Source organism: Rosa chinensis, chromosome 5 (genome assembly GCF_002994745.2).
Source record: "Rosa chinensis cultivar Old Blush chromosome 5, RchiOBHm-V2, whole genome shotgun sequence".
Taxonomy (NCBI): Eukaryota; Viridiplantae; Streptophyta; class Magnoliopsida; order Rosales; family Rosaceae; genus Rosa; species Rosa chinensis.
Window position 1 is genome coordinate 54,454,755 of NC_037092.1, and position 144,179 is coordinate 54,598,933.

General features: G+C 38.1%; 7 protein-coding genes, 4 long non-coding RNA genes and 1 pseudogene across 19 annotated transcripts; 4 read left to right on the forward strand and 8 right to left on the reverse strand.

Moving 5' to 3' along the window:
- Nucleotides 1–19,846: 19,846 nt before the first annotated feature.
- Nucleotides 19,847–21,045, reverse strand: LOC121049077. Of its 2 annotated transcripts, none has more exons than XR_005799276.1 (4): nt 20,790–21,045; nt 20,474–20,597; nt 20,145–20,256; nt 19,847–20,018 (listed from the first exon to the last, which is right to left on the reverse strand). It is a non-coding gene; the product is annotated as an uncharacterized LOC121049077 (long non-coding RNA). The 2 variants fall into 2 exon arrangements; XR_005799277.1 differs by having other exon boundaries at nt 20,140–20,256.
- A 204-nt stretch (nt 21,046–21,249) lies between these two features.
- On the reverse strand, nt 21,250–22,832 carry LOC112167802 (serine/arginine-rich splicing factor SR45a). Its single transcript, XM_024304884.2, has 5 exons — nt 22,759–22,832; nt 22,549–22,632; nt 22,210–22,318; nt 21,399–21,548; nt 21,250–21,285 (listed from the first exon to the last, which is right to left on the reverse strand). The coding sequence occupies exons 1-5, from the start codon at nt 22,815–22,817 to the stop codon at nt 21,250–21,252; spliced, it is 438 nt and encodes a 145-aa protein (XP_024160652.1). The 5' UTR covers nt 22,818–22,832.
- Nucleotides 22,830–24,248, reverse strand: LOC121048915 (transcription initiation factor TFIID subunit 2-like). Its single transcript, XM_040505901.1, has 4 exons — nt 24,119–24,248; nt 23,693–23,754; nt 23,472–23,511; nt 22,830–22,952 (listed from the first exon to the last, which is right to left on the reverse strand). The coding sequence occupies exons 1-4, from the start codon at nt 24,194–24,196 to the stop codon at nt 22,830–22,832; spliced, it is 303 nt and encodes a 100-aa protein (XP_040361835.1). The 5' UTR covers nt 24,197–24,248.
- Nucleotides 24,249–25,399: 1,151 nt separating this feature from the next.
- LOC112204020 lies at nt 25,400–26,818 on the reverse strand (annotated as a pseudogene).
- Nucleotides 26,819–36,369: 9,551 nt separating this feature from the next.
- On the forward strand, nt 36,370–47,527 carry LOC112165689. Of its 8 annotated transcripts, XR_002922917.2 has the most exons (14): nt 36,378–37,410; nt 38,634–38,723; nt 38,814–38,857; nt 39,159–39,307; nt 39,432–39,481; nt 40,434–40,483; nt 40,838–40,927; nt 41,095–41,211; nt 44,536–44,582; nt 45,523–45,602; nt 45,691–45,804; nt 45,929–46,601; nt 46,722–46,999; nt 47,098–47,527. It is a non-coding gene; the product is annotated as an uncharacterized LOC112165689 (long non-coding RNA). The 8 variants fall into 8 exon arrangements; XR_002922921.2 differs by having other exon boundaries at nt 36,370–37,410; nt 44,536–45,602; nt 46,793–46,999; XR_002922922.2 differs by having other exon boundaries at nt 36,370–37,410; nt 44,536–45,602; nt 45,972–46,601.
- Nucleotides 47,528–64,241: 16,714 nt separating this feature from the next.
- On the forward strand, nt 64,242–65,242 carry LOC112167741 (probable carboxylesterase 18). The gene has a single exon (XM_024304791.2). The coding sequence runs from the start codon at nt 64,242–64,244 to the stop codon at nt 65,232–65,234; it is 993 nt and encodes a 330-aa protein (XP_024160559.1). The 3' UTR covers nt 65,235–65,242.
- A 1,389-nt stretch (nt 65,243–66,631) lies between these two features.
- LOC112204021 lies at nt 66,632–67,682 on the reverse strand. Its single transcript, XM_024344907.1, has 3 exons — nt 67,508–67,682; nt 66,740–67,434; nt 66,632–66,649 (listed from the first exon to the last, which is right to left on the reverse strand). The coding sequence occupies exons 1-3, from the start codon at nt 67,680–67,682 to the stop codon at nt 66,632–66,634; spliced, it is 888 nt and encodes a 295-aa protein (XP_024200675.1).
- A 621-nt stretch (nt 67,683–68,303) lies between these two features.
- LOC112201546 lies at nt 68,304–73,578 on the forward strand. Its single transcript, XR_002936803.2, has 10 exons — nt 68,304–68,551; nt 68,674–68,737; nt 69,166–69,221; nt 69,828–69,875; nt 70,032–70,172; nt 70,685–70,889; nt 71,032–71,129; nt 71,276–71,380; nt 71,997–72,052; nt 73,098–73,578. It is a non-coding gene; the product is annotated as an uncharacterized LOC112201546 (long non-coding RNA).
- Nucleotides 73,579–113,108: 39,530 nt separating this feature from the next.
- On the reverse strand, nt 113,109–115,410 carry LOC112166837. The gene is made up of 3 exons (XR_002923415.2): nt 114,742–115,410; nt 113,712–113,830; nt 113,109–113,400 (listed from the first exon to the last, which is right to left on the reverse strand). It is a non-coding gene; the product is annotated as an uncharacterized LOC112166837 (long non-coding RNA).
- Nucleotides 115,411–115,573: 163 nt separating this feature from the next.
- Nucleotides 115,574–116,893, reverse strand: LOC112168232 (probable sodium/metabolite cotransporter BASS4, chloroplastic). Its single transcript, XM_040505368.1, has 4 exons — nt 116,614–116,893; nt 116,430–116,498; nt 116,135–116,248; nt 115,574–115,692 (listed from the first exon to the last, which is right to left on the reverse strand). The coding sequence occupies exons 1-4, from the start codon at nt 116,650–116,652 to the stop codon at nt 115,651–115,653; spliced, it is 264 nt and encodes an 87-aa protein (XP_040361302.1). The 5' UTR covers nt 116,653–116,893; the 3' UTR covers nt 115,574–115,650.
- Nucleotides 116,894–134,404: 17,511 nt separating this feature from the next.
- LOC112166929 (probable carboxylesterase 18) lies at nt 134,405–135,708 on the forward strand. The gene has a single exon (XM_024303866.2). The coding sequence runs from the start codon at nt 134,429–134,431 to the stop codon at nt 135,419–135,421; it is 993 nt and encodes a 330-aa protein (XP_024159634.1). The 5' UTR covers nt 134,405–134,428; the 3' UTR covers nt 135,422–135,708.
- Nucleotides 135,709–139,209: 3,501 nt separating this feature from the next.
- LOC121049231 lies at nt 139,210–141,840 on the reverse strand. The gene is made up of 3 exons (XM_040505902.1): nt 141,438–141,840; nt 140,586–140,875; nt 139,210–140,465 (listed from the first exon to the last, which is right to left on the reverse strand). Exons 1-3 carry the CDS (start codon nt 141,838–141,840, stop codon nt 139,527–139,529), a joined length of 1,632 nt encoding a protein of 543 aa, XP_040361836.1. The 3' UTR covers nt 139,210–139,526.
- Between the last annotated feature and the right edge of the window lie 2,339 nt (nt 141,841–144,179).

Here is a 144,179-nt window from a genome sequence, read left to right on the forward strand (position 1 = left end):
AGTTAAGGGAAACCGTTGAACACTTGAAATTTGAGTTTGAGATGAAGGATTTTGGGAGAACACGATTATGTCTCAGTTTGGAACTTGAGCATCGTGTTGATAGAAGAAGAGAAGAAGAAAAAAGGGATGCTCTAGTGCGGAAAGACAACAATAGATGTTGACACTAATCTTACATTAAATTTAAAGATAGACAAGTGAATGCTAAACACATGTCCATTGAATTAATCCGCTCACTTCTTTGATTCTTCTTATGAAACATGTTAAATATATAAAAATAAATAAAAACACACATACACAACATCCATTTAGAATAACTGCAATTCTTGTGGGTCTGCTAAAGATAGTGGAGGGCTCTCATATCCTCAATGTTCTTTAGGGGAAAAATTTTACTCCCCAAATACTATATGTGATAGATATCCTCTCTAGAATTCTCTCCGCAAGGGAGTACCCTCCAAACATTTCTCAATCCTAAGGAGTTATGTGTGAGCTATCTTTTGATTGGTTAACTCCTCCACTTTTTCTACCCTTACATGATAACACATATGCTCTTCATAGGAGGAATACTTGAGGAATTCTTTATTGCACAACTTGCATTTGTACTTTGCTCTAGAACAGATAACATTCGATGAGCGAGGCCAAAAGCTTCATTCTTTTCTTTTCTAAACTGCGAGAACTAGATCGATGATCATTGGTTGATGCTCCGACATAGTTTTCCGTTAAGATAGATCCATTTGATTCAATTCCTATACCATAGCTAACATACTGAAAGTGATAAGGACCATGAGAGGAACCTCTATTTGCACTAATTTCAGATTTATTAGTTGTAATAGGACCATAAACTACCTAACTCCGCCAAACATGAGAGCCATCTGAGAGAAAGAAAGGTGAATCAATGAAGTTAGATATGATTACTTGGCCTCTCCTAGGACCAAAACCACCTAATTAAAAAGTTGACGAGTATCCAAAGTTAGAAAAGAATGCACAATTATTGTGGATGAAATAAATCGACATGCATTTATAGAAGAGCTATACACATTTGGCAACGGAAGACTAATCCATTGATGAAAATCATAACGACCTCACTCGGTCAAGCATGAAGGGTACAAATACCCTTCATATTACAATGCAAGCTCATCAAGAACTCAACAACCAAAAGGAAATCCAAAAAACTAAAGTTCAAACCAGAGAAAACTACCAGCAAAAGCAAAAGAAACCTAAAAAGCAATAACCCTACAACTACCAAAGTGTGACACCTCCTTGATTCAGTTGATGCCTAAGACCCTTCTGGCGTACGCCGCCCAAAACAAACAAGCACCATCACACCTAGTAGGCATAGGGGATCCTCTCGTAATCAGCCCGGGAATTAGGCGGAGCTGTCGCTCCTTCAAGCCATCCATGCACACTGCTAGGACCATCCTAAGTAGAGACCATGGACCCATAACCACCACACAGAGACACCGCCGTCTTAACCTTGTTACTATGTCCTCAAGGCCTGCCCTTCTTCTTGTACACCATGGGAGACGACGTCACCTTCACCTCCACCAAACCATCAGAGGAGAATTCCAGCCCTAGGTTTTCTAGTTGCAGAGTGCCTGGAACCAGAGCTAAACTATGTTTAGCTCGTTTACCAACATCTGCATCCTCCTCCTCCCTAGGGCGATGCATCCCAACCACAGGGACAAGAGCAGAGGTGCCTTTAGTCCAAGGCGAAGATTCCACCTTCGGGAGAGGACGAATCTGCAGTTGTTTCTTCTTCAATAAATTAGGAACCCTGAAAGTCGAAGGTAAGGAAAGAGAGGGCTGGGAATTAGCCCTAAACATGAGCCCTGGGAGAGCCGGCCCTGGAGCCTGTTGCGAACCATCTTCCACCACAGTGTCGGTCTCCGCCACATCCTCCCTTGGACACCTCTATCCTCTATGATTCAAGAAAGCACACAGTTTGCACCTCCCTAAAAGCCGCTCATACTGAAACCTTAAAGTGAGAACGTCAGTAGGCGAAATCTAACACGACGATCCAAGCGCACCGGGTTATTGATGACCAAAGTAATCTGAACCCGAGCATCACCATGCCTGATAGCCTATTGATCCACCTCCAATACCTTACCGATCGTTCCTCCCACCAGACGGACAGTGGGTTCCATCAAGATACCTGGTGGAAGACCATGAATCCCAACCTAGATCAAAACAAAGTCAAGCTTCACTTCATCAATCGCCGAAAAGCCATCGTAATCATTCAACAAAATCATAGCACGCTGAAAACTCCAAGGGCCACCCTTCTTCACCGGCCCGTGCAACATCACGTTCAAGAGTGAACGTAAACAGAAAACAATCCCCGCGTGGTTGGACCTCCACGGTCCCAGTCAGTAGCCACATTGACCGCACTGCACTCCGGAAAGAATCCAAAACCACCGCCCTACAAGTGTTAAGTTTCCCCACCAAGTAGAAGCGACGAGCAAGAAACTCCTTCCCCGGAACCCTAATGTTTCCCAGGTCAACCGATTCCTCACCCTCTCTGAGCGACAATTTGGCCGCTAGCCTGGCCGTCATGGAAGCAATAGTCGCTGCCATGAAGCGGGACGCCGTACAACTAAAAAAACTCCAAATCCTAACCCTAGCAAAGCAAGCGAGATAGGGGAGAGAAAGTCTCGGTATGAGAATAACATCTCTATATGGTGATATATTCTTAAATCAAGCCATTATTCTTACAATGTAATACAATATACTTACACTGAATGCGGGCGGTCTCTTCATCACCTTGAAGAGTTCGTTGAGAGAGGGGTGACTTGCCACCTAATAAGCTTTAGAAATGTACCAGATCAGGGCACCCAAAGAAGAAGAAGAAGAAGAAGAAATGTATGTGTACCGGAAGAAGAGCCACTGAAAAAGAGCTCCATGTCGGCGAAGAGGAGAGAAGAAGAAGAAGAAGAAATGTACGTGTGCCGGAAGAAGAGCCACACAAAAAGAGCGTAGCGTTCCATGCCGGCGAAGAGGAGAGAAAAAGAAGAAGAAGAAGAAGAAGAAATGTACATGTACCGGAAGAAAAGCCACTCAAAAAGAGCGTAGCGTTCCATGCCGGCGAAGAGGAGAGAAGAAGAAGAAGAAGAAGAAGAAATGTACGTGTACCGGAAGAAGAGCCACTCAAAAAGAGCGTAGCGTTCCATGCCGGCGAAGAGGAGAGAAGAAGAAGAAGAAGAAATGTACGTGTACCGGAAGAAGAGCCACTCAAAAAGAGCATAGCGTTCCATGCTGGCGAAGAGGAGAGAAGAAGAATAAGAAGAAGAACTGTACGTGTACCGGAAGAAAAGCCACTCAAAAAGAGCGTAGTGTTCCATGCCGGCGAAGATGAGAGAAGAAGAAGAAGAAGAAGAAATGTATGTGTACCGGAAGAAGAGCCACTCAAAAAGAGCGTAGCGTTCCATGCCATTGAAGAGGAGAGAAGAAGAAGAAGAAGAAGAACAAGAAAAAGAAGAACAAGAAATGTACGTGTACCGGAAGAAGAGCCACTCAAAAAGAGCATAGTGTTCCATGCCGGCGAAGAGGATAGAAGAAGAAGAAGAAGAAAAAGAAGAAGAAGAAATGTACGTGTATCGAAAGAAGAGCCACTCAAAAAGAGCGTAGCGTTCCATGCCGAGGAAGAGGAGAGAAGAAGAAGAAGAAGAAGAAGAAATGAACGTGTACCGGAAGAAGAGCCACTCAAAAAGAGCGTAGCATTCCATGCCGGCGAAGAGGAGAGACTGAGCGGATGCATTGGCTCTGGCCTCTGGGATAGTCCAGCAGCGCCAACTTCTTCTGTATCTCTTCCATTTATCTCGCTCCTATTTCTAACTCAACACTTCCACGCTGCTTTACTCCACGCTACACCGGGCTGCTCTGTTCTGTTTGGAGTTTTTTCTACAAATGACTCAGGTGTTTAAATTTTATGTGACAGCTTTAATAGCCAAAATTCTCAGTGTGCAAGTCCACATACAACAAATATGCAATCTCAGCTATTTATGTGTAGGGTCAGTTATTTATCACTCAAAACCATACAATCTCAGCGGTACATGAAGACACACACCGTGTACCCAAAAACCTTTATTAAAAAAAAAAAAAGGATCAATATGTAAAAGTAAAATAGGAATTGTCTATTCATTTCATTTCATAGTCTCTTTATATAGGGATAGAATTACAACGGAAACATCAATTTACAATTGATAGTAAATGTTGTTTGAGCTGTGATTGCAATTCCTTAATTCCCTCTTCATCAGTTACTTGACGAATGCACATAATGTGTTTTTCCTTTAACACTCCCCCTTGTGCCAAGTCAAAGACGAAATGGTGCATGAATTGTTGCCTCATTAAAAACCTTGCCAAGTAACAATAAAAACCCTGTGGGACAAAAATTACACCTTAGTCGAAGGAAAAAAGCACAATGCACCTTTTACATTTGAGAATGACATGTGTGTGTTAGACTCCCCCTGACGTCTACACCTCCCCCTAATCCTTACATTAATCAAGAGAGATTGGAAAGCCTTCGCATTCCTATGTTTTTCACATGTTTCTCAAATATGGCCTTAGGCAATGATTTGGTAAGCAAATCTGCCACATTCTCCTCAGACTTTACTTGATTCACTTGAATTTTGAGGAGAGCCTGTTGTTGCTTATTGTAGAAAAATTTTGGCGATATATGTTTTGTATTATCACCCTTGATATAATTAACCTCGCTTCATCTGTTCAATGCAAGCTGCATTGTCTTCATAAATGAAAATAGGCCCTTCCGTGGTAGAACTCAAACCACCAGTCCCTCGAATATGTGTAATGATAGCTCTTAACCATATACACTCACGAACCGTCTCATGTAGAGTAATGATCTCTGAGTGGTTCGAGGAGGTAGCCACAAGGGTTTGTTTGGTTGAACTCCAAGATATCGCCGTGTTCCCAATAGTAAATACATAACTGGCCAGTTTGGGAACGACCTTTATGTGGGTCAGAGAGGTACCCACCATCAGCAAAACCAACCAAAACATCATTTGGGGTTTCGGTGTAGTGAGTGGCGCTTTCGCCATCAACATTTCCTTTAGGGATTGTAGTTCCATCTGCGGTCCCTTTTCTCTCTTTTTAGGGAAAGAACAGTCCCAAGTTAATGGTTCCTTTTAGGTATCAGAAAATGTTCTTGATACCATTTACAGCTAGTATATGTGATGTCGTCACTTTTGCGATATCAATAAACGCATCAGGCATCGAATCTGCTTTTTTCTGAAGATCGATTATTCTTTTCACTTCACTTTCACATTGTGAAGTGCGGGGATCAAAATGAGATAGAGTGGGGACAAACCACGATAATTTCTGTCGTTCCCTTTGAAAATCCTTTTCCTATCTCCCCCTAACGAAGGGAAGACTGTCTCATCAAAGTGACAATCCGCAAATCTAGCGGTAAAGTGATTGTCTGTCAAGGGTTCCAAATAGCGGATAATGGTTGGAGATTTGTATCCAACATAAATACCTACTCGTCTCTAAGGACCCATTTTTGTGCCCTGTGGGGATGCAATAGGCACATATACTGCGCAACCAAATATGCGTAAGTGTGAAATGTCAAGCTCATATCCAGTTACCAACTGGTACGCAGAAAATGGTTGGCTAGCAGTGAGTCTGAAATAAATAAGTAATGATGCGTGCAATATTGCATAACCCCAAGCAGATATAGGCAGGTTGGAGAGCATAACCAGTGCCCTAGCCACCATCTGTAGCCTTTTGATGGTGGCTTCTGCAAGACCATTTTGTGTATGCACATGGGGTACAGGATGCTCTACATCGATTCCAATAGGTATGCAATAATCATCAAATGCTTTTGATGTAAACTCTCCAGCGTTATCAAGCCTTATAGACTTGATAGGGTAATCAGGGTGGTGAGCCCTTAAACGTATAATATGTGCTAGGAGTTTTGCAAATGCAGCATTTCTTGTGGACAAAAATGCGACATGTGACTAGCGTATCAAAGCATCCACCAGAACCATAAAGTATTTGAATAGTCCACATTCTGGATGGATAGGTCCACAGATTTCTCATTGTATCCTTTATAAGAATGGAATGTTTTGTTTTGTATCTTTAGCATAGGAAGGTCTCGATCCTGTTTTTGCTAAAGAGCAAGCCCTGTAAACCAAGTGATGTGCCTTAAAAATATTCAATGAGGCATAATGGGAGGGAGTTAGTGCTTTTGGTACTTCAGAAGGCAATGGCTGCATTTGAGCAGTACTAGGACCGACACCTTGCAGTGTGGCGGATTTTTGCCCCATTTTATATTTCACTCGAAAGAAGGGATGTCTGTGTGAGTTCTTTAAAATACGGATCATCATGTCACGACCAGGGTGCTCTAGGCAGTCATGCCAAAGCATGTATGAGTCAGTGTCCCACATTTCATTGTTGGTGACAGCATATGATTCAATCATCCGAATAGTAGTGAGGTACACTCCACTAGATTGACTTATTAGTTTCTCTAAAATACATTTCCTTCCACATTCATTAGAGGTAATATAAAGGTATTCGGTTCCATTCTCACAGTGGGTTTCTACATGATAACCGTTGGTACGAATATCTTTGAAACACTTTACGTGTAGGTGGAGGAACAAGCAGGTTGGGCTCAGCAGCAGTGTGGCCTGATGAAGAGATTTTGAGCTCGAGATGTTCGTTGTTAAGTAATCAAGTATGGTGGCCATTATAGATGATGACGAGAAGGATAAAGAGATTGCGATGAAGGAGAAGAGGACAAGAGTGGAGAATGAGGGCGGCTAATGCGATGGGGCGGAGATGGTGAAATGGACTGGGCCAAAATTGTTACGTCCCAGATCGCAAGTTACTGGTTTAATAGTCTTTCGGATGGTAAATGACATTTATTATTACTTTCGGCTTCGTTTCTACCTTTTAGGGGGCCCTAAAAGATGACTTTTTGTTTGGGTCAAAATTTGAGAAAATTTTCTTGATGAAAGTTGTAGGAGATGTTAAACCGAACATGTGAATATGTTGTACGTTAAAATTGGAGTTCGTATGCTAAATTTATGGCCAAAATACTAAAGTTACTGTTTATAGTAATTTTCTATAAATACTCTCTCCCCGATTCTCTCTCCCTCTCCGACCTCTTCACCTTCTTCCAGCTATAACTCCTTCATCCGGCGACGAATTTTGACGCATAAGCTATTGTTGGAAAGCTCTCTTCCTTCTCTTCATTTATGGGTTTGTTTGGTAGCTTAATTTGAATTATGGAAGGTATAGCAATGAGAAGAAGAGGACGGTCACTGTAGCAGTTTTGAGTCAACGACGATATCTCCTGATTCCGGCCACCTCCGGCGATAAACCTTAGTCCATTGGAAGCGTCTTGAGACGTAGATGATTCTCTCCAAGTATTTGGCAGCGATTTGAAGCGTGGAGGAAGAATCAAAGGTTTGAATATTTATCTCACTGTTCATAATCTGGGTTTACTGTGTTCATAATTGTTGAGGCAGTTCTAGTTGTTTTCTGGCTTGGCAGTAGTTGAGAGAAGTGTTTCGGAGGTTGAGATGGAGCTGCTGCCAAAATTTAGTGGCCAGCGGCGTGTTGGGCCCACTCGCCGCCACTGTGGGAGGAGCGTGGCAGCGCGTAGAACAATGATTTAACTTCTATTTTTAGCTAGTAAAATCCTATATTTGGTATAGAGCTTATGAATGTGATTTTGGTGAAGATTGGAGGAGTTTTTAATGGATTATGATTTTTTGAAAATTTAGAGTTTTGGTTATTGATTTACGAGAATCCGACCGTCGGATTTCTTTCGAATTTGCTCTAGAAGTTGTAAATTAATGAAATGGTGTTAGTGGTAAAGTTTGGGTTGAATCGGAGAAGGAAATGGAGATGTTGATTTAAGAGGATTGATTTTGGAATTGTATTTAATTGCCGAATTGTTAATCGTGGAATATAATTGTGTACAGGCCGCTATATCGAGTTACCGCTTGACGATGAAATCCGTATGCGTGGTTGCCTAAATAGTACTGTGAGTGGACTTTTGTTTTTAAGAATTGATGCATGCGATTATTTTCCTGAAATACTGATTTACTTATTTGCTTATCATTTTATCATTTTGCTATAATTTACTTTTGGGAAATTGATTTTGAGATATCTTATGGATTTTCTTGCATTGTTGATTTACGAAGATTATGATTTATCTCGATTATCATTTTTGGTTTATGATTCATGTTGACTTTCGGCGAGCTACTTTTCGAGGTGATTTCCGAAATTTAGTATTATATTTTATTCGTCAATTTTTGTAGATTTCTGGAATATTATCGGAAATGAGATTTTCAGGGGAATTGTTTATATTTATTATTTCTCGCCTATTTGTTAATGACTTCGAGAATATTTTGGCGTGCAAGGCCACGTCATTGGAATATACTTTTTTTCTCGTGAGATATTGGGGAAGTTTTATGGATTTATGGATTTACTAGTTTTCGATTGTTTTTCCTCACCATACTCGGGTCGTTCGGTTAGTGTCTCCTCCTCACTTACTTTGTGTTTGTGAGTGGCAGTCGAGGATTCTCCTCCTCACGTGAGTGGTAGTCGAGGTTATTAGTTCTCCTCCTCACACAATCTATGTGTGAGTGGCAGTCGAGGGTAGAGCCTAAGGGGCTCCTTTACCCGTATGGTGATATTTCTTCCCCATATCCTATTATTACTTGACTAGCGGGGCTAGTCCGATTTTCTCTTAACCAGCGGGGTTGATATGATTTCACGAGATTTTGAGTTCAAAGAAATATGTTTTATAAACGTTGCATGCATCAAGGTTTTATAAGTTTAAATACGTGGGAAAGTATTCAAGTTTGCTTTATTTAAATTATCTTGATTATTTATTTTTGTCCACTCACACTAACGTGTTTTTAAATTACTTTCCCCTGAGCCCTTCGGTTTCAAATGCCCAGTTTGCAGGCTAGATTAGTTGGGGTTGGGCGTACATGGAGTTGAGGCATAGCCAACAGCACAGCTTCCGCGTATCTATTTAATCCATGTTTTCCTTGTTTACCTTTTATATTAGAATTGCTCTGATAATCTGTGGGATGAATGTTATTAGATTGAGATTTGTACTAGTGAAATGGGAGATGTTGAGATTTGGGGAGCATGGTGGCTCCAGGAGAATAAGGATGGATGCTTTAGGACTGTAAATGTCTTAGTACAGGTTTTGGGTAGTCCATTTTTAGGGGAAGTTCTGCCAAATTTTTGGTAGAATTTCTTCTAAGGTAGGCCTCGCAATGCCACTTTTGATTTCAGGGTGAAATCCGGGGCGGGTCCTGTCAAAAATCCATGGAGCTAGTGATCGAGTGGACCAGATTGGATAGGGAGAGGGACTTGGCAGCGAGCTCATCGGAGAAGCGGTCCATGGGGTCGGGGTCATTGGTGTCGAAGAGGGTTTGGAGGTCAGAGAGAGTGGAATCGGAGATGGGTTGGGATTGGGTATTGGTCCTTCGATTAGTTAGTTTTTTTTAATTTTATGTTTTTTTAGGAAAATCGTGTGAAATGACAAATTTAGCCCTTTAAGTGGGCCCCTCCATCAAAGTAAACGTTCAAATTTGACAGTACAGAAAATTTGTACACGGCTGTTCGAAATTGAAAGTACAGGGGTGTTGATGATCAAATTGAAAGGGGAAGGACTGATAGGATGTTGAGTGCAAACCACAGGGTATTAAACTGAAAATTTTCCTTAAATGTATTTATAAATTACATAAAATAACTTAAAATGAATGTTTTAAATTATAAAGAGCATCATCTCGCTCTCTATATTTAGGAGTGAGATAGCTAAAAGTTATAATAGAGAGCCACTTAGGAGTCTCATGTAGCAACTAAAATAGATAAAAAGCTAAACACACTGTCCAAAATAGCTAAGGAGCCGAAATAGAGAGTCTGCTAAAGATACTCTAAGTACTTTATTTCTCTTTATTTCCTTCAAGAATGTTTTATGAGAGACTATTTTTTCATATAGCAGATGAAATTATGAATTTCGGCCATGCTTCTCTCAATAGAATTATTTGGTGTCGTTTATTCTAGGCTTTCAGTATCCCCATCGTTTTTTTGTCATCAGCTAGCTATGAAAGAGTTGTCCTCGATCGCTCCTGGTTTTTTGCCATAACTCTTCTTAAAGAAAAAGAAAAAAAAAGCTTTATTCTAATTGGTTGAAAGGGTAAAATCCACAAATGGTACCTAAATAATCACAAAATGCAATTTTTGTTACCCACAAACGTTTAGAGAATCTTGTGGTACCTCGACTATTCCTCCGTTACCCCATTTGGTACTTCCGTCTAGTTTTTCGTTAAATTAGCTGATGTGGCACATATTTGCAGGGATAAAATAGTCAACACAATCATCCTAATCATCTCATTCATCCATGCCAATATCTCCAACATACTACTGTTGAAACCGAAAAAAAAATCACGTTACATGATGATGGTCTTTTAAATTGGAAAAGTGGGAGCCCATCACAACAAATATTGGTGCACAATTGTACAACCTGTTGCAAGACCGAAAAAAAATAATACACTGGCAATGAATTACATTCAAATCTCCCACATGGATAAGCTTGTACAGGTTCTTATAGCCTTGACTATGTCAAATAGAAATTAGGCCATTTAAAGCTAACTTTGACAATTAAGCAAGGGAGATATGCTGATAGTCAAAGTTTACTAGCTTCAAATGTGAAGCAAATACGGGTTTGATGCTGGTCAAAATACAAGATAAGCTTGTTATCCAAAATTCAAAGTTTGTCATTCAAATTTCAAGATTACAAGTCTTGCGGGAAGATAGAGTTATCTGATGAGCAACTATCCTAATTATATAAAGACAAAGACGCATAGAGCAGAAATACAGAGAGGGAGGAAAAAATCAACAAGCAAGAGCTAAAGCTTTGCCGAAACAGAGGGTGAAAAAAGAAGCAGCAATTAATTGTTGAAGTTCTGTCGAGATAAAGAGTGATGACAATCCAAGCTGCAGGGGAGAAGCTCAGGTATACACGACGTCATGCTATTCTTGTCTTCTTTGATAGAGAACTAAAAAGTTTGCTTCAAACAAAAGGAGGGTTGTTCATGAACAACCCATATCCTTTTGAAGACAACTATGGTCGTTCATGAACTGCCAGACTCCATTGGGATCTTCTCCTGTATTAAGACTAACATGGTCGTTCATGAATGGCTGACATCTTAATCCTGGCTCTGCGAATTCCAGCATTGGAACATTGGGTCATGAATGGCCGAGTTCCGATCACTCTCCACATTCACCCTCTTTGAAAAAAAGAAATACCAACCACGACTAAATAGCCTCCCAGCCTTTTGTCTCCTATCCAATATGATAAACCACCACTTCCAAAGCAAACCATGCAAAGTACCAATCACATCAAGCAAAATGATTGAAGCCTCACCCTTGTTTTTTTCTTTGTCTTCGTTTCTTTTCTGTAACCTGTACACAAAAAAGAAAAGAAAGACCAACTTAAAGCAAAGCTACGGACATAAAAGAATATTATCTCAGTGACGCAGTCAGAAAGATCACCTAAGGTTTACAAGCAATAAACCTAGAACAAAGGTTCTGGAATCCACCAGAGATAAAAGAGATAAATCTCTATTTGATTGATAATATGATAAAAGATAGGTTTTGCAGCTGTTTAAAGTTGCTTATATATGAGAAAAGAAATCCTAGGGTGACTAACAATGAAACTCTAAAGCCCACGGGTAAAAATAAAATAAACCCAAAACAAACTAGGAAACTGAAAATTCTGAAAAACAGTAAATTGCAGATTTGAGGCCCTAAACGACCCCGAAAGCCTGAAAAAGCCCACACGTCATGGCATAGCGACGAGTTTTGTTCCTGGAGCGATTCCCTTTCCGAAAAGCTATGGCACGATCAAATCGGACACCGAATGCAAAAGTTACAATAGTAACTTGGGTTTTCCTCCTTTTGCACGATCGAACTGTTCTTCAATTTGGACTGTCATTCGTTCTACATCAGTCTCCTCCACCTCCGAAGAACTCGATCCCTAGTTCTCTTCAGGATAAAGAACCTCATCTTCATGAAACTCATTCAGATCAGCCACACTAAAGGTGTTAGAAATGCCCATGGAATCAGGAAGTGCAACAACATAGGCATTGTCGTTGATCTTCCTTAGCACCTTAAAAGGACCATATTTTCTTGGCTTCAGCTTGTTGTAGGTACCAATAGGAAATCTCTCCTTCCTTAGAAACACCATCACGTCATTACCTTCTTGGAACACTTTAACTCTTCGATGCTTGTTAGCTGCAGCTTTATACTTAGCATTAGTTTCTTCCAACTTGGTCTTAACTTCTTCTCTAACAGCCTGCACATCCTTAGCCATGCCTTCAGTAGCAACATTAACACCAGGAACTTTAGGAAGCTTCACTAAATCAACCACATGTCAAGGAACAGCAGTATAAGCTAATGAGAATGGTGACTTCCCTGTTACACTATGCATAACACTTTTATAAGCAAACTCCACCTGTGGCAAAGCATAATCCCACTGTTTGGGCCTATCTCCACAAATACTCTGAACCATGTTACCCAAAGTTCTATTAGTAACCTCTGTCTGCCCATCAGTTTGAGGATGAGCTGTTCTGCTACGATTCAAAGCTGTTCCAAACATTCTCCACAACGTAATCCAAAAATGACTAAGGAACTTCGTGTCTCTATCAGAAGTAATGGACTTTGGCACTCTATGCAAATGAACCACCTCCCTGAAAAATAGTTTAGCTATATTGGAAGCATCAGCAGTCTTCTTACAAGCTATAAAGTGCGCCATCTTGGAGAACTTGTCAACTACCACAAACACATAATCCACACCCCTTTGGGTACGGGGGTAATCCCAACACAAAGTCCATAGCAAGATCCTGCCAAATATCTTTAGGAATAGGTAAAGGTAAATAAAGACCTGTATTTTGGGACTGGCTCTTAGAAACTTGGCAGGTGTAGCACTTCCTCACAATAGCTCCTACATCCTTCTTCAGCTGTGGCCAAAAATACCTCTCCTCAAGGCTAGCAATAGTTTTATCTCGGCCCAACTGTCCACTCAAACCCCCTCCATGTAGATCTCTGATTAGTTTCTCCCTCAATGATGAACTAGGAATACAAAGCTGATTGCCTTTGAATAAATACCCATCACTCACATGGAAATCTGCAACTGCATGATTACTACTACACTTGGCCCAAATCTCCTTAAAATCAACATCTTCCTCGTATAAGTCCTTCAAGAGATCAAAGCCCACAACCTCCTGAGCTAGAGTGACCAGCAAGGAAGCTCTCCTACTCAAAGCATCTGCCACCCTATTAAGAGTACCAGATTTATGTTGAATCACAAAAGGAAATTTCTGCAGAAAACTCACCCATCTTGCATGCATCTTGTTTACAGTTTTCTGACTACTAAGGTACTTCAAGGCTTGATGATCAATGAACAATACAAACTCTCTCTGAATAAGGTAATGCTCCCATTGCTTCAATGCCCGGAACACTGCATAAAATTCTTGTTCATAAGTACACTCCACTTTTGACGAGCTTCACTCAACTTTTCACTAAAGAATGCTACTGGCCTCTTTTCTTATGACAACACAGCACCTACTCCTACGCCACTAGCATCACATTCAACCTCAAACACCTTGTCAAAATTGAGAAGAGCAAGAACTGGTGCAATAAAAAGTTTCTCCTTAATTAAAGCAAAGCTCTTTTTTGTTCTTCTCCCCACTAGAACTTTCCTTTCTTCAAACATTCAATAAGAGGAGCAGTAATGGTACTGAAATTTCTTACAAATCTCCTGTAAAAAGTAGCCAAACCATGGAACCTCCGCACTCAGAAACTGTTTTTGGAGTTGGCCATTCTCTTATAGCTCTTATCTTCTCTTCATCAACCTGAATGCCTTCTTCTCCAACCACAAAACCCAGAAACAACAGCTTGCTGGTGCAGAAAGTACACTTTTTCAAGTTAATGTATAGTTTATTTTCCTGTAAAACTCCCAGAACCTGCCTCAAATGTATAAGATGTTCTTCTTTGGTCCTGCTATATATCAATATATCATCAAAATATACCACGACAAAAGAACCAATAAAAGGATGAAGTGCCCGGTTCATAAGCCTCATAAAGGTGCTGGGTGCATTAGACAACCCGAATGGCATCACCATCCACTCATATATCCCATCCTTGCTCTTAAAGGCTGTATTCCACTCATCCCCTCGCTTTATTCGAATTTGGTGGTAGCCACTTCGAAGATCTATCTTTGTAAACACCTTGGAACCCTCCAGCTCATCAAGCATGTCCTCCAAATTAGGAATAGGAAACCTGTACTTCTGAGTGACCTTATTTATAGTCCTACTATCAACACACATCCACCATTGATTACCCTTCTTAGAAACAAGGAGGACTGGAACTGCACAAGGACTCATACTTTCACAAATGAAACCTTTCTTCAGCAAGTCTTCAATCTGCTTCCTCAAATCTAGTTCTCTTTAGGACTCATGCGGTAATGAGGCAGATTTGGCAAACTAGCTCCAGGAACCATATCAATCTGATGCTGAATGTCCCTCATAGGTGGTAACTCATTGGGCAGCTCATCCGAGATCAACTCCTCAAACTCTCAACATATTCTGTACTTCCTTAGGGATTACTATATCTTCCTTTTCTGCAGTCAACAGCCCTTTAATCACCACTGGACAAATAACTTCAGCTTCTTTAAAGGTTTCCTCCATCTCGAATTCACTTCTAGACAAGGTCAGAAAACTCTCTCCTTTCTTTACACCTGATTTCTCAAATTGAGAAACAGGAGCCATGGCAATTTTATGACTATTCCGCATAAACATCATCACATTATCTCTACCTTTGTACGTCACATCCACATCATATTGCCAAGGTCACCCAAATAAAATATGACAAGCATCCATATCAATAATATCACACAGAACTCCATCTTTATAATGCTTACCAATGGATACTGGTACTTTGCAGGACTCAGCAACTCGAACTTGTGGACCTTTCTTGACACATCCCAAAGAATAAGGCGCTTCATGAGGCTGTGTAGGTAACTGCAAATATTCCACCAATTTTTTGGCTACAAAATTTTCGCAGCTTCCATTATCCACAATTAGATTGCACACTTTGTTATTAATGAAACAAAGTGATATGAAAATATTGCGCCGCTGCCCATCTTCCTTAGGAGATAATAAGATCCTCTGCAACACAATATTAACCTTCTCAGGAGACTCCTCCACCACAAACTCAACCCCTTCATATTCACCACCTCTTTCAACTTCTTCTTCATCTTCATCATAATCATCTATAAGGGCAGATTGTCTCCTCTCAGGACACACATTAGACCTATGTCCAGGCTTGTTGCATCTATAGCAGAGTTTTGTTGTAGGCCTTGCATAAGGGCTATTTGGCTTCTAATTTAGGACCCTATTTTGAGCACCACTAGAACTGCTAGCCCATTTAAAAGGAGGATTGGAAACCCTAGGAGCACCCTCTGTATTTTGCTGTATGGCTTTTCCCTTGCCTGCTGAGGAGTTTACCAACGTTGTGCTCCTTTGATAGGTATACCTCTGGAAGGAAGAAGTTCGTGAAGGCTTCTCTAATAATTCTACTTTCAATGCTAGGCTTGAAGCTTCTGTCACAGTCCATACAGTTTGCAACCCAATTTTCTCCTGAATGCATTTGTTCAGCCTACTAATATAGCGAGCCACCTTCTGACTTTCAGTTTCTCCTAGTTCATTACGCTCTGAATAGCGTAAGAACTCAGCAGTATACTCAGCCACAGACCTAGTGCCTTGGACACAATCAATATACAACCTGTACAAAATCTACTCATAATCATCCGGCAAGAATCTCTCCATCAAAAGTTGTTTCATTCTTCACCATGTTTTAACCCCTTGCTTCCATTGCTTCTTTCGAGTATTCTGTAATTTATCCCACCAAACTACAGCAGTACTCTTCAACCGCCAGGCAACATGGTTAACCTGCTTGCCTTCAGGCACCTCCGTAATTTCAAAGAATCTATCCACCTAAAGTTGCCAATCTAGATAATCTTCCACACCCAAGTTGCCCGAAACGAAAGGAATTTCAGCCTTGACTTTGTAATCCTGGTCAGCTTGTCCTTGTTTTTCAAGTTGCACAATTTCCTCTTCAGAATCGGATTCTGAATTGTTATCAATAACTTCACCATGTGGAACCCTAACTCGCTGGCCTCCTTCCCCGCCTCTATTCCGATTATTGTTGTTGTCGTTCCTCTCTCCAAACATTCCACAAATTTCTCCAATCTGAGTACTCATAGAGTTGAAGGCAGTGGTAAATGCTACTGTAAGAGCTTCAATATCTGCTTTTGTAACTTCACCCATAGCTAACGCACACTACACCAAAAATCGTATCAGACAACGGCAGAAAACCGATGTGGGATTTGGAGTCCCACCGTTGTAGAGTGAGCCATTGTCTGATGAAAAATCAGACAACGGTGGAACACAGTTGTGTGATAAACATACAGACAACAAGTTTGTGTTATAATTGTTGTGTGATAGCTCGGCAGATGCGAAGCGCAGCTGCGTAACAGTTGAGGCGCTGTCTTCAGACAACAGTGCCAGTTTTAAGCTGTTGTATGTTAAGCATATCAGAGAACATTTTTTTATTTTGTCTGTTGTCTGATTGATCTTCAAACTCCAGTTCTTGGACTATATCTGTTGTGTGATTAACTTTAGGACAACAGAGTTCAATTAATTCTGTTGTTTGAGTAAAAATCAGAAGACACTGATTCGTTAAAAACCGATGTGTGATATGATTGATTACAATGTGTTTTTGTCCCATTTTTGGCCATTCAGACAACATGCAATGATCATTATATCTAATCTGTTGTGTGATCATTTGAACATCTCATTCCTGAATTACATTGTGCATTCATTTGGTCCATTTACCAAATGAACAGTACTCTATCAAATACAAACATAGCAAACCATCAAATGATTCATATAACCAATACTTTAAACTTCAAAAGCAAAAGAGGTGCATTTCCCAATCATTGAAGCCAACATTTTACACAAGAAAAGCATTCTAGTGCATGCCCATCTACTTGAGACATCAAAAAACTGATACACATATATATATATATATATATATATTGTTCCAAACCATGCCACACATGGTGCATGACAATGTACCAGCAGAGAAGCACAAAAAATATGCTTTCCTTATCTAAAATATACCAGCAACAAGCGCGCTACTTCATGACTCGTGCTCATGTGTTGACAACAAACTTCCCCCACTTATTTCGCACTTGATCAATATCCGCTTGGGTGTATTGGCTGCTGCCTCTCCTCTCCCACTGAACATCTTTCACAGCCTCTAGCCTATAAAGTTTTCCAGCTTTCCAAAATGGACCTTCTGCCTTGAATTCCAGATTTACATGGGGACCTTTTATGATGTTACCAAACAATTCCAAAACTCAATTCTCAAGTACATCAAGAGATTCTGCATCGAGTACAATATCACAATGAATATATATTTTGACATCAGACTTTGGACCATTAAAAAGCAGGATATTATATGTCAATGTAATAACAATGGCTCAATAACAGCATACAAAATTCCATCTATATTATAATAACAACTGCCAAAACACTATGATTTCTAACGGCCCAAGGCCTCATTGAAAAGTGCTAGTGAAATTATTTTCAGATTCAGAAACCAAAATATACCCTAGATCTCTCCAGCATGTTGCCTATTTTGAATTCCCACTATGATTTCTAACAGCCCAAAGGCCTCATCCAAAAGTCCTAGTGAAATTATTTCAGCTTCATTGCCTATTTAGAATTCTAGGTATCAGAATAGTCACTATGAACACCATTACTAACAAACCCACAATGCTTAATTGTGTTCTCCTACATCAACCTCTGGTCCTCTACAAGTTCCCAGAATCAAATATGATAATGAACAAAAAAAAATACCTCGCCTAACAAATGTAATCTAATTGATAACAAAATGAGAATGCTACCCTTTGTAACAAATTTGAAAGCAACAAGTACTGATGCTGAGGATGGTGGCACTCATGTACTTTTCTTTCTTGTATTACTTGATCTTTTACCAAGCAAATTCAAATGGATAACTCCTAAAAGATATTTGCAAAATGTCTCTTTGTTCCCCCTAACCCAATGGTTTTATCAGATGTTGCTTTTATAAAAGGTATTAGCAATATTTATTGAGCATGTCCAAAAAGTTGGCTTATGGCTTTTTTTACAGATTTATTTATTTTATACATATATATATATATTATTCAAATAAGCTTTCAAGACAGAATTGTAGAGAAAAAATGCATTACCTAGATGCCTTTTGAAATTCAGTCAAAAAGTTGTAGAACTCTCACTATGCCAAAATCCTTATCAGACGACAGACAGAAACTGTTGTCTGATTTGGAGTGCCACCATTGTAGAGCGAGCCGTTGTCTGTTGAAAATTCAGACAACGGTGGAACACAGTTGTCTGATAAGCAAACAGGCAACGGGTATGTGTTATAACTGTTGTGTGATGGCTCGACAGATGGCTCGGCAGATGCCATGCGCAGCTGCGCAGCTGCTCAGCAGTTGAAGCGCTGCCTTCAGACAACAGTGCTTGGTTTCAAGCTGTTGTATGTTAAGCATATTAGACAACATACTTTTATTTTTTGTGTTGTCTGATTGATCCTCAAACTTCAGTGCTTAGACTATATCTGTTGTATGATCAACATTTGGGACAATGGAGTTCAATTGCAACTGTTGTCTGATTTAGTTTTTGGACAACAGAGTTCAATTGCTTCTGTTGTGTGAGTATAAATTAGAAGAGACTGATTTGTTAAAAACTGATGTGTGATATGAACGATTGCAGTGTGTTTGTCCCAATTTTGGCCATTCAGACAACGGCCAGTTGTCATTATATCTCTATTCTGTTGTCTGATTATTTGAACATCCCATTCCTGAATTAAATTGTACATTCATTTGGTCCATTTACCAAATGAACAGTAGTTCATCAAATATAAACATTGCCAACCATCAAATATAAACTTTGCAAACCACTAATCATTGAAGCCAACATTCCAAATAAGAAAAGCATTCTAGTGCATGCCCATCTACTTGGGACATCAAAAAGCTGATACATATATATGTATTATTCCAAAACATGCCACATGGTGCATGATAATGTACCAGCAGAGAAGCACAAAAAAGATGCTTTCCATATCAAAATTGTACCAGCAACAAGCGCGCTACTTCAAGGTTCATGCACATATGTGTTGACAACAAACTTCCCCCACTCATTTCGCACTTGATCAATATCTGCTTGGGTTGGCTGCTGCCTCTCCTCTCCCACTGAATTGATTTAATATATCAAAGGGTTTACTTAATCATTTGATGAATGAGGCATGAACATAATAACAAAGTTATGAGAAGTTGAGTCAAGTGACTATATTTTCTCTGCCAGATTTTTGTACCTGCCAGATTTTCATACCAAACTAACTAACTGCCAGATTTTTGTACCTAAACATGAGAAGCGAATGCATGCCACTGAGAATCATATGAATGGTTAAATAAAATTACCATGCTTAGGACTCAAAAACTTACAGTTAACACAAAAGATCCTCTATAAATTAAAATCACTGAACTAGATATGGAGTCAACATTAGTAGTTTTGAACATAAAATTCTGAACAAAGCATGTTACGTGAATCCCATAAAAGCTAAGTCAACCAACAATATATTCTGACAAGGAAATTTACAGATCCGGTTCCTCTTTTACTAAGAAGAAACTCCATGCTATTAGTTATTTCAAAGTAGCAAATAGTAATGGCAGTACACACCTGATTCTGCTCAAAAAAGTTTGTTAGGACATTATGCTCCCCAAGCAGAACTTCACCTGCTATTGGCTTTTGTAAACCCATTATTAGTTTCAGCAAAGTACTCTTGCCACATCCATTTGGGCCAATAATGGCCAGTTTCTCTCCTTTTTCAATTGTGAGATTTGCTCTGCTAAACAACACCTGGTAGACCACAGATATGGTTGCAATTAATACACACAATTTGCAGATGAATAGATCTTTTTAAGGTGAAAAAAAAATGGCTTGTAGCACTTTTACTTGTGAACAAAATATGTAAACCCACCTTACCTCCAAATGGAGCAAATCTCCCACTTCTTCCCCATTCAGGAAACCTGATCTTGATTTGTTTCTTCTTGAACGACCTTTCAACAAGATCCTCTTCCTGAAGTTTCTCCAACTTCTGTTCTTGCAAAGAAAAAAATAAAAAAAGTTAGATAAAGAATTAGAGGTGGCCAGTTAGATGATCTATGTAAATACCTAGTGAATAGATAATCAATCTTATTAATGCATACAGATGATCTATGTAATGCATACAAACATTACAAGGTATACATTAGAAAATGAACTGCAATTTCAGCTCATAATAAAAGAATAATCTTTGACCCAACAAAACACACCTGAAGTTCAACAAAACAGTAACGATATCCTATAGCATTGACATCGATTTTCTTCAAGACCCACTTTTAGAATCCCTTGTAGATTTCGACCAAGATTGGTTATTATTAGAACTTGGATTCCTCCCTGCAACTCAAAAACCAAAATCAGCTTCAGAACAACAACAAAAAATCAAAACTTTATCTCAATCTAAAACCTCAAATTGAAATCAATGTTTACCCAGTTCTATAAACATTCTTTAAGCTGTTTATTTATCCTAGGAAACCAAATAGAGACGTAGCAGAAATTAATGATGAATTATAGGAATAAGGAAAAGACCTCGACAAACAGACCAACTCGAGCAGAGGAGCAGAGGATTTGGACGATGATCTTCTTCTGTTGCTGTTCCTAGTAACCTCCTTGTTGTTGTGGTTATTGTTGCTGCTGGGTCTTCTTCTCCACCTCTTCTTCTTCCAGATTTATAGATCAATGTATCCGAGAAACCCCCTCCTTTTTTCCTCCTCATTCAATGTATCCTTCTGGAAATCCCTCTACGAAAACTATCTTCATCATCTCGATGGTTTCTCTTCCTAGAACGAGCTCCCCCCATGGTGAAAATTTGGTAATCAATGACTCAATATATACCTAGAAACTGCAACAGAACAATACTCTATCCATTCAATTACCAAACTTGAAAATACACAAGTAGAGAGTACAGAAAATAAGTAAGTATCCAGTACAATCAATTCACCCAAAACTCTATTATAATCATATTCATTATGATTAGCACACACCAGAATTAGATTGTGAATTCGATGAAGTACACACACCAGACCTGCTGCCAAAACTTATCAGGCAACATTTCTGAAGAAAGAAAATCTTCATTATAAAATAATTTAGCAGCATACTACATAGTAACTATCTTGATCCTTTGACAGAAACTGATACCTTTTCCATAGTGACTAGTCGACCTTCAAGCACAGAACGATTCAAGTACTTAATGCATCGCTCTGCATCCTCTACAGTTTCCATTGTGACAAATGCAAATCCACGAGATTCTCTGGAGCGAGGGTCAGTTACAAGATGGCACTCCAACACCTGAAACCAAAGCTTAGTTGTAATTTATCAACATAAGATCTCCAATAAGGTACTCTCAGGTTATCACTTTCTAGGTGAACATCAAGGACGAGCGACTACTCTTGCCTCAGCAAGTTTAGTTAAAGCCCGGTAGTAGAAAGGAAACTAGATATCTTAGTGCATAGAGAGAAATGACAAGCACTACATTACCAACTGATAAAAATTATTTATCATAGGATAGAAAATGAAGCTTCTCTTTAATCTCAAGAACAGAAAGTAAATGGAAAGGAAAGCTGTTAAGTTACCAAGGAAGTTACTCCCTTCTTCCGAACTTACAATTTTCCTTCCTGTTCTAGGGAGATTCAAGTATAATAGCTAAATGAAATACAATTGACCTATCTAGTGATAAGCTGATGGCAGACATAACACACTTGCTGCCTACTGTGTCCAAAGTACACTTAATAACATGCTTTTCAAGTTGTTACTTCCTTTTTTGGTCAAAAAAGAGTTGGTCTGTCTGTCCATTGTTTAAGATAACTATTTTGGTCATGCATAAGATATTTGTGTTTAAAATGTTGCAGTCAATTAAAAGCACTATAGCACAACAAATTCAATCTACATGAAGCTGTCTCAGGGTAAGTTCCATATATTATTCAGAAAATAAAGTTAGAATAGCTCATACCTTGCCTTCTTTGTTAAAGAATTTCTCAACATCAGCAGAGGTAACCCTTGTGGATAAGCCTGTTACATACAAGTTGTTTCCAGGATTGGTTGCATCCACAGATGGGCTCCTGGAGTAAGAAAAACAAGATTCATATTCAACTAATACAACAAAGCTTGAACCCAAATATTTTGGTTGGAATAAACCCAAATATTTTGGTTGGAATAAACCCAAAACTTACAAAAAAAAAAACCATGAATTTCCACAATGTAACATAACATATATACATGCAGTTATACTAGCCAATAACCCAGATTTTATTGACACTGAACAGTTAGAAAATCGAGATTTCCAGTGTACCTAGAACGACTCCTTCTAGACCTCGACAATGATCTCGATCGGCGGCCTTTGACAGGTGAGACAGAGGTCTGTGGTGAAGCAGACCTGAGGAGTAATCACCAAACGTCACAAGAGAATTATGATACTATACAACTCATATCATTATTAAGCAAAAAGAAAAAAGAAAAAAAAAGACTATAATTCTGAATCAACATCGAATGGGAACTGTACCTTTTTGCTCTCGTGTATGACCATATAGGCCAAGTGAAAGTTCTGTTTTTGGTAACCATATATATCTCTGCTCATGCAGGTATGATAACTACCCAAAACGTAATTACCTTCAACAGTTGTAGGACAAACTCAACAGCCTCTCTTGGGCTTTTCTTGTCAGCAGCTCTAACCATAGCTACAACATGTGGAATTGCCTGCAAGTTATAAAAACAACTATTATATCTAGAAGGTCCTTGACAGCTTCACATGCATAATTTAACATTTCTTAGATATGATGATAGCGATGTATATCTCACAAGTTGAACTGTCAGATAGATGAGTAAGACACATTTTTGAAATGATTCTTCAGCGCACTTAATCCATATTTTTAGCCTTTTAGGGTTGTGGACTTGTGTTAGGTCCATATCAGTTGAGAACTGAGCATGGGTAATGAAATGCTACGGTATTTCTAATAACAGAAGAATGTCCAAGTATTTTACTGCAAACTGTTCAAATAGGTGATATACAAGTACAAATGGTATGTTCCTGCTTGCTCTTTGTTTCTTTGATATAGACTCTAGTTCACTTGTATAATACTTCTTGAGTTTTTGATGAATATAAGTTGTATAACATGAGACATTTCAATATTTCATATACACTGTGCAAATCATACAAACCAGCCAACCATGGCACATGACGAACAACTTATTACATATCCTACCTCGTTGCATTACCTCAAGAAAGTATTTGGGAATATCATGGAAGTCATTTGGCCTGGCAACAGTAACAAGAAACAAAATTGTTAATTGTTATTTTCTGGAGTAAGATCACCACAACAAAAATAATTTAATAAAAGAATACTGAAAAATGAAAAGCTATTTAGAATAAGCCAATAAGGACCACTACAAAAAAGGAACATGTATTAAAAAACTATAACATGAGAGAAACTATTAACTTGAGTTCAGCAGATCTTTTATCCACCAGCAGCTTGCATAATTCAACCTTCAACCACACCACCTGCAGGTAGAACTTACATAAATCTCAATATCTAGTAGTGCATTTACAATATTAAACAAAAATTCAGAGCTTGGACCCAATTATTATGAGGCGAAAACCATTAAACAAATCTAATTTTGTTCAGAAACATATAAACAGCAAAGCTGAAACCAACAAATGCAACTAAATTTCAAATTTTCAAGTCAAAAGTCAAAACAGAAAGGCAAAAAGTGACAAATGCAATTCGAACCCAGAAATCTAGAAGGACAAAACAGATCACATATCCAATTTTAATCTCATATTAGTCATATGTATAGAGTATAGCAAAAGTAACAGATGCAATTCGAACCCAGAAATCGAAGCAAGAAAGATGGCAGCAACTTACCAAGCTTGAAGTTTCCGAAATTGAGTCGAAAACTGAAATCGAAGCTGCTTCACCTAGTAGAGTTCGAGCCAAACCCATACTTGAAGACTGAAAATTGAATACCCAGAAGAAGAAATTAAGAGGAAGCCATAAATCGATTGAAGAGTGAAGACCCAGAAGTAGAAATTAAGAGAAACAAAAACCCAGAATCACCGCGCACCGTCAGTCCATCACGGCGTCACCGTAGAAGAAAGAAAAGGCGTCGTGCGGCAGTTCCGGAGAGAGACACAGAGAGAGAGAGAGAGAGAGAGGAGAGTGGGGATGCAGGAGAGAGAGAGGCGAGCTTTAGTCGAACTTTTAGGTCAGATCGAGTTTCAGGCGTTTTAGCCTAATCAGGAAATTAAAACATAGTAGAATGGGGCGAAGAGACCAAATCTAGAGAAGGAGAAGAGGGAGTTACCTTCGTGGTGATGTTGCTTAGAATCAAAACTTTGGGTTTCTTCCTTTTTGGTTTGCAGGTGAGGAGAGATGAGAGAGGAAATGGTTGGCTTCTAAAGAGATAGACACGAACAAGAAGAAGGGCCTGAAGGCAGAGTTACTTTGTGCAAGCCGAGTGGGGAGACAAAGTCACTAAGGCCCTAACTAAAGGCGGGGTTTTTTTTTTTTTTTTTTTTAAAAAAAACTTTTTCACACAACGCATGTATGAAATTGAGTTGTCTGATCATGTATATGTTAAATTTGAGTTAAGGGAGCAAGGAGGGAAAATTCCCGCCTATGTGCAATCAAAGAAGCAGTTTTGACGTTAGGGACATACATTTCTCATTCAGACAACACAAATAAGTCATTCCGTTGTAGGAGCTTAAATCGTGTACCAGCATTTCACTCAAATATTGGCCTTTTTGGGGCTACTCACTCACATTTTGGGGTACATGTGATTTTCTTCCAAACTTGCACAACGGAAACAAAAAAATGCGTTGTATGTTGTTTTGCAACTTACTCTCATACAACTTATACAACAATACTGTTGTGCAAGGTGAGTCAAAATTTCGACCCAAATTTGAGCAAGGTGAGGGGGAATTTTTTTTTACATTCAGACAACAGACAAATCCTTAAAACTGTTGTACAATAATCTTGGATCCAAAAAAATTGATGTACGACCTCCTTATACAACGTAAATCTCATTAAACCTGTTGTGTGAAGCAGTTTCAGTGATCACACAACGGAAATTTTTTTTTCGTTGTCTAAAAAGTGTAGTGTGATGCAGTTTTTGGCATAGTGTCTCTTGGTGAAGAACTACCTCCTTGCTCCCTACACACTAACAAATACTCCATAGCCTAAAATAATTCTGAGTGTTACCACCCATTGCAAACAATAATAACATGATATAACAAAGTGCATCAGATTCTAATGAAAAAAAAATCAAGAATGATTGTTTGGATAATAAAAAAGTTTATGTAACCAATTGCTCTGGTTGCTGAATTGGAATTTGGAATAAGACCCGCATCAAGAAGCCATCTGGCCTCAGATAAGATACCATCAGTTCCTGCAGTAAACTAAATGATGAGCTTATGTAAAACAAATGAAATTTTCTGATTTGATTCGAGAACACAAAGATGGATGATCAATCTGTAGTAATGTACCCCAATATGACTTACCTGACACCATATCTTCACATTGCCAATCAATTGATCTGTATAGATCAACCCTTTGGTTTGAGAGGAAAAAGCAAATGAAGTCATAGTCCAATTCCTTTGATTTAACTTCCTCCACAACATCAGCAGAGGAACTAATGTCATTAGTGTCTACTACACTAGAATCACATTCTTTGCGGAAAGAATCATACGGTACTTCGAAGGCAGATGGAGCTGATCTACTAGACTGTCATTTCATGAAAAAAAAAAAAAAAATTCAACCAGAGAGACACTAATGATTTAAGTAATCAACAAAACACTTATGTTTGTCATGTGTCTCTCTGTTTAAAGAATGTATAGTTTAAGTCCCTATCTTTTTTGTTTGGGGCGGTGCTAGGGGGATATTCCATTATTCACATATATAAGCAGAAACATTACAGATCAACCTTGATGATCTCCAGGCTGCGTCTTAATCGGTACCAATCATTAGCAGCCAAAAATTGAGCCTTAGGGTTACTTGCTTTGATCACCAGCTGCACAGCTGCATCCCAGTGTCCATTTCTTTCTAAATCTGCCAACTCAAAAGACACTTCAGATGCGATCTCTTTTTAGGCTTTGGGAACATCTGGTTTTCCATATATTAACCTGATATTTATAACAACAAATAATGTTATGAATACAACTGAAAACAAGAGAAAAACACATAAATAACAGCATCCCTCTAAATTCCAGAGTGTATCTGAATTCAACCGGAAGAGACTGAGTTAAATGGTGCCAATATCACCAACAAACATAGAGTTGTCTTTTCAAAAGATATTTGTTTACCAGGAAGGCTATTTTATCAACAACTAAGTGGCATTTCTGTGACTTAACATTCTAACTTTAACATAATTAACATATACACTAATAATAAGACAGAGAAAATTTTGTAGAAAATATTTACACAAGAACATAGTGGCACCTACCATCGCAAGTACAATCCAGTGACACCAGTAACTATGGGAACACGCCCATTATCAAGAATACACCTTGTAGCTTGCCTTGCATCGTCATAAAATTGTCCAACGGAGTAGTCTGAAGAATAATACATGTGTTAAATTGGGAGAACAGATATATCCAAACTTCCAAACATAGTAGTAGAAAACTCAACATCATCTCAATGGCTTAAAAAAATAAAAGCAAAAATAATAGCAGCATCGATAAAAGCTGCTCCTATCCAGGATTCAGTTCAATTGAGATGTCATAATCACAGAAACAAAAACTGCAGATTGTAAAAAATAGAGGTCCACCTCCACTATCTTTGAAGAAGCCGAATAATAGAAAGACAAGGCACTAATCACAGAAACTACATGATAATTTGAATATGACAACCAAAAACTCACAAATAATACGGCACACATAAAATTGACAATTGTGGAAGTGTCAAATTATACAGAACAGTTAAAGTGGAAGGTTCAAGATTTTTTGAGATTTGTCTGTGCCTGCTCATCAAGTGCTTGAATAAATGAGCCTCTCTTATTCCACGACTTCATATACTATTTCATATACTTTAGTTGTTCTAGGATACTCAGTGTTAAGTTTTTATTAATTATACCATATGCTCTTTGCCTCTTTCCCATCGAAAGTTTACTTGCAACTATAATTTTTCTTTTCTAATGTTTTACATTCATACATTTTTTTTTAAAAACACAGCATAGGCAAATCTACATTATGAAGCAAAAGCTATCATCTCTCTAGCAAATCAACTTGTAGCAAATAGTCATTCCGGAAGAGGGGGGAATTGCAGCAAACAATGACATTTCTTATTGCAAGTCATAAATCGTTTGCTCTTTTGAAGCACGAATCAAAACAACCTTCATATAAAGATCACATCTTTATAAGCAGAGCTGCAGAGCATTAGTAGATATGAAGAAGTGAAGAACGAAGAACTGAAGAGGGACTTACAGAGTGAAATACCCATTACCCATTACAGAGTGAAGCACCCATTACGGTCATTACCCAACTACCCACTAATCAAAGATTCAAAATACCAATTCAAACTTCCAATTCAAGGGAATAGAGGGACTTACAGAGTTAGAGATTGAAGGCGGCGTGCATTACAAAGTGAGTCTGAAGCCGCCGAGATAAAGCACTGGAGCTGCGGTGCCTTGGGGAGAGCTGCGGTGGTTCGGGGGAGCTACGATGAAGGTGTGAATTAGTGATGCAGAGGCGCGGTGGCTTGGTAGGGAGAGACCGGAGAGCGAATAGGAGTTTTGGGGATCGAATGGTTTAGGCAGATTAGGTCTCAATGTCTCATTGATTTGGAGATCGAATGGTTTAGGCCGTTTTAGATGTCGCGAAAAGGGAAAAAAAAAAAAAAAAACCCTCCTAGTCGCCTTGCCGCCCAGACGAAAGCCCAGGCTCCATTACCTTTCTCATTTGAAGACCAACACAAGCCCAGAAATCCCAAATCGAAGAGAGGACGAAGAGCCATAAAAACCCCAAATCGAGTAGCTGTGAAACCCCCAAATCCCCAAATTGACATTGTAAACCTAGAGATCGAAGAACCCTAATCTTTAGCGGAATGAAGAACCTCCTCCTTCTTCCCAGTTCCTAATACGCAGAACCCTATTTCTTCACAAATGGAATTGAGTGATGGCTGAATCGAGATAATAGAACCCTAATCTCAGCGGTGATGTATGTAAGCGAAGATCATGCTGTAGATGGAGGAAGGGATTACGGAGACAATAGGGAGAGGAGCAATCTAGGAAAAGGGACATTAAAACGCGAGAGGAGATGATGTTTTGAGGAGAGACGCTCGAAGAAAAGGTCCTTTGTTATTTTGTGCAAGTGGGAGATAATAGCTATCAAGGCGCGGGGGTTTGGTTTTTTTTTTTTAAAAAATTTTGTATTCATGAATTAGACAACACATATATGAAGTTATGTTGTCTGATTATACATAGTTTAAATTTGAGCTGAGGGAGCAAGGAGGGATAGTTCCCGCCTATGTGCAATCATAGTACTAGTTTTGGCGCTAGGGATAGGTATCTATCATTCAGACAACACAAATAAGAAATTACGTTGTAGGAGTACATATATGTAACCTACATTTCGATCAAAGTTTGTTCATTTTGGGGGAATGAATGACATTTTGGATGCATTGAAATTTTATATATCTTCATTACTTGGACAACACAAAGTAAAAAACGGTTGTATGATGTTTTGCAAGCTACACTCATACAACAGATATAACTATTCTGTTGTCCTTTGGAGTACCAATTTAGAGCCAAATTTGAGTTAGTCTAAGAGGGAAATCTGCCTCTGTTTTTTTTTTTCATTCACACAACAGATTATTCTTGTAACCGTTGTGCAATGACCTTCTAAACAAAAACTTCAGAATTTTAATCACCTTATACAACGTAAGTTTACTAAACGTGTTGTGTGATTCACTTTTCTTCATCACACAACACTTTTTTTTTTTCGTTGTGCAAAAAGTGTTGTGTGTTAACGTTTTTGGTGTAGTGGCAGTCGGAAAGATCACCTAAGGTTTACAAGCAATAAACCTAAAACAAAGGTTCTGGAGTCCACAAGAGATAAAAGAAATAAATCTCAATTTGATTGATAATATGATAAAAGATAGGTTCTGTAGCCGTTTAAGGTTGCTTATATATGAGAAAATAAACCCTAGGGCGACTAACAATAAAACCCTAAAGCCCACGGGTAAAAGTAAAACAAAGGGCTAAATACTGGTTAATACCCTGTTGTTTAGGTCCAAAATCAATTCAGTCTCTGGACTTCTAATTTCATCAAAAACACCCCTGTACTTTCAATTTTGATCTAATAGGTCCACTTTGTTAATATTCTGCTACGGGTTCAACCTATAGTTGGATTATTTGATGAAAAACTTTTTATTTGATAGATTTCTAATAGTGAGACCACTCCTATTTGATGCCACCTCAACACCATATCATAAAACATAGGCCATATATGAGTTACGTCAACAAGTTAAATGACTCAATTGTCGAAAGACTAACAAATTGGACCTATTAGATCAAAATTAAAACTGCAGGGGTGTTTTTGATAAAATTAGAAGTCTAGGGACTGAATTTATTTTGGACCTAAACCATAGGGTAGTAACCAGTATTTAGCCCTAAAACAAACCCAAAACAAACTAGGAAACCGAAAATTCTGAAAACAGTAAATTGCAGTTTTGAGGCCCTAAACGCCCCCGAAAGCCTGAAAAAGCCCACACGTCGTGGCATAGCAACGAGTTTTGTTCCTGGAGCGATTTCCTTTCCAGAAAGCTATGGCACGATCAAATCGGACACCGAATGCGAAAGTTGCAATAGTAACTTGGGTTTTCCTCCTTTTGCACGATCGAATTGTTCTTCAATTTGGACCGCCATTTGTTCTACATCACTCAGAGACTCTATACTCACTTTGTCAATAGAGATGATTGAGGTGTCCTTTTGCTAAATGAATACAAAAGCAGCGGTGGAGACACAATTAAGCCATGATACAAAGCACAGAAGTCTTAAAACAGATTGTTAATTTAAAGTCGTGGTGATTTAATTAACAAAGTGCAACAGGGTTAATTGTTTTTGGTGAATGCTTTGAATTGAAATGTTGGTGAAGAGGTGGTGGACAGAGGTGAAATTTAAAGTAATTGCTTTGAGAGTGATGTTGTAGATGTCAAGCAAACGATCTTACCTTTCATGATTGTGGAGGAATGTTCAAAATGATAAATAGCTATAAGCTTGTCATAACTTGTTGCAAGTCAAAGCTTTCAATTATTATTCTATATATAAAGGGAGAATAACACTGTTTCACTGTTACTAAGAAGAGGCGGAAAAACCCTTTTTGTCCTCACTGTTCGAGGAGAATATCAAGAAGGTGGAAAAGTCGTTTCTCTCCTTGCTGTTCTCTGTGTTGGATAGGGATCGTTGTCGGGTTTGGCTGAATTCCACTCAGATCCAGAAAGAAAAAAAGCAAAAGAAGAGAAAAGAAGTGTTAGTGCAATGTTTATTTTGATTGGCATTTCCTAAGCGCAACAACCAAGAGTCATGTTTCTTGTAATAGCTTTCTACTCTTGGATCCTTGAAAGAATGGAATGCTTCAAGCTCCATATACCACTCTCATTAATCAGGTATGTCTTGCATACATGTGCATGCTTGTAAAGTGGTTAGGACTGAACTTGCCTTTGAATCCTATTGTAGGATGCGAAAATCTTTTCAATCCTAATGAATTGATATGCTAATTTTCAAATGGTTTTATCCAAAGCATTCAAACTTTCTTAAATTGGTTTATGGGCTTTTCTAAATGATGATTCTATTTTAATCCATGCTTTTTAAAAGACGTCATTAAGCCCATGTACATCAGAAACCCTAGCTCGTCCTCTCCTATATATATGTTTCTCTTAGGGTTGTTCAAGGTGGTGGAATATATCAGAATATTTGGCCATTGCCTTCTTGAGAGTTTTCTGCCTTTATATCTTCAGAAAGCATTGAGCTAAAGTTTCATGTGAGAATCCTTTATGAGCTGTTCCTTATTTAGCTCTTGAAGGAGTATCAAATCTCAAACTTTTTCTATCAAAAAGTTTTCTGGTTTTATGCTTCATGTGTGTTAGTAGTTCATGCATGATTTGTGCCTTGAGGTGATTGACAACCAAGGTGAGAGTTGTGCCATCTTAAGATTGACGAAGGAGAACAAGGTCGCTGATTTGGAAGTAGCAAAGACAAGGAGACACCGCTGCCCACTAGATTGGTTTTAGTAGATGAGTTGTGTAAGATCTTTATGTACTTTCATATTCATATAGTGGATTGTTCAACAGCATAGTGCCCGCAGTTGTTTACCTCTTTGGAGGGTTTTACTGCGTCAACAGATCTTGTGTTATGTGTGATGATTTTACTTTGGATGGTTTGGCAAATTGAATAAATCATAACGTCATCAAAGATCTGCAGTTTCAATTAGGATTCAAGTTCTATTGCAATCCTATATTAGGATGCGAAGAGGTCTGCACTCCTAAGACTGATTTCTAAAGTTGTTGACATATTGATCAGTTTCGTTAGTTGAGAATTACATACATCCATTCTGTAATTACAATTGGCATCAGAGCAGGTCACTAGACGGACTTAGTGAGATCCTCAAAGGAAACAGAATGGAAGGTATAAGTGATCGTGCAGCTGGGTCAACAAGTCACCCTCCGTTTCTTGATGATAAAACCAACTATGTAGCATGGAAGGCTAAGATGAAAGCTTTTTTGTGGGCAAAGGATGTAGCTGTATGGGCTGTTATTGAAAGTGGTTGGGAGTATCCAACTAAGACTGAAAAAGTTGACACAAAAGAGATTGGAGAGGGTAGTTCTACTGTTGAAGCCAAAGTTAAGAAGCCGATGAGTGAATGGACTATAGATGAGAACACCAAGAGTACAAATAATCAGAAAGCATTAAACTCTATCTTCACAGCGGTATCCTCTGATAAATTTCAGCTTATTTCTCATTGTTACTCTGCAAAGCAAGCATGGGATATTCTCCAAGTTACTCATGAAGGCACTACAGTTGTTCGAGAATCCAAGCTTCAGCAACTTATCCAGCAATTTGAAAATATGAAGATGGGTGATGATGACAAGTTTACTGATTTCTATGCTAGGCTCAGTGTTGTTGTGAATGGTTGTTTCAACTTAGGAGATCCCATACCTTAGCACAGAATAGTCAAGAAAATACTCAGGTCTCTTCCTATGAAATATCATTCCAAGAAGATAGCCATTCAAGAGTCGAAGGACCTGAATACCTATAATCTGCAAGAATTGATTGGAAACTTAACCACATATGAGATGGAACTCCCTGATGAAATGAAGAGCAAAAGCATAGCTCTTAAAGTGAAGAAAGACAACAGATGAAGAGGATGCTGATGAAGATGAAATTGATCTTATCACAAGAAAATTCAGAAAATTTCTCAAGCATAGGAAATCCAAAAGAAGTGAATCAAGGTTTGACTCAAGCTCCAAGAATACAAGAATAAAAGAAAAGCCGGGTAATAAGGTTTTAAGGTTTGAAAGAGCACATGAAAAAAGAAACAACAATGCTCCAAAGTGTTTTGCATGTGAAGGGTTTGGTCACATTGCATCTGAATGTGCAAATACCTTGAAGAAGTCCAAGAATAAACGGAATAAAGCAATGAATGTTACTTGGAGTGACAGTGAAGACGACTCTATGCTTGAAAGTGATTCTGAAGTGGTGGCCTTGGTAGGATTAACGACTACTGGTGATGAGTCTGAAGTTGAAGAATTTGATCTTGAGGAAGTTATGCAACAATATATCATGTTGTCTGAGGCTTCAAAAGAATTGAAGAAAAGAAATTTAGAATTGACTAATGAAGTTGAGAACTTGAAGACTAATATTAGTAGGACTGAAGCTGGATTTCAATCCCAATTGGAGGCAGGTGATGCAGTGAGAAAGTCTCTTGTGGAGGACTTTCAATCCCTTCAACAAAAGTACCAAGAGAGATGTGATAAAGTGGAGGAGCTTAAAACTGAAAAGGCTTGTCTGTTATATGAGCTTGAGCAAATGAAAACCAAGGCTGGATGCAATTCTTCAAGTGGTGAAAAGTTAGAAAATATTCTAATGATTGGTAAAAAATTTGGAGATAAACATGGCCTGGGATATGATGCTGAAAGTTCATCCAAGGGAGAGCATGTCACCAAGTTTGTTAAAGGTTCTGATCATTCCTCGTCACAATCCACTTTCCCTGTGCATGAAGAACCTAAACCAATGTTGAAGAATTTTGTGCCTGTGTGTCATCATTGTGGAAAGAGAGGACATATAAGACCGAGGTGCAATCAACTAAGAAAGAATTCTTCGAATGACAAAAAGCCACTCATGAATAAAAAGAAAGAATATCTTCAAGAAAAGCTGGAATTTATTTTTAAAGAAGTAAATAAGATAGCAAGACTCGTTTCGGTTCCATTCTCACCTGTGCCCAAGATGAAGCAAGTCTGGATACGAAAAAACCTTATCTCTCTAAGTTTCCACATACAGGTAAGTGAATTCTTCCAATGTGTGCTTGTGAAAAATATATTCTTGAATGCCAATAGCTTTATTTTTCATCATAAGCACATATATAGGGGGAGTAGTGTTGTTCTGCATGTTTACATTTGTTTTTTTCTTATCGCTAGTGTGTTCTAGTTTGTTAGGACTGAATGTTCTTTTCAATCCTAAGGTCTTAGTAGCCATGTGTTTATTTTTGCATTTTTCTATAAGATGTTCTTTTCTCTTTTTAGGTTTGTTTTTGTTTAGTCTTTATTAAAAATAAAATATAACATAAATAAAAAAAGCGAAAAACTGGAGTGTATGCTTTGATTTTATATCATACCATACCATGCCTCACGGGTATTTCTGTTGAGAGTGTTGAGTTGTAGGATTAATGGATGAATGCTTGGATGCTCAATTTCCAAAGAAAGCTAGGTTGCCGAAGTTTAAAACAAAAAAAAATGGTCTGGAACTTTGGCATCAACAACTCAATGCCTTGGAAAATTTCACAATGGTGTTCCTAAATCTGTGAATCAAATTCATCCGATCTATCATGTGGTAAGTTGACAGGTAAGGTTAATTATATGAACATATCATGTGGTGTTTTCAATGGTGCTGAAAGAAGTTCTCTTGCACTTGAGTTCATGTTAAATGAATGCCAACTTTCAATGCCCTTGGATTAAGTATGTATTGACAATCTCAAGCGATTCATTAGAATTTGTGATCTAAGTTGGTTCCCAGTTTTTAACTTGTGCTTGTAGCAGCTGTGTGCTTGCATGTAGTATAGTTTTGATTATTGTTGTCCTCATTTAGTTTCGAGTTACTTGATTATCTGCATATTTAGTGCAATTTATGCATTTAGGATTCCAGGTTTATTTCAATCCTAGTTTAGGATGCGTGTTCTGTTGCAATCCTAACATGTGCATTGTAGTACATTATCACCTCAAGAGCAACTCATGAACTGAGATTTAGTTACATCACTTGGCCTTCTCCTGTAGTGATTTGTTCTTGGTTTTTGAGTGTTTAAAAGTCCAGAATTAAATCCTATTATTTTCCCTCCCTTCTTGTGTTTACGGCAGCTGAAGCCTTGCTTTGTCTCTTGCACTTGCACACCTAAGATGTTGAGTGGGGTATGCAGACCGAGTTATCACTCTTGTAATGGCACTAGTTGTTCTTTAAGGAGACATCCAGTCTACCACCAAATGTAGATGGGACACCTGCCTTGTAAAGCTAGAGTGTTTCAGGTCGAAACGGTGGTGGTCTAGGCAAGTTAGGCTATCTCCAAATGTAGATGGGACACCTGCCTTGTAAAGCTAGTGTGTTTCAGGTTGAAACGGGGATGGTTTGACTCATGATCTTTCTTTAAAAAATAAATAAATAAATAAAAGGAAAGCGGGGGGTCGCAACAAAAAAAAAAGTATATCAGTTGCTCAACGCTCACTGCGCCCTCATAGATCATGTCTTCATTTACATATATATTGTGCCTCTTCGTGATACTCTCTCTAAAGCCTCTGATGATCTGGGTTCACTTTTCAGCATAGCATTTTTAGTACCCTAACTCAATTTGGTTTTGAAATTAATAGTGTTTCGTTACTGAGACTTGCTCTCTTTCAATCTGCGGGTTGATGCTCTTGAGAAGTGTTCATGTTGTTGTTATCTTGGAAAAGCTCTGCTTGATTGCTCTGTGCATGGTAATGGTCTGTCTCATGCATCATCTTTGCTTGATTCTTCTCATTTGTGTTTGCTACAAAGTACAAGTTACCTTGGTTCAAACATATACCCTATTCTTCTTGATCTTTTGAAAGTTGTCATAACATACTGATATTTAAGAGTGTTTGAAGGTTCACTTCTATTGCAGGATCAGTTTGACATTTTATTCCTAGCCCCCTGATTAATGTTTGTTTCCGCTGCTACCAATACATGAGTATTGAATTTAGGGGGAGTGAAATCTTAAGCACAATATGCTTTGGTCCCTTTGTCATTTCCAAGCAAAACGGGGGAGAGATTGGAAGTTTAATGTTTTTAATGTTTCATATGCTTATGCTCACACTACTTCAACCATACATGTTCTTCACGGGTGTTATGTTTTTTGTGTGCAGATTACAACTTGGAAGTTCATATTTCTTGGGTCATGGTAGTATAGGATCAACTATTGTGTATGATTAAATGTATATGTTGTTTTGCCTAGGAAATGCCAAAGGGGGAGATTGTTCGTGCAATGTTTATTTTGATTGGCATTTCCTAAGCATAACAACCAAGAGTCATGTTTCTTATAATAGCTTTCTACTCTTGGATCCTTGAAAGAATGGAATGCTTCAAGCTCCATATACCACTCTCATTAATCAGGTATGTCTTGCATACATGTGCATGCTTGTAAAGTGGTTAGGACTGAACTTGCCTTTGAATCCTATTGTAGGATGCGAAAATCTTTTCAATCCTAATGCATTGATATGCGAATTTTCGGATGGTTTTATCCAAAGCATTCAAACTTTCTTAAATTGGTTTATGGGCTTTTCTAAATGATGATTCTATTTTAATCCATGATTTTTAAAAGACGTCATGAAGCCCATGTACATCAGAAACCCTAGCTCGTCCTCTCCTATATATATGTTTCTCTTAGGGTTGTTCAAGGTGGTGGAATATATCAGAATATTTGGTCGTTGCCTTCTTGAGAGTTTTCTGCCTTTATCTTCAGAAAGCATTGAGCTAAAGTTTCATGTGAGAATCCTTTATGAGCTGTTCCTTATTTAGCTCTTGAAGGATTATCAAATCTCAAACTTTTTCTATCAAAAAATTTTCTGGTTTTATGCTTCATGTGTGTTGGTAGTTCATGCATGATTTGTGCCTTGAGGTGATTGACAACCGAGGTGAGAGTTGTGCCATCTTAAGATTGACAAAGGAGAAAAAGGTCGTTGATTTGGAAGTAGCAAAGACGAGGAGACACCGCTGCCCACTAGATTGGTTCTAGTAGATGAGTTGTGTAAGATCTTTATGTACTTTCATATTCATATAGTGGATTGTTCAACAGCATAGTGCCCGCAGTTGTTTACCTCTTTGGAGGGTTTTACTGCGTCAACAGATCTTGTGTTATGTGTGATGATTTTACTTTGGATGGTTTTGGCAAATTGAATAAATCATAACGTCATCAAAGATCTGCAGTTTCAATTAGGATTCAAGTTTTATTGCAATCCTATATTAGGATGCGAAGAGGTCTGCACTCGTAAGACTGATTTCTAAAGTTGTTGACATATTGATCAGTTTCGTTAGTTGAGAATTACATACATCCATTCTGTAATTACAAGAAGGAAAAGAAGAATCGAAGAGAGGGGAAGATCTCGCTGATAACCGTTCGGTTTGGAACTCTGCCACTTAGATCAAGATCGAAAAAAGCAAAATAAAAGAAAAGAAGGAAAAGAAGAATCGAAGAGAGGGGAAGATCTCGCTGATAACCGTCGGGTTTGGAACTCTGCCACTTAGATCAAGATAAAAAAAAGCAAAAGAAGAGAAAAGACGGAAAAGAAGAATAGAAAAGAGGAGAAGATCTCGCTGAGAGAAGAGAAATATTGTAGCAACATGTGTTTGAATCTTTGGAAGCTTCCCAATGCCAACTGGTAAATGGTCTGATACTTATTAGTCAGGAAAAAAGAGAACACGAGAAGAGGCCCTCCCCTCAAAGGTAAGCAAAACTCTGACTCCCCAAAGCTTAATTTCGCTGGAATACATTCATGGCGTTTTTTTTTTTTTTTTTTGGATTCATTGATTGATTGGGTATTCAGTTCCCTAATTTTAGTCCGAATAATCCTTAGCCTGCAGAATTTAATTCGTTCTTTATTCTTTGTTTTGTTTTTGCTTATGGATTATGGACAACATTAGAACATGAGTTCATAGGCAATCCGCGGAAATTATAATACACATATATCTATATCACTATATATGTATATGAGTATCAATACATATACAAAAAATAGAGTACACACAAAGGGATGGGAATTATAGCCAACCAACCTGAGAAAGATGGATGGAATATCAGCAGCAACTTCACAATTGACAACACCTCAATTGTGGGAATTAAATAAGCAAAGAAAGTTGGCTATCAGTTAATTCAAATAGTTGGTTTTTCTGGTCATTTGTGGAAGATTGTTGGCATCAGAATAATTTAGTGTTGTAAATGGTTGAAGTTTTTTATGGTATTTAAATTCGATAAGCAGTTGAATTTTAATAACCCACCTTTGTTTTTGTTTTCGGACTTCATAAGCAATTGAATTCCAGAAAGCCACTTTTATTTCTGTTTTTGGTCTTCATAAGCAATTGAATGTAATAGTTTTTGATGATAGTTCAATTCCAGAAAGCAGCCTTTGTTTCTATTTTTAGTCTGGAACCATCTTGCTGCCAATTGTTAATTGCAGCTGAACTGCTGCAAAGAGATTGGTCTCCAATGGAAGCCCTTCAAAATTGCAGTCCAATTAAACATGAAGGAAGATCCTATCATGTTTATAGAGAATCTTTCTAACCACTTAAAATTTGAAATCTATAACCAATTAACCAGCTTCAGCGAGAATCAGATTTCAATACTAGCTTTTTGATTGGGCTGAAAACAAGTGGAATAGGTGTCGTCTTTGGTTGTACTTATATTTCTTTAACTGATTAGTTGAAATTGTCATTGTTTGATTTTTGTTTATAACTGTGAAATGATTGGGTACCACCAAGTACAGGAATTGAGTTAGTAGTCAAATTGGAATTAAAAGTTGCTGTTTTCTGAGAAATCACAAAAATAATATAATTTCTTAACTATTGAACTTTAGCATACATATATGCATAGTTAATTGTTATCTCAATTGCAATAAGTCAGTCACAAATATAGTTTAGTATCTCAATGTTTGCCGTTTATCAATTTCCCAGGTTTCAATGAGAGTTTCAAATAGGATTGCAGCTTGCAAAAGCCTCGGAACTTTTCTGATCGCTGCTGACCTTCAGTCAGGTAGTTTAAAGGTGGGTTTTTGCACTTTTTTGGGATTGGATCTTTTCTTCAGTGTTGGCAGATATGTTATATATTTCTTTTTTTTAATTACTTTTTTGCAGTCAATGGAAAAGATAAGTTTTGCAGCAGAATCTCAGGCAAAGAGGTTGGATTTCTAATTCCTAATGTTGTTTCTGCGATCTGTTTATGTGATGTGATGTGTGAGGCACAAATTTATTTGCGATTGGTCTTTCAACAACCTTGAGAATTTAAGATGCTGTAACACTATTTTAGCTTTTAAGGATCCAGTCTTTTGATCAACAAAAGTATCTGCTGCTAAGATGACAGTAAACGAAATATGATTTATACCTTTCAATTTAGACATGGTTGAGACATTCCAAAGCGTCTTATCAGTGGAGTTATTAACTCATTATAATTGTTTGTTTGCTCCATTATTGTCACTGCAGGGAATGCTCTAAGGAATGTAAGGAAGCTATTGCACCACTGATGCATGCTGCAGCTAGATTTTCTGGTTTACCAGAGTACATTCTCTGACATTAGGCAACTATTTCTAGAGAGAAATATGAACTGTCTGACTCATTGTGTACATCAAAAGGTAATTTTCTATGGACCTTCTTATGGGACATTTTCAAAACTCTAACTCTGAATTTATATGTAAAGTTGCCTTTTATCTGCATATGGGATTCACCGCTTTTATGTATTTGTCTTTGTGTTATCAGTTTTTGATGTGTTCTACTGTATCACAACCTTGGCTTTGGGAAGGCACAAGGTACTCTCTCTATCTCTCTGAACAATTTGTTGTTTTTGTTTTTCTAGACTACAAATAAGAATTTGGAAGTATTAGGAGAGAGAGAAAAATAGTTGCATACCAGTTTAGTAATGGTCAATTGGTTCAATCTCTTGACTTAAAAGCTAAATGCATCCATTTCTTTAACATCTTGATTCATTTAACTATGTAAATCAATTAGTTGCAGGCTGACTTTCTTTTCAATAAGTTTCTATTCACATAAAAATACTACTTTAGGGACCTTTGCTGCTTGACAAATGTAAATGTTGAGTGACATGTTGTGTTACAATTATGATATTGCATTCACTAGAGATGCTATGATTCTTACTCTAGTGACTTGGAAGAATCTTCTCAAACATTCTATGTAGAATTGATAGTATATGTGCCTGCCATGCTAAATTATTAAGCAATGGAGGGGTCCTCAGATTCATCACTAGGATTTTACCTAAAATTTCGAATCAGTTTGAATAACACTGATTGATAAGTCCAGAGGAATAGCAGGCTGTTGAGAACAAAACCATGTCAAAATTAAACATCTTCAATCCAACTGTGTATAACGTAAACAAAATTACATTTCCAAATTTTAATTACTTTCAAATATCTCTTCTTACCTATATCCTATCACCTATTTGTTCTATTTGGCATATAGAATACCACATTTATGTCTTATTCACTTCTGTATAAAAAACTATACACATACAATTGCATATGTGATTGCATTAATACTTCTTTACTGTTGGTTCCGTACAAAAAAGATGCAGGTACAATATATGCATCCTAAACCCTATACATACGTTTGATACTCACATGGACATGTTGATTTTAATCTTTTTATTCTTTAGCAACTCCAGATCCAACAATGAAATGCACACACGTTATAATTTGCACATTTATAGTAACCTCAAATTCTCTAATTACTTCTTTTTCATTGTAGAGATCTTGGAAAGAAAGCATCTTCACATTCTTCAACCATTTCAGATTGAGGTACATAGAAAAGAGAAACTACCATTATGTCTATATATATGTGTGTGTGTGTGTGTGTGTGTGTGTGTATCGTTTATATTCCATTACTAACAGAAAAATGACAGAAAAAATTGATCATGTTCCCTTTGTATGGTGTGTTCATACAAAGGATTAATCTAACAGATTCAAAAAACTGAAAATAGATCAATCTAAACTCTACTTGAGGAAAAATGGGTTCAGACTCACTGCCAATAAGGAGAACCTCATTTAATGGATTAATTTGCATCTAGAGTAATCTAAATTTTTTTTTATTATTATTACTATATTTATTTTTGTCAAGATTTGTTATATAGCTCAGAATTTTTAATCTTGCAGCTGAGAGGTGACAAAAAATAGGAGAGAGTTGATACAGCCGGCAAAAAAACTCCCCAAACTAAGCAGGTTGTTGACAACAAACTACTAGAGGTATTGTACTTATCCCAAGCCAATCAATTTTTTATCACCTTATAGAAGATTCAATTTTCAACCAACTCTCTACCTCATGGTCTGTAAACTGGATTTGCATACCACATGGTGTCATATACTCAAAAAATATGATACACTCAATCTGATTCATTATCCTTTGTCCTTAGCATATACTGTAAACAAATGAGAGTTAAGGAAAAGTAGCTGCAAGAGTCTCTCAGGTTGAAGATTGAAGATTGTTGGGTAATAGTGTAAAAAGCAACAATCCAGGAACTATAGAATTAGTAAGTACTATCCTTTTTATTTTTTGTGGCTCCTTTATAGCTGAAAGAATCTAGCTTTATGACCAGTCTAAATAAATTACCAGGAAAAAATTGATACAGTAAAATACAAACAAAACTTTTATTGTCTAGACAATGAAAGAGACGCTAAAGAAAGAACCATCAATAAAAACCGATCATGAAGACTATTAAATTTTGGTTCTCCTATTTACCACTTTGTTTCATAATCATCTGTTCTTTTTAAATACATTTCCTGATCAAGAACTCAAACTTGATACTACTCAGTTTATTGTTTTGGGTATCGGTACTAAATAAAAAAATTTAATAATATTAAGGTGTGAGAATAGTAAAGTGTTCTTTGTTTGATAGTCTTTCATTGATAAAAATGATTACGCTACAAGATGTTTATATATCCTTTGACTTTGTAATGACCTCCAAGATGCTTATATATTCTTTAGATGTTTATAAGAAACATAATCTACTTTCTTTTGATTTTATTGAAACAATGATTTCATCTGTGGTAGATATTAGCACGAAGTATCATGACATCTATAGTAAAGATCATGAGTTCTTCAATGTTTCATATAGTCAGATAATCTACTTTCTTTTGATTTTAGTAAACAATGATTTCATTTGTTCTTTTGATTTTAGTAAACAATGTTTCATTTGTTCTGGTCTTTGGTTCTTTCTTTTTGGTTCATTTGATAACTCAAATTTACCAATGCTATCTGAACACCTGAAGAGGGTTGTAAGCTGAGAGTACATTTGAACTTGAATTTGTTAGGAATTTTTTGCATATTCCTGAAGAGGGTTGTAAGGTGAGGGTCTAAGTTTGTGAATTTGTTAGGATTGTAAGGTGAGGTGAAGGTAAATTTCAGAATTGGGGATTTCCTTGGGTGATTGAATTTTATTCAAATCAAATTTCCGAATATACTCATGGATTTTTTGAAGGAAAAATACTCTTCTTGGCATAAGTAAATTGGACATTTGTGTTTTTCATGTTTAGGACAGATAAGTAAACTGGTCTGCTTCTACAACACAAGGATTCGAGTTCTGGAAAAGCAAATTGGGATGCTAAATTTGGTTCAGGATATAAAATATGATTCAGTTTGTTTGTATTCATTGTGGGTTGTTCAATCAAATGTTTCCTCTTTTACAATTCTTTTAGCAGCCAGAATTCACTCATGCTTGGTGAAATTTTTTTTCTCACTTTGGACAAGAGAAATCTAAAAATTGATACACCACTCTTCTTTCATCAAACTTTTACAACTGTTTGTAGAGAGATGAATTAGTATTGAGATGCCTAAGGTTTCATTACGATCTCAAAGTAGTGTAAAAGGGTATTGTTCTGATAGATATATATATATATATATATATATATATATATTGATTTGTGTGCTAAAGTGCAACTTACGCGCAATAAGGGCACGGTCATCAAAGAAGTGGGAAATATTTAGACCCGAAATTATCGTACCACGGGGATTGAAAAGCTAACTTCAATCCTTGGTTATGCCAATTACTAAGTCACTAACAATTAACAAAGAACCTAGAAAAATAGCACCAAACTATTTACATGCCCGGCTCGGAACAACCAAGCCTAAAATTGGTCAAGAGAACCACAAATAAATGAGGAAACCCACAACCAAGTGGTATTGACAATGAAAGTGGTTTATGAAATTTGATTTTGATTGCGAAAAATAAAATTGACAATTGAAAATTAATATTGCAACTAAAGATAAAGATAATAGAAACTTATCAAGAAATGAAAATTAGGTCACTAGGGTATCCTCCTAGCCAAATTTAATGCATAAATATGCTCCGATATGGTCATTTAATTTGTAATGGCATCAAGAATCGTACCTAAGGCTTTTCAAGGCTCATGGGTCATTAGATTCCTTAAAGGGTATTCCTACTCCGGATCAAGGGTCGTAGAAACTCAATTGGGACAATCTAGAGCCTTGTTAGGGCCTCTAGTTGCACCAAAAGGCGAAGAGTCCTAGAATCAAAGTTCCCAAGCTAGCCAATACGGCAATCGAAATTGGTATTGTAACTAACCATGTTCTAAACAAGTGTCCTCGCCATAAATTAGAGAAGTGATTAGGCCCCCTAATTTGTTCTAGACATGCTCATCTACACATTCAAGAGTTAATCAAGCTCCTAAGCATGCATCTAAGCCAAATAATATAGATTCGAACATATGCCAAACACGAAATTGAAAACCATTAAATCAAAACATATTTATTACATTAAATTCATGCTAGGGCTCAAACCCTAGCTTCCTAAATAGACTACTCACAACCCATCCACAAATCAACAACAAAATACATCAAATAAAGAGATAAAAGTGAAGAGGAGTGAGAAGTCACAAGAACAAGTCACAAATTGCTATGGAGCAATTATGACAAGCCTTGATTTATGATTTTTCACTTTTACCCAATCTCAAATATTGATGCTCCTTGAAATCTCTTGAGAAATTGATGAGGAATTGATGTGGAGTAGTGAAGATTAAAAGAAAATATAAAGTGGGTATGGTGGTGTGGTGTTTTGGAGAAGAGGAGAGGATGGAGAGGTGGTGTGCGGCTATTCTCCTTAGGGAGAGAAAATGATGGGATCTGCTGGTGTATGCGGCTTCTTTTTGCTTGTTCTCCCTGGTTCCCCCCCTGTTGGTGTTGTGAAGAGAATATCTATCGGTACTCTGTGAGATAAAGAGATCAAATGGGTGGCTATTTCGTGTGGAGGAGGAAAAGGTAAATGGGATAATGGGACACGTGGCAAGGCTACAATGGTTGAGGGGTGGAGGTGACGTCCGAAAATGAAAGAGGAAGAGCACGTGGTGCTATGCGTTTTGGCAGCAAAAGAAAGAATGAAGCGCTGCTCCCTCTTGCATGATTAAACCATAGTGATTAATTGTACAGCTGCCATGTGTCATCTTTTGAGTGGCTGAGTTCAATTAAACAAATAATTGCTTGCTTGCAACATGCCTCTGCACGTGATGTTGCTCTGATGATTAAACCTCTATTAATTAATCATTATCCAATGATTAATTAATGAAAAGAATAATTAATTAACAGAAATTCTTCTTTTCTTCATTTCTTCATTATTTACTTCGATTTCGCGCCAATTTCTTCTGATATCCGTGACTCTGCTTATTTTCTACAAATAAATAAAAATGGGTTAATTACATATTAATTAACTTGAGGATTAGCTTAATTCTAGTATTTAGAGTGCAATTATGCGTATAAAATGCGTGTAATCATATATTTATTAGCTGTTTTGAGTCTTTTGTTCTCAATTCTGGAGCTCATTGTTATTGTTCTGGGTTTTCAGTTGTGGTTGTGGGTGCAGCTGCTGTTCTGTGTATTACCAGATTAAAGGTGCTATTTTTCTAAGAAGTTGTTTTCCTTCTTCTTTTTTTTTTTTTGGTTTCCTGTGCTTTGGTTGCAATGTGGGTTGACAATGTGATTACAAAGTTTGGCTCTCTTTTCTTGCTGTTAGTCCAAAAGTTATAAGCAAAATGTAGCTAATATTACTCATCTTGAAGTTTGTCCAGATTAGTATTTGTTAAAGTCTGAACTCACCTTTTCTTCTTTTCTTGCCATGACAAATGAAGTTGATGAACCAAACCAACAGAACAAAATAGTATAACCATCAAAACAAAGTTTTTCTTTTTTTTTCTTTTTTTTCCCTTTTTCTTTAGAAGATGTGGTTTTGTTAGTACTATAACTTGAAGATTATAGCATGACATTTTATCTTTCCTGGTGAGACTTGAGTGTTTTTCATTTATGTCAGAATATGATTTTTAAGTTTTAGTATTGACATAGAGTGCAAACTAATTTTACTTGAACACCATGAACAATGGATTTGATTCAAATTCATAAAGCAGTCATATTGTAAAAGTACATAGATGAACTGCCTTTCAAGTTATTTCATGAAATACACTTTCATCAGTTATTGTTGAGCTTCATTTCATTTGGTTTGCGCTTAAATCATTTTGCAGACTTGCATGCTTCAGCATTCTGTTTTCTGACAAAAAAACACTTTCAGTACAATATCATCTTTTCATAGATGGTATCTTCTGTTCAATGATTTAATGAGCATATTGCTAAAATTTTGTTCAAACCTAGAAAATTGACCTCCGAAGTTTTCACAAGATCACTGATATCTATTTTCTCATTCTACCTAAATTTTCATTAAACTTCTTTATAAATTTCTTTCGTCACTTTTACAATTTTAATTTCTATCATAATTTATACTAGATCTTCAATTTCTACAAGATCCATAGTCAGATTTTTAACTTTTGGTAGATGATTGCAGATGGATAATTTTTCGATTATACATGGATATGATGGATGTTCGTTTCAAAAGCATTACATTGACCAGGATTCGGGGGATAGGTATCCTTCAGTTGCTCTTTTTTCATTTTATATTGCGGTTATGTTGTAGAAAACTTACTTATGTTACTTATTTTTTTGATGTTTGCAGCTTTGTCTTATCAAGAGCTCACAAGTATAGATTACAGTGCTATTATATTGAACCACGTATTGTGCTGCTTGGCATATAAATTATGGATTCTGTTTGTTCTTATTGTATTTCCTGGTAATCACTATTAACTACATATGTAACTTCTTTTGTTTTCTTCAATCAGGTTTCTTAAATGACATCTTTGATGTATCACAGTACTCATGTTGTTTGAATATCTAAATATTGTGTTTAACTGCAGTGCTGGAGTTTAAATATCTAGCTAATGATAGGTCAATTCACAGATTGGTATTGATCATTCTGGAACATAAAACATTCCTAAAAGCCTTGAGACATCTCAGGAGACTTTTGCTGTCCCCAAGAGCCTTGAGAAGTCGTATCAGGCTTTTGCTGCCCCCATCCTCCTTCAGAAATATCAAGAGAATTTTGCCGACCCCAAATGCCTGGAGAAGAAGCATCAGCAGGCTTTTTCTTCCCCCAAGCACCTTTAGACAACTTGGCCTGTCCCGAAGTTCCCTCAGAAGAACCATCAGCAAGCTTTTGCTGCCCCCAAGTACCTTCTGAAGTAGTATCCGCATTTTGCTGCCCCCAAGCACCTTTAAAAATCTCAGGAGACTTTTGCCATCCCCAACTGCCCTGAGAAGTATTGGAGGCTTTTCGTCCCCCCAAGCACCTTTAGAAATCTCAGGGGACTTTTGTCGTCCCCAAATTCCCTGAGAAGAAGCATCAAGTGCCTTCTGAAGTAGTATCGACATTTTGCTGCCCCCAAGAATGACGGGCAGTAGACTTATCTTCAGCTTAAATATCTAAACTGTTATGTAAAGCATATTCAAACATTTCTGCAGTCTTCGATCTTCAGCCAAACCGTTGGCTTCAAAGTTTGGCTGAGAAGGGAAATCCAAGCTCTTATGCAGGTTTGAAGTCCTTGTATGAATTTTCTCTATTAGCGGCATGATGCATGTTTTTCCATCATTCATTTTTCATATTTCACTACAAATGAGTCTACATGATTTGCTTTCTCTATTTTTATACAGAAATGTGTAAGCCATGCATTACCAATATGATGGAGTTCAATTCTATTAAAGTACCTGAATGACGTCAACAGGTAGTGCAACACTTGAACATCAGAACCTTATCACATCAACAATTTTTGGTCATATTATTTTCAGCCTGCTTTCAAAACCCTATCACATCAACAATTTTTGGATTATACAATGATCAAGAAAGATCACAATCCTTTTGCGCTGTTTTCTGGAGCTTTGGCTCAGCTTTTACAACAAAGTGGATTACAGCTCACTGTATGCTACTGCAGGTAATCAACTAAAATGCTATTACTTGAATTTGTCTTTTACAATTTTTTTTCTTCACAATTTAGATATAGTACTAATTCTTTTACTGATCAATCTACAGACATTCCAGAATGAATCAAAGCTGATGAAAGTCTCTTCTAGACTAAATTAACAAGCACAAATTCCAAAAGCAAAAGCGGAAAACTTATTCAGCTGATTTCATTCTGATCATCTAAGTCACCTATGATGACCTGGAAATTGAACTAGGAGGCTGGCAGAAGCAAAAATTCCAGAAGAAATTCAACAAGTTTGCAAGGAAGTTCAAGCAAAGTTCAGTTACCAGCCCTGTTTATCTGCACTCAAAATTGTATTCTGTCTCCAAGAACTATATTCAGTTGGTAGTCCTGTTCATTATACGGGCATTTGCTCTTTCAGTTTCAGTTTCATGTCAACTATATTCAGTCTCAGTTTCAGTTGGCAGTCATGTTCATTACACAACTACTTATGTATATAATCACTAACTTTCCTAAACAATTCACTAACAATCCTAACTTTTGCTGCGGGCAACTATTCCTAGCAACGTTACTCCCCAGTAATTAATAAAGTCCAACCAAACTTTTTTCATACTGCGCTTATATATAAAATAAAAACTGCAACGAAGAAATATATAACAAAATGCCTCACCTTTGACAGATATCATTAAACTCCAACTACAGTGGAAAAAAAAATTCCTAGCAAAAGTAATTAAACAATAGAGCATTCAACTCTCAAACAAAATGTCTAACCCACAAATCAAATCGAATCTTCCACAATTGTTTGTAAATTTTTCCTTATAACCCTTACCAATATTTCCTACCCTTTTTTATCTTCCCTAAACAACCAAAACCCGTGGCAGTGCGCGGGCGTCTATTCTAGTATATATAATTGAACAAAAGTACTGCAAGTTGGTTTTGAATACAAGTCAAACCAAGAAATATAATGTGTAGCTACGTGCTCATCTCTCAATCAAAGGAAAGCATACAAAAATCAATATTCAATCAAAAGAAAGAAGATGACAAAGAATGGTGGCAATTACTTTTAATTGAAACGGTGGTGTGATAGCAAACAGGACAACAAGCTACATACAAGATTAATTGAATTAGTTGATACACAACGGGACTCGAACCGTACTCAAGATCAAAATGGGTCATGCCAACTTTGCACACCAGTCGCTCGTGTAACTGTCAAAATGGATGCTCAATCTGCAGCAGCAAAGAAATTGAGAAGCCTCTGTTAGTTTCTGATTAATCATAGCATGGTCGCAATTGATAAAAGCTCGCGTCAAGAAGAAATGAAGAGTTTAGAAGGTACCTGACTCTGCGTTGGAGTTCAAGAACAGGTGATAATCAATGTTTTTGATGAGCTACAGGCAAGAGATATAACTAGGCTTGATTAAGCCTGAAGGAAAAAAGCCTGGGTGTCCAGATCACCTTTTGTTTACTTGAGATCTTTCCCTACAGAAATTTGGGCCCATTTGAACTTCCTGGCAGTGCGAAGCCCATCTCAAGTCACAGAGCCCAACCTCAAAAGCTCAACACAACGGGTGTCTAAATCAATTCACCTCAAAAGCTCGGGCCTGATTAATTTGCAGCCCAAAGCCCATTCCAAATTTCCAGGCCCACTGCAAACCTCAATACATTGGGTCCCCAGATCAGATCAGCGGACACTCTACCAAATTAGATGTCCAAAAGAAATACATTTGACAGGTTCAAAATATATACATCCGTCGAACCCAAAAGTTGGTACGAACACCAGAAATACATATTCTTATGAACTACAACGGTTTGATCCCTTTACAGGGTATGTTGGCAATCTAGTGACCCACTAGATGCAACCACAATTTCAAATTGAATCCCTGACTCCACCAGTCAAATTCAACCAATCCTAAATTGAATCACTAACTCAAGTCAAATTCTCCCAACACTAGAAATATAAATCCCAAGAACTACAACGGTTTGATCCCTCCCCGAGGGTATATAGGCAATCTAGTGATCCACTAGATGCAACCGCAAATCCAAACAGAATCCCTGACTCCCTGGTTCATCCGATCTGAATCCCTGACCTCATAAGTCAAATTCATCCAAACACCAGAAAAGTCAAATCATTCCAAAAATGTCCTCAGACATAAATTGAATCCCTAGTTCACGTACACCAAATTCGTCCAAACACTATTCACATTCCAAAAGCAATACCCTCCAATGGATCATACAGCCATTGGAATTCTTGAACTACAAGTGGCTTGATCCCTCTCCAAGGGTATGTAGGCAACCCATTCAAATATTAGGGTGCAGCCACAAAAACAAACAAACAAACACAATCTGTCTTGAATGGTCAAACCTGAAATAATTAAAACTCTATTCGCTAAATGAATATGAGTGAAATTATGTTTGGTGACATTTACGCTCACTAAATGCAATTTTTCCTCAACAACTACTATCACTTTCCCCCAAAATATCCCAAATTTCCCTCCAAAACCTTCAGATTTTCCCTCCAAATCTTGAACCCAGGCTTAATTAAGCCTAATACATAAATGATTGATAATATGTTTTCTTCTAACGTTGATTCACTGTATTATGCTTACATATATTTTGAATATGATATATGAATTAATGCCGTAAATCTTAAACTTGTCAACTTCATTGAAACATCAAAATATTCATTACAATAATTAAACTCCAAATAATCTTTATAATATAGAATAACTGAAACAAACAAAATGTCACACATTGACCATAATCTAAGAACAAAAGGTCACATTGACCATGATAAAATCAATAAAAAGTCACAAATTGACCATGATATCATTAACAAAAGGTCATGCATTGACCATTTAAATGTTTGACGATCCAAAAGCAAAAAATAGAGATAGGACAAAATTAGTTCTTCCATATTGCCCTTTTAAAGGTTGTCTTGTTGCCCTTTTAATTGCATGTAATGACTATGTTGTTTGAGAAGATGATGCAGAGGCAGTACCACTAGACCTTTGAGAAGAGGCAACAAACACTAATGTATGGCCTCCCCTCCTAAGTACTCTTGGTGAAGGTGTGACGTCCCGAACCCGAATTTACCAGTTTACAAGTTTTTCGATGGGTAAACGACATTTACATTTACTTTTTTGGCTCCGTTTCGACATTTTAGGGGGCCCTAAAAGTTGACTTTTTGTTCGGGTCAAAATTTGGGGAAATGTTCTTCATGGAAGTCGTAGAGGATGTTAAACTGAGCGTGTGCATATGTGGTGCGTAAAAATCGGAGTTCGTATGTGAAAGTTACAAGCGAAATAGTAAAGTTACTGTTCATTGGTAGAAAGTATAAATTTGAATTTTTACTATTGGGGCCGGTAATTTTTCTTTTCTCTCTCTCTCCTCCTCCCCGCGTCTCTCTCCCTCTCCTCTGCAACTCCGGCCACCTCTTGATTCCGGCCACCTGGGAATGAACAAGTGCCACTGCTGGACTCCTCTACTCCTACCCAACCTCCCCACGGCGATAACTCACGGCGGTTTGGACGGAAAACGAAGAATCAAGCCCGGAAACTTTACTGTAGCAGTTTGAGTCAACGCCGATTTCTCTCGATTCCGGCCATCTCCGGCTACCAAACCGGCGTCGAAGGTTCGGTTTTTGCCAAGGATCATTCTCCCCCTAGCCTTGAGCCACGATTTGCAGTGTAGAGGAAGAATCGACGATTGGAAGATTACGGTCACTATTCACAGTTTGAGTTCAAGCTTCTCTTTAATTGTTGAGGTACTTCCGCTCATTTTCTAACTTGGTTACAGTTGAAAGAATTATTGGGTCTGTTGAGTAGGTGCTGCTGCCAAAGTTTGGTGGCCATCGGAGCTGGTGGCGGTGGCGGCGGTGCCGCCACTATGGGCGGCGGTAGCGGTGGCTAGGGTAGCTTTTTAATTTCAATTTCTGGCTAGTTAAATTCTATAATTATCATAGAGCTTGTATGTGAAGTTTGGTGAATTTTGGAGAAGCTTGGAATTAATTATGAATTTTTGAAGTTTAGGGTTTCGATTATCGAATTACGAGAATCCGACCGTTGGATATCTCTCGGTTCTGCCTTGGAACCTTTAAATTAACGAATTGGTATTAGTGGTATAATTTGGGTTGCATCCAAGGAGAAGTGGAGATGTAATTATGAGGAATTGATTTTAGGAATCGTATTAATTTGTCGAATAACTATTCACGGAATATAATTGTGTACAGGGCGATGTACTGAGCTATTGCTCGACGAAGGAACTCGTATGCATGGTCGCCTAAATAGTACTGTGAGTGGACATTTTTTTTTAAATTAATTCCGCATGCAGTATTATTATTATTTTCTTCCAATTGAGATTTAATTATGTTTTGAATATTTGAGATTTAGTTTATCGAGATTTATTTATGGATTACGAGATTAGTATTGAAATTCCTTCCCGAGGGCTTTTAGTAGATTTTTGAAATAGTCATTCATGAGTTATTGAGTTGGGAAATGATTTTCGGGAAGTGACTGATTCGGAAAAATATTATGAGAATTATTGTTTTCGAATATCAGTTTTTATGAAGATATACGAGTGCGAGGGATTTAGCAAATATTTGAGCATGATTGATTTATTGAGATTTATTGGGTTTTGAATTCCGCACTTATCAGACTTGGGTTAGATGGAGCTTTCTTTCCGAAAGCAATTATTGAATTATAGAGTATGTGATTATGCTTTCGAGGATTTATTGAGATATCGAGGATTGAGTTAGTGAGTTATTACTGAGTTATGCTTTCGGTGAATTATTATTGATTGATTGAGGTAATATCGAGTTTCTTTCCTAAAGCAAGTGATTGAAAGAGGTTATGTTCAGTTCTTGAGGAGGCTATTCAGTTTATTAAGGAGGCCAGTTTTGGCGCATGCGTATCTTACCTAGTTGGCAGTCCCTTCTAGGTAATAGTCTGGTTGGCAGTCCCTTCCAGACTACAGCTCGGTTGGCAGTCCCATCCGATGCGTCACCTGGTTGGCAGTCCATTCCAGATGACATGAGGTAGTTAGTCGGCAGTCCCGTCTACTACCTGTGGTTAGTCGGCAGTCCCGTCTACTACATGTGGCTAGTTGGCAGTCCCATCTATCCACCGCCTCCTATTCCGGTTGGCAGTCCCTTCCAATGCGTCATCTGGGTGGCAGTCCCTCCTAGATGGCATGAGATGACTAGACATCAGTCCTTTCTAGTCATCAAACGAGCCTCATGAAAAGGGATGTTTTTATAAGGATTGAGGATGAGATTTTAAGAGATTTCAAGATGTTCTTGTTACGTGATTGAGATTTCAGTAAAGAGGATGATTAAAAGTATTTCCAAGATTGTTACTGCATGCGAGGTTTTAGAGAATAACTTGGGAAAGCATTAAGTTTTATTTATTCATTTGAAATCACTTATTTTTCGTCCACTCACTCTAACGGATTTTAAATGTTTTCCCCTGGGCCCTTCGGTTTTAAATGCCCAGTTTGCAGGCCAGTTTAGCTTGAGGTCGAGCGTACTTGGGGTTGAGGTATAGCTGTCATAGCTTCCGCATTATAAAAGCATCGGTCATTTATCTTGCTTTCTATTCTCTTGTTCGCCTGTATATTAGATTGCTCTGATAACCTATGAGATCAATATTCTTAAATTCAGAATTGTTTATGAAATGAGTTATGTGAGATGTTGTGATATTGGGAGCAGGGTGGCTCCAGGAGAATAAGGATGGATGATTTAGAAGTGTGGATGTTTTTCTACAGGTTTTGGGTTGTCCATTTTTAGGGGAAGTTCTGTCAAATTTTTGGTAGAATTTCTTCTAAAGTGGGCCCCGCAGGGCCTCTTCGGATTTTAGGGTGAAAACCGGGGCGGGTCCTGTCAGAAGGTGCCCTTTATGTCTTTGATATAACAATTGACAAATGGCATAACTAACACCAATTTCTTATTCAATTGCATCTGATCAATCAATAAGCAATTAACAATTACAAATGGCAATATTGACAATAACATTTGGTGCTGCTACTGTTTGCACTTGTACATTCACATTATTAGCGCCCCTGTTTTCAACACACAAATTCACATTACTAGTGCCCTGATTATCCACATTCACCCTTACATTTCTAGGAACTCCACTACTCTGTCCCTGCCAACATATATAAAATATAATTAATCACACATTTATAAGAATATGCATTACTAAGTTACAGATAAACACAAATGTCAAGTTATGTTCTCACCCCAATTCCTCTGGCCTTCCTTGCAAGTTCAATATGGCAGGTTCTTTTGCAAGTTAAATGAAAGAATTCTCTGGAGCTAAGATGGCTTAGTTAAAAAAAATGGGTCTGGGACATAGTTTCACACTTTCAATTTTTACTCCTATTTTTTTAAATGTTAGGTGAAGACAAACACAACCATTCCCACCATCAGTTTCAACAAACAAACAAAAATTAAACCACTATAGAGCCAAACTATAAACAAACAACAAAGACCCATTCCCACCAGATGCATTTAAATAGACCCATAACAACAACAAACCAATTCCACCTGAATTATGTTTAGTCACCAATACACCCAATGAATTTTGTACAAATCAATCATTTCAATAAATAGAAAACATATATAAACCATCTTGGAACCACAAAGTGAATGAGAAAGTGACCCCATCAGTTTCATCAAACAAACATAAATTAAACCATTATAGAACCAAACTAGAAACAAACAACAAACTCATTCCCAACCAGATGCATTTAAATAGACCCAGAATAACAACAAACCAATTCCACCCCAATTATGTTTAGTCATCAATACACCCAACGAATCTTTGTATAAATCAATAATTTCAACAAATAGAAAACATATATAAACCATCTTCGGACCACAAAGTATATGAGGAAGTGACGCTCACAATGAAATTCAGGGGTCCCATAAACCCTAAATTCATATCTCCAATACTCGTCCTCCTCTATGACCAGCTTAGCGAGCTTTTTACATAAGAAAGAGAATCGAATGCCGCTTTGAATCTCTCTCTGTTGATCAATCAATAGAAGAAAGAATGCTCAATGGATATGATGAGAAAGGGACTTTCGAGTCAAAAGTTTTCTGAATTTTGAGTCAAATGTAGAGGAAAAAGAGATTTTAAGGGGTGGTGTGGGTAAAAAGATAATTTTGTCCATGCCCTGATGTCTACGTGTGTACCAAATATGTGCCACATCAGCTAATTTAACGAGGAATTGGACGGAAGTACCAACTGGGGTAAAGGAGTAGTAGTCGAGGTATACTATGCCAATAACCTCACCAAACGACAGAGCTCAGACAACAGATAGGTTGTTTTCTGTCGTCTGATATATTTTAATGACAGATAGTCCAAAAACTGTTGTCTGAATATAGCAACATACCATGGTAAGTTAGTTTTGAGAATTAAGTTTTTTTTTTTTTTCAGACCACAGTTATCTGTCGTCTAATCAAAGGAGATAAATTAATTTTAATTTGTGTCGTAGCTGTTTTGTTTTGTTTGTGTTCATACAACATTTATCTGTTGTCTCGTTAAAAGAGATAAATTGACTTTGGATTTTGTTGTAACTAGTTTTTTTTTTTGGCACAACATGAAGGAATTTAGTCCCAAACTTTTAATGATTTTTCTGTCCCCGACAAATTTATCAAACCAAAAAGAATGATTTCGCGCTGCACATTTTTCAGATTCCCTCCTCACCCATATCGAACTCCCCCTTAGCTTGCTCATTACAACAGAACAAAAAAACAAATTGATTTCCTCTCCTTTAACCTAAGCCCACTCAGATCTCGCCTCCCAATCTCGCAGCTATCTCTAAAGCTCGCGTCTCCATCGACATCAACGTCCTCTGCCGCAAGGATTTCCGGGACTACGAGTCCTTCATCGTCCAATGGGGGTAAGTAAACCCTAATCTAATCTGATTCCTCGATTTTTTCAATCTGATTTTGGTTGTTAGTGGTTTTGGTTTTCTAATCAAGGGATAAGGGTGAGTTGTTGTCAACTGGGGATGAAGGGGATAAGGAAAAAAGAAGAAGAACAAGGAATAAGGACAACGAACAGAGGAGGAGAAAGGAAGAGAAGAAAAGAAAAGAAGAAGATGGGAAGGGAGTAAGAGATAGAGATTTTGGGCTCGATGATGAGTCGGTCTTATGGAGAGTTTCTGTTCTAAAATAGGATTTTGGTATAGGAGTTTCAGGTACTGCAACTAGGAAGATGTGAGAATTTGATCTCATGATCATGGAATTTCACCATCAAATTCTGGATGTTGAAGAATTGAAAGAAGTTGGGCAGACCTTCTAGAGCCTTGTTTTCATTCTAGTTCTGGTCCTGTTTAGGATTTAAGGTGAGTGACTTCTTTACTTTACAATTTTACTTGATTTCTATATTGCTCTATTGGTTTATGCTTTGATTTCTATAATGTTGGGTATCTGTTGTCATGTGAAGAAAGCTTGTCAAAAATGCATACAGATTGAAACTTTCACATAAGGGTTTCTATACTGGTGCAGCTGCTAAAGTCTCTAGCTCCAATGGTGCTTAACCAAGCAAAGTTTTATTTTTCTTGTGGAAGTTGCACTTGGTATTTTGTTTCATGGATTTTTAGCTATCGATTATGCTGAACTGGAAGTTAGTATTCTTTACTACATATTAGTGACATTCAATAATTGTAATATTGTTCCGTGGTTGGGGATTTGATGATTGATGATTCTTTTTAAACCGCAAGATCATGTCGCACAGCAGAAATCTTCAAATAAAAGTGAACCGTATGACATTGCTATTGTTGGAGGAGGCATGGTTGGCATGGCCCTAGCTAGTTCCTTGGGTAGTTGGTCTTTTGTGTATGTTTTCATCACTTCGGTTATTTTGTGTGTTGTGTAGTCTATTGTGTTAGATTTGGTAGGCAAGTTGTCCTAATAATCTAGTTGTACTTATGGTTAATATTATCTCACAACTTCATGCTCGTGAATTTTTGGCCTCTCACTACACCAATTTCAGAATCAGACAACACATATCAGACGACAGCAAACATTTTAACTGTCGTCTGATTTAATCAGACGACAGCAAGAAATATTATGTCGTCTGAGTTTTTGAATCAGACAACAGTTGTTACATTGCTGTTGTATAATTGTAATTCAGACAATGGTTATTTTTTTGATGTTGTTTGAATCAATCAATTCAGACAACAGTTATTACATTGGTATTGTCCAAGATTGATTAACACAATGGTTGAGAAAAGATGTTGTCTGATTGTTTTAATCAGACAACAGTTATTACTTCTCTGTTGTGCAATTACTATTAACACAATGGTTGAAATAGATGTCGTCTGATTGTTAATTCAGACAATGGCTGATATAGATGTCGTCTGATTGTTAATTCACACAACAGTTTTTAGTTGTCTGTTGTTCCATTCTCTATTAGACGATGTACTTGAATTGATGTTGTCTGAGTTTTAGGATTCAATATATATATGTTGGCGCCCTTCTTAATTGACTTTAACACTTGGCCAAATTTTCAATTTTTCACTTCCCACCATTCGACCAAAACCCGAGCTCGCTCTTCCCTCTCTCAAAATCACTCTTCATCTCCCCGAGCAGCCATCTATCTCTCCCACTCTCCCTGTCAGCTTTCTCTCTCTTCCACTCAACAAAACTACCTCTCTCTTCTCACAGAGCCCATCTTTCTCCTTCGCCTTTACAAAAATCAGAGAAAGTGGGAAGAAGAAAACATATAGCGCCATATAGACGATGATTGAGAAATCGAAACCCAAATTTCTCATACTCTTTCTCTCCGCCCCCTTCTGCAAAACCCTAGCTTTCTCTCGCCGCCGCCCCATCAATTTATGTTTCAGATGTAAGGGTCAATACAGAAGCCCACCGAACTGGTTGAAGATCCCTATTCCCGATGTAAGCAAATCTCCAAACCCTAGATTTCTGATGTGGGTTTTGTAATTTGGGGGTTTTTAATTGGGAGACCTAGAATTTTATATCGAAGACGGAGATGGACTCGAAGACGGAAAACGTTTTGGAGATGGAGTCATGCCTGGGTCTTCAACTAGGAGGAAACTCTCAATATTTGAAGCTTGAAATTTGCCATATTGCTTCTCTTTGTGATAAATTGGGTAAAGACCCTTTCCTTGCTTTAGTTTCTGGCTGTATAAATCAGAAGGCCAGATACTGACACCCTTTCTCCCTCTATTGTATTTCGTAGTGACTTTGGAAAGAGTGGAGCTTTGTGCATCGAATAGCCATTCAATTCAAAGATTGAGATTTTGCAGGTGAGGCCAAAATCTGTTTTACCACCCATCCATCCGTCTGTTTCAGTTTTGGTAGTTGAGAGCGTAATGAGAGATAGAAAGAGAGAGATATAGATGAGAGCAGCCCCAGTTGAAAGCTGAAGAATCTCTTCTTTGAAATTTGATAGATTTATCTCCCAACTGTCCCATCGGTTTGACCAATCTTGAGTCCTTCATCTTACTTTGAAGAATTTGAAGAAGGATAATCACCCAGACACTCAGATCGTTTTAACTTCATATGACAAATCACTGTATCGATTGGAGTCTTTGAAATTATTCACAGTCCAAGTTCTGAGGTATTTTTTCTTCTTCTTTGCATTGCTACCTTTTGTGGATGTATGTGATCTGCTTCAAAACCTAGCATAATTTCTATCTAAATTGGATCTTTCTGCTGTAAATTTGGGATCTTTAAATGCCTACTTCGGCTTTGGATAGTTAGAGATTTGGGATCTGTTTTGTTGTTCATATATCTATCTGTCTGCATTTATGTACATTTGAGGACATTGAATATTTAGTGTGCATACATGTCTGTACTTATACAAGTATTTGGAATATGGATTCTCATTTTGTTTCTCAAGACTGAAATTTGCTTTCTATAATTTCAGGGAAACAGTGTGGAGATTTAGAGTTTGAGGTGATATCTCACTCACCTCTGTAGTTTTATATGCTATTATATCTATAAATCTCTAGAGAAATAAGAGGTTAACTTTATATGGATTTTGCGGTCCAAACATCAAATTAGTAATAGTAATTGTCCTTGGCAGGGAGCGGAAAAGGAGGTTCATCCAACTATATAGTCCTGCTCTTTTGAATAGAAAATAATTAGATACGGGAAATTGGCACTCAGATTCTTGTTCGAACAAGTCAACCTTGTCTGTGTGTTTTGGTTCTTCAATAGTATATTGTCGCGTTAAAGATACCATCTAGTTGCTTTCTAAATGTTCTGAGTTCTCTTCCATTTCATAAATTGTCTCCCTATCAAAAAGAATATGATTATGTTATCCATTTCAATGTGAAAATAGTTCCTGGTTCCTTCAGTGAGAATTCTCCTTCAAAGGAACATTTAGTTTCTGACTGGTTTGATTTTCCGTGGTGTCTAAAGTTTCATATAATACATATAATAGGTTTTGTAGGCTTTGTTCAGGCTTATGCATTCGTTAATCACTTAGTGTATGAATTCTATCTATGTTTTATCTGTAGCTGTTTCCTATGGAACTAATTAATCTCCCTAGTTTATATGCAGGATAACATCTTAAAAATTTGAAAAGTTTATGATGCTTTTCTAGCAGAGTTTCCTTTGTGTTATGGGTATTGGAAAAAGTATGCAGATCATGAGGCACATTTTGGTGTTATTGATAAAATTGTGGAGGTTTATGAACGAGCAGTTCAAGCTGTTACCTATTCAGTTGACATTTGGTTGCATTACTGCACATTTGCCACAACTACTTTTGGAGATCCAGACACTATCAGAAGGTAATAACTATTCCTTATGCATTCTTATTGTTAGTCATGTTGGGAGTTTATGATTGCATGGTTTTCTCTGTTGCAAAGAACTAGTATCCTTGTTTTCTAACCTCACTTCAGTATGATTGCAACAGTGGTTCCTCACATATATGACGGAAAGGTTTGGTGGGAATGCACTATAGAAATGTTTTCTGATGTGCAATCCCTACGCTTTGAGGCTACTGTTCGGGTGTAGCTTTTTGTTTTGTCTTGTTCTTTTTCTCCCCTCCCTAAGGATCTAATTCTATATTTTGGCTTCACTATACCCATTCTATCTCCCTTACCATGAAGACACACATCTTAGTAATTTAGTGGTCAATGAATTCTGGCTCTATTTTAACTTTAACACTTTGAAGTGCATCATTATGCAAATTGCTGCTGGGAAGATCTCGTCCAGTTAAGGGCTTAGATGGCCTCTAGCACTGCTCCATTTGACGGACATAGTATGGTTTATATCAGGAAGGTAAATGCAGCGTTTAGAAGTGTTATATGGTGTTAGAGTCAGTTCTGCGGTGTCTCCCTTTCATGGATGTGTTATCTCACCTGTATTAATACTTGTACCCATCTAATCTTTCTTTTTTTTCCTTCAATTTTTCTCTCTTATGGCTTTCAAGCTTTTTGAGCAAGGATTGGCGTATGTTGGAACAGATTACTTGTCCTTTCCTCTTTGGGACAGGTACATTGATTATGAATTTATGCAGCAAGCATGGGGCCAGCTTGTTGTGATCTACTCACGAATATTAGAGAATCCGTACCAACAACTGGATCGATATTTAAACAGGTGATTATTCTTTGAATGTGTTGTTTTGTTTGTATTCCTGATGCCAATGGTTTTAACAGTTTTAAGGAGTTAGCTGGAAGTCGGCCTCTCTCAGAATTGAGAACTGCTGAAGAAGCTGCTGTAGCAAGTGCCACTTCAGAGGATGGTGTACAAGCAAACGGAGTCAGTTTGAAATCGGAAATTGAAGCAGAAAATATATCTACAGAACTATTTCATTTAGTGAAGTTCACAATGAAATCATTGAGCTCAAGGTATCTTTCACTATTATTGTTTACTTGGTTGTATTGATTGAATGCCTCTATTGATTGAATGATTTACTTGCCAGTAACTAAAATGATTGCTTCCTTAGGTTATTTCAGAAACTGCTTATAAGTATAGAAGTCAACAGTTCAAGCTTTCAAATAGCTTAAACTCCATAAATGAAATAACTTCTCTGAATAGATTGGAATCATGCTATTACATTTGTTGAAATTATTGTTTACTTGTAAATGAAGAGGAGTAAATGGCCTTTCATGGGTGCAGAGTGTTGGATATGGTTGGACTTGATCTACTAATTAATGCAAAGTATCCTGATCATGAAATTATTAGGTGTACTGGAGTTGTTTATGGGATGGCATTTTAGCAAGTTCAGTTTGCAATTAGATTAGTACAAAAGTGGCTCTTGCACTTGGATATTTGACATTCTTATTTTGATGCCATTTTGGTTTATGATGTTGTCTTAGTTGCTGGAATGAGACCATATATAATATTGATTCCTTAACGCTTTGACTAACTAAAAGTTGATTGTGGCAAAGGCTTTTTCTTTATTAATAAGAATCTGATGCAATTATTAATTGTAGACAATGAAAGATAATTATAATCCTGAACTATTATAGTTACTATGTCTATGTTTCTGTTGCCAGTGTGATATCAGCTTCCTAGACGTTACAAGTTTACAATTATAAGCAGTGCTGCCATTAAAGGTGTGTTTACTTTTGTATAGTATATGGATTTGAAGAATTAATGATCTTTAAAGGTCGTGGCTTAGGCTCTGTATTTGGGAAAACTTGGCCAATGTATCTTGGTTTTTTTCTGTTATTTTCATGTAGCATCTATAATACTTGTTGCTGTCGGACCCTGATCTTAGTAACTAGTTATGAGACATGTCAAAATTGATAACATCATACTTGAAATTGGTTTTACAAAAAAAGAAAAGAAAAGAAAAAACTCTGTTGCAAATGATAGAAGAATTAATAGTTATTACTAATTAAAGGGTGTGGCTTATCTCTATGTTCCATTGAACTTTAGCCTTCGGCCCTGCAATTTGGAAAAGGTGGAAAGGTTATTTTAGATGTGCGATGTCCTGATAGTCCAGGAGGCAGTGTTCAAACTGAAGGTATTTTTACTAACTTGTTTTGCTTTGCTTTCGTACTTTTGTATTGAATCTAAAAATGGAGAACTAACAACCTTAAAGCTTATGGCTTTCTCTATTATATCAGGAGCATTACATTAATCATCAAAAACACTTGGTTTCTGTGGCAAAATATAGCACATGACCAAAGAGTGTTACACCTTGAATGATAAGAACTGCCCTTACTGACATGTAAGATCATTTCCCTTCCATATCTATCAATTGCTAGTAACAATGGAGGTACTAGCATTGAATTTCTATTTTTCACTTTTATGTGCCAACTTCTGGATCCTCTTTTGATCAAAGGCTCAAAGCATCTCTGGTTGTTATGCAATACTGCCAGCCTGCAACTGAAGGTATTTCCATTTTTGAAGTCATTTTGCATATAATCTGAAAGTGAAGATTCTTAATTTCCAGCTTCCAGGTCATCAGTTGCATATATTTACTTCTAATTATGGATGTAGGTTATGGAGAGCACCTGTGGATTCACTTACTCCTACAATAGTAGACATGCTCAGTGAAAAAGCTAAAGTAAATCAAAGCAGGTCCTGAGCCTTTGTTCTCTGTTAATTATATGCAGCATCTCAGCAAGGAAATTTTCTATTCTAGGACAACTTTAGGCTGTTGTTGATGCAGCTTCTGCTGGCATCCTCATTATCACCACAAAGTGTTCTTCAAGACTTGGTTGGTTTCAACATTTCAGTAAATGTTGTTAGAGGACTAGTTCTGTTGATGTAATGACTTTGTTGGATATATGGATGAATGTATCGGATTTTTACATAAATGAATGTGTTTTGGATGTGATGTCATTTTGAATGTATATCAGACCATTCAATCTAGCTAAAAACTATTGTGCAATAATTGATCATCACAAAATGCCTAACAAAAACTGTTGTATGAGCCATCTAATTACAATACTATAAAGACTAAAAGAACGATAAAGTCATTGTCCAGCAAAACAACAAACAACAATTTTTTGAAGAAATCTATAGTATCAATAATGGATAGACAATGAGATTTGCAAGTACATATTGTCTGACCAAGCCTTCAGACAACAGCAAGCATATACCTGTTGTCTGGCACAGCCTTCAGACAATAGTAAGTATATAAGCCGTTGTTGTCTGACTAAGCCTTCAGACAACAGCAAGCATATAAGCCCCTGTTGTCTGGCACAGCATTCAGACAACAGTAAGTATATAAGCCGCTGTTGTTTTTCTTGACGTTCAGACAACAGACTGGGTAGTAGTTGCTGTTGTAGTAAACTTTATCAGACGACAGTTTTTTAGTATTGTCGTATCCATGTATCAGACGGCATTGAGATAGACAACAGCAAAGTATATAATCAGACGACAGTGAAAAACTGTCGTCTGATTGAAAAATTGGTGTAGTGTCTATGTGCTTGTCTTTGAGATTCTAATGTGTATTCTAACATTTAGAGTGGATAGACTGATGAACTGGCCGGTAACAATTACTTTTGTTGCGCAGTTTGTTATCTGCCGATTTCTACAGTGACATACTAATATATATATATATATATATATATATATATATATATATTTTGTATATTTATGGTCTATTCTTGTGTCCTTTTAGCAAGAATGCCGATGACGAGGCACTTGAAGGTGGCCATCAATGGACTCTCCATCAAGAAAGGGGAGCCCCCTGATGTAAGGGTCAGTACAGTAACACTTGTAACCATATCTCCCTTCAAAGGTATTTATATTAAAGTGTGGGTTTTCACTTTGTTCTATAATAACATCATTTTCTCATGTTCATCTATTGGCCATCATGCTAAGAGCTCAAATTATATGCTCTGCGAAGCTGGTTAGCTTAAGTAGAAAGCAACAAATGGTGCACTTGTTTTTCTATAGTGGTACCCTCATAAGCTTGGACATGCATGTTGTAGTCATAGTGGAAATTGCCAATATGTTATAATGGACTTCAAATAATGATAGACCAATTGATCGGACTAGTGCATTCTACTAAAGGTTAGTGACTATCTTCATGTCATCGATCACTTACGTTTTTGCAAATATGGTTTCAGTTTTTAATTATGCACTAATTAAACACAACTTGCATTCTAAAGGTTACTAAGCTGAACATTTCATTGATGTGGTAAATTGGCTCACTATATGCTAATATTTTTTTTTTCTTTCTTTTATTGTGCCTTCTATTAGCCTCTTCAAGAACCAAAGAAGATGACCAATATTATTCTTCAAGCTCTGAAAATTACTGGACAAAGAGGCATTATCAACAGAGGCTGGGGTTGGTAATTGTATGTCTTGGTTCTCAAGATTACTTTCGAGCATGGTGTATATGTATGCTTATCTGGATATGAAACAATTTATTTTTATCTTCTCAGCAGTACAATCAAATGATTCTGTGTACTTAGTGGACAATTGCCCCCATGATGACTCTTCCTCGGATGTTCTGTTGTGGTAAATTATTTATGTTATTAGTTTATTTTGGTTTAGTACAGATTTTGCTGCACTGGTGCTTACTAGATTCATGCTCGCTACGTGGTTTATTTGTTGTAGTGACATGATCATTAATTCAAATATGACTAACAAAAAAAGGTCTTGAACATTTTCATTTGAAGCATGCAGGAGCAATTACATGTTGTAATGATAAATTGATGTAGTAGTAATAAATTCCTGTGGTCCATAGTAGTCTACTTGTTTTAATATTGCAAGAGGAATATATGTTGGTTGATTCACTCTATTATATGGGACACTGCATGCAGGTCAGGAACGTTACCATAGCCTGGCTCCCATGTATTATCACGGTGCAGCTGCAGCTGTTGGTCTATGATATCACAAGCATGGTAATCATTCATCTCTCCAATTTAGGTTTAGATGTCCTTATGTGTTGCTGGTTTTTGCAAGTTCGTGTTTGTAATTTCACGGAACATTAGACTTTCAAGTTTCAACATTATATAGTCCCTGCAATGATTCCATTATAAGTATCTGCAGATTATATGTAATCGACTTGAAGTTTTTCTATTTTCGATACTCTTGAAGCAAAGACTTTAGCATCTTTGATATATAACTTTCAAAAGCAGAATGAGCCACTTGTGACATGCTCATTGTAAGCCTTAAAATTTTATTTATAAAATGGTCCTCACTTCCATCGACCAATTAAGAACCAGCTAATTTATAACAAGACGGCAACAGCTAGTTTTCTGTTTCTTACTCTTGTCTAGCGACGTTGCATTCCATGCATCATTATCTATTAATATTATCGTGCATCGAACCAGCAAGAGCAAAAAAATAATTCAAATCATGACGACGACATCGGCGCCACAACTTCCATGCAAGCTCCGCTTCTTACTCTTCATCCTCTCCATCCTCCTCGACGCCGCTCGCCGCCCCAACGGCACCGTCAACCGCCGTCTCATGTCCCTCTTCGACTTCAAGGCCTCTCCTTCACCCAAACCCACCAACCGCGTCAAAACCTCCGATGTAATGGTCGACCACTCCCGTAACCTCTGGTTCCGCTTCTACATCCCCACCACCACTGACGCCGCCAAACTCCCCGTCATAATATACTTCCATGGCGGCGGTTTTGTCTTCTTCTCTGCCAACTCAAAACCCTACGACGACCTATGCAAGCGCCTTGCCCTCGAGCTCCCAGCCGTCGTCATCTCCGTCAACTACCGCCTCGCGCCGGAGCATCCGTACCCGGCGCAATACGACGACGGGTTCGACGTCCTGAAATTTGTGGATGCAACCAACTTTGAGGGTTTCCCGAGTGAACTTGACATAAGCAGGTGTTTTCTCGCCGGAGATAGCGCCGGCGGCAACGTGGCTCACCACGTGGCAGTAAAGGCCAGTGATCACGAGTTTTCCAAAATGAAGGTTATTGGTGTTATAGGGATACAACCGTTTTTTGGAGGGGAAGAGAGGACTGAATCAGAAACCAAGCTGACCAAGGCTCTTTTAATTACTCTGAAGCGAACCGACTGGTACTGGAAGGCGCTTTTGCCGGAAGGGACGGATAGAGACCACCCAGTGGTTCATGTATTCGGTCCACAGTCAGATGGTGTTTTGGGGAAGAAGTTTCCGGCGACGATCGTTTTCATGGGAGGGTTTGATCCTTTACAAGACTGGCAAAAGAGATACTACGAGGGGTTGAAGAAAGCTGGGAAAGAAGCTTACTTGGTCGAGTACCCGAACTCGTTTCATGGGTTTTACTGTTTTCCTGAACTGAAGGAGTCTTCATTATTAATTGAGGAGGTGAAAGATTTCATCGAGAAGCAATCAGCTCCTCACTAAAATTGTTGTCCCCCTTGATCGAAGTTGTCTAGCTAGTGACTTTAATTTGATGAATGTAAGGAAGGTTTATGGTTTAGTTTTCGTTCTATTTTTTTTACAATAATCAAGCTGATTTTTTGCAATTAATGGCCCATAACGGATAAGGTTATTTTGTTCGCATATAAAAAACCTCCCAAAAAAGAAAGAGTCCAAAACTTTATTAACAAGGATTTCGTTTAATTTCTATCGGAAAAGAAAAAGGTACGTGTAGTATAATTTGTTCTTTTTGAAGAACAAGTTAGTATTAGGTTATTAACTTAAGAGCATCAGCAGTGGGGGGACTCATTTTTCAGACTAAAATTTAGGTCCAAATAAGCTGAAATAGTGATTTGAGTCCATCTGAAAAGTATACAAAATGACTTATTTTTACTGGTTGCTGCAGTGACTGATTTTTGGACCCATATTTTGGACTCATATTTTTAGACTGAAATTTGGGTCCAAAACACAAATCTTTCCACTATGGAACATATTCATATTTGAGTCTTTGTTTATATATATATATATATATATATATATATATATATATATATATATACATACAGATTTGCTCACCTAAGGGACAGTTTTAAGGGACTGTGAGGGACAAATGCATCTTAAACACATGTATTAAATATAAAAGCAGAAATTATAATAACTTAAAACTGTGCATTTATTTTCAGCCATCAGATTCACTTGTCCCTTACAGTCCCTTAGGTGAGCAGGCCTTTATATATATATATATATATATATATATATATATATATATATATATATAAAGGCCTGCTCACCTAAGGGTGAGCAGATCCTATCCAGAGTGAGGCCTCACTCTGAAATTAAAGTGTGAGGTTGGAGTTTATGGTCACTTTTCTGTCGCATATCCACATTTCGACCGTTCAGTTTTTAGGTAGTAATGTATAGATCATCTCTGCAAAATTTCAGCCAAATTGATGATCTTTAAGGTATCTAACTCGCTTAAACCAATGGACGAACTGAATCTATCAAACCTGAACCGTACTAGCTTTAACGCAGTTATCAATGCCTTAACAACTATCAATTTAGCTGAAATGTTGCAGAGATGATCTATACATTAGTACCTAAAAACTGAACGGTTGAGATGTGGATATGCGACCGAAAAGTGACTCTAAACTCCAACCTCACACTTTAATTTCAGAGCTAGACCTTGCTCTGGATAGGATATATATATATATATATATATATTAAATTTTATGTTTGTTTTAATATGTGTGTGTGTATCTTAAATTAAGATAAAAAATGCCACACAAATTAGTATAAATAAAAGTTAATCATCAAACATTAAACATAAAATTCATTCAAATTTTATTCATTACAATATAATTAAAACTAGGACCGAAACCCACTCAAGCTAGGAGGCCGTCCTGGCACTTATTTTATTTAAAGAAGCATAACACAACTAAGACAATAAAAAAAAATAACACATTTAAAAATGAGAATTGCTTAAGACTGACCACCTCTAAGATTCCCCATAAATGATCAATAAGATCTTGTTTGAGTTTGTCATGGTGTCGGCTACTCCTAATCTGAGTGTAATGAGCCAAGAAAACATCTAAGTTTGCTGGAAGTCGATGTATATCTTCAGCATTGGGTAAAGATTCGTACTCATCTTCTTCATTCCTTCTCGTACTATTTTCAGGCACATCACGTAATGATACTTCCTTTGATGGACGTTCATCTTCAACAATCATGTTGTGCAAAATTATGCACGTCTTCATTATCTTGCCCAGAAAATCTAACTGCCAAGCTCGAGCAAGCCCCTTTATAATAGCAAATCGAGCTTGGAGAACCCCAAAAGCTCTTTCCACGTCCTTGCAATATTTTTCTTGTTTAGTAGCAAAGTACTTGAGCTTTCTAGTTTGAGGCTGAGGTATTGATTTCACAATCATACCCCATGCAGGATATATACCATCTATAAGATAATATCCGATTGTATGTGGATTTTGATTAAGAAAATAGTTAACAGTAGGACCACGACCTTTAACAAGTTCATCAAACAAATGAGAGCAATCCATGACAGATATGTCATTATGGGAACCAGGCATTCCGAATAATGCATGCCAAATCCAAGTGCCATACGAGGCTACTGCCTCGAGGACAATAGTTGGACGGTGGCCGGTAATGGCCAACAAATTGTCCTTGCCAACCACTGGGACAATTTTTCCATTCCCAATGCATACAATCTAATGAACCAAGCATACCAGGAAAGCCACGAGACTCACCTTTTCGAAGGAGCTTGTCAATGTCCTCTTGTTTTGGTTTTCTAAGAAATTCTGCTTCGTAGATGCGCACAACAGTGTCACAGAATTTCTTCAAACACTCCCTTGCAGTGCTCTCTCCCATTTGAAGGTATTCATCAAGCACGTCAGCAGCATTGCCATACGCCAACATCCTCATTGCTGCAGTAACCTTTTGATGTGGAGTAATGATTACACGCATTTATATATGTGTAATTATATCTAAAACACTAGAATTAAGCTAACTCTCATATCAATTATAATGTAATTAATCCACTTTTATTTATTTTGTAGAAAATAAGCGGAGTAACGGAAATTGTGAGAAAATGAGGCGAAATTGGAGCTAATTGGAGTTTCTGACAAAAGGACGAAATAGTCAATGTAGGTCAACCATAGTCAATGCCAATCAAAGGAGCGGAATCCAAATACCTAGGATAGTATGAGCGGAAGTACATGAAGAAGAGAAAAGGAATGGAAAGAAAAGAAAATTCAAATGAGAGATTTATGTTAATTAATCCTTAATTTGATTAATTAATCATTGATTTGATTAATTAATTAATCATTTGATTTAATAATCAAGAAGCCATCAACCATCACATGCGTGCAACAATTAAACAATGCTTTGTTTAATTGCCTCAGCCTATGAAAGAATGACATGTGGCAGCCTCTTCTTATAATCCTTGAAAGGCACAGATTCTGGGCATGATTCTCGTTCTCTCTCTCGACCAACGAACCTGATCCGTTCCTTTCTTTTCCCACCACGCTGTCGGCACATGCAGCCATTTAACATATACTAAAGGTGAATCCACTGTTATACTGTTCATACTATTGACAACTGTTCATAAGCGTGTGAAAAGACAGTTTTGCCCTTTGTGTTCCATCAATTACCGGCTGCCACTGCGGGTTAAAAGGTCGGGCGTTGTTTTGACGCGATAGAAGGGAGTGAATTTCATAGAGGTTTGCCGTTGTTTTGACGCGATAGAAGGGAGTGGATTTAGCTCTTTCCAATCTTCGATCTGTCAATAAAAGGTAATCATGAATCATCTGCTCTTCCCTCTTCAAATCTCATCTCCCAGATTTGATATAGAATTTGGAATTTTGATTCTCTGATTTGATGTGAGATTTGCCAATAATTTATCGTGTTTGGGTAGGTGATCTGCGACAACTAAACCAATCGTGCTTAGGTCTTGAAGATAATCATGCTAGACCAACCAGGTGAGAGGGTTTGTGCTATGATGGAGATAATCGTGTCTATTTTTCATTTAATCTCTTGAATTTGGTTGTTTCGTCCTTGGGTCTGGAAGTCTTCTTCTGCTATCCTTTTTCTTATATTTTGTGTTTGGTGTTTATTGGGTTTTTGGTTTTTGTTGGTTTTGAACTGATATGAGTTTTGGTGTTCTAATTTGGGAATTGTTGTTTTTTCTTTCTTTCTGTTCGTTATCTCCTCTTATGTCAAGTGATTTTTTTTTTTGCAAATCTCACTGCTCTTGCCTCCTCTGGGATACTGCTGTTTTTTTGTTTGATTTTTTTCTTTTTTTCTTGGTTTAGTTAGTGGTTGTAAGTGTGAGTTTGGGGTTTTTGGTTTCTGTAGATAAAAAGTAATGATGAATGTTGGATTAATTGGGTTTGTTTTTATGTGATAGAATTGATAGAAGGGAGAAAAGCGAAACCATTCCAATCTTGGATCTGTGGGTGACAGGTAATGGTGAATCTTGCTCTTTCTTTTTGATCTAGAGTTTGATATCAGAGGTTCGATAATTTTGTAAATGTAAGGAATTATATTGCTATCAAAGATTTGATAGAGAATTTGGATAGAATAGTGGAATTAATTGATTTTGTAAATGTGAGAAATTATACTGCAGGTACTGTTTGTTTGTTTCTTTCTTTCATATTGTTTTTATTTATTTTTATTTCTTTACTGTTAGGTTGGTAGTTGTTGATTGTGGTGTGTAATTCATTATGGTCAAATGAGTGTGTTATGAATAGATGTTGGGTTTATTGTTGCGGATTTGATGCGAAAGACTCTGTCTTTGATTGTTTTGTTATTGTTCCTCAATCTGTTGTTTGCTGGTGTTTCAGTGTTTTGCTTTTATTCAGGTATGAATGAAGTTATTATGTGTGGTTATTGTTATTTTTAATTGTTATAATTGCTTTTATTGGTAACATAGATAATAAATTATCAGATAGTTAATAGAGCATATATGTGCCTATGTTGGTACGAAAATAAAATTTATGTAAACAAAATTTTTCCAGAAAGAGTTAGATAGGATCTTGAATAATAAAGGATATTGTTTTCATTCTGCAGATTCGAGGAATAGTTTGGTGTTACATTGTTTATCTACTTCAAATTTAGGTAACGTTTTTGAAATTTAGCAAGATTTTGGTTTATTAATTTAATCTATATATATGTATGGATATGTATATATGATTGTTTAAATATATATATATATATATATATATATATCTAACTATGTTGCATGCTTCAAGCAACTTATACTGTTGTGTACAGTCATGGCACCAAGGATTCCGTGGACAAGGGAAAAAAGGGTTATAGAACAGCATGATCATCAAGATTGTACTGATGAAGTTCATGAGACTTTTTCAAACAAACAAACAAATCGGCAAATGCAATCACGAAAACAAAAACAGGGTATGAATTTATGATCATTTTGCAAGATTAATGTTTTAGCTTGCTACTTCAATTGATGTCCTTTTTAAATTTCATTTGTAGCCTGTCAATTGGCAGTGATGGAAAAGAATCGGTTTGTGAAAGCTGCTGCCTTTAAAAGTTCAAATTGTAGCTTATATGCTCAGTATCACACGCGAGTTAAGAGCGTTCAGAGAGATTTTGGTGGTGATGTGAATTCTGATGTTGGTAATAGAATCTGTACAACTAAATGTAGTGGATGAATTAATATTGAAAATAAAAAGATTCATTATATGTAGTGTTTATTCATGGATAGGGCGTCAACTGTTCATTCACGCTGCACTATTCATTCACCACGTCGCACTATTCAGTCAAGCCCGAAGTAAATGACATTTTTGCCCTTAATTATTTCTTAAATTATCAGTCTTTTATAAACACCCGCCGACAATAGATTGCCAGAACTCCAGAAGATTCAGGTTTTTTCGCTCTCTCGCTTCTCCTTATCAACTTGACAGTGGTGCAGATATTTAGCAACTGGAGGGTTTGATTAGATACGCGGCAAGGAATATTGATTTCTGTGGCAAAGGGATTGATTTCCGTCTCAAATCAATATTCCGTCTCTAACCTGCATTTGATCAATCGGCACGAGGTTATTGAGCTTCCTCGAAGATAGACAAAGCTCGAGCTTTCTGGAGATGACGATCTTCTTCATTTTAAGAGGTATCTAATTGATTTTTCCACAAAAAAATCTTCAAAATCAATTTAAATCTTCATATGTGATTGATTTAGGATTTGGGCTCAGAGATATTGATTAAACACAATATTGATTTTGCTAACAATTTTCATGTTTTTCTCTGACAAGAATTAAGATTGGGTATCTGCCCCTGAGGATTCTTAGCAACATCGGCTCCTCAAATTTGTTAGATCATGCCGAAGAGATTTGTATAATCTCAAGTCCAGGTACCTCATGATCTTCATAGCTCTCACTTCAGATGGAATAGTTCAAATTGAATAGAAATAGTATTTGAAGGAATGACCTTAAGAATTACAACCTTGCACTCATTTTTTGCCAATTTACATGTTGGCATTCATTGTGATATATAAAGAAAGTAGTTGATTCTTTCCATCTTCGGGGAGCCGCTATCACCATCTCAATTCACTGTTAGTCAAAGTCAACCTCAACGATCAAAATCAAGAACAGTAAAAGCTTGGTAAGATTTCAACCAAGCAAAATCAAGATGCATATCATAGTTGTTCATCTTTTGTTCATATACCCAATGTGATTACCTTTAATTCACTTTTCGTTTTCATGTTTTCAGTTGTAGTAATTGATTTATCAGCTTTTATAATCTTTCAAGACAAAACCTTTTATTGTTTCTTTGTTTTGTTAATCGAAGTTCATAGTTCATATATGAAATTTCGTTTTTTGGTGTAGCCTCTGTTCTAGCTTTTGAATAATTGCAAGAACAACAGGTTTTTTTAACGCTGTTAGACAGAAAGAGTAAAGTAAAACAAATGAAAGAGATCTGGTTCTTAATCTGATTTGGGCAGCCAATCATAGAATCAATCATACGGTTATTTCACTAATGTTGAAAGATTTTAGTTTTCGTTATCCTGTATGGAATGAATACAGGGGAAAATACTTTCGTCATTGCATATTTTATCTTTCTCAGGATTCAAAAGAGAAGTTTTTTGGTTGAGTTTTTGTGTAAAAGTAGTTAAATTCACAAAAAATTGAATGCAAATGGTTTGATTTTCAGTTGCAAAGAAATTTATAGTGGAATTCGACTTCGTATTGATGCTTTGAACTGTGATTTTGGAGGTTAGGTTGTCTGTGCTTAAAGGAAGCAGCTTCTTTGCTGTTTGAGTGAATTAGAATTTGGGTAAGTTGCTATGTGTAATCATAGTGCATTATGTTTTCACTATTGAACTACATACTACAAATTGAATTTAAATGTATATTTGGACTGCTTTTTAATAGTTAAATTCTGTGAAATTCTAGGATAAGATCAGTTCTAAATTCTTCTATATCATGAATGTATGTAGAGATTGTTCCCTACCCATTCCACTTCAATTTTCACCTTTTTCTGCTATTGTTTTATTAACTTTTGTGTAGTTCAGTTTTGTTTGAATCAATTTTATGCATCTCTGATTATTGGAAATGTTGAAATTCAAAAAGTATAAACCATGTGTTTCACAATTGCAGCAACCAAAAGAATCATTAGTTTTCTTCCTAACCAAATCTTAACTGAAATGGAACAGTTTAACCAGTGATTAATATTGTTTCAAAATTATTGTTCTGTGTTTAGGGTATTGTAATTAAGAATTAGGTGAGAGCCAGTGAACCCAGCCATGCTAATATTTCCACTTTCTTTCGTCTCTGTCTCTTTTTAACTCAATGAATTTGTGTTTTGGTGTGTGGAGCTATTAATTCCTTCATTGCTAAACTGAGGGCTTATGATCTGATCGTTTACATATTATTAGCCCATGTGTTTATCTTGCAAAGTTGGAAAAATGTGTTCACGTCAATACTCAGGTCATTAGATTTTATGATTATGCTTCCTTTGGTATAGTAAAAGAAATGTCAACAATTAATGTCACGAGGACCTTTTTTAACTTCTGTTTGAGAACATGGGTACATTTGTACAAGTATTCATTTCTGCTCATATTGATTTATATCAGTTTCACGGACATGAGCTTCTGCAAACTTAGTTTCACTATCATTGACGGTTCATACATAACACTTGATACTTGATACTTAATACTTGATTATCTATATGCCAAAACATTCATGTAGGGTTCCAATATTTTATATATAACTAGGATGAGAAGGATGAACAATTATATACCCAATTTCTTGCAACAAACTTTGAGGGCTAAAACTGATGAAACTAAAGAACGGTACTAAGCAAGTCTTCACTGTTAAAGGAATCTTTCCTGATACATAGCGATATGCTCCGAGACAAGAAGACCACCTTCAAGCTCCACAGCAAGCAAGGTCTCACCCACAAAAAAGAGACATTCGGACACAGATAGCAGGCCACTCCTCAAATCGCCATCACCATTACCATCAAACAAATTTCCAAAAAGGTAACTTCTCCCTTTTCCTATTCTTCTGCACAAAACAATATCGTATAAATTTCATGACCTACTTTTACCATCTTAGATTGCATTACCCTTTCTATTTCTGCACATAAAAATAAAAACTAGCCTCTAGCCTCACCCCACCTCCATATTTACATCATTGTTTCTGACTTCCAATGCCAACAACTCAGTTGAGACTTCCAAGCAACTGTCAGCTTTTGCAAACGATGAATCTAACATTTTATAATCAGCTGATAGTTCGTCTTAACAGCAATCATATTGCCAAGTCTGACCATTTTTGTAAGATATATCTATTTTTGGCGCATTGAAGAAGTAGATCGGAGATTGAGCCAGAAAAAACCATTATCGTGTCCGAGATACTTACAAAGATAGCGTAGTGTAGAGAATACCTGGGATGATCAGTCCACTCCCATTCAATAACTTCAAAGGACATCATCAACTATTTTTTGCAAACTACCACAACATCTGTACCGGTGGTGATGTTACTAGGACATGATCTACTTCAACATTTGTTATGAAACAAGACTTAATCTTTTGTTAATATAATGATCATATCAACTATATTTTTTATGCTTTTAAATTTAGTCCTTAAATAACATTTTGTTAGTTCCAAAACCCGCGGCAAAGCGCGGGCACAATTTCTAGTATATATATAAAACCCAAGACCACTGATCTGGGGACTCTCAACTCTAGAGACCAACAGCCACAGCACACCCCATTATTCACTATCCTCTCTCTTCTACTAGTAGCCACAGTTCATAACTCTCTCACCCACTCTCCCATTTCACTTACTCTTCCACATTAAATTGTTGGACTCTTCTCAAATTTCATCAAGGAAAATCATCAAGACCTTAATTTCATCTTGGGTAGTTAGCAAGATTCAAGCTAGCTTAGTTTTCTTTGCTTTCTAGCATTGTTGAAATTAAGCAAAGCTTATCCTCTCTCTTCTCATCTATTTTAATTGTACATGGTTTTGATGTTAAATCTTGTTTTAATTATGAGTGAGTAGTTTAATTTTGGGAGTTCGGGTTGTGAAGCCCTAACTCATCTTGTATAAATATTGATGCTTTAATTTTAATAAATGCAATTTTCATTGTGTATGCTTTAAATCCTAATTTATTGGTCCTTAAAAGCATGTTTCTAGGCTTTGTCACCCCTTTGAAATTATGTTGTGGGCAATTGTGATGAGTAGATTGATAAATTGACAACTTATCGGTCTTGTTGCATCGAGGATTTCAGTGTGGTGACCATTAGCTAGCTTAATTGTAGCTAAGCTTACTTGGGTCTCTATTATCTTGCTCTCTAGGCCTCTAATTTTTGATATTGCGGCCTTAACTGGCATAATGCCCAAATTAGAGAGTTGATTGTGGCCTTAACCGGCACAGTCAATACACCGAAAGGATAATTGGCTTAGTAGCCCTAACTGGTACTAGATACGGGACTCGACACATATAGGAAATGCATGCATTTGTGAAATTGGCATCGATATTTGCAAGATAGTTAGTGTGAATCACCCGACACTTCCATGTTCCCATTAATTTGAAAATGCGAATTTAATTTCTTGCTTGATAATTAGTTGTTCACTTTTATTTTAGTTTGCATTTAATTTAGTTAATTCTCAATTCAAAACTCCCAAACAAAAGTCTACCTTCCATTGTGCATAACTCATTTGGGCTACAAGTTAGTGGCTTTGATTAGGCTTAGTGTGAGCTAAGCCGAGCATTGCCGAGGTTTGGTGCCTTGTGAATATTTTATTTTATTTTAGTTTTCCTTGTATGCTTTTAAATTATTCTAACACCAATTACCTTGGTTAGGTCCAACACCTAATCCCCGAGGTACGATAATCAAGGTTCAAATATTTCCCCTACTTGACAACGATTTGTACGCTTGCGAGAGTTTATGAACCAAGTCAAATAAACCCGGGTTGACCTCTGCAATCTACTCTCTATTGAAAGTAATTGTTAGCATTAGTTACCTCTTCGAGAATGTGATAAAAAAGAGAGCGTCTCATTCAAAATCTTCTACGAAACTTTTCTGGGGGATACAAACAACCAGGATTGAAGTAGTCTGCCATCAATTGGCGGTGACCTACCTCATGATCTCTGGGAAGTTAATGGCGACTGGAAGAGGTACCACCGTGCTTTCTTGAATTCCTTGTCTGACTTTGATGATTCTCGTTTATTATGCCGACAACTATTCTTTGGCCTTCATTTTCCTCATCAGAACTGCTATCGAAATCACCACACATGTACGCATCAGACAATTCTTTCAAATCCATGTTGAATACACAAAATTATACGAGAATTGATGAAATGAGAGACTAGCTTTGATAAAGATATTATAAGAAAGGGGTGTTTTGATATGGTTTGGGGATGATTGATTTTATAGAAACTAAATGAGATATAGATAAGAATCGGATGGTTTTGATTTATTGTACTTTATTTGATCCAAAGGTTATTATTTCACAAAATCTTATCTTGTCGGTGTTTTGAAATGTGTGTAGATTCGAGATAATGTTCCTTATCTTGTCAAATTATTGAGCTCTTTTCTTCTTCTTTTTATCTGTAGTCAAATTATTGAGCTTCTTCAAATTTTATATAAAATTTTACAATAAAAATTAATTTATCTTGCAGCCAAAATGAACCATTTATTTAATTCATAAAATAAGCAATAAAAATAAGGGGACGTGACCACTTACCCAATTTCAGCATAAACATTGCCCACTTACTCCACTAAAAGTTTTTTAACCTCATTTACCCAATTTAACATCTAGAGATAGTTTTGCCCCCTATTATTGAACTCTATCCTCTCAGACTCTCTCTCTCTCTCTCATCATAGACTTTCCTTCTCTCCTAGGCAGATCGTCGTCAACCTCGTTCCATCCCCGCAACGCAGTGGAAAAACGTCACCCTCTCCAACCATTCCCTTCCCCGCAACGCAGTGATATTAGTGTTGAAGTTGGGTTGAATTCAAGAAGTATGAGAGATGATTTATGAGGATTTGATTTTGGGAGTCGTATTTAATTGTTGAATATTTTATTCACGGAGTATAATTGTATACAGGGTGACGAGCCGAGCTACTGCTCGACGTAGGAAACTGGTAGCGTGGTCGTCTAAATAGTACAGTGAGTGGATATTTATTTTAAATTAAATGTGCATGCAGTATATTATTATTATTTTCTAATTGAGGTTTAATTTATTATTTGAATTATTGAGTGTTATGATTTTCTGAGCTTGATTTCTTGAGATTTATTATGCTCTATGAGTTACGGGATTTTTAGTGGATTTCCTTCCCGAGGGCTTTCAATAGATTTTTAAGCTATTTGTTTATGAGTTATTGAGTTGGGAAATGATTTTCGGGCAGTGACTGATTAAGAAAATATTCTGAGAATTATTGATTTCGAATAGCGGTTTATAAGAGGATTTACGAGTACAAATGTTTCATCGAATAATTGAGTATGATTGAATTATTGAGATTTCTTGAGTTTTGAGCTCTGCACCTATCAGCTTTGAAGTTAGGTTGAGATTTCTTTCCGAAAACATTTATTGATTTACCGAGTATTTGAATTATGCTTTCGAGGATTTATTGAGATATTGAGGTTTGAGTTAGCGAGATAATCCTGAGCAATGCTTTCGGTGAATTATTAATGATTTATTGAAGTAATATCGAGTTCTTTCTGAAAGCAAGTAATTGGAGGAGGTTGTTTCCAGTTTATCAAGGATGCTATCTTCGGCGCATGCGTACATTACTTAGTCGGTAGTCCCTTCTAGGTAATAGTCTGGTCGGCAGTCCCTTCCAGACTACATCTCGGTCGGCAATCCCTTCCAGACTACATCCCGGTCGGCAGTCCCTTCCGGTGAGTCACCTGGTCGGCAGTCCCTTCCAGGTGACATGAGGTAATTAGTCGGCAGTCCCTTCTAACTACCTGTGGTTAATCGGCAGTCCCTTCTAACCACCGCCTCCTAAATCCGGTTGGCAGTCCCTTTCGATGTGTCATCTAGGCGGTAGTCCCCTCCAGATGGCATGGCAGTGCCTTCTAACCACCGCCTCCTAAATCCGGTTGGCAGTCCCATCTGGGCGGCAGACCCCTCCAGATGGCATAAGATGACTAGTCAGCAGTCCTTTCCAATCATCAAACGAGTTTTTCTAAAAAGAAATTTCAAAAAATAAAAAGAGAAGGATTGAGTTGGAAACGTTGTGAAATCTCATTGCATGTCGGTTTTGTTAACAAGATATTTGAAATATGATTACTTATATGATGGATTGGAAATTTTAAGAGATTGCAAGATGTTCTATTTTACGTGATTAAGATTGCAGTAAAGATGATGATTAAGAGTATTTCCAAGATTGTTACTGCATGCGAGTTTTTAGAGAATAACTTGGGAAAGCATTAAGTTTTACTTATACATTCGAAATTACTTATTTTCGTCCACTCACTCTAACGGTTTTTAAATGTTTTCCCTTGGACCCTTTGGTTTCAAATGCCCAGTTTGCAGGCCAGTTTAGCTTGAGGTCGAGCGTACATGGGGTTGAGGCATAGCTGTCATAGCTTCCGCATTATAAAAGTCTCGGTCCTTTATCTTGTATTCTATTCTCTTGTACGCATATACATTAGATTGCTCTGATAACATATGAAATTAATATTTTTTAAGTTCAGAATTTTTTTGTGTTTTGGGAGATGTTGTGTTTTAGGGAGCATGGGTGGCTCCAGAAGATTAAGAGTGGATTATTTTAGAAGTAAATGTTTTTCTACTAGTTTTGGGTAGTCCACTTTTAGAGGGAGTTCTGCCAATTTTTTTTGGTAGAATTTCTTCTAAGATGGGTCCCGCAAGGCTACTTTGGATTTCAACTGTCCTTGGCATCCAAGTTGGGTGTGGATTCAGGCCTAAGATTTCATGTAGGAAATGAATCTAGAACTAATGTTGCACCGGATAATGAACTTTTCCATCAGAATCCTCAAGCATATATGCTGCAGAAGATAGAAATTGGATTGCTCGTATTGCAACATTGCTTGTGGGTGAGGATCGAACACAATCTTGAATAGCTTATGAAATTGGAAGGCTTAGTTCAATGAAATGTTTAAATGCTTATAAAATTGTATATAGTGAATCGATTGGTGTTTGTTTTGATGTATCAAAGTTACTTTTAGCATTAATATAAAATTATTGTTCATTGGTAATAATCGCTAGCATTGATTTTGTATGATTTCACCTAGCATTGATCTCATACATCATAATACAAAACAATGTATTGTATGACTGTAAATGAGTTCAAAATTAAGGCTTCTTCTACAACAGTAATTGGCTATTAGCCAATCTGATTACAATATTCACACCACAGCTAACCAAATATAGTGGTTGTGTGAACTAACAACCAACAACAAAAGAAAACAAAGTTCTGTCATGTGAGATTCATAACACACAACAGAAATGAAATCATCTCTGTTGTCTGAGTAATCAACAGACAAGGGAGATAATTTCACTTCAGTTGTGTGTTATTAATCTCAGACAACAAAGAATAAGTAATATATATTGTGTGTTACATATCTCAGACAACAAAGAATGGGTAATATCTGTTGTGTGTTATGAACCACAGACAACAAAGAATAAGTTATATCTATTGTGTGTTATGAATCTCAGACAACGGCGAATTCCTTCTCCTGTTGTTTGAATGTGTCGACAAATCCCCACGCATGCCATGCCAGGTACATGCCTGCGCACAATTCACACAACGGAAACAGGTATTCTGTTGAGCAAAGTATTGTCACACAACGGTGAAATCACCATTGTGTGATTTTTCAATCACACCGCTCTCGTTTAGACCACAGTGAGGCTGGTCATCACACAACTCCAAATATCTGTCGTCTGATTAACTTATTGTAGTAGTGATAGGTCCAAATTATTCCGATCCATTACACCCTCAATCCTTACTTTTGAACTCAAATTTTGGTTTTGGACCCAAATTTGGGTCCCCATTGCTGATGCTCTAAGGGGAGTATTAAGCCTCAACCGCATTCGGTGTCTGTGTTAGGCACACACACTCCACAACTGCCGCGTGTGTGGAGAAAAGCTCATAGAAAATAGGATTTTCCTATTTCCATTCTTTACCCCTCTTTACCTTCTCTCTCACTAGCTCCCACCTATATTCATCCAAATTCTGCATCTATTTCTCCATATAAATTGAAGAATCAAGACCCACAAAGAATTCTGAAAAGGCCCATCAAAACAAAGAAAAAAATTATGATTATGGCCAATTTAGATCTTGCAACATAAATTAACTAGGTTTTCTTTGTTTTGAAAGAAGAAAGTTTAGATCCTGTAGCAACTGATTATGGCCTACACTTCCAAATATTTCTCAATTCCTCCCATTTTCTTTTCTAGGGTTTCCACTACTTGGAACTATATATGGATTGGCACATCAATTGCAACTTTGCTTTAGTAAAAAAATAAATAAATAAAGGAAGTGATTTTGGTACAACAGAATTACTCATCTATATATTTCTTGATAATCAAATAATCTCAAATTCAATTGTTTTCGTAGAGTTGCATGGTTTTTAACTGTCATTGGGACAATGATAGTTGCAATTATAAAGAGGCCTCACTATGCCAAAAGGTCCATCAGATGATAGAACTGTTCTGTCGTCTGTCATCTAATACGGTGTCGTGTCTTGGGGGTATCAGACGACATAAAAAAATAAAAGTCTTGTGTCATCTTACGAGTTTTGCATTTCAGGACAATGTGATCTGTATCTTTAAACGTAATAACACAACAGTTTTGTATTGTATGAGAAACAAAACAACTACATTCTAATATAAATTCTATTATGTGAAGCATATTTGCAAGACAGATTTCTGTCATTTGAGGTTATTAACACGACAAATATTTATGGTCTGGATATAAAAGGGACCACAAATTGTACGTCTTTTATATTGTCTTTACTTAAGTCCAACCAACCATACTTATTTGTTATTGTTATACACTTTAGCCAATATTTTCATCTAACTTCTGTTGTTGTTTTACCATTTAGACTACAATTTTTTGTTGTACTAACGCCAAAAGGACAATAGACTTGTAGTTGGTTCTTGTGTTGTTTTTGTGCTGCTGCAACCACACATTTTGGTGTACTTTTGTTATAGCTTGCAATTTGAGATAACACATATTAGTAGTCCCCTGTTACATTTGATATGCATGCATTCTGGAAATTAAAATTCTCCATTCATGAAAATATGAAACCATAAAATCCACATCCAAAATCATTCATTGCAATTTCCATTAATCCACCATTGTCTTATGTACACAAACCTAATCATGAACATTAGTTCAAAATGATTCATATTTATCTGGATCTGTAGACAAGTCCAAATGCTTAATGAAGGAAGAATTTCTATTAGACACAAGTTGATAAAGAACTAGCTAGCTGTACTGTTGTACCAGTTTCACAATCTGATCATGAATCACCCAAATCATAGAAGTGGTCAAAAAAAAACGGAAGGTATTCTGGGGTGTGTGAGTATATATGCATAACCCTGCAGCTAATATGCACGTAGAATGAAGTTATATTTGCTAGTGCTTTTAGTACATTTATGTCTAGATAACTATCACATTGCTTGAAGTTGCAAGATTTATTTAACTCAATATTATGAAGAACTAGACTAGTGGATTATAATTGTAGCCAGGACAAGAAGACAATAATATCACTACAACAAGCCAACAACCAGAACAACATTTTCTTACCTCCATAATATGATTTTAAGGGAATGGCCAGTGAGCGTGCACAGACACAAACCTGCTGACCCATCGGCGCTCCACCATAAACAACAGCCACCTTTGCTCCATTCTAATAAGCAAACTTCTCGGCTTCCTTATATATCTGCCACATAAAACATTTTACAGCATCAAACCCAGAACAAAATCAACATCAAAACTGCAACACATCAACACCTCTAAGTCACCGAAATCTGAGAACCTGACCAGCTAACTCTCTCGTCAGTTAAGATGCCAGTCTTGCATAAATGAACTAATATAACATGACCAAGCATACTTGGGATACTCATGTATTTATATTCAGCAAGTGTGAGAAGTAGTTCACTAGCTAGTCTTACTACTAGTGAACAACTACATCATGCAGTTAGTTCTTATTTTAACAAATATACAAACAAACATCTTAACATATAAAGAACACCATGGTAAAACTATTGGATGCATAAAGTAAATTGCAAGCAAGATAAAGGATCAACCTGATCAGTGATAGCCAGACAAAATTTTGAATCCTATTAACTTAATTACAAGGAACATAACAAGTAATACCTGCCCACAAGTAAATCAATTCATGAACTTAGTTACTTGGTTGGAATCCAATCCCCAGGTGGTACAAAAATATTCACCCCCATCTAAGACCAAAACTTGATTGGTGTTCATTTCAGTGAAAGTGCTTTTTCGGTGTGCATTTAAGTGAAAAGTGCTTTTTCGGTATGCTGATAAATAAATTAAGAAAATATTATGAGAAAAATATATACAACTTTATTTTGTCTGTAAGAGATACACACAATTGCAAAGAGCCAAAGCATGTCAATATCAATATATGTCGAGTACTGAAGTGGTTTACCTACCCTGGCTTCATTAACTGGTGTGGGTTTATGGCGCCTAAGCTCATCTGTCTGCCATGTAGAACTTATCACTCGCACCTATAAAAGCAAGAGTTAAATATAAATCATACGGAAAATTAGAGAATATCCACTATATCAATGTCATTAAGATGCAATCCCCTTGGCCCAAACAAACTGGTTTTGTAAGAAGAAAATAAGGTTGGAAAAACAATATCATATCTTCAATCACCATATCTTTGTCTTCACTAGTAAAATGAGGCCAGTCTCTTAAATTTAAAATATGTTGCAGGTAACTTGATATTGTTAGTCTAAAGAAAATTTTACCATGTCTTCTAATTATCATGTTTACATCCTAAAAATTGAGTAAAGCCACTAGCCAGTCACAGAAAGTCTGATATGTTTGTATCGTAAGGTTCGTCGATTAATTTGTGTAGGATGTACAGTAAGAACAATCTTGGACCCTTGCAGCATAATTCAAGATTCAGAACAAGACATCTAAATGAATCAACAACAGTACCTATAAACTGTATTTCTGCCATGTAGGTAGGCAAGACCAGATAATATATGTCTGGTGTAATTTTGAATGACAGGTTCCTTAAAGGCACCATATTCTTGAAGCAATTTATGAACTGAGCCGCCAGAGACATACTCTAAGTAAACTAAAAGTGCCTCTTCCGTGAGTACGTGATAGAAGTGAGAGTTAGTATGGCCAACTTTGAATCGAAAATGAATAGAGCAAAGCATTATAAATGACATATGTAGAGTTATATTACCTGGTTCAGTTGCTTAAGACATTCTTCTAATGACTAATCACCAACAAGCTTGACTTTAAAAAAAAAAAAAAAAAAACAAGCATGGGTCTCTGGGTAGGCTAGAGATATAGTTCTCCTCTCTACATTATTATCTATACTATTTTGAGAGTACAACGAGGGGGATATAGAGCCTAAACCTTGTGTTGGAATACATTCATCCTCAATTAGGATATCCTGAATAATATCAGAAGTGTCATCTACCCAAAACTCATCCAACATGGATGTACTAGCAAGGTGTGCAAGTCTATGTGTAACACCATTTGCTTCACGAAGACATGTCTAAGGGAGATAAAATTAAAAGATTGTAAATAGGACTTACAATCGCTTAAAATAGCATCAACCTCAGACAAGTCATCTCCATCTCTCACCAGGGCAGTCATTACTATGGCACTATCACTTTCAATCTCCACTTCACTCCATTGTTGATGTATGGCTATAAGTAGACCGGCAAATATTGCCTTGGCCACAACACGCAAACCGAAGCTTGCAAATGGAACATATCTGGACAACGCTGCAACACAGCGTCCCCATTCATCTCTGGATATAACTCCCACTCCTCCTTTCCCAGTTGTAGCAAGGTATGCACCGTCAACATTAATCTTGAGCCTCTCACTCGGTGGGCAGCTCCATCTTGCTGACATGAGCATTTTAATGCAATGTTTTAATAGTTATTTCCTCATATTTTACTTTCCTTGAATGTTTAATCAAAGCGAAAGCAACCAAATTAAACCTATTGAACATGCAATCATAGTCTAGAAAGCTAGCTACTCAAGAACACATTCAATGCATAAAGAACAAAGAAATGATGTCAACCAAAGTGCACAACCTAGTATGAAAATGTTCATCTATTTGTAATCCTTCTTAATTGATTTCGACTTTCGTCCAAAGCCTTTATTACTTATGATTTAGGTTCACAAAACTATTAGATGAATTGTTTACCTAAATCTAGCTCCAATTACATGCATATATCTTAAGTTGGCCACCAAAGAACATAAACATGCAAAAGTTTTATGTAATCCAAAATCAATCAAGTAATCTCACATAAGCAACATAGAGATCAACATAAAGAAATTGCAACTTTATTTCAAAACATAGAGACGAGCTTTAAACTTTGCCCTTAATGTCATATTAACTAGAATTCATAACTCTATGAATCAAACAAAGGAAAACAAAAGAAAGTATGAAATACACCATAAAAGATGAATGACAAAGCCTTGAGACGAAGAACTTGAAGATCCTTAAAAGCAAGCAATCTTCTAGGGATGACACAAGGGTGGATGGCGACTAGAATCTTGATGTATTACATGACTTCTTTTCCTCCTTGGTTGAGACGCAGAGCTTCTGAAGACTAGAATTGAGAGAATTTTTGGTGTTTAGAATTATGGGAGAAGTGGTGAATGAGGCTTGCAGGGTGCATCTATATATAAGCGACGTCTGGAGCTTCTGGATCCTTATTTTAATTTCTAGGAATTGTCTGATTGATCCACACAGCATTAGCCAATCAGATAATTCCACTTCATCATTCCTATGTCATCTAACAAATGGGAAGCCTCTAAAATAACACCTTGATTTAAGGGAGATTTTTTTTTTATTTATCTCCTCAATTTCAGGCAAGAATGAAATGTGGACTTCAAGGAATGTATCTGGATCTGTTTTCAACCTTTCTGTATGTTGTAATCCCATGAAATTCTCCTTCATTATCTATAGAAGTCTTAATCATGTCTAGATGCATTTAGGATTTAATTGAGATGTCATTATCCATATATATACTTGAAATCCGGCCAAAATCAGTCTATGTCTAATACGGTCTCCAAATTTGATTTTTAACCATCTTTTCTTGTCAAAAATGATTCCCAATCCATATTACCTTTGTAGAGGAAGTTTTGAGCTTGTTCTTGGGCTCTCCGAGTCCACCCAGGTATCCTATTGTCATCAAGACTCCTAGTCGAACGAGGACTCTTCACATGAAATGTTTCTTGAACCTTCCAGAATCTTCTTTTGTTTTCCTAGTTCAACTGGGACTCCCTGTGTCTTTATGATTCTTTTTCCTGACAGGAGTAGGTTTCCTAATCCAACTAGGACTCTACATTTTTCTCCATTTTTCTTCATTTCTCCCATCATGTTTCCTAGTTGACCCAGGATTCCTACTTTGACTAGGTTTTCTAGTCGGATCAGGATTTCCTGGCTGGACAAGGAAAACTTCATTTCTTTATTTTAGCTCATTTCTGCAGCCCTCGTGCCTTGCCTTCGTCATCTGACTCATCTCCAACATCTCACATCCTTCTCATGTGTCTTTAAGCTCATTTCTTCTCCATTTGCTCCAAGGTACCTAAAAATAGAAACTTTATTAAAATTGATTTATTTAAGGAACTAACTAAGTAAAATATGAGGAAATAACTATTAAAATATCGCATTAAAATGCTCCTGTCACTTGCTTTAGGACAACTCCTCTTCTTTTCCATTTTGGCATGCACCCTCTGATAGTCCTCAAGCAATTTCAACGCCCATGCCAAACAGACATGTTCAGTGGGTTACAATCTCCCCCATCCTAAATATCTTGGTTCTAACATTGGATAGTCCCCCAATGATGTCTCTTGGACATAACTATAATTCGGAATATCTTCATGAGACGGGTTATTTATGTCAATGATTAATGGATCTTTCTGTGCCAAACTCGCTTTCTTTCTCAGGCGAGAATCCATCGAACCTTTGGGCCTCCCATGTTTCCTTGCTGGGAGCCCGGCCTGAGCCACATTGCCATCACTATTAGTAGTGGAGGCGCCATGCCCAATACCCCTAGGGGTGGCACCATGTCCATGATTTTTAGGGACATCAATCCTTGCAGGCACGTTTGTAGCAAGTATATATGATCTTGTCACTTTAGCGATATCAGAAAACGCATCGGGCATATAGTCTGCTACGTTCTGAAGACCGAGAATTCTCCGCACTTCAATTTAGGACTGTGCGGTTCGGGAATCAAGATGAGACAAAGTGGGGACAGACCACGACAATTCCTATCGTTCCTGTTGAACATTATTGTTCCTATCTCCCCCTAACAACGGGAAGACTGTCTCATCAAAGTGACAATCTACAAATCTAGTGGTAAATAGATTGCCTGTCAAGGGTTCTAAGTAGCGGATAATGGTTGGAGAGTCATATCCAACATAAATGCCTAATCGTCTTTGAGGACCCATTTTGGTGCGCTGTGCGGCGCAATTGGCACATAAACTGTACACCCAAATATGCATAAGTGTGAGACATCAGGCTCATATCCAGTAACCATCTGGGACGCAGAAAAGGGTTGAGTGACAGTAAGCCTCGGATGAATGAGCACAGCTGCATGCAATATTGCATAGTCCCAAGCAGAAACAGGGAGATTGGTGTGCATAACCAATGCTCTAGCGACCATTTGAAGTCTTTTAATGGCAGCTTCTGCGAGACCATTTTGGGTGTGAACATGATGAACATGGTGTTCAACCTTAATCCCAATGGATTGACTTAATGGAATGATCAGGGTGGTGAGCCCTTAATTTAATTATTTGTGCTACGAGTTTAGCAAATGCAGCATTTCTTGTGGACAATAGCATGGCATGTGACCATCGTGTCGATGCATTAACCAACACCATAAAATATCTAAATGGTCCGCAAGTTGGTTGAATAGGTCCACAAATATCACATTGGATTCTTTGTAAGAATGGAATATTTTCTTTAGTGTCCTTTACATAGGATGGTCTCGATCCTAATTTTGCTAAAGAGAAGGCTTTGCAAAAAGATAGATGGGCTTTAGAAGCAACCAGGGAAGTATCGGGTTAAGCCACGAAGTCACAATTGACTTTAGAAGTAGAAAAAGGAACCAAGGAGGTATTGGTGGCGTCAATACCACTTTTGGGCGGCAGGGGGTAGGCGGCGCCAGCCCTACCTTGGATCGAATTTTGGTTCTGACTTCTTTTCGTTTTGAAAAAGGGATGTCCATGTGAAGTCTTTAATATATGGATTATCATATCACGACCTGGGTGTCCCAAACGGTCATGCCAAAGCCTATATGTGTCAGAATCCCATAAGTCATCTCTCATGACATGGTTGGATTCAATAATTCAAATAGTGGTTGCATCCAACATACTAGATCGACACATAAGTTTCTCTAATACTCGTTTATGTCGTAGCCATTAGAGGTGATGCAAAGGAACTCTTGTCCATTCTCACAATGTGTTTCCACATGAAAACCATTGGCTCTTATATCTTTAAAACTCAATAGGGTCCTTCCAGCCCTAGGAGCATATAGAGCTTCGGTGACATTAATACTTGTGCCATTTGGGAACAAAAATTGAGCTGGTCCTCAACCATGAATCAATTGTGATGGTCCATCCATCGTAGTCACAGAAGATCGACTAGGCGTCATCCATAGAAATAGTTGCCTATGTCGCAATTTAGTATGTGTGGTGCCACTATTAACAAGGCATTCGAACTCTCCAGGAAACATACTGAAAAATAATAAAGTTCCGATTTAAAACATGTCCATGACATTGAATAATAATAATACAATATTTTATTAATAAAGATAGCCAATGATTACATCAAAGGTCCCAAAAAGTCTAATCCAAAATAAAATCAAACTAAGATTCATTGTAGTCACTCTATCCGTTTGGTAACTCCAATCAAATATGACCAGGAAAGTAGAGAGAGACTCTCTTAAGTACCATTAATTTCAATGACTTTCTTAGACATCATATTTCATTGGGTGCACCACATAAGAAAGAGTTTAATACAATTGTCATTTATTGACTAAGGCATATTGCCATTACAAAAATTCTTGGAAAATAAAAGGACTAATCTAATCAAAGTCTGCGGCATCCTTGTGCACTTCATCGTCAGCTTTGAAGTCCTCTATGGTGAGATGGATGTCTGCACCATTTTCTTCTTCTTCTGCAAGGTACACTTCTTGCTCCCTTAGGTCCCTGTATGCCCTGTATCTTGAAGCTAGTTGCTCGCTTGCCTTGCATTGCTTGAACCAATGCTCACTTTATCCATATCGATGACACATGTCATTGTGGTTGCCTCCCTTTAACTTAGGTGCACGTTGTGGGCGTTCCCTAGGAGGGTTGGCTCCTCCACCACGACCAATGGCGCCTCCACCACGACCTATGGCGCCACCACCATGACCAGGGATACCACGACCACGTCTCCCACGTGTGGCATTGCCACCACGTGTATCCGCTCCAAACCTGTGGTTTCCTTCCTTGTTAGGGCGGTTATATGGACCCATACGTCCCTCATATCCCTAATTCTTAGGGTTTCGCTCCTTGCGCCCTCTTTTGGGCGCATTATAATTCGCCTCATGAACGCTTTTAGTTCCAATGAGCCTTAAATTATAATTCCTCACGAGTACGTTATCATGTTTCTCAACTACAGATATGAGATTGATAAGCTGGTGAAACCTCATGATCCGTCCAGCATTGACTTCAATGCGGTATTGCTTTGATACCACAATGGCTTAAACGGGGAAGGTGGAGGGAGTTTTCTCAATTAGCTCTTGCTCTGTGACAGGTTGTCCACAAAACCTCAACATGGACTGTAGGCGAAGAGCTTCTGAATTATATTCAGCAACAGACTTGAAATCAGTAAAGCACAGATTGTTCCATTGAACCTTCAAGTCAGGGAGGAGGGAATCTTGGACATTGCCAAAGCGCTCTTCTAGCGCTACCCATAGCTCTCTTACATCCTTGAGCGACATATACTTCAATCTGAATGCCTTGTCCATATGGCATCGCATCAAGATAACTGATTGAGCATGCTTTGTAGGTGTTCGCATGAGCACACGATCCTAGTTAGGTGCCTGGATTATGTGTAATATTCCCTTTGAAGTAAGGTGGTTCTCAACATCGGTTACCCAACTGTGGTAATCCGAGCCTTTGAGTCAAGCATGGGAAAGTTGAGTCTAGGTTCATTCGACATCCTGAAAATAAGAAGAGAAGATATATTAGTTTCGGAGCTAAACTTCCACGAAAACTAAAATAATAAGATTTCCGAGCTATGCTGCCAAGAAAATAATTTCCAAGAATCTCTTTTGGATTAGACCAAATAATAATGTTTTAATATGGTCCCAATTTGATGCTTATGGACGCTCTTAGTCCGAGCATTATGAACACTCTTAGTTCATACGAACACACTTAATTCGTTAAGCGTGAATCCCCACAATTCCGCTTTATTAAATAATCGAACCCATGTTCATATATTGAAAATCCTACATAAAATAAAGGAATTTAAAAGACAAGAAAGAAGGAACTTTAAATTTAAAACTTACTTGTTGAAATTCGGAGCAAATTCACTTCTGAATAGCTCCCACTTCAAATGGTGTACAGATCTAAAAATGACTCCAATAGGGCTGAAATTTGGAGGTCAGATAGAAGAGGCAGAGATGAACAACTTTGATGAAGGAAGGATTTTGATCTGAGGTCTTGATCAAGAGCTTTCTGGGCGTGAAAACAGGCTAATCTGCACAGGAATGAGAGTGCTGGTGTGCTGCAAGGGCAGCAGGCGTGCGACGATGCTGCTAGGGCAGTAGGAGGCACACGGGTGCTCAAGGGCTGCAGAAGCAGTGCATGGTATGGCTAGCAAGGGCTAGGAGCTTGCGGCAGTTTTTGGTGAAAGAAATTTCGGGTGTTAGGGTTTTTTTTTCTGGCTAGGGCTTGGGTTAGAGTATCGTGCTGATAACGTGTTGTAGAGAATTGGATAATTGTATTGTATTTATCTCACCATGAGGTTTATATAGGGTTACATCATGTATACAAAAGGCAATACATAATAGCTATACTAATCAATCGCACATTACAAGTATGTCAATCGCATACATTACGAGTCTGTCAATCGCATACATTACGAGTTTGTCAATCACATACATTACAAGTCTGTCAATCACATACATTACGCAATACCTATTGCATGAATAGTCATTATCATTTACAACAATTTTATATTTTTTTCATGTTAGTGCGAAAGCACACCTATTGAAGAACTTGATCATGCTACAATGTGGATAAAGGCACGGCAAGACAAGACAAGCAGTTTCAATGGGCCAGTGATAGAGAAAGCAGCAGAAAAAATTGTAAGTCCTGCCACTGGATTTGATTTAAATTTTACTCAATTTTCAAATCACAATCTTGTATCTAATGCTGTATATCTACGTCTATATCAGGAAATCTTCAAGAAAAGAGTGTCCGATGGTGAGATTACAACTCCAAGATCAGATGATGTTCTTACTTTAGCTTTAGGGAGCCCTGAGTATCCTGGCAGGGTACGAGGTGTTGGTGGCTTTGTCAAGCTAAAACGCCGAAAGCAAAGTGTAGAAGAGTCTGTGAGGATAAGTGTTAAGAAGATATTGGCAGAGGAGAGACAAAGTATCATTGCGGAGGAGAAAGCTAAGTGGGACTTTAAGAGGGAACAACAAATTGAGAGAGAGAGAGCCATGTGGGAGGAGAGTTTGAGGAAGTTAGAATCAAAGGTTGGGGTGGAAGAGGTGCTGGTTGAATCACCGAAACCAGTGACAGCAGTAAATGAACTTGGTTCTGCAACTGGCAGCTGTTCCCAATAAATGGAGCAGGCCTTGAAGGTTTCTGAAACTGAGGCCACTAAAATTGTGAAGAAGAAGTTGGATTTGGCTGAAGAGGTAGAAAAGCTATCTAAAGACAATGTTATTATTGACAGCAATGCGAGCAAGAAACTGACATTAATTAATCAGGAGAAGGTTAGGACTGTACGACCTTTCATGAAGGATTGTCAATTTTGGGAAGAAATTCCGGTAAACAGCTTATTGTACCCTACTTTACTTGATGATGTCGTTACACTTAGCTTTGAGTCATTCATATATATATATATATATATATATATATATATATTAATGAAGTCATGTGATTGATTAAAAATGGTTTTTGGTGAATTAGGTACGGTCAACAAATGTCAAGTCAGAGTTAAAACTCGCAACAGGTTCTGTGGACAACATAGTTGCTTTTGGAACAATTGTTGAAGTTGATGTCGAGGCCACACAGCATACTATCCATGGTGTACCATTAGGAGAGGAAAATGTACGCGTTTCAGTCACCAAAGTGGTTGTTGCTAATGCTTTGCTGCAATTTCCTATCAAAGATGAGATTGTGAGAGTTGCCGATGTGATTGGTACATGTGTTGCTTGGCCTGGAAGCTTGGTTATGCCCCCTGAAGTTGTTGAGAAGGTAATATCTTTTGCTCATTATTTACAATAATTTAGACTTTGTGTTTTAAAGTTGATCATGATGACCTTCACAACATGCTATGTTATTGTTTACAAAACTAGGAGCAAGGAAATCGTAAAATTGTGAAAAAGAAAAGGAGGGATATGTACGATGATAATTTTGATCATGATGACCTTAACATCCTGCCCCCAAACTGCCATTACCACTAAAGGAGCTGTGCTAATGGGCCAGTAGATTCTTGAAGAATGGGGTCACCATCCATACCAATTTGGGGGAGGAAATTTTTGGCCGCCCAAGAAAGGTAGCTATCTTTAGAAGAGATGTGTATGCCATGGCGCACATGAAGGAGGTATCTAACAACATCATTGTGATTTATATGAGGTTTGTAAATAAAATGAATCTGTTCATTTTATGAGGTTATATACTTTCATATTCAATCTTGTAAAGGATTTGAATATTTTTGTCTTGTCTTTTTGTAGCTGCCTTTACCAAAGGTTGCAGAAATTTAAGATGCTGCACATGATTGCCTTCATAGACCCTGCTCAGACAGGCATGCTTGGGTGTGGGAATCCAACAGAAATGGCTCGTTCTCTATCAGCTTGTTATGCAAAAGGGAAGTCGGGTCAGATTTTTTTGGTACCCTATAACTCAGGGTATGAAATCTTCATGTTGTGCCTTTATGTTTATATATATGATACATGTTGCATACAGTAGTTTGTTTTGGTACTAAGTATATCAGTTTGATGTTAGTTGTCATTGGATGTTAACAGTTGTGAACCCCACTGAAGAAGTTGTGCATTTCATGGATCCTTTGAAGAGACGACTCGTCACCGGTGAATGGAAAACTATTGTGGACAAGTAAGTAATACTAACCTTCAGTTTCGTAAAAGGTCTAAAATCGTTGTTTTACTAACATTTTTACTGGAAATGTCAAGTGCTTTGATATTTTTTAAGTTCCTCTATTTTCTGAAACTTTATTGTTATCATCATGAATTTTGTTACACCCCACATCTGTTATACCCTTTTTACTGAGTTACATGAAATTCTTTATGGTTACAGTTCGCGGTTATAATTTTAACGTTTAGGGGGGTGGTTAAAATTGACTTTTTATGAGTTAATAATTTGAGAAAATTTCCTTCATGAAAGTTGTAGAGGGCGTTAAACCGAGCGCGTGCATATGTGGTAAGTAAAAATCAGAGTTCGTGTGCGAAAGTTATGAGTGATTTAAGAAAGTTACTGTTCATGGTAAGAAAATTATATATATAAGGAAAATTATTGTGGTAGGTTTCCAAAACCGGAAACCCACCTTTCTCTCTCCTCTCCCCTGATTTTCCCCTCTTTCTTCTTCGGGAAATCCTTCTTCCCTTCGATTGGCCGCCGTCCGGCCATCACCCGGCAGAAAGCCGGCCACCACAGGGTCGCCTCCTCCCCCTGGTCACGCTGGTGCCCTTAGTTTTCGACGACTTGGCCGGAAAAGCTCGATTTCACGTTGGGAAGGTAACGGTTGCAGTTTTGGGATTTTGCCGATTTCCGGCCACCTCCGGCCACCATATTCACATCGAAGGTTCGGTTTTTGCAGGAGATTATTTTGCCTAAGGTCTTGCTTCTCAATTTGCAGTGTAGAGGTCGAATCAATCGAACCCGATTCTAGGGTTCTTGAGCTTTTCTGGAAAATTTTCACCGGCTTGATTCGACCACTTCGAGGTAAAATTGGATGATGTTATAGTTGAGAAGTTGGTTGGGCTTGTCGTGTAGATGCTAGTGCCGGAGTTGGGTGGTCATCGGAGGAAGTCGCCGACCACGCGCCGCCACTATAGGTTGCGCGTGTAGGCGCGTAAAGCAGTGTTTTAATTGTCGTTTTAATCCCATATACCCTATAATGATTGTAGAATGTAATGTGTGAAGTTTGGTTGAAATCGGAGGAATTACGAATTGAGATTAAATTGAATAATTAACGATTTTCGTGAATTCGATCGCCGAATTCCTTCGGATTCACTTTAGATATTACATCGATGATAGATTAATGTTGGAGTATTAAGGTTGGATGTTGTAGAGAGTTGATGAGTTGGATTTTAGGAAGGGGGATGTTTTCAATTTCCAATTATAAATATCGTAAAGTTAAAATTCCGTCATGTGAATTATATATATTTATGATTGTTATTCGTACAGGACGAGAGGAGTCTCTATACGAGGAAAATACCGAGCGACGTCAGGATTGAGCATATATCGTGAGTGGACTTTTATTTTTCAAAGAATGATGCATGCATTTATTTAAACAGTTCCGAAGTTATAAATTATTTATCAATTTACTTTCTCGAGCATACGGTTATTTTCGGAAACGGTTTTGGTTAATTGATTTACTTGGAGATTTTATGGCGTGCGGGGTCACATCATTGGATTACGCTTATCTTCTTTTATTTATTTATTTCCGAGGTGATTTCCGGATTTATACTATTTATAATATACTTATATTCGGCAATTTGAGATTTCTATGAGATTCGATGAAGTTAATCTTTATACTTATTTATATCCTATTTATTTTGTTGATGAGATTATTTTGGCATGTGGGACACGTCGTTGGAAATTCAATTACGAGAATTGGGGAAGTTTTATGGATTTATATGGTTTTCGGATTTTCTTTTGCCATACTTTGGGTGACTTATCATTGCTAGCATTGATTTTCCGCCTTTGTGGCGCGGTGATGGGATCATCGTAGCCCTCCGCCTTTGTGGCGCAGGTTACTGTCTTTGTGACAGTAATTCTGTAGCCCGGTATCCTATCGCTACACTTAGTGGCGTAAGGGTATATTACGGGAGTCATGGGAGTATTTTTAGCCTGGGAGGCTATCACCCAAGCCTGGGAGGCTCACTCGTATGGCTATCGCCTTCCCCTACTCACTTTACTACTTAAGCTAGCGGGGCTAGCTCGATTTTCATTTAACCAGCGGGGCTGGTCTTATTTTCCGTGAGTATCGGAGTTCCAACTTTTCCTTTTTAACCGTTTGTGACTAGCGGGGCTAGTCGGTTTTCATGAGTGGAACTCCTCTTGTTTTATTTTTATAAATCATTGCATGCATCAGGAATTTTTAAAGAAATAAATGTGGGAAAGTATAAAATCCATTTGGTTTCATTTGTTTATTTTTGTCCACTCACGCTAACGTTTTTATATACTTTTCCCTGGGCCCTTTGGTTTCAAATGCCCAGTTTTCAGTGTTGCTGCTCGGCGTTCTGAAGTGAGCCATAGTGACCGCATCCGCTTCCGTCATCATATTTTGTAGGTTATTTATTTAGCCTACTGTACTCTATGTTAAACTTTATTCCTAGAATGCTCTGATTACTAAGGGATATGTGACCCAAACTTGTATGAATTATATTTGAGGTCTATGACCTAACTTTGGTGATTGTAGTAACTTGTACCCTTTGGAGATTATGTTTGATGTTGTTAGCTTTGAAATGGGATTGGTGGAATTTGGGAGCAGGATGGCTCCAGGAGTTGTGGTTGGATTTTTAGAAGTGAATTTTGTTTTCCGCAGGATTTTGGGTTATCCATTTTTTTAAGGGAGGTTACGCCGAAATTTTCGGTAAATCTCCTTTAAAGGTGGATCCCGCAGGGCCACTTTGGATTCCAGGGTGGAATTCAGGGTGGGCCTTGTCAAATTTGCAGCTCAATCAAAATATACAATGTGCAAAAAACTAAGGCAGAAAAATAGTTACATGGAAAAATTGCGCGGTATGTTATGAATTTTACTAAGTGCATGTGCAATTCCATTTAATTAGAAATTTCTTAGTGGTCATTCCACAATTTTTTGGCTGGATACTTGACATTTTTAAATGTTGCAGGGCATTTCGAAGCAGCAAGGTGATAAAACCTGTGGGTTTTGGATTATGCATTACATGAAGGACATAATGGAGGACAAGAACCAAGAGTAGAGTGCTAAGGTAATATATGTCAATGTATTTCAGTTCTTCAAAATGGCTTACATTCCAACTAATATTAACTTTCATATTTTCTATTGTTGCAGTGAGACAGAAAATGAAGCAACATGTACACATAAGATGATATTGATGAGGTTCGGGCTGAGTGGGCACAATGTGTTGCTCAATTTCAAGAAAGTTAGTGCCTAACTCTTATATATATATATATATATATATATATATATATATATATATATGCTTTTGGACATGCATCACCTATATTACCCAGATTAGAAAGCTATAGGTACTAGTTATTTTCCTTACATGCTCGATACTGTGATACTTGTTGGGTTGTCTTTATCGATCATGTCTTTTGTTTCATGGATGGGTTGTATTGAACTGATGCATAGCAGGTTGTGTAATATACTGAATTATTTGCCAGTTTGATGAAATGACATTTTCTGGATTTCTAGATTACCTAATGAACAGTACGGAATGTTTTTTCAGTTTTGATTTGATTCATTTCATTACTTTCCAGATTACCAAATGAACAGTCATTGTGTCGTCTGAACTACCATCTAACAACTCACTCAAAGCCAAAAGTGAGTTGTTAGATCAAACGGAAAACAATAGAAATGTGAAACTTCTATTGTTGTTTACCAACTTAGACGACAGAAAGTTGTAGTTTCAATATCACCATGTAGACAGATATATGAGAAATTATGTTGTCCATTTAATTAAACAACAACAGGACTAGCAAAATTTCTATGATCTTAGTAGCCGAATATCAACACAATCATATGGTTGTAATTGATATCAGACGACAAATAATTGTCATTTAAATAAACATAGAACCACAAATGACTTCAAGTATCTGTTATTTTTAATAGACATAGACAACAGAATCGTTGTATTATTTATTGTTTGATACTCATTCAGACAATATAAAAGCAAATTATAAATGTACCTACAACAACAAGTAACTGATGTTTCTTATATTTTCATACTGCAGTTACATGTAATTGAAACATACTTAATACCACAATTATCTATAGTTAATAACCATTACAGCCAACAAATAAGTTCTCAACACTTTATATTTAGTTCATTCATACCACAAAAATATCATGAATTTTGTCTTTGAAATGGCTATTAAACAATAGAAGATAAAGATTGTTGATGTCTGTTTATATATAAGGTAACACATTTCTGTCGTCTGAAATCTTCATAACACACACCTATACATGTGAGGAATCAATCAGACAATAGAAGACGGAAAACATATCTGTCGTTTGAGTGCAATCAGATGACAGAGTTTATCTGTCGTCTGATTGTACAAGAGACAACAACGCCTCAGACGACAGAAAATCATGCGATCAAACGACAGAGATGATCTGTCATCTGATTAACTTTTTGGCATAGTGAAGAGCGGACCGCAAAAATCAACAAAAAATGGAGCCCATAAAACTGACCGAGAAAGCATTTAGTCCCAAGATAATCCTCAAGCATTCTTTTATTGAGCTCAATCCACATACCAAAAGCAATCAGTCCCAAGAAAAACAAAATCAATTTTTGTAATTAAAATATATAGTTGTTATTGGGTTCTAAACGCTAAATCAAAAATGAACACAAACCGAAATAAAAAAAAGTGAAGAACAAACCTCATGCCTGTAAACACTCAAATGCAGCCAAGGGAACCAGCTTTTCAATCCACCGGAAGAGAAAGTTAGGGTTTATGTTGGCCATAATCCAGATTTCTTAGCCCACCCTGAATCACCCATCAACCATAGGCCAAATTTTCAATTAGAGATGTTAGTAACCCTCACTTTCTAGAATTGATTCAAGAGACCCAACACTACAACAAAATTAGTCTTTTACGGCGCACATTTAATGTGTGTCGTGAAAATGTCTTTATTCAGGCCATTCACGGCGTGCATCTTATGTGTGCAATAAATTTTGTAAGCTGTTAACGGCGTGCACAATATGTGTGTCATAAATGAGTTATCTTACTAGTCTTTTACGACTTACTTTTTAAGTATGTCGTAAATGAGTTATAAATTTTTTTTTTCTTTCCTTTTTTTGGGATCGAAGTATATTAAACAAAAAAGAAAAGGAAGACGCCGACTATGAAATCCTCTGATTTCATTCTTACGAGATCTATAATTGATTTCAGCTCAGAGTCTATAGACTATGACTGGCCGACTCAGTGTGGTTCACCGTTCACTCCCTCACCGCCTCTCTCTTTTTCCGACGACCTCTGTTCTCTCTGAATCCTCTCTCCGTCTGTGAATGATCAGCGTCCGATTTAAGTACTTTCTTCTTCAATTGGGCATCGTCAGATCTTGTATCTCACTTGCAGCGATTCGTGCATAGCTTGACTGATAAAGTAATTTGGGGTTCACATCCAAAACCAATTGGCAATGGATGAAGTGGCCCAAACCCATATATATATTCTCAACACATCCCCGCACGTGTGGCGAATTTTCAAGCCATACACGTGGACAACTTTGGGTGATGTGGAACCCGTGTGGCCGTGAGGCATGCACACGTGGGTAACCCATGAATTTTCAAGCCATACACGTGGACAACTTTGGGTGACGCGGAGCTCGTGTGGCCGTGAGGCATGCACACATGGGTAACCCACTCTGATACCATGATAAAGCAATCTGAGGTTCACATCCAAAACCAATTGGCAATAGATGAAGTGGCCCAAACCCTTATATATATTCTCAACATTGACCTCCATGGCGTCAATTTCAAGTGGTCAGTACCTTTCTTCTTGCTCCGCCTAGGTTAACTGTGCCAGGTTTCTGATTTTGGATTGTGATTTTATTTTTCTTTGCAAGGTATGATGGATTCTTCTTATAGAAGCACGCGACTAGTGTGCATCCTTTATTAGGGTTTCAATTTCAATATCTGAAATTCGTTTATGCTTCATCTTATGGCTTCGATTATGAATTTCTGTTAGTTTCTGGTTCGTAATGTATGTCAAGCTTTGAGAAATTGTTACTGTGCTATTACGATTCCATAGTAGGGTTAGTTCAGTGAGGGATACGTTGATGTTGGGTTCTGTCAATTCTCTATTGGTTTTTTGAGTGGTGATTTCTGTTGTTCTGAATCTCTTATTAACACTTGACTAATGCATTTTGCAGGTTTCCGTGAGTACTTGAAACATAGTAAGTTTTACTGGCACCACTTTTAGTACTCCGTTCTGTTTTTCAGGTCTCGCAAGAGTTGCTAAGATCACTGGTAAGTTCTATTCAGCAGTATTATATATATACATACTTAAAGAAGGTGAAAGTTCAAATGCTAGCTTGACACATTGCTGGCTATCATCCCTAACAAAATGTTGATACGTTCCAAGATAATCTAGTTATTCTGTCCACTTTTGCTATAACTACGTATTTATGAAATGAATGAATCATAAATATATGCTTCTCTAAGACATCTTTGTTTAACATAGTCTCATGATTAAGTACCTGTGGTTTTGAGACCAGCAATCAATAAATAGATTTTGAAGTTCTAGGTTAGGGTAAGTTTTTATACCTTGCTATATTCTTATGGCAGGATGGAGTCTGACGGCACGAATGATTCTGGGCCTTACTGTTTTTCTGGTTATCTAGAGCTATAAATTGTGTTGGAAAAAGTTCCTAAAGGAAGATGCAGTTGAGCAATTCTTCAATGCATGCAAGAAACGTATGCAAAGAAAAACCAAGTAGTTATATTACTTGATCCTGAAAGACAGGACATATGGGGAGAGGGAGAAGTTCCTGCTGCTGATTTCTTGTGGTATTCTGCTGCCAGACCCTGTAATAGGAATTGTTTTGATTGTGCTTAAATTGCTCGAGTTATGAATGCAGCAGGCAGGAAAAGAGATGCTCTTCCACAGGTTAGCTATGTTTCTTTATAGTCTTTTTTGTCTTTCTTTGGTAAGTCATGGTTTCTAGTTTCTACTAATGTTGGTTCATTATTAAACTCTTATTGGGGAACTTAGGTTAGAATCATCTTGATACTTTTCCAAGTCGTCTTGTGCTAAAGTTGATTTCTCCTTTACATTTTCATGATCAACTATGCCATGGCAATAAAAGTTCATTTCTTACTCAAACTCAGGTTCCTATACATGGTTCATTACATTGTATTTAGTAATTACGTATGGTATTTGCTCAACTCTTCAGAGAATAGAAAGTAGCTACTAGTGGTATACTGCTGGTTTATGTGAAACTTTCATTACATCTGTAAATCTTTTTCCATTTGTGATATTGGTGATTTACAAAACCACATCTTCTATATGAAGCCTCGTTGCATCACAATAACTAAGATGTAGTTTGTTGAAATTTGAGATGCTTGTTTGTCTTTGTTTGATTTTTTGTTTGTTCAAAGACCTTGAAAGTATTCTAGTGTGCCATGAACTTTTATGCATGAATGTAGTAAGAGTTATTTGGTTGTGATTTGTTCTAAAGTCTTAAAGAGTACACTGTAATGGTTCTGCTTGAGATTTCTTGCTAATTAAGTTCATCTGTCATTTTGAAATGTCTAGGATGGCTGAGGAGGCTGAAAAGCTTAAAGATGAAGTAGAGGCACTGCAACAAGAAAAGTCAAGGTGAGAAGCTATTATACATTGTATATGAACTTTGTTCCTGCAACATCACAACATCACCAATTTTTTTTTTCTTTTTTTCTTTTTTTGGTTCTTTTGCCCATGTGTGTAGGTTGCTTCTGTAGAAAATGATCTAGGTGGTGGAACAAGTTGAAACATCATGACATGTACCCTCCTCCTTAAGCAAGGTTTTTCTTCCATGCTCAAACCTGAGGTTGTGAGTATAACATTACAAAGTAAGGATGTCTAGCCAGCATGTTTTATTTGAAAACCAGTTTAATTATACTCTGATTTTGTAATATGAAGTTATTTAATTGATAAAATTTACTACATGAATGCTTTTGTTTACTCTGCTTGAATGACAAGGTTTAATTGAAAGTATTGCCTATTAGAAAAGTAAATGAAGACATCTTTTACGACACAGATAAGGGTCTTTTATGACACGTAAAATAGCCTTTTGCGACACGCAATTAAAGTTGTAAGATATCTTTCACGGCATGTAAAAGAGTATTTTACGAGGCGCAAAAAATGTTTTTTACGGCGCACATTTTGTGTGCCACAAGAGAAATTTGTCTTTTACGACACGCTTCTTTGTACCATAAAGTTCTCTTTTACGACACACATTGTGTGCAGTAAAAGACCAGTTTTGTTGTAGTGCAAGTAAGAGGAACAAGAAGATGAAGATAGTTGAGTTACCTTTGATAGGAAGACGGAATGACAATGGAATGAAGTTCTCTGCGTGTCTGCCCTGTGATGAGAGATTGAGGAAACCAGATTTGGATATGGTTTTTATTGTTTTTTTGTTTTTTTTCTCTCATACTCTGCGTCTTACTACCTTTATCCGACATATGTCAGAGAATGAACTTGAGGTTGGGTCGGAGAACACCCAGCGGGCACTAAAACTACTTACGGGAACAACAAGACGTGAGGCCAATCGAAATCATAGAATCAAAGACTGAATCCAATTGAAACCCTGAAATGGAAGACTAAATCCAATCGATTGAAGCCAATGCAAAGGATTCTCGGGGTTGAAGGAGAGACTAGGTTTGGGTAAGTATTATCAAGTTTGAAAGATTGAGATTGCGATTCAGTTAAGCTTTGGTTGGTGAGAGAGAGGATAGAGTTCTACATAGTTTTTTCGAGGGGTTGAGTTTTAGACTATGATATTAGGGGTTCTGTGTTTATGTCCAAAGAGACTTGAAACAATTAAAGTCAAACTCACCATATTCAGACAACACAATTGTGTCGTCTGAATATCACCCCATTAACTAGTCAGCTACAGAGTTTGGGCACTTGAGAGGGAAAGACCTAAATTTCTTAGGGGGAATTCTAAAATTTTTGTTGGGGTTCAATGTAGAAAATCTCCGTCTTTTACAACAACATATAACTGTTGTCTGAATCTGACCATATTTTCAAAGAGTTCAAAGTATGGTTTTTCTGTGTATTCAGACAACACATATAATTTATCTGTCGTCTCAAAAACTCAGACAATAGAAAATCAACATTATGTCGTCTGATAGCTTTTTTGGCACAGTGCTAGGTAGAATGATGAATTTGTCAATCACAATTTTTGTTTTGATCAAGAATTTACAATAACTTAGATAAATGATCCTTCCTATTTTGATTTTTTAAACTCCGTATTACAAGACATTAGATCATCTGTCTTGGTTTTTTTTGTACTTATTTTGTCACTCATGGCATTTTTTGACACCTGAACTTTAACTTAACAGAAGATTAACTCTACTAAGTGTTGCACTATTGAAACTCATTTTAAAAATAATTGTTAATCAAAGAAAATAAAACCAGTACGCTATGTGAATACTATCTATCTTCCTCCTCCTCTCCCCACACTTGCACACCAACACAATGAATGCATCTTTTGTTAGAATTAAATGGACCTATCATCGTCTATAATACAATACACGAATTGGATTAGAACTTGTTTCATTAATAGGAGTTGTATGTTAAGGAAAATACCTAGAGACCTATTGAGTTAATTATATTAGCTCATTGGTTAGGAATTCATTAGTTCAATTACAATTGTAATAAGAACTAGTGATGTATTAGGTTTCTTATTGTGGTGATTTGTTTTCTAAGAAACATCTTTATGGGAGGACTCTTAGGATCATTAGCCAATATAAATAAGGTGTGTTGGTCCCTGCTCTCTCTGTAACAAAGCCTTAAGTCATGTCCCATAGAAATTTGCTTGAATCCAAAGCTGAGGAGAAGATCATCTAGTTTCTGTCAAAGTTGTTTACTGTAGCTGCTTCAATGGCACCCAACTCAGAAGAAGGTATGCCTCAAAGCTGTCATGTTTTGGTTCATCTGCTATTGATTGATGTTCATTGTGTTTATGTTCTTGTGAATTGATTTTGGGATTGCTTGCTCATTCAATTTAACATTTGGTATCAGAGCTTTAGGTATATTCACAAGCATAAATCATTTTTGATCAATCAATTTTGGAAGAATCAAATTTTTATTTTCAGCAAAACTACAAGGTTTCAAACCTAAACCTTGCTAAAGAAAACAGGCCACGAATGGGCCAATTTTTAGAAAACTCTTCGGCCCAAACCCGCAGAGGCGCTGACCGGATCCTACCCATTCAGAATCCTCCTATAGAAAGACCGTTATACCACAACGGTCAAATTTTAGGGTTAGGGTTCTATCTGAGATCGAAAGTGCAGAGGATGTTTACGTCCTCCTTGGAATTCAAGACTCCAAACGCTGCAAATTAAGAAGCCGAATTGATCGATTGCTGTTTTTGGTTAAAGTTCATGCTTCCCCAATAAATTTTGCAGCAAATTAAGAATGAACAAGGATAGGATTTCTGGAAATCTTGTTTTAAATTCAAGAATACTTTTGATCATCGTAATGTACAAGACCAATATAGGCCTTCCCGGCGTGCACCTAGGCTAGAGCAGATGGTGACCGGATGAAACTTATTTTTCTAGAAATTGTTTTTTGTGTTCTGATGATTTTTGGAATATGTATATGTGAATATCTTGATGCATTGATATGTTTGGTTTTATACACTGTGAAATTTCTGTATTTTGATAATCTATGATAATTTTGATATGCCATGTGATTAAGTAAATCTCGCTGTACATGCTTGCTATATTAAAATTGTGGATTATTTTAAAATTTTGATTAACAATAAGTTGTTCTTAAGAAAGAAATTTTGAGAGAAACTTCACCATGGTCTGAGTTTTAGAAAATTAAGCAAGCATGTTGCACAAAGCAATTGTCTATTTTGTTTAAAATTCATCAAGTTAATGAAAGGACCAGAACTTGTGTTTTATTTTAAACTGTGCAGTTACTGTCTTCCAAAGAAGTGTAAAATTGTATGGTTTAAAATGTGAAACAGCATTATGCATAATTTTGAGTTCAGTTTTCGATTCTAAGGACCCTTCTTCTGTCATAAAGATGTTGATTGTCTTTAGAATAATATGAATTCACTGCTTGTGGCATAATGATTAAGAAATCTTCAGAATATCATGTCTTCTGCTATAAAAGTGATGCTTGATATTGACTATAGACCTAGGGGCTAGAATTACATTATTTTCTTTTGATATTGTTTTGTTTACTCCTTGTGTGATTATATGAACTGATTTGGAATTTGCACATGCATATAGGACATTGTTTAGAACAAAACTTGTTTTGAGAACTGTTAAAACTAAAACTTACACTTTTCTTTTGTTTTGCTCTCTAGGAATCACCTATATGAATCTGAATAACATCCAGATGCTCACTGGATCAAACTTTTAGGCCTAGAAGAGTGGTGTAGAGTTCTACCTGATGATGCATGGAAACATGTATGTTTTACTGATCTAGAGCCCTATGGAGTAGATGCAAATAGCTCACCTGATGAAAAGAAACATTATCGAGACTGGCATAGATCCAATTACAGAGCTAAGAATGTGATGAGGACTACCATGTCCGACACTGTGAAGGGTAGTATAGAAGAACCAGTTTTAGCAGTTGACTATATAGATGCCATAGCTGAGAAATCTAGGGAAAGCAATAAGGCCGAGGCAGCAAGGCTCTCTAAGGAGATGAATGAGCTAAAATACACAAGTAATGGAGGAGTTAGGTAGCATATTTTGAAGCTCACTAAGTTTAATGGTAGACTAAGGGAGTTAGACATGGGAGTTAAGGATGATCAGCTTGTACACAATGTCTTAGATTCCCTGCCACCAAGTTTGAATACCTTGAGAACTAGCTACAATGCACAGAAGGAGAACTGGACCTTGAATGAGCTTATTGCCAATCTGTGTGGATGAGGAGAGTAGGATGAAGTAGGAGAAACAGCCCTCAACCTCTGTCAACCTAGTTGAAATGCCAAAGAAACATAACAAGCTTAAGCCTAAGAAAACTATTGCTAAGCCATCAAGAAATACTGCAGCAGCTAAAGTCAACAAGCCATTTAAGTTCAAGTGCTACTTTTGCAAAAAGGTAGGACACATGATGTTACGTCCCGAACCTAGAATTAACGATTTACTCATTATTTGGACGGTAATTATCGAGTACTTTCAATTTTTTTTACTTTTTATTGATATTTAGTGGCCCTAAAAGTTGACTTTTTGTTTGGGTCAAAATTTGAGGAAATGTTCTTCATGAAAGTCGTAGAGGACTTTAAACCGAGCGCGTGCATATGTGGTGCGTAAAAATTGGACTTAGTATGTGAGAGTTATGGCCAAAAATGTAGAAGTTACTGTTCATGGTAATTTATATATATATGGAAGTTACTGTTGGTAGATTTCCATTTTCGGAAATTCTACCCAGCCCCCCCGGTAACTCTCTCTTCTCTTCCCCGACCCTTCCTCCCTTTCGGCCCCATCTTTCCCCTTCGATTTCTTCCTCCTCCGGCTGACCAAGGACGCAATATGGCCATTCCCAGGCTCGCCTCCTTCCCCTTGTTACATCTGTGGAGGTATTTTTCGAAGATTTGGCCGGAGAAGCTCGATTCGGAACGGGGAAAGTCACTGTAGCAGTTCGCCATTATTGCCTATTTCCGGCGATTCCGGCCACCTCCGGTCACCATATCGGCGTCGAAGGCTTGGTTTTCGACGGAGATCATTTTGCCCTTAGCCTCGAATCAAGATTTGACGTGTAGAGGCAGAATTGAAAACCTAGGGTTCTTGAATTTCTAGGTTATTTTCGCCGGCCGAATTCGACCATTTCCAGGTAAAATTGGGATGTGTTGTAGTTGAGAAAATTAATCAGTGGGTCGAGTTGTAGCTATACATGGAATTTGGTAGCCGGTGGTGGAGGTTGGTACCGGCGCGTGGGTGCCACGCGCCGCCACTGTTGGTGGCGCGTGAGACTGTGTTTGGCCGGAATTTGACTTATGTTGTTGATATAATTAGCCAATTATACATCTAGTTTCATAATTGCAGCTTTCTGATAGAATTGGAGATGGAATGAATGTGGATTTTGATGTTGTTCAATGGTGGAATTGTTAATTAAATTGCGAGGAATCCATCCACCGGATTTCCTTGATTCAGCCTTAAAGCCTATACCTTAAGGGATTGATATTAGTGAAGAAGATTGGATGTTTTGGGCATATAAAGAGAATGTTAGGGTTTGGTTTTGCTTTTCGCAATTTAGCTTTCTATCCAGTAATTATGGGTTTACGAACGTTATATTGTACAGGACGTGAGGAGGATTCCCTCGAGGAGGGTTCGGATCGACGACAGGCTTAGCCGTACACTGTGAGTGGACTTTTGTTTTCGAATAAGTGATGCATGCATTTATTTATTAAAGCATGTTCTATTTAATTAATATATTATTTTCCGAGCATAGGAATTTGATTACGATTTATCTCGTGGATTTGTTTCCAATAATGATTTTGTGAAGTATTTATGATTTATACCGGTGGTGAGCTTTGGTTATTAAGTTGTTATGCTCGGATTCGAATTTATAATTGATGTGATTTTTTGACGAATGGTTTTCGATGTGATTTCCGGATTTATACCATTTATATTATATTTATAATCGTCGAATTGAGACTTTTTTTGTAAATTGAATTTTGTTGGAGTAAATCTCCATGTTTATTTATCGATTTTCGATTTTAGCATTGGGAATGCCTCATTGGCAATCTACTTATTTCTGTAGCGTGTGGGACACGCTGTTAGTTTATACGACTTTACGAGAATTTCCGAGTACGGTTGGGAATCGTAGCTGTGTTTCTTTTATTCATGGGACATGGGGAAGCCTTAAGGATTTATTGGATTTTAATAGTTTTTACCCACCATACCTGGGTCGCTATATTTTATTGCTAGCTAGCCTATTAGTACTCTTCCCTGCTTACTATGTGTTTGTGGGTGAGTAAGAGCAGAGCATGGGATGCTCCAGAGTGTGGGACACTCTGACCCGAGCCTAAGAGGCTCCCTTCTTTCGTATGGTGAAATCTCTTCCCCATATTTTTATCGTTACTTGATTAGCGGGGCTAGTCCGTTTTCTTTTAACCAGCGAGGCTGGTATGTTTTTCACGAGTTTTGAATTTAAAGAAATAGGTTTTATAACGTTGCATGCATCGAGATTTTTATAATGTAAATTTGTGGGAAAGTATGAACTTTTCTTCCTTTATACTTATTTATTTTGTCCACTCACGCTAACGTTTTTATGTACTTTTCCCCTGGGCCCTTTGGTTTGAATTGCCCAGATCACAGTGTTGCTGACCGGCTTAGGAGTGGAGGCTAGCACCACCTTTGCCATCTATCCTCAGTAGGTTATTTGTTAACCTACTTTATGTATTATATTTCGAGTGTGTTCTTTAGATTGCTCTGATGACTTAAAAAGGGTGGATTTATACATTTGTATAATTATGAGTGTTTGGGAGTTGTATATTATTGGAGAAAGTAGAAAGATTTGATTTGCTGGGTTGTAATTTATATAAATGGTTATGTTTGTGTAGTACGATGTTTTTACTTGGAAATTTGCGGATTGTTGCTTGGAAGCAGGGTGGCTTCAAGCATAGAAATTACTATACTTAGAAGTGTTTTCAGCAGGTTTAGGGTTGTCCACTTTTAGGGGAAGTTCTGTCGAATTTTTCCGAAAAGTGGGCCCCGCAGGTCCATCTTGGAGTTAGGAGGGTAATTCCGGGGTGGGTCCTGACACATGAAGAAGGACTGTACAGGTTTTAAGGCATGGCTTGTGAAAAAGGGTGAGATTAATTTATTTAATCGTTTAAAAACTTTTTCATTAGAAGTTAATTTTGTTAACATTGAACCTCATTCATACTGATTAGATTCTAGTAGTCCCTTACACATTACAAATTCATTGCAGGGATTCATAAGGAAGAGGAAGCTAAGAAGTGACGAAGCCAACATCTACGTTGGCAATGAATAAGGGTTGCAGTCAAGGCAGTAGGATCTCTAAAGGTAGATTTGGGATTAGAAAATTTTTTGGTTTTAGATAGTATTTATTAAATAGTCCCTTAATTAAGAGGAATTTTCTTTCAGTTAGTCTTTTGGTTAGGAATGGATGTAATTTTTACATTGATTCAAGTGGAATAAATTTTTTTAAGGATTCTCTTGATTTCTTGCTTAAAGATTATTCTACGTTTGGTTCTGGTATTATTGTAAATGATTATTTCAGACTAAATTGTTCATTAAGTCAACAAGAAACTTTACTTTTTGAAAACAGCAATAACACATTAAGCTCAAACACCATTATTGGTGTAAAAAGGATCATGCACAATGAAAAATCTACATACTTGTGGCATAGGAGACTAGGCCACATTTCGAAAGATAGACTGAAGATACTTGTGAAAAATAAGACACTGCCAGAATTAAACTTTGATGATCTTAAAAATTGTATTGAGTTTTATAAAGGAAAAATGACAAGCGTAAGGAAGAAAGATGCCAATAGAAGTAAGAAACTATTGGAGTTGATTCACACAGACATATGTGGACCATTCAAACATAAGACAATATGTGGAAATAATTATTTTATTACCTTTATAGACGATTTTTCCTAGTATAGCTACATCTATTTACTATCAGAAAAATCACAATCACTTGAGGCTTTTAAAATTTTCAAAACTGAGGTTGAAACATCAAATGGACTTGAAAGTTAAGGTTGTGAGGTCTGATTGAGAGGGGGGGGAGGAGTTTTATGGCAAGTTACTGAGCAAGAACAACAAAATGGTCCTTTTGCATTATATCTTCAAGATGTAGGCATAAAGGCTTAGTATACAATACCATATAATCCCTAATAGAATAGGTAGCTGAAAGAAAAAATAGAACTCTATTAAACATGGTAAGAAGTATGATGTGCACCTCTAGATTGCCAAAAATGTTTTGGGGAGAAGCCTTAAGAACTGCAAATTATCTTTGCAATAGATCCCCAAGCAAAGCTGTAGATAAAATACCTTTTGAATTATGGTGTGGGAGGTAACCAAATCTGCACCATTGTCATGTTTGGGGCTGTAAAGCAAAAGCAAGGATTTATAGTCCAAATTTAGGAAAGCTTGATCCAAAATCTGTGACTTGTCATTTTATTGGCTATTGTGAAAAGTCTAAGGGCTATAAACTTTACTCACCTCACCATTCACCTAGAGTTTTTGAAGCTCATTAAGTTAAATTTTTAGGTGAAAGTGTCGGCAATACAACCCTTAAGGACCTATCTTCAGATTTTGTAGAAATTGCAGAAAATGGGGATAGCATAGCTGTAATGCCAAACATTCAAAATAATTTATTAAGTTCAGGATTAGTTAAAAGCCAAAATCTAGTTGAAGATCAAAATGCAGTAGATAATATTTTAGAGGTTGATGACCATGATTCTGAAATGGCAGAACTAGACTTAGGGCAGGAGCAAGTACATGAAACTCCAACTGAACCATAACCTGAACCTTAGCTAGAACCCCAACCTCAACCCGAGCCACAACAAAATCAAGTTGTGGAACCTAAAAGATCATAGAGAGTGAGGAAACCAAGGTTTGGAGGGGAGGATGATATTTATGAAGTATACTTGAATGAAGTTGAGTCTGCATAGTCAGATGACAATGATCCCACTAGTTTTAAACAAACAATTGAAAGTAAAGATTCTGATGCTTGGACTCAATCTATGATTGCACAGCTTGACTCTATGCACAAAAATGGTGTATAGGAGCCTGAGAAGCAAAAAAAAAATCATAAACCTATTGGCTGCAAGTGGGTTTTTAGAACCAAAAGAGATGCAGGAGAAAACATAGAGAGACATAAAGCTAGACTAGTTGTTAAGGGTTTCACACAAAAGGAAATAGATTTTACAGAAACCTTCTCACCTGTTTCAACTAAGGATTCATTCAAAATCATAATGGCTCTAGTAACTCATTATGATATGGAATTACATCACATGGATGTAAAAATAGCCTTCTTAAATGGAGAGCAGGAGGAGGAAATCTTCATGGCACAGCTTGAAGGTTTCATTGAACCAGGAAAAGAAAATATGGTCTGTAAGCTTAAGAAATCTATTTATGGACTCAAACAGGCTAGTAGGCAATGGTATAAGAAATTTGACTCAGTGGTTTCATCTGTTGGATTTTCTGAAAATCTTGTTGATGAGTGTGTTTATCTTAAAGTAGTTGGAAACAATTTTATCTTTCCCATCCTATATGTAGATGACATTCTTCTTGCTAGCAATAATGTAAAATTGCTAAAAGACACTAAAGCTTTCTTATCAAGTAATTTTGACATGGAAGACCTAGGAGAAGCATCATATGTAATAAGAATTGAGATTAAGAGAGATAGGAAGCAGGGACTATTGGGATTATCTCAACAAAATTATATTTCAAAAATTCTGAAAAGATTTAGAATGGAAACTTGTGCTAATGGTGAAGTTCCAATGTCTAAGGGAGATAAACTAACCAAGAATCAGTGTTCTAAAACTGATATTGAGAAAAATGAAATGGAGTCAGTACCATATGCTAGGCTAGTAGGGAGTTTGATGTATGGAGACTTGTCTTTTGCAGTTTGAATGCTATCCAGGTTTCAGTCAAATCCTGGACATGAGTATTGAACAGCTGGTAAGAAGGTTTTAAGGTACCTGCAGAGGACCAAAGACCATATGCTTGTATATAAATGTGTGAGAAAGCTTGAATTAGTTGGCTTTACAGATTCTAATTTTGCTGGGGATTATCCCATATCCATGAAGTCAACATGTGGCTATGTTTATATGCTTGCAGGTGGTACAATAGCCTGGAAAAAAAATGAAACAATCATTGATAGCTACTTCCACCATGCAGGCAGAGGTGATAGCAATATATGAAGGAGTTTGTGAAGGATTATGAATTAAAAACTTCATTTTGGAGACTAAAGTGTTGTGTGATCTTGTTAGTGGAAGGTTGAAAGTATTTTGTGATAATGAAGTTGCTATGTTCTTAAGCAAGAATAGTAAAAGGTCAAATAACTCTAAGCATATAGACTTGAAGTTTTACAGTATCAGAAAGAGAGAAGTTGAAATTTCTGGTATCAAGATTGGTGATGATCAACTTGTTGATCCATTCACAAAAGCATTGTCAGCAGCAGCTTTTAAGGAGCACTCCAAGAACATGGGAATTCTGTCGAGTTTTGATGATGCTTAAGTTCAGTGGGAGCAAAATGTTTTAAGAAAATTGTTTTTAAGTTTAGTTTTATTTAGACTTAGTTCTTGTTTTTTGTTTTCAGTTATATAACAAAAGTCTTTGTACTTCATGTTTTTGCTTTAATAAAATTAAGTATATTTAGTTCAATTCATATTCTAATAGCTTTATTTATTTTCTGTAAATTATAGTTGTTGTTCCTCTATCAGTTCTTTTGTTTGACAAGCAGATTGTTATATATGTATATATTCAGGAAGAAGCAAACATTGATCCACTGTGAATAAAGAAAGTATGTTTGCATTGTGATTTTGATACTCAAAATACTCAGGATGGACTGTTGTCAAATAACAACTGCAGTTTGATATATAATATTTTTTGACTATATTACATTAAGATTGAATTCATGTGAAGTACAGAAACTGTTGTTTTGTGATCTTAAACGAGTATGCTCATTTGAACATGGCTCTTTCTTGATTCTACAATGGTTTTGCATTTTTGACAAAATTGAATGGATTTAAGGTACACTTACATCTCAGTGCACACTTTAGCTATTTTTGAGGATTGTTTTGATTTAGCTTATGTATAGACAATGAAGAACTATATGGACCTATCATCGTCTATAATATAGTATACGAGTTGGATTAGAACCTGTTTCATTAATAGGAGTTGTATGTTAAGTACAATAACTAGAGACCTATTGAGTTAATTATATCAGCTTATTAGTTAGGAATCCATTAGTTCAATTACAATTGTTATCAGAATTAGTGATGCGGTTTCTTATTGTGGTGACTTGTTTTCTAAGAAACACCTTTATGAGAGGATTCTTAGGATCATTAGCCAATATAAATAAGGTGTGTTAGTCCCTGCTCTCTCTGTAACAAAGCCTTAAGTCCTACCCCATTAAAAGGTGCTTGAATCTAGTGTTGAGGAGAAGATTAACTAGTTGCTATCAAAGTCGTTTACTGTAGCTATTGCAATGGTAGCTAACTCAGAAGAAGGTATGCCGCAAAGCTGTCATGTTTTGGTTCATGCGGTATTGATTGATGTTCATTGTGTTTATGTTCTTGTGAATTGATTTTGGGATTGCTTGCTCATTCAGTTTAACATCTTTTGTTAGCAAGCTTCTTCTCACTACATCTTACAATCAAGACAACGACTTGCTGCGATAAAAGAAGAGGTAAGAGGGTTCCATATGGCTCCTTGACGCTGCTATGAATTGGCATGAATTTGAAAGGATAACAGAGGACTGGTCTAAGGGATAAAACTCCATTAAGCAGCATCTTAATTTGGTGTTAAGTCCACAGATTTTTCATTTTTTCTTTGTTAAGATTGTATGATACATGTAAACGCCAGTGGCGTAACTATTAAGTCAGCTGGTTGGGTTGCAGCCCAACCCAAAACTTGCCTACAAATGTGTCACTATACGTGAAATTTACTTATCATGTGGTGTTGCGTTGTTGGCTAAGGACCTTGACTTTAATCCAAGTAACCCAAGTTTGAAACTTGGTAGTCTTTCACCGGATAGACATTATTTGATATTTTTATTCTTTTCAATTTTACTTCCTTTTGACCGTTGGATTCCTTTTTTTTTTTTCCTGTTTTACTTCATAGTTTCTTTAAACTATTTTTTTTTGGCTCTTGACCATTTACCTAATTTGGGCCTAATAAATGCCCACTTACTCCACCAAAAGATTCGTGTGCCTACTTACCCAATTTAAATGTAAAAAGACAAGTTTGCCCTTCAAAATAATTAAAAAAATCATTGCAAACCTCGCCGGAATCCTGTAACCGGCCGCCGGAGGTTTCCAAAGAGGTCACCGGAGACTTTCATTACCCCCCAATAAATTTTTATAAAGTTTATTGGGGGGCAATAAAATGTTTATTGGGTATTACTAGGGCCAATAAAGTTTATTGAGGGGCAATAAAATAGGACGCCGGACTCCGGTCACCGGTCCGAAGGTTGCTAGAAGTTCACAAAGAGATTGTCAAAGACTTTTATTAACCCCCAATAAATTTTTATTGGGGGACAATAAAAAGTTTTATTAGTGGTTACTAAAAAGTTCATTAGGGGACAATAAAGTTTTTTTTTGGGGGGGGGCAATAAAAAGTTTATTAGGGAGCAATAAAAAGTTTTATTAGGGGGTGTACTTACATAGGCATTTGCAAGCATAATTAGCTACAATGAGCCACGCTCATACTATCGCCAGCGGTACCAACTCCCGCCAAAGGAGTGACCTACGGGCACTACTAGAATTATAGCCCCAGACATCGGTCAAAAACCGATGAGAAATAAAAACTCAACCGATGTCTTTGTGGGTGATGAGAAAGATCCGGAAAATGCAGACATCGGTTTTTAGCCGATGTCTAATATTCGGGTAGACATCGGTTCCTTATAATAAACCGATGTAAAGAGGTTTAAATGATAACAAACTTGCATGCTTTACTATTGTTAAACCCACATTTTATTGTATTTAAAGCTTAAAGAAATATAGATTATATAACACAAGTTTGAGTTTTAACATCGTTATTGATTTAAGAACCGATGAGTAATACTGTTACAGATATCGGTTTTCATTTTGGAACTGATGTCTGGAACTCGGTAGTATATCGTTTCTGATAATGAACCGATGTCTGGATAGTTTAGTAACATCGGTTTTCCTTTCGGAACTGATGTCTGGGACTCAGTAGTATATCGTTTCTGACAATGAACCGATGTCTGGATAGTTTAGTAACATCGGTTTTCCTTTCGAAACTGATGTCTGGGACTCAGTAGTATATCGTTTCTGACAATGAACCGATGTCTGGATGTTTTAGTAACATCGTTTTTCATTTCGGAACTGATGTCTGGCACTCGGTAGTATATCGTTTCTGATAATGAACCGATGTCTGGATATTTTAGTAACATCGGTTTTCATTTCAGAACTGATGTCTGGCACTCAGTAGTATATCATTTTTAACAATGAACCGATGTCTGGATATATTAGTAACATCGATTTTCATTTTGGAACTGATGTATCTGTATTACTGGACATCAGTTTTTATGGCTAAAACTGATTTCAACTTTATATCTAAACATCACATTCTATAAAAAGGATGATGTCCACAAAATAGAACTGTGATTATAAATTGCAAATTGGGGTATTATATCTGATATTCATCATCCTTAACAGTTTACAAAATGGGCAAAATAAAACCCCAATTCATGCACCTATATACTACAAGGCTAGCCTAGCAATTAGTATTCTTGTTTGTTCATAATTGCTACAAAAAAATTAATTAAAAGCTAGCCTAACTCAAAATCAAGAAACTGGTCAGAACCTACAGCAGAGTTTGTAAGTAGTCGGCTACTTCAATGCGGACCTCGTCAAGTTGTTGTTGGGTAAACCCTTTCCGATCCTTTACCGCTCACTACATATAACAACAAACTGGGATGTAAAATCTCAATTTCTTAAAAGCACACCAGAAAATGGATGCTCTATGTAGAATCTAGCATAATATAATCAATTCAGAACTAAAACTAGTATGCAGACATCGAATTCATCTGTTCAATTCCTGGCATTGGTCTTCTTAGCACACAAAAGGAAGCAAACTGAAACCTTTTCACAAACCCTAAACACTGGATTACCATATCATCTCAAAAACCCCAAATTCACAACAAGAAAAGAGAACCCAACAAAGCCCCACACATCAATTCTGAAACAGAGAGAAAGAAAGAGCACCTGAACACAAGTGTCGGTCATGTAAACGCCGTCCAAGTTCCCCGAGGAGGAGGAAGAAGAAGAGGAAGGGGCACACCTTAATTGATTTCAGCTTATGATAGAAAGGCAAGGCTATGGAACTGGTATATATGAAATCAAGAATCAATTTTTGCTTTAGTTAATTAGTAGATGCAGATTAAGAAACCAACAAATGAACAATAGAAAATGGGTTGGAAAGAGCAAACAATAGAAACCAGTGTAAGAACAATAGAAAAGTTAAGTTGTTTTTCTTATTGAAAAGAGAAAGTTATTACGATCAACAGCGCAAGTATTAAACTGCACCAATGTGCAGTTTTCTCCATACATGCTTGAAAAAAAAAAATTACTGTAAGCAATTCATTTCTGTAAATTCATTGTTTGATATGCCCTTGAATTGAACACATTCTCACCACAATTTAAGGTACTTTATTTTCAGAGTTTTGGTAGCAAATGATGTGATAGTGTCGATATGTTGCTCTTGCTCCAGCCTACTAAGATGATTAGATGAATATTATACTAATTACCAGGTAGAAATGTCGAAATGAGATCTAAACCCAACTCAGTTCACTTTTCAAATTATTCTTAGATCTGCCTTTATATCTGGTAATCCTAGTTCTTTTCATCGGTTACAGTTTGCTTTTATCGAAATTATTGCAGCTACAAATATTTGCATTTGCATTCTATTCTGTGTGCTTAATTTCATGAGTTGATAGAGAAACAAATACTAAAAGAAAAGGAAGAAGTGAAGAACAACAAAATGAGTTTTATCAGATAATATTTCAACAAACAAGATACAAAGAAATATACATGAACTTTAAACCGGCATTGTCTATTAGAAAACAATGACATAGAAGTGCACTTTAGCTAATATTGAGAATTTGAGCCAACTGCAAGTAAGCCCATATATCAGACAAACAAGAACAAGAAATCTATAGCTTGAAAAACAAAATATCTATACAAGTGAAGACAGAACACGAGAGAGAGAGAGAGAGAGAGAGAGAGAGAGAGCAACCTGATGTAACAAATTATCTTCAACAATTGCTAGAGCACCAAAGCTATTCCCAACATCAATAAAAGTCAGCAGTCCACCTGTTGTATGGCTTTGATTCTTAAAGCAGAAAAATATTGAAGACTTACAAATCTGAGTACACAAATTGACATAAACTATCATACATTGATATCCAGCAATTCAAAGGAAAAGGATCAGATTGAGAATAATTTAATAAAAAACGGAATCACCCAAATTTCAAACTACTGAGCAGAATACAAACGCCCAATAAATACCAGAAAGGAGCAAAATTTAAGAACTCACATTTTTGATACTTTTCGGACATAGAAAACTCAAGTCCAGAAACAGCAGAAAACATTGCACCAATTTAAAGCAAAATCCCAGTTAGTCCTAAATAGAAACTTTTTCCAACTTTACCATCCATAACCCAAAAATTACCAGAAATAGCTGGTCTGAGAACACCATCACCAATCACCATACAAGTGGCAATCAAAGCAAGTACAAGCAAACACCTCTGCAACACCTATGCTTCTCCAAAAAACAGACAATAAAGCTTACACCTTTACTTACAAAACCGAAATGGGTACTCCCCAAACACAATCTTCCAATTACAAAAACACCTCCAATTTATCAAGTTATCAATCAGAGCTGGTCAAACCAAAGCTACTGGTCTTGCCATTCAGGGGGTTGAAATGTCATTTTTGACCCTGTATCCCTCTCTCCCGCATTGCTGCGGGGCTCATCGACTAGTACAAATTAAAGAGAGGTGGTTGGGAAGCATGCTAAAAAGTAAAAACAAACATAATATAGACCAATATGCAATATATTGGAGAACTGCAGTGTATTTTTGAATATTTATTAGTCATTACTCAAAAGTACCCACTCAAAATATGATGGTATCCGAATCTTCTATCACATGACCCAACTTTCCTTGGTCCAATACCCACTGGTGGCCTGGTCACAGCAGCTAATTTTCAAATTCCATGTATACTGTAATTGCTATTATTTGAATATAATGAATAATGATAAATAAACTATATGATGTGGCAGTTGAAGTGGCCTTAAACATTCGACAATGCTAAACTTACTAAATGATGTTAGACAAATGTTTAAATGCCACATCAGCTGCCTTGTCCGGTTTTAATTGTGGCACACTAAAATGTGGTATATTCAGCATTTGTACTTTGAAAATACTGTGCTCTCTCTCTCTCTCTCTCTCTCTCTCTCTCTCTCTCTCTCTCTCTCTCTCTCTCTCTCTCTCTCTCTCTCTCTCTCTCTCTCTCTCTCTCTCTCTCTCTCTCTCTCTCTCTCTCTCTCTCTCTCTCTCTCTGTGCTGTATTATGGGCGCACCAATATGGTAGGTAAATACAAATGAGTAACATAATGAGTTTCTTACCTTCCCTAAGATTAGGGGGATCAATAATGTGAGAAAAAGACTTTTGAATAGCTGCTTAGTTGGAACAGATAAACCAGCTCCATCAGCTATGAATTTTGATACAGAAAATGGGACCTGAAAGAGAAATGCATCATATGACGAAAGCATAATCTTACAGAATCACAAGAAAACTAAAACTGAGGCTACAAGACATACGGAGGCAAATGAATTTTTATTACAATAAGATTTAGATTCGAAAGAAACATATAAATGCAAGTATAATATTGTAGTGATTGACAGCAACTTTGAAACTCACAATCAAAATTCCCAACAGATTAGAGATGACAGTCATTGCGAGAGCAAGAGCAGAATTGGCCCCAGCTAGCTGCATTTGAAGTTGCAAACCTTTTGTTAAAACCCCAACACCCTAGTAAAAACTGCGTATAGACTAGGCGAATTACAGAAGTCTTCAAATAAGATTGTAGACAAAGGAAGCATACCCGAGTAAGAGCCACTCCACTTGATAACGTAGTTGGCATGCAGCAAAATATTGCAAGCCCTTCATAAGAGAAATTACCATGTGAATTTTCAAGCAAACTTCAGAATGAATAGATGACTCATTATCAAGATTCTATAAACAAGACAACAGACATAAAAAATCTCGAGCCAAGCCAGAATGTTGACAGAAGTTAGAAAGAGTTGAAGCATTTAATCAAGGAACCCAGAAACCCCAAATCAAGCTGCTGAAATGTCCAATCTTTTTGTTGACTTGAAGACATGACTGAAAGAGGACCGTGAAAAAAAAAATGCTCTACAAGTCTCTTTCCAAAAAAAATATAGATGCTAAACTACCAGACCTCGTATAGCCGATGAATTACAATATAAACTACCTGCAATTTATTAGAGCCTAACTTTGTTCAATAGTCAATAACACATTCTCAAAAAAAAAAAATTTAAATAAATAGTCAATAACAAATTGTGTCACAAGTCAAAATATTGGTTTGAAGTCTTTATTAGACTAAAATGTCCATGCCAAGGTCAGGATATTCACCATATAAAGGTAAACTGCATATAAAGATCTGTTTCTATTTATTTTTTTTTGGCCAAATAGGAACAAAATATTGGTCTACAGTATCTAATATTTTACCACTTCCTCTCCCCAATGGTCTTTAACCACACCTAGTTTCCTCTCTTCTTTTCAAATTCAATTTACTTAACTTTGAGAGTAGATTCATGGACCCTCAAAAGAAAAAGGTGACAATGGTCCAGAAAACCAAAACCTCCCTAAGGTTAGCCTATGTCTAGTGTTATACTAATGTCTATAGGAAGTATTCTTCTATACACTAAATCTAGGAGAAGCGTGATCAAGTGACTGAAAGGGAAAAGAAAGGGATACTGCTTGGTTTCTTGCAGAAATTTGATCTTTTAGGAAAGTAAACCAAAGCATATGATGTTTGTGTGCTTTGATTTACCTTCCTGTGTGCTTCAAACCATGCATATATTGGTGACTTGAGGTAATTCATTGGAGCATACATATCCCTTCCGTTAATACTGATGAAAAATCAAAATAGTACACATTTGAACCAGTCTAGTTTAACATTCTAAACTCAAGCCCTTCAACCCTTGTACACTGTCAAATCTCAACTAACCCTCTCAAACTCCAGTAAAGAAACAACTCTCAAACTTGACAGAGAGTGAATTTCTAGATAGCTGAAAAGCATTTCTTTGATGTCTATGCATAGGCTGTAGGCATTTTAACATAGTAGCATATGGGTAAGGTTCCCAACTGTTGAAGGGAAAATTGGAAGCCAAACAATCAATTTTGGAGAACATAAGCAATGATGATCATTATAAGCAAGAATAACTACCGATTTGTATAGTGATAACCCCAGAATAGCAGCCAATGTCAAGACAGTCCTTGCCTTTAAACCACTCCTTCTTGAAAACCTTCAATCTACGATCTTCCTCTGAAGATTGACAGCCAACATGTGCAAGAACTAAAATCAAACACAATCAACATGCACCAGCTCAAAATACCACACATTTAAGCCATTCAAAGACAAACCCAACTCAAATACACAAGAATTAAACAAAAAAGACTGAACTTTAGATCAAAACCGGACAAAAAATCAGTACTGGTGGTAACCAAGAGAAGAGAGAGAGAGAGAGACAGGACCTACGAGACTAGACGTTGGAGAATGACAAGCTCAGGTCGGCTAATAAGCTCGAGGTCAGATCGGAGCTCAAGCTCGAGGTCTGGAAAACTAGATCGGGGACTCGGGGTCAGAGCGAGGCAGGGGAACTCGGGGTCAGAGAGCGAGGTCGGGGACTCGGGGTCAGGTTGGAAGCGGCTCCAGTAGGCTTAGGTTGGAGAATGAGGTCGGGAGTCGACGCAGGTCAACTTGGAGAAGGAGATCGGAAGTCGATGCAGGTCAGCCGTCAGCTTGGAGAAGGAGGTCTGGGTTCGAAATTTTAGAGAAAGCGGAAAAAATACAAAGTGTTGGGGGGGGGGGGGGGGGGAATGGGGGGGAATGAAATTTTAGTCCCCGCGTTCTCAAATTTTTTAAAGTTAGTCCCTCCGCATTTTAAAAAAAATTTCGAACAAAACCTTTCTCATCGTTTCAGTTAGTGACTGATGTCTATAATACCAATAGAAATCGGTTTTTTCACAAACTGATGTTAGAATGATTTTTAACATCAGGTGCAATCCTGACCGATTTAATAGTGGCGATGTCTAATGACATTATTCTAGTAGTGGGGAACACAGCCAAGCAGGCTACAGCCTGAGCCCCGGCTTACCCCCAGATCACCGCCTACGCGCCGCCACGCTCCGCGCCAAGACAACATCAAAAGCTCCAGAAGCTGGGGACTGAAGCACATCAGTCCCACATCGAAAACATGGAGAAGATTAGCTCCCTCCTCACCTATAAAAGGTTCTTTCCTCTCTCCTTATTAATTACGCATTTACTACTTACCTACGGTTACTTTGTCAACATAAATATATTGACTAACTTAGGCATCAGAGAAGAGAAGACCGCCCAACGCGGTCTCCCTCTAACGCCCTCTGTATTTTAATTGACAGGTAAATGGAAGTTCTGAATATCACAAGTAGCGGTCCACCCATCAGATCAGCGTTAACCGAAGTCTAGCTACCACTGAACTTTTAGATATTAACATTGGCGCCGTCTGTGGGAATCCTTGAACAAAAGGTGATCCACCACAACTACTATGACTAGCAGTAGCGGGGAAAACGCTCAGCAACAAGCGGACCAGTCTGCCGACCCCCACCCCCACAAACCTAGCAGCTAACGTTGACCCAGTGGTAAACGTTAATCGTGCACTATTCAATACCCCATCAAACCTTGCGACGGAGACCCAGCCAAGCAGTAGTCGTCCACCGGTCCGGGACCTCGCCACTATGTATGAGCTGGCATTGGCGAACCTCCACAAGGCAAACAAGGAGTGTGAGGCCCAAAAGCAGGTGGCCACGCTGATGTCAAAATTCAACGAATTAAAAAAGGCGCTGGAAGCAAACGCTAACACAGCACAGAGCGAGCCATCGTGGAGCACCAGACACAGTCGACCCAATACAGGCGGGATGGTACCCGTACCAGTCATACAGATGCAGGTACCGCTGAACCCACCAGAGGTGATGGGCCCACCGCCTCTGCCCTGCCTAATGATGGAGTAGGAGGTTGAATCATAGCCAAACGCCAGCTGCCCGGCAGTCAGGGCCAGAACAGAAGGTAACCCACCCACCCCCGGGCGGGACCTGGTTCGGCGGAACCCCCAGGCGAGGCCCGCTGGCGACGCAACCGCCCTAATCCTAGAAAGGATGCAATAGTTAGGGCAAAGGCTAATCCGAGCGGAGGCAGGCTCCCCAACGCCAACGCCAACGCCAAATCCGCTCTTTACATCCAGACCAGGACCATTCACCTCCAGGATACTGCAGGCCGTCAGACGAGCACACACAAAGACACCAAAGATGTCACACTACAACGAAGTGTCTGACCCCTTCGTCCACATGGACACCTTCAAGAAGGTTACTAACAATAAGGGATTTGATGACGCCACCCTCTGCCACTTGTTCAGCGAAACGTTGGACAGTGAGGCAATGAGCTGGTTCTTCGAATGTCCGCCAGGCTCCATCGACTCATTCCACGCACTATCAAACGCTTTTCTCTCTCGGTTCATCCTGTTGGCCGTCGGACATCACAACACAACTCAGCTGTTCAACCTCAAGCAGGGGGTAGCAGAAACATTGAAGGCGTTCGTCACCAGGTGGCGAGCGGCGGCATCTCAATGTCGCGATCTCGACAAGACAATGGCGCTGGCAGCCTTCAAGCAAGGACTCTTCAAGGGACCATTTCTTTATCATCTCAATTACAATCATCCAAACGCCGCATATGACCATGTCATAAGCTAGGCGGTGATCCATGCACAGGCAGAATTCATCATGTGTGGAGAAAGACCCCCACCGCTGCCAACGCCTACAAAGTCCACCCAACCTACCGCCAGCAATCAGGAGACCGCTAGCAAAACCTTTGCTATGCCGCCAACGGATAAGAAGAGAGAGTGGCAACAAGGCACTTATCAGAAAAGCGGCAGAGGGACCAGCATTACAACAAGGGCAACCGCTCATCCCAGGGGGATATCTGTAATAAACAGACAGAATCCTCCCAACGGTATGCAGTGTTCACGGTCCTCACGACCTCGTATGAAGAAATATACGACCAGTGCAAGGATCAGATTCCACCACCACCCCCAAGAAAATACCCAAGGGTGGGAAAGCCCAGGAACACCTGTAAATGGTGCAAATACCATGAGGATAGCGGCCACAACACCAACAATTGCAACGCTCTCAAGACAGCTATCAAGACTTTGTACCGCGATGGTAAGATGGAGCAATTCAAGATCCACCAACCGCCACCAGTGGTCGCCAACATCGAACAAATGGGCCTCATCAATGCCATTGACGGTGGTGCTCCAATTACCAACATGTCCTACAGGGAAAAAAAGTGTTATGCGCGCGCTAACCACCCTAACAAAGTTTGCAATATCCGCTACGAAAGGTCCACCAAACTCCTAAGATCTGGTTGGGGACCCATTACATTCTCAGAGGAGGAGGAATGAGGAGTGCATCTACCCCACGACGATCCATTCTTAATCGACACCATACTCGATAAATGGTCAGTGGGGAGGGTCCTTGTGGATAGCAGATCCGCTATCAATGTCATCTTCAATGGTTGTTATAGCAAACTCCAGCGGAATACAAAATTACTCCAGGATCATGAGCCATTGCTCAGCTTCTCCGGAGACATCACGCAACCATTGGGTTCCAACTACATGCGACTAGTTATCGGCGCCAGTCCATGTACGGCGGAAATCCATACGGAGTTCATCATTGTCGACTGCTTCAGTTCATACAATGCCATTATCGGTCGACCGACACTCAACAAGCTCAAGTGCATCATAGCAGGATACATGCTTCTCATGAAGTTCCCTACGCCTAACGGGACAGCCTGTGTCAAAAGAAGTCAACAATTGGCACGAGAATGCTACTCCACAACTGTAGCATGGTCAACGCACCGTCATGAGATACTAACAGTAGGAAACCATGCGCCACCGCCAGACATCTTTGAGGACCCCAGAAATGACGAGAAGAAATATGTCAAGAAGGAGCCTGTCAACCCAGAAACATCTTTGAGGATTATCAGCATCTCCGACGAACACCCTGAGCGAACAGTCCGCATCGGCGCTCAGCTAGACACAGAGGTAGCGGCAGAACTCACCCAATTTCTAAGTGACAACGCCGCCGTCTTTGTATGGTTCCACGCTGACATGCCAGGCATCTCCCCTGAGATCATCACACACAAGCTGAGCATCAAACCATCCTCCTACCCTGTCAAGCAACGGCGGAAGGCCTTCGATGAGGAAAGGTATCGTGCAATTGGGGAGGAAGTCGCAAAACTACAGAACATCGGGTTCATCCGCCAAGTCAATTACCCTCAGTGGATTTCCAACCTGGTCATGGTCAAGAAACCTAGAGGGAAATGGCGGATGTGTGTCGACTTCAAAGGCCTCAACAAGGCATGCCCCAAGGATAGTTTCTCGCTACCCCGCATAGACCAACTGGTCGATGCCACCGCTGGACACGAGCTACTGAGCATGATGGACGCCTTCTCCTGCTACAATCAGATCAAGATGCACCCTGGTGACCAGGAATGCACCGCCTTCACCACCGACAAGGGCCTATACTGTTACAATGTCATGCCCTTCGGTTTGAAGAACGCCGGCGCAACTTACCAGCTGTTGATGAATGCCATGTTCGCTGAGCATCTGGGCAAAATCATAGAGGTATACGTGGACGACATGCTGGTCAAAAGCATCAAAGCTGGCGGACATGTGGCCAACCTCCGCATCATATTCACCATTCTATTGGCTTATGGCATGCTCCTTAACTAGGAAAAATGTTTCTTTGGCGTCACCGCCAGCAAATTCCTAGGTTACATACTCAGTGAACGGGGCATAGAGGCCAATCTTGACAAGGTGCAGGCCATCCTCAACATGAAGGCTCCAGAATGGAAAAAACACGTGCAGAGCCTCCAGGGCAAGCTAATCGCTCTCTCTCGGTTCATTTCCAGACTCACTGATAGATGCCTCCCATTTTTCAAAGTCCTAAAGACGACACACAAGAAGGTAATCAACTGGAACCCAAACTGTGAGGCGGCATTCCAGGGCTTGAAAGAGTACTTGGTAGCAGTCTCACTTCTCTCCATTCCTGTGCAAGGGGAGACACTGTACATATACCTAGCGATATCACAATCAGCGGTAAGCTCTGCCATTGTCCCACAAGAGGGCCAGGAGGAGCTCCATGTATTCTACGTTGGCAGAGGCATGAATGGGGCAGAAACAAGATATGCCCCCTAGAACGGCTTACTCTCGTACTTATTGTTGCCGCTAGACGTCTCCGCCAATATTTTCAAGTCCACACCATTCATGTCTTAACAAACCAACCGCTGAGGCAGGTAATGCAAAACCCTGAGCACTCTGGGCGCCTCAGCAAATGGGTCATCAAGCTCAGCGAGTTCGACATCGACTGCAAACCAAGGACTGACATGAAAGGTCAGGCGGTGGCAGACTTCATCGCTGAGCTCACCAAGCGTCAAGATGAACCCAGCCAGGGCACACAAGAGGCCAACACGGAAATGATAACTGTTGAGGAACCAGTCCCCCAGCAATAGTCAGACTGGAACCTCCACATTGACGGCTTCGCTTGCACTAAGGCCTGCGACGCTGGAGTCATCCTCACAGGACCGGGGGGACTAAACGTAGAATACGCGTTGAAGTTCAATTTCAAAGTCTCAAACAACATGGCGGAATATGAAGCATTCATTGCCGGCTTACTCGTCGCCATCGACTCGAGCGCTGACAGTGTCAACATATTCAGCGATTCCCAGTTAGTCGTTAACGAGGTCAATGACAGTTTTCAGGCCAAGGTCCAACAGTTAGCGGCATACTTGAGGTACATTAAGACACTCCTAAAAAAATTCAAATTTCACACTATCACACAGATCACCAGGGAAAAGAACACCAAGGCTGATTCACTAGCGCGGCTAGCAACCGCTCAACCACACCAATGTCCAGCGGACACAAGGGTAGAATGCCTTGACAAGCTAAGCATCACAAAAACCCTGGCGGAGATTTTCAACATTAAGACTAGGCCCAGTTGGATGGATGAAATCATCGAATACAAGTGCAATGGAACATTACCAGAGGAGAAGGTCGAAGTACGACAGCTCAAGCGGAGAGCAACCCGCTACAACATACATAATGGCAAACTTTACCGCCAAGGGTTTACTCATCTCAACCTCCGGTGTCCCCAAAAGAGGGAAAAGACGTGCTTACAATGATACACGTTGGGGAGTGTGGAAACCACTCGAGCTCCAGGTCTCTGGCCAATCGCACAATGCGATAGGGATACTTTTGGCCCACGCTCTATGATGACGCCAAAAGGGGTGTCCAGGTCCTGCCACAAATGTCAACAATACGCTGACCTCCCCCATGCCCCGGCAGAACCCCTATCAATCATCATCGGCCCATAGATCCATTCCAAGTGGGGCTTAGACTTGCTGAGAAAATTCCCAACCGCTAGGGATCAGTTCAAATACATCATTGTCGCCATCGACTACAACAGCAAGTGGATCGAAGCAGAACCACTGACGGCAATAACTACCGCCAAGGTAACTCACTTCCTCTGGAAGAACATCTACTGCCGCTACGGCGTTCCCCATACAATCATCACAGACAACGGCACATAGTTCAACAACAAGGAACTCATCTCTTTCACCGCTAACTTGGGCACCAAGATGAGCTTTGCATCGGTCTCTCACCCCCAAACCAATGGCCAAGTCGAAGTAGCAAACAAGATAATCAAGAAGCTGCTAAAAAAGAAGCTCGACGACGCCAAGGATTTATGGGCGGAAAAACTCCTGGAGGTTCTGTGGGCCATCCAGACTACTCCAACTTCCGCCACCGGTGAAACGCCATTATGTATGATGTTCAGTACTGAGGTCGTCCTACCCATTGAGGTCACACAACCTACCGCCAGAATCGAAGGCTACCACTCCAAGACCAACGGCGAGGGTGTCAACCTCGACAAGGACCTCCTCGAGGAAAAATGCCACAAAGCCCATCTACACAACTTGCAAAACAAACAACAAGTTTCACGTTTTTATAACGCCAGAGTCAAAGCCTGGAATCTCCAGCTGGGGGACTGGGTAATAAAGGAAGTTATTCCGCTACCAACGGCACTCTGCCCAACTTGGGAAGGTCCATACAAAATTGTGGAAGTCGTTAGCCCCGGCACCTTCAACTTAATGGACAAGGACGGCGTCACAACGACCCACCCTTGGAATACCGAGCACCTTCGATATTACTACAAATAGCCATGCCGCTACCCTAAAGCATCTTGACTTAGCTAAATTTTTGTCCAATATTTAGCTAAGGGAAGCTACACAACGGGTACAACCCCAATTTTGTAAACGCTGATCAGTCAGCTAATCAATGAAACGAGGAATTATTCAAACCATTGTCACCAAGTTCAGGCACAGGTTCAAGTGGCAGCACCAATAGTATTCAACGGACCACGTCTGCTACATCGTGCACTTGGAACAATTTTAATTCCTTTAATGTTTCGATAATTAACAAAAGCACAAGTCAAAACTCTGGCGGTAAAGGCAACATTCAGACAACAAATAATCGAAAGGCATACGACACTGAAAAATTTTCACACTTTCGTCCATTCAGGGTCGGGACTCCCCTCCTAAAAATAGTCATTACAAAAAGAAAGCAAATAGTACATATGCAGGCCTCAGCGGCATTACAATACGAAAGTGTGGTGGAGGGCAACGTCTTCAACAATTTTCAGCACCGCCCTGCTCACCCTCGGCCGGCAGTTGCTCCTCACCCATGCTACTTGTCTGATCGGAGCCATGCGCAGTCGGGCTCAGGGTCATGATGGTCCCGTCCGGCTGGGTACGAGCCACTAGAACATTGGCCCTAGAGACCTCAGACTGGGTGGGCACCGAGTCCGCTGGGAGGCTTCCGCCGGGTCATCATCACTCTCCGTCTCTCCCCACTACCGGAGCGCAAGCCAGGCTGAACCGCCAAGGACCCGCCCCCTGGGGCTGACGGCTGGATGGGTGTGCTAGCGGACCCGGACGCCTTCGCCCAGTCAATGGCGCCCTTTTTATTCAGAAGCTCTACGTTGGCAACAGCACCGGCCTTCACCGCCTCCGTCAAAGCTTGCTTATACGCCGCAGACTGCTTGAAGGCATCCACAGTGGCGGCCTCAACACCGCTCCTCTCCCCTCCAACTGGGCAGCCACACCCTATAATCTCTTCACCTCGGCGGATTTGGCTGCAGAGACTTTCTGAAGAATGTCAATCCTCTTAACCTTGGCTGCCATCTGCTCTTTCAGCTGAACTATATCTTGCTGGAGCCGGTTGATGTGATCGTTCCACTCAAGGTTTTGCTTGAGGGCGATTTTCAGCTTGCCACGAGCATCCGAGGCATCGCATTCTGCCTTGGTCAACTGTCGCTCCTTCTCCGCCAATCTGGCCTGAGCATCAGCCAATTCCCCCTGTAGGACTTCGAGCTCCACCCGCAACTGCCGCTCGACCTCAGGCTGCTTCGAAACCGCCAGGAAGAGCTCATGCAACCCGATTGACAGATGGCCAAAGGCCTAGCTAAATGTCAATTGTTGTAGCACCGTTGGGCGGACAGTCCCATCCAACCCAATCCTAGCCTCTCGCAGAGGTGGAACAAAAACTCCCGCTCTGGGTCAGCCAGGAATTCGGCGTACGCGAAAAAAGAGTCCAGGGCGCTTGTCTGCACCTCCCCGCTGGCTGCCGCAATCACACTGGATGGAACCTATTTTGCCTTCTTCTGCTAGCGAACCTCGATGGTCTCCGTACCAGTGGCTTCGTCCTCCTCGTCAGCGTTGTTCTGTAGCCGTTTCCTCAGTAAAACCGCCCGGGTAGCACCAGCTGCGACAGGCCTCGTTGTCATATGCGGATCCAACCCCGCAATGGTAACTGGTGGCTACGACCCGCGCCGAGTGGCGAGCACTCTTTCTTTCCGCTGCCCAGGGGTAGTTGGAGCCTAGCTCCTACCGGCAACATTATGCTCACCGCCAACTCCAGCTTGAACAACTGGCAGACCGTCGACACCAAGATAAGAGTGGTGCGGCATCAGCAGCACCAGTGGGGTTTCAGACTGGCTCACCGCCAACGTCTATGGATTCACCACCATCTGCTGGGTCGCCATACCGATAGCGTACATGCTCTCAAGAAAGTTGTTTATCTCAGCATGGTCCATTGCTTTGGTGAAAGCGTCGCGGTTCGCTTTGTTACCCGGCGGAGAGTCTAAAAAAAACAAAAAATAAAAACCGGTTAGCCTGATACAAAACCAACGCTACGGCAGGGATCAGCGGATGTCACTTACCAAGGGAGTGTGTCAACTGCAGATTGACCAACAATTCCCACCCGGTGAGTAGGCGGAGATCCAGCAGATTGCGATTCTGCCAACAGCCCCGGATCCTTGCCACTCGACACTCTTCCTCACGAGTTAAGTTATAGCGCAAGCCCGCTACAAAAAAAAAAAAAACGAAACCGAAACTCATTAGCACGAGGGATCATTATACAAACAAAACCAACAGCAATGGAGTCCAGCGACAACCTTGGATAGGTTGGAACTCTGACTTAATCCTGAACGTTGGCTCCCCCTCATTCGACCCCGCTTGGTATTCCCATCGGGCTGTGGCAACACAGAAGACCCCCACCAGTAGGACATGGAATCTTTCAGATTCTCGATCAACTTGGGCGCCCCCTGGCGGCAACTCAGGTTCACCTGCCCACTGCAACCCTGGCACTTTACGTACACTAACTCGTAGAAGTGCAGCACCTCCACCACAGTTGGACCCTCGCAACCGGAGAAGTTCCACAACGAGTTGATCGCCATCAACAACCGCCACATGTTAGGGAAAATTTGCCCAAAGGCGAGGCCGAACTCGCATACCAAAATTTGGAGATTTGGCAGGAGGGGAAAAGTCACTCCTTGGCGGAAGATAGTCTTATGCACGGCGGCATGCCCGCTGGCAGCATTGACGATCTCTTGTCCTTCAGCGGCGGACACAGCTTCACGAAGCTGGGCAGTCGAAACACTCGCTTCAACCGGTTTACGGCGGCAACGGTCATCCCCCCGCCTCGTCAACAGGGGTACCATCACGGAGAACCCATGCTGACTCGATCTTATCCCCGCCAGTCTCTCCCTCATCAGCGGAACCACTAGCGGCGTTATTGCTCACTAACCGCTCTTCGCGCCTACGGAGGGTCGCGGCTTCCTCCCCCACCCTAGAGCTCTCCGAACGACCGACACGACCCATGGCCACCTCCCAGGGTATGGTCTGTAGTAGCTCGATGTCTAGCGGTTCGGACAGTGAGGTTCCTGCAAGGGCAGACGGACGCAACGAACCAATAAATACCCTATCCACCACGCTGAACGACACGTCAGACCCGAAATCCTCACTGCTTGAGATCTCTACGAGGCTAGCCATCACAAACCCTAAAACCCAAACTAGTCAGTTCAAACAGGATCCAAACTCACCCTTATCTGTTGTCACCCAAGAACACCCATACCCAGAAAACCCAGAAAATGCCAAAACAAGAACAAAACACACTCACTCCAACCCAGATTCGACCATCTACCAGGGCAAGACCCCTCAATCTCCTATCAAACACCCAAAACCCACCCCCAACACAACTCTAGACCCTTAGAGACACCGGAGAATGCCATAAATCACTTCGGAAAACAGAAAACCAGAAATCGACATAAACAAACAAAAAACTAATAAAACAGGATCGAGATTTGGGGCTACCAACCTCAACGACAGAAACTCTGGTATGCTCGAAAGTGCTCGACTTCACTTCAGAAAATCTTCGTCTTCCAAAGATCAAAAGCTTCAAGGAGATTGCAGAACCTTCTCAGATCTCAGAGGAAGGCTTGAGGACGACGATAATAGGCAAAAGTACAAAATGTTGAACCTCCAAGTTTTCCCTCTCTTTGATGTCAACATCCAAGCAATCTAGGTCGTCCACTGAAAAACGACGTCACATGACAACCGAACACGTGGCCAGCAATCGCACTTAATCGCCTGATTAACCGAGGCGTCGCCTTAGTTACAGAATCCATGATTACTCACATTAATGGCGAGGAGATGGGCGTGCTACAGAGACGTTATTCCACACGCTAACCCAATACATGTCGGCCACGTGTCTAACGCCGTCCAGCATAAGAGACCATCGAAGAGGCAGGTCACAGCTCAGCGAGGCAGTCACCGCTAAGCGCAACTCCGCTAGCGAAACTTCTCCCTTTTTCATCTTACAAGCGAGATAGTCTCCGCTAAGCGCAACTCCACTAGCGGAACTTCTCCCTCTTCATCTTGCAAGCGAGATAGTCTCCGCTAAGCGCAACTCCGCTAGCAGAACTTCTCCCTCTTCATCTTGCAAGCGAGATAGTCTCCGCTAAGTGCAACTCCACTAGCGGAAATTCTCCCTTTTTCATCTTGCAGGCGAGTTTTCATCTTGCAGGTGAGATAGTCTCCGCTAGCGGAACTTCTCTCTCTTCATCTCGCAAGCTAGATAGTCTCCATTAAGAGCAACTCCGCTAGCGGAACTTCTCCCCTTTTCATCTTGCAGGCGGATAGTCTCCGCTAGCGGAACTTCTCCCTCTTTATCTCACAAGCTAGATAGTCTCCACTAAGCGCAACTCCGCTAGCGGAACTTCTCCCTTTTTCATCTTGCAAGCGAGATGGTCGACGCTAGGCGCAACACCGCCAGCAGAACTTCCCCATTTACCTTACAAGTGAGGCCGTCACCACTGACCTCAATGCCACTCACCAGGCTACTGCCAAACAGGTCCTCGCAACACCGCTGGCCACGTACTATCAGCAGAGGGACGTCCGCCAATGGCAATTCCTGAGGAAACGCCTCACTTTTACAACGACCGCCACGCGGCGTTGCAGTCAAACCAAGGTCCTTCGGAACAAGGGGACGATTCAACAGAGTCTTCGACGGCCCTGATCAGGCATGTTGACCCCTGCCACTTGGGTATCAAAGATTGGGTTCACTACCCAACACCCTCTGCTAAGCGCAGCTCCCCTCAACAAACAATACACCAGTCAAACGGAGGTCTATATTAGCCGGGTAGTGGAGAACTCCCTGGAGGGCCTAGCAGGGGCCCACCCAAAAGGGTATAAAGCATTTGTTCAGTAAGTCCATGGTTGACAACGCACTGGCGCTAATTATGTTTTTGCAAGTCTGGCGGAAGTAACGCTTCGAACCGCTAGGCAACTCCCCAACCAAGATTTGCCCTCCTTGACTGGGGACTTGGGGGACTTGTACTTACATAGGCATTTGCAAGCATAATTAGCTACAATGAGCCACGCTCATACTACCGCCAGCGGTACCAACTCCCGCCAAAGAAGTGACCTACTGGAACACAGCCAAGAAGGCTACCGCCTAAGCCCCGGCTTACCCCCAGATCACCGCCGACGCTTCGGGCCAAGACAGCATCAGAAGCTCCAGAAGCTGGGGACTGAAGCACATCAGTCCCACATCGAAAACATGGAGAAGATCAGCTCCCTCCTCACCTATAAAAGGTTCTCTCCTCTCTCCTCACTAATTATTCATTTACTACTTACCTACTGTTACTTTGTCAACATAAATACATTGACTAACTTAGGCATCGGAGAAGAGAAGACCGCATAACGCGGTCTCCCTCTGATGCCCTTTATATTTTACTTAACAGGTAAACGGAAGTTCTGAATATCACAAGTGATAGGAGCATTTTAATGCGACGTTTTAACTGCCATTTCCCTACATTTCCTGCGTTATTTCCTTGAAAAATCCCTATTTAGGAAAGTTTCCATTCTTCGATTGGGAGAGTTCCTTATTGTAGAAAGTTTCCATTTCTATAGTTTCTATTTCTCATTTTAGCAAGTTTCTATTCTTAGTTTAGGAAAGTTTCTATTTTTCACTTTTAGTAAGTTTCTATTTTTCATTTTTAGAAAGTTTCTATTTTTCATTTCAGGAAAGTTTCTATTTTTAGTGATAGTTTCTATTTTCAAGACCTCGGAGCTAAAAAGTGGAAATGAACTCACGAATGGAAAGAGGAGCTTGCGAACGTTAAGGCAAACAAAGATGAGACACAAAGGGCCACACAATTGAGCAGAAATGAAGAAATAAGCTTTCCTGTTCCAACTAGGAAACCCTACGAAAAGGAGGAAGGCTTACCAAGCAAGTTTCCAACGCAACCATGAAAAAGAAATGGAAAAATGAAGTGTCATGACGTTGGAGGATGAAAAGGCTTAAAATTGACGCAACAAGGCCTAAGAACTCTATGGATTGACTTGGATTTTCAGCAAAAGGGATCAAGGCCCATAAAAGCCCATGGAATTAGGGTTTGTGACGCAAAGATGTAAACCCTAGGGAGAAGTTGCCGTGAAATACCAAGGGAAGAGAGAAAGTTGGCGTCAAAATCAAGAAGAAAATAAAAGATTACACCAAGAGATTTTCTAGGGTGGAGTTTATGGAAAGAAAAAGTGTGGACATCAAGAAAAGGCTCAAATGGCGTCTAGATGCATTCCTAGATCCCCTAAAGGTATTTTGGCCGAATTACAAGATAAAAATCAGAATATATTCATGCAATTTCGGCAAGAATATATTAGGGAATCATGTTGGAGTTTTGTGATTGGTTGGATGACACACTAGGGCTTACTTGGCAATTTTTCATTGGTGGAAGCTATGTGGAATTATTAAATTAATTCCTTGGAAAATAAACAGAAAATCACGGCTTGAAGACCAAGTATTTCCGTTCCCTATATATACTCTACATCCCTAGACGTCAAGAACCACCCCCCCCCCAGAATTCAGAAATTACTTCATACGCGAAAGCTCTCTCCATTCTCTAGTTCATCTTTTGCGTTTTCAAGCAAGGGAGGAAGAAGCAAGAAGAAGCCGTGAGCCCTCTCCCATTCCACCTTGAAGCCGTGAGGTTTTGAAGCTTGCTTTCAAGTTTCATTAGTTCATCATTCGAATTCTTCATCACCATCTCCATTCACGGTGTAATTCAACCTTCTTTCTTGTAATCACTTTTGATTCCCCTTGTTTGATTTCGTTAGAAGTTGTTCTAGTTAACATTGATGTTTGAACAAAGTTTAAATCTGAAATTTTATGATTGAATGAGTATTTTCGATTCTTATGTTGTGATTCCAACGTTGCTTTTGTTTGATTGTTCAATTGGATTTGCTTAATTGATATCTCTTATATGTTAATCTTAATTGGTTCGAAACTTTTAGGGTTTATGTATGAGTGGTGCTAGATTTAAGAACATAATTCAACTTATTGTTTTGTGAACTTAAATCAAAAGTAGTAAAGGTTTTAGACAAAAATCGAATTCAATTGAAAAGGATTGCAATTAGGTGGACTTCTTCATACTAAGTTGCACACTTGAGCTGATAGCATTTCTATGTGTTTCATGCGTTAAACATGTTATGATTGTCTAGCTTTCTAGAGCTTGAATGCATGTTTGATAGGATTAGTCTATGTGCTTTCACTTAGATTAATTAGCATTGAAAGTAAAATATGGGAAATCGTTTGCTTCGAATGTTTCACATGAATAGTGTTTATATGTGTAAATGATATACTTTGTTTTTATTTTAATTGTTTAAATTGTCTTACATTGACAGGTGTACCCTCAATCCCCGGAATAGAACGATCCCTACTTGCTTATACTACTAATGATATTTATAGGGTTAAATTATATGCTTGCTCACAGCGTATCAACAAGTAGCGGTCCATCCATCGGATCAGCGTTAACCGAAGTCCAGCTACCGCTAAACTTTTAGACATTAACAGGGGGCAGTAAAAAGTTTATTAGGAGGCAATAAAATTTATTGGGGGGCAATAACGTTTATTGAGAGACAATAAAAAGTTTACTGGGTATTTTTGGGGGTAATAAATAGTTTATTGGGGGGGGGGGGGCAATAAAACATAACAACGGTTGCCGGATTCCAGCGGTCTGTAATCAGATTCTGGCGATCGGTCACCGGATTCCTGCGGCCGGTCACTGGAGTCCCGTGAAGTCTCTCTCTCTCTAAGTGACAAAGGGAGAGAGGGAAAAATTGTCTTAAAAAATAACTTAATTGGGTATAATTAAGGCAAAAAATATTTTATTTGCTGGATAAGTAGGCAATATTATAAAATGTTTGAGTAAATGAGGTTAGTGTAGCTCAAATTTTGGTAAATGAATATTTTCCCTTTTCTTTTCTGTTTAGATATAATTCATACCATACAATATGTTCTATAATTTTTTTTCCCCAAAATATTATTTCTCCAGTACAAAGAGAGAAGCAATATAACTTTTTACATTTATTACTTATTATTATTGTGAACCTCTTTTCTCTTTATAGTCAATAAGAAAAAGATTGGTAGTCTAGCTATTTCGACAAAGTTTTCTTTCTTGTTTTAAAATGTTTCTATGTAATTTTCTTTTCGGTAACTTATTTGGTATTAGATTTGATTGGGTTCTTTCTTATCTTTGTCCTCTCAATAATATATATATATATATATATATATATATATGTTTTCAAATTATCAAATCAATTTCTCTCTATTTCACTTTAGTCAAAGAAAAAAAATTCTAGCCCACCCTATTTTTCAATCCTGGATCTGCCACTAGTAAACGCAAGTTCCAAATACTTTTGATTCGCCACTAGTAAACGCACGTTCCAAATACTTTTCATTTAGCATTAATGGCCATTGAGACGTCGGCAACATTTGTTCAAATTTTCCATGTTTTCTATTATTTGGTTTTAACGAGGAAAGTTATTGGCATGTGGCAATGACATGCATTTATCATTATCTTGACTTAAATTGGTGAATCGTGAAAGTTTCATGTCCGTAGAACTTAAGACTCATGCACTTGTACAAAAATTTTATCTTTCGCCTTATTTGAAGGACGAGATGACCTTCAATTAAAACAGCTTAGCTATCATTTTATCAACACTGTAGCCAGCTCTTTTTCTAACCTCAAAATGTCAATATCCTGTGCATTATTTTGTTTTCTTCAACAAGTTGATATGCTCAGAGGCGGAGCCACGTTGGGGCATAGTGGGTCCTGTACCCCAATAAGATTTAATATAAAATCTTTCTAGTTTGATATTACCATTGATAGCTGGTTCGCTGTAGTGGCAGAAGTCTTTTTGCATGTGGATGTGGTCCTAGGTTCGAGTATCGCTAGCAATAATGCATTTTTTTTTTCAAACATTAATATTATTCTTTCTTCTCAACAAAAAAACATTAAAACTATTCTCTCTTATGATTTTAAATTCATAGATAAATTATACTTCCATTATGAAAAATTGTCTCAAATCTAAAAACTATAAGTTTGATTAATAAAATATATAATTTAAATATATATATATATATATATATATATTGATATTTTCGTAATATTATTTTAATTTTTTATTTTTATTAAAATTTTGATATATTTTAAATTTTGATTTTTTTTTTTTTAACTTTAAAGTGCCCCACTAATTTTAAAGTTCTGGATATGCTTGAAGATAACGTATGGAAAGCTAATATTATTTGTACTTGAATCCATCTATCTCATTCATTACGATATATAAGTATTAGCTAGACCTCAACTGTGCCGACAAGCTAGCACACAGAGAAGGAGAAACAACAAAGATGACCCGAAACCCTCCAACATCACCGGACCTTCCATGCACGCTCCGGTTCTTCCTCTTCATCCTCACCTTCGTTCTCAATACCGCTCGCCGCTCCAACGGCACGGTAAACCGCCCTTTTCTGAAAGTCTTCGACTCCAAGGCCTCTCCTTCAAACAAACGCGACGTCAAAACCACTGATGTAATGGTTGACCCCTCCCGCAATCTATGGTTCCGCCTCTTCGTCCCCACCACCACCACAACCACCAAACTCCCTGTGATAATATACTTCCATGGTGGCGGTTTCGTCTTCTTCTCTGCCAACTCAACTCTCTTCGAAGGCATCTGCAGACGACTCGCCCTGAAGCTCCCTGCCATCGTCATCTCCGTCAACTACCGTCTCGCGCCGGAGTATCGTTACCCGTCAGCTTTCGAAGACGGATTCGACGTGCTGAAGTTTGTTGATACGGAAAACTTCGAGGGGTTTCCGAGTATCGCTGACCTCGGTAGGTGTTTCCTTGCCGGTGACAGCGCCGGCGGCAACATAGCTCACCACGTGGCTGTCATGGCGGGTGAGCACGAGTTTTTGAAGATGAAAGTGATTGGCATCATAGGGATACAACCGTTTTTTGGCGGGGAAGAAAGGACTGAATCGGAAACCAAGCTTAAAAACACGTTGATACTCTCTCTGGAGATAACTGACTGGTACTGGAAGGCGTTTTTGCCGGTCGGGGAGGACAGAGACCACCCTTTGGTTAATGTATTCGGTCCCCGATCGGATGCTGTTCTTGGGATAAACTTTCCGGCATCGATTGTTTTCGTTGCTGGGTTTGATCCATTGAAAGACTGGCAAAAGAGATACTGCGAGGGGTTGAAGAAAGCTGGAAAAGAAGTTTACATGGTCGAGTACCCGAATGCATTTCATGGATTTTACTGTTTTCCTCAGCTAAAGGAGTGGTCGTTATTAGTTGAGGAGGTGAAGGATTTCATTGAGAAGCAATCAGCTGCTCAGTAACTTCATTTGTTTATTTGTACGTTCAATAATGGCGGATATAATAGTACGTGTTTAATTATTTAGGGAGTGATATAGCGAACACGAAAAATGGGATCAACACATCTTCCTCCATCAAATCTTTGTAGTGCGTATAGGAACACATGTCAATTTATTTATTTATTTTGTGGTGAATCATTTTCCTCTTAGCCGGAGAGCTAGCTTCAAACGACAGGTTAGTCTGGCATTTCCACAAGAAGGGATTTTTTTTACTACAAATAGTGCTTATTTTGTTGCTCGATCTAGACATTGCTTTGGGCTTAGTTTTGGCTCCTCAGGCGCCAATTGATCCATATAAGAAATAATGGCCAGCAATTTGGCATGCCAAAGTGCCACCAAAAGTAGCTTTAAATGCATGGAAGTCTTGTGTGAATATTCTGCCAACTAGAAATTGTTTAAGCTCTAAAGGTTATATGGGAGATATGAATTACTTGTTGTATAATGATGGGCTGGAGAATGGAGTCCATCTATTTACAGAATGTAATTATGCCAAGGAAGAATGGCTGGGCTACTACTGTATTGCCAATGCCTCCGGCAATAGTAACAGATTTGAAAGATTGGCTTTTAAGTTTCATGGGTATGTGGACTATATTAGCTGTGAATTTCTATTCTTCCATATACTCGTACAGCTATGGGAGGGCACTAAAAAACAGCCAATTGAGGCTAATATGGTAGTCATGTGTCGGCTCACGGAGTTTTCCAAGGCGAATGTTAACGAAAAAGCTCCGAGCGTGCAATGAAGAGAATGGATTGCACCGAATGAGGGCTGGCTAAAGTGTAATAGTGATGGGTCTTTTATCTCTTCCACCAAACGACGAGGCTTGGGAATTTTGATCTGGGATCATGCTGGCACATTCAAGGCAGCGGCAATGAGGCAATTTAACCTAGTATCACCCTTCCATGCCGAGCTTTTAGCACTCTATATGAAGGTATGAAAATGGCTCAGAGTCTACATTATGATAGAGTAGAGTTTGAAACGTAACAAATTTGTTCATGCTTTGAAACAAGAGGAGTTGGATTATTCAACTCTAGGTTTCATTCTTGAAGAAGCAAAAAAATTGCTGAGAAGCCATGTGCATTATACAGTTAATTATGCTCCTAACCATCTCTAACAGAGTGGTCAAATACATGTGGAGTGCCCAACGGTAACAAATAACTTATGAAATACTCCTCCAACCCATATGTCATACACACGTGGATTTGACATTAAGCCTTCCTCTGTCAAATTTGACAGCCCTAGCTCTCTCTGTCTTTTATTTGTTTATTGTTTCTTTCTTTCTCGCCTCCCTCTCTTCCCTTCTGCATTCTCATCTCTCTCTCTCTCTCTCTCTCTCTCTCTCTCTCTCTCTCTCTCTCTCTCTCTCTCTCTCTCTCTCTCTCTCTCTCTCTCTCTCTCTCTCATCCTACCCAGACCAAAGCAACTCATTAAAAACCTTCGTGAATCCTTCTTGTCTCTCTATTTACCCAATTATGCATAAAATCAGAGAACATATCTTATTTCCTTCCTAGATCTGGTCTTATTTCCTTTCTATATTTCTGGGCTTCTAGGCTTTTGCTATGTTTCTAATGAAACAAGATGGAAACAAAACGATGAGAAGATAGATGTTTGTTTCAGTGGTGCAAGATTTGAAGATGGTGGGTGGTGTGTTATGGGTACGATTTGCTGGGATGGCAATTTGAGATCTGGAATTCATGAAGGCGTAGAACATAAAGCTGAGAATCAAGCAGATTTTGATTGATCTGCGCTTTGGTTAATCAATAATTTGGGAAGAATAGTTAGGGTACCACTTGATGACATAAAACAAAGAGAAGAGTAGAGAAGATCATAGTTGGGTACCATTTGATTATGGGTGGTTCTAGTTGGACCTCCAAATTTTCTATTTGGACCTCACATACTTAGTACACCTCTAATTTACTTTTTAGAATACTTGAAAAACTAAGTAGACCTCCTTATTTTTACCAAAACGCCCTTGAACATGAGATATAAGAATTTGTTACTCTATTTTTTTTTCTCTCTTCAACCATGAGAAGAAGAATGAATCAAAATTACATTATATTGCTCTCTTATGAGTAAGTCTCTCCTCCATAAAAATTAATCAGAGGGTTGGTTCTCAATCTTGATATGTTGTTGGAATCTCTTTGAATTTGCTAAAAGAAAGATTTCAAGGGTTTTTGGGTTAGAAGATCGAATAATAACTATATCATAATATTCAATTAATTTAGTTTTAAAAAATTCCAAATCAGATTGTTTTGAATTTATTTCAGGTAAATTGTAAAACTACATAGGCAATATAAGGAAATTTTGAAGGAAAAAAAAATAATTTAATTAAATGTTATATTCGATTGGAGGAGGTAAGAAGAGTATTTATTTATTTTTTTTCCTTTTGTCTTTCTTTGTCCTTATTTGTCTTTTCATATAACTTGATAAAGTCTATTAATAATTGAAGAAAGTTGGAGGTCCAAATATCAAATTTGGAGGTCCAACTAGAATCACCCTTGATTATACAAAGAAAGATTGATCAATAGGTAGTTGGCTGCCACTTGATTACAGAGAGAAAGAAAAGAAGGAAGATATTGAAATTAAGAAACAGAAGAAGCAAAGATAGAAAGAGATGATGATGCGATCTGTTTGCTATTTTATTTTGATAAAAATTAATTATGCAAGCCAAGCCAAAACAAAAATATAGAATAGAATATATTAAAATAACACACAATTTTGACATATTGGTTGGAGTAAGATTAGCAAAAAATGAAGGTGTCACATGTCAAATTTAAATTTGACACAAACCAAAAGACATCTCCATTGGAGATGCTCTAAAGATGCTAATAAGAGAGCGCATACATTAACTAGTTGCTCTTTGTGCAACAGTGATAGTCAAGTATGGTTTGTAAGTGCTCCCGAATTTATAAGGGATGTCATTCTAAACAAGAGTTCTCGTTAAGTTTCAATGAAAAGTTTTATTTTCCAAAAAAAAAAAAAAAAGCCTAAAGTTTCATGCCTTAATGTGAGGTGACATGCCGTATCACAGATATATCATTCACAATTCCTCACGTCATTTGAAAAAAGACTATTTTATCCATCTCAATCCAAGGGTGTTAAAATTATATTTTAGTTAAGAAAATTGTTGATTTCAATCTTTTACATTTTATATTGTGATTTTCTTAGACAATAAACAACTTCATGTTCTTGTTCATCTAGATTTATTTTTATTTATTTATTTATTTAAATTTCAAATCTAAATTAAGTTTCATGTTCATCAAGCTTACAATGTTGAACGCCACCCTAGCAGTAAATTACCTTGCAAATTCGCACTCTCATCCCTCCTCTACCAGCATCGAAGTTTGTATATAATCAATGCAGCATGAGCCCAATTGAGAGGTAGTGGCCACTTGTTTGTCCGTCAAACGATGAACGAATCGATGAACCAATTTGAATAAAGTTCATATGCAGATCCAAACTCGAACGATGTGTGTGTATATAAGAAGTCCTTGTTAAAGGCTCATTGAAGTAAAGTAAATTTTCATTTGAGAAACTGAGAGTCAAAAATGATAATTATATGTATGTTATAAGTATTATAGAATTTTTCGTATTATATATGTATATTTTTTGTATCTTTCACAATTAATTAGGATGATTGGATGTAAACTAAAGAAGCTAAGAACAAGTACAAAAAACAAACCTCTACATAAATTTGTTTGACAGATTTTTTTTTTTTTTTTGTTCTTTCTTATTTAGGGTTTAAGCTATTGGGAGTTTCTATTCAAATTTAGAGATAATGAAGTACAAAATGTTAATAAAAGTATACGGACAAAACAAACTATGCAAATTGTTTACATGTTAAAAAAACACATCCACATATGATTGAGGCCTAAACTTATTGAACCCCCTATCATTATATTCCACCAACACAAGCCATAAATCAATGTTATTCACTAGCCTAAAAACCTAAGAAACAAAATAACATTAAACCAACCAATTATGGTTGAAAAATTCTTGAAAAAGTCAACTCATTTTGAAATATTTTTCCCTAAATCTGGCTTGATTGTGCAGCAGAACATAGCACCTAGGTCAGGGCCATGAAAAAGTTTCCAAAGACGCAAATGGTGGATAACCAAACATGAGATTATGATCTTCATTCGATTCTTCTACGTATCGTAGACCTTGATCGGATGGTGGTAATAGAGGCTTACCCATTCCTTGTTGAGTACTCTTTTGATTAGGTAAAGGAGGCACTGATGATGGTCTACTATCAACTGCATCATCTGGTTGGCCACTCTTTCCACTTTTTTCCTGAGAAAATGTCATTGGTTTTGGGCTACCATCAGGTGATTGCACAATAAATTTTTGATCCGGAAATTGCCTACCACATTTCTGATCAGAACATGCCTCATCTGTACATACCATTGATTCTGATGTGACATCAAGTGATTGCATAATAAACTTTTCGTCTGGAAATTGGACACCACACTTCTGATCATCTGTACATACCATTGATCCTGATGTGACATCAACTGGTTGCATAATAAACCTTTGGTCCGAAAATTGCACACCACGCTTTTGATCAGAAAATTGCACACCACAGTTTTGATCAGGAAATTGCATTGGTGAATAAGTGCCACAAGCCTGTTGCATTTGCCCCATATTTGCATAACTATCCCCAGAATTCAAAGAGACTGGTTGGAATCGGTGGTGATGAAGCATGTTGTTCATGTTGTTGTTAACTAGAGCACATAGAGGCCGCCCACCCGGGTAAGGAAATGCATAATTAGGATACGCCCTGTCAAACTCCAATGGTGGATGAACAATAGGGTAAGGGTATGCCTTTTCAGACTCCAATGCTTGAGGGTTATCAACTTGACCGTTCGCCTCCAAGTCCATGTCCATGTTATCTGGTAGTGATGTAGAGACACTTTCTTCAACAGGATCCTCTACATGATTTCGGCTCTGGCTTTTGTTGTTCTTGTTATCAGCTTTCTTATAAATTCTACAGAGCACCCAGTTATCCAACTGCATGACCATAAATAATTTCCGTAAGGAGAACACAAAGAGGATATTACCATAAACTAATTACGAAGGGTTAATATATTATATAATGAAAAAGAAAGGCAACGAGAAACTCATATATACCCTCATGTCATTTTCAGTCCTTTTGGGAGGACGAGAATCAGGGGAATCAGGGACTCGATACTCATGCATGATCCAATTCGTCTTTTTACCCTTTGGAGGTTTACCCCTGTAAAAAACGAGAGCCTTTCTACATCCAACCTCTACATTGCCAGACCTTATTGTTTTGTCAGCTCCTGTGGCCTTCCAATATCCATCACCAGCTGCCCTATTTGGTCGAAATCCATTGCGATACTTCCGGTCCCTTGGAGTAAAGAAGTACCATTCTTTTTCTCCATAAGTTTCATATCTTTCTGTTTTAAGAACAAACAGTTAACTAAATGAGAGCATATTGTAAGATTTTTAGGTAATGCAGCTAACAAAGCAATCTATCATAGCAATACACTAGAAAAATGTTCATAAAGCATAACATCTCTATATCAACATATGGAAAAACCTGTAAAAGGAAAAGAGTTAATCATACTAATCAACATCAAAATTGTATTCATTAGACCAGTTGACAAACTATCTGATGAGGTGAAGACCCTAAACGAAATAAAACTAAACAAAACAAAATCAACACTGCCAATTATAGCATCTAAATCCTAAATGAAACGAAATTAAACAAAACTAAAGCAACAGAGCTAACATCCCATTTTAACATCTAAATTTTGATGGAAAAGAAAAATTGTATATATTCTGACCATATCTCATTGTGTATATATTGTGAAGGCCTAGAAGCTTACGAAAAGTAATACTCCAAAGGAAACTTTTTCATAACATATCTCATGGATTCACGTAGCCTATATTGGCGATTAAACTTACATACATAATAAAGAATTAAACAAAGAAGTTTGCATTAGGGTTAGGGTTTACCAGCAAGCGTCTCGGGATTGTGGCGGTAGAGGTTAACTTCCATGATCTTGTTGGGGGGCAATGGCTCGTCCATGATCTTCTTCTGCAGGTAATACCGAACAAGTTCGTCATCACGAGGATTGAACCTATACCCTGGTGGAAAACTGTTCAGAAAAGCATCCTGCTGCCTTTTCTGATTGTTATTGAAATTGTTCAGCTCCTCTTCCACGTCCGAAAACTGATCGACCTCTGCTGCAACAGAGGACACAACAATGGCATCATGCGTCCCGGTAAAAGAAGCCTTGCGATCAGCTTCATTTGGAATTGGTTGCAGTTGCTTTATAGGACTAGGGCTACCGCCGTAAGCAGTAACTTGGGTAACAGAAGCCTTGGGATGCGGATGACTTTGCTGAACAAGCTCCATAGTTGGACTCTTTGAGGGAGAAGACATTGACAGAGACGCAAGTATGACTCTATCTCTCTCTCGTTGAGAAATTTGTTGAGTCTATGAGTTGGAGTCGGAAACAAATTTAAATGAAAGCCCTCAGCAGATACGATAAAACACCCTGATTTTTTGCTGGAGAGTTCAGTTCAGATAGGACTAAAATATTCACAATATTTATGATAACTATCGTGTTATTAAATTTGAAACTATCTTCTATAGGTTACCTCTATCTGATAGAATTTGTTGTTGCTAGCTGTATATATGTATATATTTGATATTTCTAAACAATTATCACCCCTTTTTATAATATCAAATTATCAATTTTCTACATCTCCAAAAAAAAAAATTCAATTTTCTTTGTCAACAGAAAAAATAAAATAAACCATAATTTATCAGATGGTGTAATATGAACATGCATATGCTTTCAATAAGTTTCGGTAGTTCCACACTTCCACGTATTAATTAACTTAATTAATAAAATAAAATTTCTGGTACGATTAGTAGAATACAGTGGTATTGCAATTATAAAATAATGTTCCAATTCCCAGGGCATGAATTTGAGTGGCCAATCCAGATCATGAAATGGAAGGGAATGATGACAATTAATGCTGATCAATTTGAGCCTGCTTTTGATCATGGTCTCCCAACCCAAGATGATATGGATCATGCTGTTTATGATTGCTACACCACCAACCTACGACTCTACGAGAGTCCAAAAAAGAGAGGCAGAGACGACCTGAATAATGAAGCTAATCCAGACTCTGCCAATAACACGTCATCATCCGCACCTTAACCCATGAGAGTAGCTATATGAAACTGTAGGGGAGGATGGCTTCCTGCCCTGTTTTTTGTTAAATCAATTAATTTGGATGTATTTTGCTTGTTAGATACCAAATTAAGTGAGGATGCTGCTACTACTATCTGCTCTAAGTTTCAGTTTCATCATTATGCTTCTGTTAGTTCTTCTGGACAATCTGGTGGTCTCATTTGAATTGCTTTGGAATGATAATAATTTTACTCTTAATATAGTCTCTAAACACTCTAGAATATGTTACTGATCGATATTCAGAAACAACTTACTTGGTTCTGTACTTTTATCAACATGTATCCCCATAAGGAACTACAACTTAAACTTTGGAACCTGTTAAGAACTTTAAAACCTCCCAACTCTTTACCTTGGGTCTTGATTGGTGATTTTAACTGTATATTAGATATTAATGAAAAAAAAGGATGAAATAAAAGATCTAACATTTACATGAATTAATTCATGGCCTTTATCCAGTGACAGATCCAGGATTCAAAAATGGGGTGGGCTGAAATTTTTTCTCTTTAATTAACTGAAACAAGCATTGGCCTATAGGAAGGTTGGTTTTTTTTCAAGAGTGTGTGGGAAGGTAGTTAAAAATAGTGGGAGTTTCCCTTCATGTTTCCACTACATTTAATTTTTTTTGTTTTTATTTTTTATTTTGTTAATTGACTTTATTATCCCTATTGATTTACCTGATTTAAAGTATTTTAATTTATTAAGGGTAAATTGATAAAAAAAAAATCAGTTATAGAGAGCAAGCTCTCTTCTCTTAATAATAGTATAGATGAAATAGAGAATTTAGCATAGCGGCAAGAAACTGAGTTCAATAACTTGAAAACATTTAATTAAAGTATATAGACATATATTTTATCAAGAGAATTAAGATAAGAAAAAACTCAACCGAAACAAACACCAAGTAAGCTACAATCAAATTATTTAGAATCATTATTTTATTCAATAAAAAGAAAAGTGGAGAGAAGAACTTTTTCAAAACTAATGTCAAATAGTTAGACTACCAATCTTTTCCTTACCGACTAAAAAGAGAAAATAGGTTAACAATTTTTAGAAATGTTGTGAAAGTAGAGCTAATTCCATGGCCTTAAAACCTGTAGCATGGTATGAGTTATATCTAATAAACAGGAAAAAAGAAAAGAAAAAAGGAAAAAAAAAAAAGGGAATCCAAATAAGATACTTAGCCAACAGAGCAAGACCAAATAATTTGAAGATTGAGCACATCGAGTGATTTTATCTTGAAATTTTGGGTTGGCCTCAGCCATTGGAGTAGATCCCGCCAGTGCCTTTATCAATGATTGTGAATTACTCTCTTTACCTTTCAAAGGGTCATCCTCTTTTATCTGGTGCTATAACGAACAAGAACCACATATAATATATGAAAGATTAGATGGACCTCTGATTAATCAAACTTGGCTTAACATTTCTACAAATATTTCTTTAACTAATTTACCTATTTATCACTCTGGTCATGGACCAATATGTCTGAAACTTAAAA

Bases quoted from the DNA above. Each gene is read 5' to 3' on its own strand.
- LOC121048915 (XM_040505901.1), bottom strand. From the start codon at position 24,196: ATGGGTTTGGCTCGAACTCTACTAGGTGAAGCAGCTTCGATTTCAGTT. The intron at 23,755-24,118 runs GTAAGTTGCTGC...TTCTACCTGCAG, and splicing joins TTTCGGAAACTTCAAGCTTG to GTGGTGTGGTTGAAGGTTGA. The intron at 23,512-23,692 runs GTTAATAGTTTC...TACTGTTGCCAG, and splicing joins AAAAGATCTGCTGAACTCAA to GCCAAATGACTTCCATGATA.
- LOC112167741 (XM_024304791.2), top strand. From the start codon at position 64,242: ATGACGACGACATCGGCGCCACAACTTCCATGCAAGCTCCGCTTCTTA.
- LOC112166929 (XM_024303866.2), top strand. From the start codon at position 134,429: ATGACCCGAAACCCTCCAACATCACCGGACCTTCCATGCACGCTCCGG.
- LOC112167802 (XM_024304884.2), bottom strand. From the start codon at position 22,817: ATGGTTACCAAAAACAGAACTTTCACTTGGCCTATATGGTCATACACG. The intron at 22,319-22,548 runs GTACACTGGAAA...TTCTTACTCCAG, and splicing joins TCTAGAAGGAGTCGTTCTAG to GAGCCCATCTGTGGATGCAA. The intron at 21,286-21,398 runs GTATCAGTTTCT...TTTTGGCAGCAG, and splicing joins GACTAGTCACTATGGAAAAG to GTCTGGTGTGTGTACTTCAT.
- LOC112204021 (XM_024344907.1), bottom strand. From the start codon at position 67,682: ATGAGGATGTTGGCGTATGGCAATGCTGCTGACGTGCTTGATGAATAC. The intron at 67,435-67,507 runs GTGAGTCTCGTG...AAATTGTCCCAG, and splicing joins TGACAAGCTCCTTCGAAAAG to TGGTTGGCAAGGACAATTTG.
- LOC121049231 (XM_040505902.1), bottom strand. From the start codon at position 141,840: ATGGAGCTTGTTCAGCAAAGTCATCCGCATCCCAAGGCTTCTGTTACC. The intron at 140,876-141,437 runs GTAAACCCTAAC...TTCTTAAAACAG, and splicing joins CAATCCCGAGACGCTTGCTG to AAAGATATGAAACTTATGGA. The intron at 140,466-140,585 runs GTATATATGAGT...ATGGTCATGCAG, and splicing joins GGACTGAAAATGACATGAGG to TTGGATAACTGGGTGCTCTG.
- LOC112168232 (XM_040505368.1), bottom strand. From the start codon at position 116,652: ATGCCAACTACGTTATCAAGTGGAGTGGCTCTTACTCGG. The intron at 116,249-116,429 runs GTGAGTTTCAAA...TTTCTCTTTCAG, and splicing joins ATCTGTTGGGAATTTTGATT to GTCCCATTTTCTGTATCAAA. The intron at 115,693-116,134 runs GTAAGAAACTCA...TGCTGTGACCAG, and splicing joins TCCCCCTAATCTTAGGGAAG to GCCACCAGTGGGTATTGGAC.